This window comes from Triticum dicoccoides, chromosome 5B (assembly GCF_002162155.2).
Source record: "Triticum dicoccoides isolate Atlit2015 ecotype Zavitan chromosome 5B, WEW_v2.0, whole genome shotgun sequence".
Taxonomy (NCBI): domain Eukaryota; kingdom Viridiplantae; phylum Streptophyta; class Magnoliopsida; order Poales; family Poaceae; genus Triticum; species Triticum dicoccoides.
In genome coordinates this window covers 703,887,641-704,014,421 of record NC_041389.1, presented here as the reverse complement: position 1 = coordinate 704,014,421, position 126,781 = coordinate 703,887,641, and the positions used below count along the sequence as shown (strand labels likewise).

Genomic DNA, 126,781 nt, shown 5'->3' with positions numbered 1-126,781 from the left:
TCCTGCCGCCCCGGGGGAGGAGGAGCAGAGGGGGGACCGGGGGTGACCGGTGGGCGCGCGCGAGGCGGCCGGCAGCGGCGGGAGGGGTGAGGGCGGCTGGCGACGGCGGGAAGGAACGCTTGCGCGGGTCGCGGGCGCACGTACTACCCCTTCCTTCAGGAATGACTAGCTAGTCATCGCGGAAACTGATACGCACCTCCCAATTTTGCTTTACCTTTGTTACTGGAACAACTTCAATAGTGTCGTGACAAGATGTAAAAGAAGACCAATAATTGTCCACAAAACATGCAGAAGCAGCAATGGATTCCATTTCCTTTTCACCCGGCAGCAGAAAATTGATGTCTATATTCTGTTTCCCATTCAAAGGAGAAATTGTTGTCTTTCACAAACCAAATTTACAAACCAGGCAGGAGGAAACCTGAAGAGAGACCAAAAAGGGAAAAACCGAGGAGACCGCCTCGAATAAGGAGCCACACAATGGTTGATGTGCCATCACGCGGTTGCACAACGTGCACACACGTGTGAGAGATGCAGCTGAACCGGTACCCCTAGCTAGTGATTTCATTTGGTAATTGCCATGAAAAAGTAGAGATGGGATCAATAAAGTTTGGATAAAAAAACTAATCAGAAAAGCTGAAGACAACACGAGCATAATTCGCAATCAGAAATCATACTCCTGCTTAAAAGTTCTACAAAAGCTCAACGTACTGTTTGTTTTGAATTGCAGCCACCCCAGGTTTATAGCTTACTAGACCATGATGGCGCGCGTTGCTGCGCCCGCCAATTTTATGATAGAATGATAAAATATCATGCATTTAAAAAAAATTAAAATATAGAAATTAAACTTGCATGAACTAACCTGTATATTAGACAATGATAGAAAAGTAATATTGCGATTGTCTCGGAAATATAATTAGGCAAGTGATTGCTCTAATTTTTAAATGAATAGTGTCTATGAAAGATATTTAGGAAACAAAAACATGAATAAGTAACATAGGTTTAGAGAACATACATGATAGTCAATAGCACGATTGGTAAGATAAATTAACCGAGCAATCTTTTCTGCTTAATTAATCGATAAGACAAAAAATTTATCTTTGTTTTAAAAAATAGTGTCGCTTCCCCTAAAAAAAGAATTAGCCCCGCTTGATTCCAATATTGGTAGACCTTGTCATCGTTGCCACGCGCCCGTGAGGGAGGAAGGCAGTGTGGCATCGATGTTGTGTGGCGCTGCGACACCAACACGAGCAACAATAATTTCTTTAGAACCACCGTCTATTGCAAAATGTTTTGGGGAATACAGATAATAGATGGCAGAGACGTTAGCCAGACATGATGGCACGCCCACAAAGAAGATGCGACTTTCACAAGATTGTGAGCCTTAACATTGCTGGTTCTTCTTTCATGTTATAAAGAAACAATAACAAATTCTTTTTACCTTGAAATAAACTCACTAACTATGGCAACATAGCTAACTTGGTTTTCTTCCTTGATATTCTTCAGCTCCTCCATACAGTCCATGGCCATTTGCACGCGAGACAGGTTGAGATCAAAGGCAGAAGATAATGCCCCGCTCACACGCAGCTATCTAATTTTTTATTTGACAAACAACCTTTTTTAGCAAAATTTGGGAAACAAGTACTTACGTTTGTCTTTCATATACACTTTGTTCGCTTAAGCCAGTCCACCGGCCCAAGAAACACACGAGACATGTTGAGATCAAAGGCAGAAGATAATGCCCCGCTCACAGGAAGCTACCTAATTTTTTATATGAGTAACAACTTTTTTAGCAAAATTTGGGAAACAAGTACTTACGTTTGTGTCTCATATACGCTTTCTCCGTTTAAGCCAGTCCACCGGCCCAAGAAAAATTTGAGGCCCAATCAACCACAGGTGAAGTAGATAGTTCCGTGGAGCAGCAGCCCGAGAGATGTCCACGATCGTACGGCTAGTAACGCCAAAGCTTTGTGGAGGCATCCAGCTCGCCCTGTTATACTACTTAGTAATAATAGTAAGAGCTGCTAATGAATATGCAAAAAAGCCAAAAATATATCATATTCCCTCCAAGGAAACCAGGCCCCGACCGAGCTAGGACTAGTTCGCTTCATATCTCTACCTAATAATAAAGCAAATAGGGTTTCTGGTCGTCCGTAAAAAAATACCCTTAAAGTTGCTATAAATTACCGCTATGCCACTCATAAGTCAAGAAAATGATTCGGTTTTTTTTCAACGTCATCGTCACACAAAATGCTTTATAAAACTAATACCCCACACATGTCATAGATGCTCTAGCAGCTCAGTGGTTGAAGCCTATCTGCTCGACCTTGCAGACCCAGGTTTGATCCCCAGGGTCGTCCTATTTTCCTCCACCTTTTTCTCACGCACCTCCTCCCTCCCACATATGGGGCGCGCCGTCCCTATTTTTTTTCATTTTTTTTCTTTTCTTTTCTTTTCTCATTTCTATTTTTGTTTTTCTTTCTTTAAATTAATTCGAGATTTTCAAATTACAAAAGGTTGCCAGTTTTGAGAAAAATATTCGAGAAATCATAGAATGTTTATGAATTCAAAAAATGTGCGAGAAATCATAAATTTTCTGCAGTTTTCATTTTCTTGGTGATTTACAAAACTGTTCGCAAATTATTGAAAAATCACAATTTTTCAAAATTTGTTCCCCAACTATAGAAAAAGTTCATTGATACAAAAAAGGTTTGCTAACTCAAAAACTGTTCATGAATTCAAAAACTATGCATGCATTTCAAAAAATGTTTGTCTGAACAAAACAAATGTTCATGAATTCGAAAACTATTCATACATTTCAAAAAATGTTTGTCTGAACAAAACAAATGTTCATGCATTTAAAAAATGCCCAAATTTTTTTAAAAATGTTTGTCGATTAGAAAACATGTTCGTCGATTCAAAAGTCTTTCATGTCTAGGATTTGGGTAGTTTTTGGAAAGTCTTTTTATGTCTAAGCGCGGGGAGTAGTTTGTGGTCCATGAAATTTGTTTTTAAAGTTTTAAACATTCTCTTGCGCCGCACAATGACAAGTGTGCCATGCAGTGGCAAGCTCATTGCCTTGGGATTTACCACGTCGAATGCATTGCAATCACATGGACATCGTGTACATCATCAACGAGGGTGGGAAGAAAGATAAGTGGAAACATGATGAGCCACCGTGTGAAAATAGAGGACGCTCATAATTTGGGGTATTGAGTCATACTTATTTGGCTGGCGTGTAACTCTTTTGTCTCCGGTTGCAACGCTTTGTCCGCTTAAGCCAGTCCACCGGCCCAAGAAACACGCGAGACATGTTGAGATCAAAGGCAGAAGATAATGCCCCGCTCACACGAAGCTACCTAATTTTTTATTTGAGAAACAACTTTTTTTTTATCAAAATTTGGGAAACAAGTACTTACGTTTGTGTTTCATATACGCTTTGTCCGCTTAAGCTAGTCCACCGGCCCAAGAAACAATCGAGGCCCAATCAACCATAGGTGAAGTAGATAGTTCCGTGGAGCAGCAGCCCGAGAGATGTCCACGATCATACGGCTAGTAACACCAAAGCTTTGTGGAGGCTCCCAGCTCGTCCTGTTATACTGTTTAGTAATTGTCATCAGATTGAACTAGCACGTAAAGTTTTTGTGAAATCTATAGAGATACTAAGCTTCCATTGTTTGAAGCATTGTGATGCTTTAGGGGTTGTGAGGTCGGTGGTTGCCCCACTTGTAAGATTGTTTGCTGTTTGGTTTTATTTATCCTTTTCTTTTATATTTTATTTTCCATAATTTAATTCACCGATGATTAATAAAATTTGTAAACATTAAAAAAGAATATTGTTTTGGATTCATTAATATTTATTACATTAGGATATATTTTCGAAGTTCAAGATCATTTTTAAAGTTTGTGAACACTTTCGAAATACAAATACTTATTTAGTTTATGAATATTTTTTGAAATCCATGAATATATTTTAAAATCGTGAATGTTTTCTAAAATTCATGGTTTTACAATTTTGTAGTATATCTTTAAATCCTTCAACATCTTTTAATTATACTATTTTTTCAAATAGAAAATGGTTATTGATAAATTTTTTCTTAGCTAGCAGTAGGTGAGCGAGGCGGGCATGAGCTTCATCAACTGGCATATATAGGTGTTATAGCAAGAGTTTTATGGTTTTAGCATGGAATATGAGTTCTCAAGAGACTCAGACGACCACCACCGACTGACACCAAGGCCGAAATGTGTAAATACACCACAACCACGCACCAAACAATTTCATTCTCCTATGGGACCAAATACAGTCTCCAACAGCACTCTGACGCGATATACGAATTCAGAACATGAACACCAGTCAACACAAATAAAATCCAAATAAAACAACTTATCATAATAATCTACTAGATATAAAAGAGTTAATCTCAGAGCGAAGAACGGCGCCGCAAAGCGCACGTTAGCCTCTAGTCAATATGTATTGCCAAATAGAACCTTTCAACAGGAGCTTAGCAGCTGGCTGGCCAATGATAAAGAGGAGAGACATTTAACCTTGCAAAGAAAACGATATTTCAAGAATATTAGGAGAAACTCAAAACGGTGCCCGGGCTCATCTGCTCCCTCTCAGCAAAAAATTAAAAAACAATACTAGAAAAATTCAAAAAATTCCAAACTTTTTTGTGGTGGTAGATAATTTGACGCGTGAGGTGCGCCCCAAAATTCAACTTATTTGGACATCTGAGCAGCTCTCAGAAAAAAAGACAAATCGGGGTCAAAACAGTGCATGAACAGTACACATTTTTACAGACCCTGATTTTGTCTTTTTTACCGAGAGCTGCTCAGATGCTCAAATGAGTTGAATTTCGGGCTGGCGTGTAACTCTTTTGTCTCCCGTTGCAACGCTTTGTCCGCTTAAGCCAGTCCACCGGCCCAAGAAACACGCGAGACATGTTGAGATCAAAGGCAGAAGATAATGCCCCGCTCACACGAAGCTACCTAATTTTTTATTTGAGAAACAACTTTTTTTTTATCAAAATTTGGGAAACAAGTACTTACGTTTGTGTTTCATATACGCTTTGTCCGCTTAAGCTAGTCCACCGGCCCAAGAAACAATCAAGGCCCAATCAACCATAGGTGAAGTAGATAGTTCCGTGGAGCAGCAGCCCGAGAGATGTCCACGATCATACGGCTAGTAACACCAAAGCTTTGTGGAGGCTCCCAGCTCGCCCTGTTATACTGTTTAGTAATTGTCATCAGATTGAACTAGCACGTAAAGTTTTTGTGAAATCTATAGAGATACTAAGCTTCCATTGTTTGAAGCATTGTGATGCTTTAGGGGTTGTGAGGTCGGTGGTTGCCCCACTTGTAAGATTGTTTGCTGTTTGGTTTTATTTATCCTTTTCTTTTATATTTTATTTTCCATAATTTAATTCACCGATGATTAATAAAATTTGTAAACGTTAAAAAAGAATATTGTTTTGGATTCATTAATATTTATTACATTAGGATATATTTTCGAAGTTCAAGATCATTTTTAAAGTTTGTGAACACTTTCGAAATACAAATACTTATTTAGTTTATGAATATTTTTTGAAATCCATGAATATATTTTAAAATCGTGAATGTTTTCTAAAATTCATGGTTTTATAATTTTGTAGTATATCTTTAAATCCTTCAACATCTTTTAATTATACTATTTTTTCAAATAGAAAATGGTTATTGATAAAAAATTTCTTAGCTAGCAGTAGGTGAGCGAGGCGGGCATGAGCTTCATCATCTGGCATATATAGGTGTTATAGCAAGAGTTTTATGGTTTTAGCATGGAATATGAGTTCTCAAGAGACTCAGACGACCACCACCGACTGACACCAAGGCCGAAATGTGTAAATACACCACAACCACGCACCAAACAATTTCATTCTCCTATGGGACCAAATACAGTCTCCAACAGCACTCTGACGCGATATACGAATTCAGAACATGAACACCAGTCAACACAAATAAAATCCAAATAAAACAACTTATCATAATAATCTACTAGATATAAAAGAGTTAATCTCAGAGCGAAGAACGGCGCCGCAAAGCGCACGTTAGCCTCTAGTCAATATGTATTGCCAAATAGAACCTTTCAACAGGAGCTTAGCAGCTGGCTGGCCAATGATAAAGAGGAGAGACATTTAACCTTGCAAAGAAAACGATATTTCAAGAATATTAGGAGAAACTCAAAACGGTGCCCGGGCTCATCTGCTCCCTCTCAGCAAAAAATTAAAAAACAATACTAGAAAAATTCAAAAAATTCCAAACTTTTTTGTGGTGGTAGATAATTTGACGCGTGAGGTGCGCCCCAAAATTCAACTTATTTGGACATCTGAGCAGCTCTCAGAAAAAAAGACAAATCGGGGTCAAAACAGTGCGTGAACAGTACACATTTTTACAGACCCTGATTTTGTCTTTTTTACCGAGAGCTGCTCAGATGCTCAAATGAGTTGAATTTCGGGCTGGCGTGTAACTCTTTTGTCTCCCGTTGCAACGCTTTGTCCGCTTAAGCCAGTCCACCGGCCCAAGAAACACGCGAGACATGTTGAGATCAAAGGCAGAAGATAATGCCCCGCTCACACGAAGCTACCTAATTTTTTATTTGAGAAACAACTTTTTTTTTTATCAAAATTTGGGAAACAAGTACTTACGTTTGTGTTTCATATACGCTTTGTCCGCTTAAGCTAGTCCACCGGCCCAAGAAACAATCGAGGCCCAATCAACCATAGGTGAAGTAGATAGTTCCGTGGAGCAGCAGCCCGAGAGATGTCCACGATCATACGGCTAGTAACACCAAAGCTTTGTGGAGGCTCCCAGCTCGCCCTGTTATACTGTTTAGTAATTGTCATCAGATTGAACTAGCACGTAAAGTTTTTGTGAAATCTATAGAGATACTAAGCTTCCATTGTTTGAAGCATTGTGATGCTTTAGGGGTTGTGAGGTCGGTGGTTGCCCCACTTGTAAGATTGTTTGCTGTTTGGTTTTATTTATCCTTTTCTTTTATATTTTATTTCCATAATTTAATTCACCGATGATTAATAAAATTTGTAAACGTTAAAAAAGAATATTGTTTTGGATTCATTAATATTTATTACATTAGGATATATTTTTGAAGTTCAAGATCATTTTTAAAGTTTGTGAACACTTTCGAAATACAAATACTTATTTAGTTTATGAATATTTTTTGAAATCCATGAATATATTTTAAAATCGTGAATGTTTTCTAAAACTCATGGTTTTATAATTTTGTAGTATATCTTTAAATCCTTCAACATCTTTTAATTATACTATTTTTTCAAATAGAAAATGGTTATTGATAAAAATTTTCTTAGCTAGCAGTAGGTGAGCGAGGCGGGCATGAGCTTCATCATCTGGCATATATAGGTGTTATAGCAAGAGTTTTATGGTTTTAGCATGGAATATGAGTTCTCAAGAGACTCAGACGACCACCACCGACTGACACCAAGGCCGAAATGTGTAAATACACCACAACCACGCACCAAACAATTTCATTCTCCTATGGGACCAAATACAGTCTCCAACAGCACTCTGACGCGATATACGAATTCAGAACATGAACACCAGTCAACACAAATAAAATCCAAATAAAACAACTTATCATAATAATCTACTAGATATAAAAGAGTTAATCTCAGAGCGAAGAACGGCGCCGCAAAGCGCACGTTAGCCTCTAGTCAATATGTATTGCCAAATAGAACCTTTCAACAGGAGCTTAGCAGCTGGCTGGCCAATGATAAAGAGGAGAGACATTTAACCTTGCAAAGAAAACGATATTTCAAGAATATTAGGAGAAACTCAAAACGGTGCCCGGGCTCATCTGCTCCCTCTCAGCAAAAAATTAAAAAACAATACTAGAAAAATTCAAAAAATTCCAAACTTTTTTGTGGTGGTAGATAATTTGACGCGTGAGGTGCGCCCCAAAATTCAACTTATTTGGACGTCTGAGCAGCTCTCAGAAAAAAAGACAAATCGGGGTCAAAACAGTGCGTGAACAGTACACATTTTTACAGACCCTGATTTTGTCTTTTTTACCGAGAGCTGCTCAGATGCTCAAATGAGTTGAATTTCGGGGCGCACCTCACGCGTCAAATTATCTACCTCCACAAAAAAGTTTGGAATTTTTTGAATTTTTTTAGTATTTTTTTTGCATTTTTTTCTAAGCGTGGGTGCAGATGAGCCCGGGTGCAGATTAGCCGCACCCGAATATTAGCAACTAATTCATTCCAATGCACTAAGGTACATACTTGGAAAAGCTGAACGTCAGCACACTGCTTACAACAATGCGATGAATGCTCCTACGTATTTATGAAGTTAAGCGTTGCAAATTTTCAATCAATCAAATTCTATTTGAAACGAGGTGTCTGAGCATCGAAATTAAGATGCACACTGCAACCTCAATCAATAGTACTACCACTTCTGCTTTGGTACAAACCCCACTAGATTGATCCAACTATAACGATGAAGGAGCAGCGCGGAGTATTAAGACTATCAACAGCGAAATAGTTGAACAATTTTTTAGAATTTTGAACATGACTTTTTTAAACACAAATAATTTCAAAATTAATTTTTAAACATGCGAACAAATTTTCCAAAAAGTAGAACAGATTTTTAACTCTGAAAAATTTCGAAAAGCAATATTTTTTTGAGATTCTGAATAATTTTTGGAAACACAAACAATTTTGAAACTTTGAAGTTTTTTTATTGAAAATGTGACCATTTTTTGATATTTTGAACCTTTTTGAAAAATATTAATCATTAAATAAATACGCTGAACATTTTATAACTTTGCGATTTTCATAAAAAAATATTAACCTTCTAAAAGGTTCCAGACTGGAAAACCGGCCTGGTATCAACAGTTAGGGAATTCTTTCAAATCATAGTTCCCACCACCATTTGGGCCATCAGGTGTGTGCACGTCATCATAAGGAAAATATCTTTTTTAGAAAATCTATCATCGCACCTCGATTCGCTGTTGTCGCCGAACACATTCTCTTCTTCTTCTTCTTCTTTCGTATTACCGGGTTTGTATGACACACCAGCTATATTCAATTTCTTTCTTACTGTCTATATTGATGAATGTGTAAAACACTGCTATGGGACGGACTATTCCGACTTAACCGAAACCTCTATCTTGTAAATGATGTACTTGCGGACTTTCATTAAATATACTCACATTTTTCAGGCAACTGGGCATTGTTAATTATCCTAGCAGTCCATGCAAAATTTGAACGAACTCGGACACCAAACACACGTTAGGTCACGTCCGATCAGTATTTTACGGATTATTTCCCTGGGAAACCCTAGAAAATGCACGAAATGTCAAAAATAGATGAAACTTGGTCTGGATGCTTGCCATGATGATAGAATGATATGGAAAAAAATTGGGTCCATTTGATGAATATGTAAAAAAAAGTATTGTGGGATGGACTCTTTCGACTTAACTGAAACCCCTACGTTGTACATGATGTATTTGTGGACTTCCATAAAATATACCCAAATTTTTCAGGCGGCTGGGCATGGTCATCCTAGTACTCCACACAAATTTTGGACGAATCCGTACACCAAACATACGCTGTGTCACGTCCGGTTAGTATTTTAGGGATTTTCACACACAGAAACCCGTAGAAAATGAATAAAATCTAGAAAATAGATGAAACACGGCACGAACCTTGCCATGACGATAGTATTCCATGGAAAAATTTAGGTCCATTTGATGAATATGTAAAAGAAGTGCTATGGGACGGACTCTTCCAACTTAATCGAAACCCCAATGTTGTACATGATGTATTTGTGGACTTCAATAAAATATACTCAAATTTTACAGGTAGGCATGGTCATCCTAGTACTTCACGCAAAATTCAAACGAATTCAGACACGAAACACACATTGTGTCATGACTCGTCAGTATTTTAGGGATTTTTCACTAGGAAAACCCTAAAAATGCATTCAATGTCAAAAGTCGATGAAACTTCGCATGGATGGTTGCCATGATGATAGAATGTTGTGGAAAAAATCGGGTCTATTTGATGTATGTGTAAAAAAGGTGCTATGGGACGGACTCTTCCGACTTAACTGAAACCCCTACCTTGTACATCATGTATTTGTGGACTTTCACAAAATACACCCAAATTTTGCAGGCAACTAGGCATGGTCATCCTAGTACTCCATGCCAAATTTGAACGAATTCGGACAGTACACATACGTTGTGTCACGTCTGGTAAGTATTTTAGGGATTATTCACTCGGAAAACCCTAGAAAATGCATAAAATATATAAAAAAAACTTGACATGGATGCTTGCCATGAAGATAGAATACTAGGGAAAAGGTTTGGGTCCACTTGATGGATGTGAAAAAAATGCTACGTGACAAAAAAATACATCAGGACGAATAATACAAAAAAAATACAGCAGCCATCAATGCTCTCATTTTGAAGAATATGAAATGTTTGTCTGAACCTTCCCAGTTTGGAACGGGTGGATATTCATGGTCGCAGTCCATATCCTAAACAAAGAGTACATTGAAGTTCACGGGTTTATAAATAGACAAATATGAGGGTGGTTCATGAATTTGAAAAAGATTACATATTTGAAAAAGGTTCACGAGTCTGAAAGAAGTTCACAATTTTAAAAAGTGCGTGAATTTGAAAAAGATCACAGAATTTGAAAATAAGTTCACAAATTCCACAAAATTTTAAATTTTTGAAAAGTTCAGGACATTTGAAAAAGATCATGAAATTTTAGAAAGTTCTTGGATTTTGAAAAAAAACATGGATTTGAAAAAGGTTCATCAATTTTGAAAAAAAAAACACTGATTTGGAAAAGTTCACGAATTTGAGAAAAATCGTGGGTTTTAGAAAAAGTTTGTAAAAATTAAGACAAGTTCGTGGATTTGAAAATCATTCATGTATTTGAAAGAAGGACTGTTATATCTTCCAAACGTTTGGATTATAGATATAGATCCGAACGATCACACAACGCTGCGATCACATGCAAGCTCGCTAGCAAAATGCATGCAAGATGCATTATTATCAAATAAATTCAGTCTGGTAACCCACTACATGCACATAAGAACAAAACTGATGACATCACAACAGATTCCATTAAAACTCAAAATTCAAAATGTTTTGTACCTCAAACAGTCGCTTGGATTGAAAAACTGTTTTCACATAAAAAATCGTCTCGTCGAGACCTACGAAACTAGACCCAATGTTGATATGTTTCGACGACTTTTTTAGGGTAAAAAGTTACCATGTCTATGGTATGCAAGTTATCACGTGTGTGCTATATAAGTTACCATGATGTTTACATAGGCAAGTTCCAGGCATAAAATGACTTCTTCCAACTTTCTCCCACGTGCAAATGCACTAATAGTGCAGTAAAACTAATGTCATCATAGATTCTCTTCATTTTGAAATTTCAAAATGTTTTGTAGCTCAAGCCGCCATGTTGGCATGTTTCAAATACTTTTTTTTGGGTCAAAAGTTATCATGCCTGGGCTAAATAAGTTATCAGCTCTGGTATGTATATATTACCGTGTTATTTACACATATCCTACCGGAGTATGTTTTCAACAAGTTTTTTCATGGATCAAAGTTATCGTAGTGTTTGTACCCAAGTTATCAAGACCGGGAGCCTATATTATCATGCTATTTACACAGAAAGTTATCAAAATATGTTTTCAACAACTGTTTTTATGGGTCAAAGTTATCATGGTGTTTGTACCTAAGTTACAAGGTCCGGAGAGACTATATTATCATGTTATTTATACAGATGTTACTACAGTATGCATGCAAACAACTGTTTTACATGGGTCAAAGTTATCGTGATATTTGTACTTAAGTTATCATGCTCGGAAGCGTATATTATCATATTATTTACATTAGAAGTTATTAGTGATATGTTTTCAACAATTTTTTTCATGGGTCAAAGTTATTGTGGTGTTTGTACCCAAGTTATCAGGATCAGGATCAGGAGCCTACATTATCATGCTATTTACACAAAAAAGTTATCAGAGTATGTTTTTTATAACTTTTTTTCACGAGTCAAAGTTATCATGGTGTTTGTACCTAAGTTATCAGGTTTGAAAGCCTATATTAACATGTTATTTACACAGATGTTACCGGGGTATGTTTTTAACAACTTTTTTCACGGGTCAAAGTTATCGTGGTGTTTATACCTAAGTTATCAAGTTCGGGAGTATATATTATCATGTTATTTACAAAGAAATTATCGGTGGTATGTTTTCAACAACTTTTATCCATAGGTCAAAGTCATCATAGTCTTTGTATCTAAGTTATTAAGTCCAGGAGCCCAATGATATGCATTGGTTGCGTGCTCATGGTCTTGAAATGTAGAGAAACATTCTACCATAATGGGAGCAAGGATTGCATGCTCCCATTTCAATCCTCCTAATTTTCGAGCCCATTATTTACTTTTCTCGAACAAGGTAGAAATGGAAGCAAGACAACTAGAGTTAATACCATAATGGAGAGAAACAATAGCGTTGTTAATACTATATATGAAAACTGCCTACTGTAACCAACGGTCTATTTAAAAGCATAAAATTAGGGGGTAAGACAACAAAAGTAATTTAGGTGAGCTGGTTAATGGGCCTGAGCTTAGTTACGATTGAGGGAGTCCTGGATTAGGGAGTCCTCGGACAGCCGAACTATATGCTTATGCCGGACTGTTGGGCTATGAAGATATAAGATTGAAGACTTCATCCCGTGTCCGGGTGGGACTCTCCTTTGCGTGGAAGGCAAGCTTGGAAATTCGGATATGTAGATTCCCTTCTCTGTAACGGACTCTGTGTAACCCTAGCCCCCTCCGGTGTCTATATAAATCGGAGGGTTTAGTCCGTAGGACAACAACAATCATAATCACAGGCTAGCTTCTAGAGTTTAGCCTCTATGATCTCATGGTAGATCAACTCTTGTAATACTCATATCATCAAGATCAATCAAGCAGGAAGTAGGGTATTACCTCCATAGAGAGGGCCCGAACCTGGGTAAACATCGTGTCCCCCCGCCTCCTGTTACCATTAGCCTTAGACGCATAGTTCGGGACCCCCTACCCGAGATCCGCCGGTTTTTACACCGACATTAGTGCTTTCATTGAGAGTTCCGATGTGTCGTCACCATAAGGCATGATGGCTCCTTCAATCATCTACAACGACGCGGTCCAGGGTGAGGTTTTCCTCCCTGGACAGATTTTTGTATTCGGCGGCTTCGCACTGCGGGCCAACTCGCTTGGCCATCTGGAGGAGATGATAGCTACGCCCCTGGCCATCAGGTCAGGTTTGGAAGCGTGAACTATATTGCCGACATCCGCGGAGACTTGATCTTCGACGGGTTTGAGCCCATGACATGTATACCCTACAACCATGATGAGCATGACCTAGATCTGCCATCGGACGGTGTTCACGAGATCGCACCTGCAGCTGCCCTGGTTTAGATCCACTGCAGACCATGCCATCCGAGGACTGGAGGATGGACCTCGCCACGGAAGCCGCACAGTCAACGGCGATAGAGCCGAACACAGATTTCACTTCCAATGAGGTTTGTCTCATCGGACCCTTGGACTCGTCTCCGGCTATAGGCTCCGAACCGCGCGTATCCACGCCCATCGGATCTAACTGGGCACTGATCTTGGAGTTCAGCTCCGCGGACATCTTTCAGCACTCGCCCTTGGGCGACGCATTAAACTCATTAAACTCTCTCTCCTTGTCAGGAGACTCTTGGCCGAACTATGTCCAGCTTGAGTAGGAAGCGGACGACAAAGGAATTCGTTACCCACCCAACACCCACTTAATAGCCACTGTCGACGACTTAACCGACATGCTTGATTTTGACTCCGAAGACATCGACGGTATGGACGACGATGCCGGAGAAGAACAGGAACCACCGCCCACAGGGCGCTGAACAGCCACCTCATCATATGACATATATATGGTAGACACACCCAAAGAAAACAATGGCGAGGATGAAAAGGATGCAATGGAGGATAATCCTCTTGAGAAGCAGCCGAAGCGCCGACGTCATCGGCGCCGCTCTAAACCACGCCAGGGTAGAAACAGCGATACCGGCACAAGAGATAATAACACTCTGGATGATGTCGAAGACGAAAACAATCCCGCCCAGCCAAGCTTCGAACAGGTCGGACGGGAGGACGGGCAAGGTAGCCCCGATGAACAGGCCATGAATGAAGACTCGGAGGATGACAATTACATGCCCCTCTCTGAAGACGAGGTGAGCCTCGGCGACGAAGAATTTACCGTGCCTGAGGATCCCGTCGAACAGGAGCGCTTCAAGCGCCGGCTTATAGCCACTGCAAAGAGGCTGAAGAAAAAGCAGCAGCAGCTTCAAGCTGATCAAGATCTGCTCACTGATAGATGGACCGAAGTCCTAGTGGCCGAGGAATACGGACTCGAGCACCCAACCAGAAGTTACCCGAGGCATAGGTTGTTACCTCGGTTCGAGGCTGAGGCACTAGAGCCTATACTACCAGCGCAGGATGCGGCTGACCGACCACCTCGTGGCCGAGACAAGGCGGCATATCAGTCCGAACACCAGCCCACACCCCGTCGTTGAACAAATAAAAATACGAAGGCCCGGGGGTACACGCTTGACCTGCGAGACGAATTGGAAAACAAAGCAGGACAATCAAGATCGATCTACGGATCACGGGGCGCGCCCCAACATGTGACGATGACCGCCACGCCGGATATACTAAATACAAATCCGTCCGGGCCGAATACAGCAGATCAGATTCATCCGAACTGCGTCGCGATGTAGCCCGGCATAGAGGCGCCACACACCCCCTATGCTTCACTGACGAAGTAATGGAGCATGAATTCCCAGAAGGGTTTAAACCCATAAACATCGAACCATATGATGGGACAACAAACCATCCGGTATGTATTGAAGATTTCCTTCTCCACATTCACATGGCCCGCGGTGATGATCTCCATGCCATCAAGTACCTCCCACTAAAACTCAAGGGACCAGCTTGGCACTGGCTGAATAGTCTGCCGGGAAACTCCATTGGAAGTTGGGAGAACCTGGAAGACGCATTCCTTGACAACTTTCAGGGCACTTATGTGCGACCACCGGATGCTGACGACTTAAGTCACATAACCCAACAGCCCGGCCAGACAGCCAGGAAATTCTGGACGCGGTTCTTAACTAAAAAGAACCAAATCGTCGACTGTCCGGATGCCGAATCCCTAGCGCCCTTTAAGCATAACATCCGTGACGAGTGGCTCGCCCGACACCTCGTCCAAGAGAAACCAAAGTCCATGGCAGCCCTTACGACACTCATGACCCGCTTTTGCGCGGGCGAGGATAGCTGGTTGGCTCGTAGCAACAACACATCAAGAAATCCTAACACTTCATACGCTAGAGATAGCAACGGCAAGCCCCGATGCAACAAACACAAGCGTCACAATAATGGCGATAACGCCGAATACACGGCCGTCAACCCTGGATTCAGCGGCTCCAAGTCAGGTCAATGGAAAAAGCCAGTTAAAAGAAATAATCCGGGCCCGTCCAGTCTGGACCGCATACTCGATCGTCCATGGCAAATCCACGGCACCCCCGATAAACCAGCCAACCACACCAACAGAGAATGTTGGGTATTTAAACAGGCCGGCAAACTACCTGCCGAAAACAAGGAAAAGTGGTCGCATAGTGATGACGACAAGGAGCCCCGGCCACCGAACACAGGGGGACAGAAGAAATCCCCCCCCCCCAAGTCAAAATGTTAAATATGATATACGCCACCCATATTCCCAAGCGGGAACGGAAGCGCGCACTAAGGGACGTCTACGGGATGGAGCCAGTCACCCCAAAGTTCAACCCATGGTCCTCCTGTCCGATCATCTTTGATTGGAGGGACCATCCGACCAGTATTCGTCATGGCGGCTCAGCCGCACTGGTCCTTGACCCTATCATTGACGGATTCCACCTTACACGAGTCCTCATGGACGGTGGCAGCAGCCTGAACCTGCTTTACGAGGATACAGTGCGCAAAATGGGCATCGATCCCTCAAGGATCAAACCCACCAAAACCGCCTTCAAACGTGTCATACCAGGTGTAGAGGCCTATTGTACAGGCTCAATCACACTGGAAGTGATCTTCGGATCACCAGACAACTTCCGAAGCGAGGAGTTAATCTTTGATATCGTCCCCTTCTGTAGTGGTTATCATGCACTGCTAGGACGAACCGCATTGGCTCGATTCAATGCGGTGCCACACTATGCCTACCTCAAGCTCAAGATGCCTGGGCCCCGCGGTGTTATAACAGTCAATGGAAATATAGAGCGCTCCCTCCGTACGGAGGAGCACATTATGGCCCTTGCAGCAGAAGTACAAAGCAGCCTCCTTAGGCAGACCCTCAATTCGGTAATAAAGCCCCCAGACACCATCAAGCGAGTCCGAAGTACTCTGCAATAGGATCGTCCGGCCCGTCCAGAGCTGGCCTAGCAATTCGGCCTCCGTCCTAGTCCCAGTCAAGCGGTGAAATTCGTGCCGCGCGTACATAATTACGCACTTAAAATACCATGGGCGTAGACGGAGGCACAGCTAGACTGCGGTCCACAATGCGGCTCAACCGCCCTAGGATCCGCATACCCTCACCTTTTTCTTTCTTTCAGGTTCCTCTCTTCTTGAGGCTCTTCCGATAACCTGATCATCGGACCCATCACGGGACGGATACACCAAGGAGGCAAGGAGCTTCGATGTACAAGGGAATCCCCAGGTGGTCTCTGCTAACAATCGCTATACCTGTTTTACATACCCACACGCAGCTCGCTCTTGGTTAGGGCATGTCAAATAGTCCTATTTGCTTATCGCACTACTCGTATACATACGCCTTGACGTATTACTCAAATAACAATGGAAAATAATTTGCAGCGTCAGCTTATTACTTCATTTTTTCCCGGCTGTTTATTTATTACAAATTGCACCCGTACATTCTGGTACGTTCAGTTCGCCAGGAGCTTCAGTGTACCCCATAACACGGCAAGAAAGTCCGAACACTTTCAACAGTGCGGCGCCCTAAACTTATAGCATTATATGCATCAGCTCCGAATCATGTCTTGGGTAAATAGTTGGGTTGCCCGGCTCTTGTGCTTGCTACCCTACGTTCCGCTATATCGGCTAGGATAGTAAAGGGAGAACTACTGCGATTGTGTCTCGGTTCTTCCGGACAAGCACCTCAGTAGAGAAAGCCGAAAACTGACTGTCATGATGCGTGAGAGCTGGTCGCTGTTCGAGAGGTTTCAAATCCTTAAATATTTTCCCCTTCATGAGAGGAATCGGTCTTTGTCCGATTTAGGCGTGTATAGCGCCCCAAGTTCGGCCTTCCAAATACTAGGGGCTACACCAAAATTTAAAATTATAGAACTTCTATGGCTAAGTGAGGGTGATAAAGCTGTATAGTCCGATTGCCTTGTTCGTTGCGCTAAACACCTCCTTAAAGGACGAAAAACTTGGATAAAGAGTGTTTAGATTTATCCCTAACACCCCTGTACTAGTTACATGGGGGCAGAAGCCGACGACTGGCCAACTCTCATATTTTGTAAACGGCCGCACAGGAGGTAAAATTTTAAATCAACAAGCATTATATTGCGCAAATGAACTTGTTTCATATTAAAGGATAAAATGAATGCATTCATTCACAGATACATCCTTGGTACATTGCTCCACCACAAGGCGGGAGCCCTTCAGGACACTATCATAATAATTTTCGGGTCAGCGGTGGTCCTTGCCCTTCGGTGGCCCCTCGTTCATCAGCGTCATGGCGTCCATCTTCGCCCAATGCATTTTTGCACGGGCAAAGGCCATCCGTGCACCTTCAATGCAAACCGACTGCTTTATGACTTCCAGTTAGGGGCAGGCACTCACAAGCCGCTTCACGAGACCGAAGCAGCTGCTGGGCATAGGCTCGGCAGGCCATAGCCGGACTATGAGGTCCTTCATGGCCAGTTCGGCTGCCTTGTGTAGCTTGACCAGTTGCTTCAGCTGATCGCTCTAGGGCATTGGATGTTCTGTCCCAAGATATTGAGACCAGAACAACTTCTCCGTTGAGCTCCCTTCTTCAGCTCGGTAGAACTCTGCGGCATCTGATATGCTACACGGCAGATCCGCAAATGCTCCTAGAGAACTCCAAATTCGGGTAAGTAAAAAGAATGTCTCCTTCACATGCTTGCTTTGCATAACAAATGCCTTACCCGCCGCAATCTTCTTGGCCGCCTGGATCTCCTGGAGGGCCTTCTGGGCTTCGGCTCTGGTGTCTTGTGCGCTCTGGAGGGCCTTTGCAAGCTCGGACTCTTGAGTCTTAGAGTCACGCTCCAAGGACTCGTACTTCTAGACGAAATCCTGGAGCTCTTGCTGGACCTCGCTGACCCAGGCCTCTTGCTTCTTGCACGCGGCGTGTTCCCTGGCTGCTTTGTCTTCGGCCTCGGCCAGCGCCTTCTTAAGGGCCGCCACTTCGGTCGTGGCCCCTATAAAAGTTCATGACGCTTCTATCAGCAGAACCCATTTATCCTTCATAAGTATTAAGGTGGGGTATTACGTACCTTGACTTTCCTCTAGCTGCCTCTTCACGAGGACGAGCTCTCCCTCGGTCCGCTCTAGGTCCTGCTTTAGTCCAGAGACCTCCGCAGTACGAGCGGCAGCGGCCAGCAGCGACGCCTGCTTATTTACATAGACATCTTATGTTAGACTCCTGCTCCAGGTCCTGCTTTAGTCCAGAGACCTCCGCAGTACGAGCGGCAGCAGCCAGCAGCAACGCCTGCTTATTTACATAGACATCTTATGTTAGACTCCTGCGAATATTATTTGATCCTCTGTTCGGTTTTTGTTTCCGAACACCAAACAGAGCATCAGGGGCTACTGTCTACACTGTGATATTCTCTCACAATTTTATTACTTACCTCAAAGCTTATTAGAAGGCTAGCGCAGGCTTCGGTTAATCCTCTTTTGATGGACCGAACCTTCTCAATCACCGTACTCATAAGAGTACGGTGTTCTTCATCAATGGACGCACTGTGAAGCGTTTCCAGTAAGTTGTCCGGTGCCTCTGGATGGACAGAGGTCATCGGTACAGGTGGCTCGCCCTTTTTAGGGAAAGGCTGCCTGCCTAAATCCGGAACCACTTGGGTTTCCGGAGCCGTATTCGGCTGGGGGCCAAACTGGCTGCGGTCGGAGTCCGTGGGGTCTTCCTCCCATGTGTCCGGCGACCGGGATTTCGCCTGGAGGCGTCTCCGGAACTGTCTCCCCTAGGTCTGGTATCCTTCGAGACAACACCTCGATGTCGTCCGCGGCCCTGGTGGAGGAGGTTGTCAGAAGAGAATCGTTGTTCATCACTGAGGGGTCCAGCGATCCCTCCAAATAGGAGGATATCTCGATGCTGGATTTGGCTGGACTGCAGGTGCACGTCTGGCATGTTAAGAAGCGATAAAGCACACATATCGGAAATACTATTGTGTCGGGATACTTATGACTTAGCCAGGGGCTTGACGCTGGGTTCCCACTCCTCGTCGTTTTTGGTAGCTGCGGTGGAGTGGTCCGGAAGGAAGGTTTTTCCCTTCTTGGACACCTCGGCCTCCCCATGCGTGGTGGCCTTCCTCTTCTTTCTCCCCCCAGTAGGGGGGGATGGATTTCCTCCTCCTCGTCGTCTTCGGTGGAGGAGTGCATCTCGGTGTCTTCGGATGTCATGTCGGGTGCAACCTTGCGCTGGGGACCATCTCTGGTCCCCGTGACCGTCTTCTTGGCCTTCTTCCCCGGCATCTCATAGGGCGCCGGAAACAGCATCTTCGTTAGAAGAGGCGATTCTGGATCTTCAGGTAGCGGAGCCAGACAGTTAATCTTCTCCGCTATCGCTAGCCAAGCCTGTAAGATTGGCATGGAGGCTTAGATTCCTCCCGTGGATGTGCTAGTAAGAGACATATCTTGAAAATATGAAAACTTACCGGATTGGCTCGGCGTTTTGCGTTGAGCCCGCGATCTTCTGTTGTGGGTGGTGGTACCTCGTTGACCTTGAAGAGCACCTTCCAGGTGTCTTCGTGCGTCGTGCCGAAGAGCTCTCACAGCGTCTGATGTTCGGCCGGGTCGAACTCCCACAAATCGCAAATCCGTCTCTGACACGGAAGAATCCGGCGGAGGAGCATAACTTGGACCACGTTGACGAGCTTGATTTTCTTGCTTATCATATTTTGGACGCATGTCTGAAGTCCGGTCAGTTCTTCCGCTGAGCCCTAGGCTACGCCCTTCTCTTGCCAGGAGGTGAGCCGCATGGGGACGCCGGAACGGAATTCGGGGGTCGCCGCCCAGTTGGCGTCGCGCGTCTCGGTGATGTAGAACCACCCCGATTGCCACCCCTTCACAGTCTCCACAAAGGAGCCTTCGGGCTAGGTGACATTGGGCATCTTGCCCACCATGGCGCCTCCGCACTCTGCTTGTTGGCTGCTCACCACCTTTGGCTTCACGTTGAAGGTCTTCAACCATAGGCCGAAGTGGGGTGTGATGCGGAGGAAAGCCTCGCACACGACGATAAACACCGACATGTTGAGGATGGAGTTGGGGGCCAAATCATGGAAGTCCAGTCTATAGTAGAACATTAGTCCGCGGACAAACGGGTGGAGGGGGAATCCCAGCCCGCGGACGAAGTGAGAGAGGAATACTACCATTTCTTGGGGTTTCGGGGTAGGGATGATCTGCCCTTCGGCCGGAAGCCGATGTGCGATGTCTGTGGACAAATATCCGGCCTCCCAAAGCTTCTTGATGTCCTCCTTCGTAACGGAGGAGGCCATCCACTTGCCTCCCGCTTTGGACATGTTCGGAATGTTTTTGCGGAGAAGGAGAAAGCTTGGGCATTGGAGCTCGAGAATAGATGAGCAGAGGAAGAAGAAGGCGTGGGTGGAAGGGGAATCCTTGTCTCTTTATAAAGATAGAAGAAATCATGCGCCTCCCCACTTGCCCTATAAACTCGCTTATTCCCCAAGCGCCGTGTTAATGGCGCGGTTCGGTTACCCACACCCGTATTGATGAGAATCCCGTGATAAGGGGACACGATCTCTGCTTCGACAAGATGTGCCAATAATATCGCCTCGCAAGATGTGTAGTAGCAGGTTGAGAAAACGGTTCGAGTAATAACCGGGTCACAGCGTGACATAACCCATGGAATATTGTACTCTCTACGGTGGTATGTGGAATTTATTTTGCAGAGCCGGACACGATTCTTGTGTTCAAGATCTACTTTGGAGTATTCGGAGAAGGAACCCGACTTGCAATGCCGAAAACAATCTGCGCGCCGGACTCATCGTCATTGAAGCCTGGTTTAGGGGCTACTGAGGGAGTCCTGTATTAGGGGGTCATCGGACAACCGGACTATATGCTTATGCTGGACTGTTGGGCTATGAAGATACAAGATTGAAGACTTCGTCGCGTGTGCGGGTGGGACTCTCCTTTGCGTGGAAGGCAAGCTTGGCAATTCGGATATGTAGATTCCCTTCTCTGTAACCGACTCTGTGTAACCCTAGCCCCCTTCGGTGTCTATATAAACCGAAGGGTTTAGTCCGTAGGACAACAACAATCATAATCATAGGCTAGATTCTAGGGTTTAGCCTCTACGATCTCGTGGTAGATCAACTCTTGTAATACTCATATCATCAAGATTAATCAAGCAGGAAGTAGGGTATTACCTCCATAGAGAGGGCCCGAAACTGGGTAAACATCGTGTCCCCCGCCTCCTGTTATCATTAACCTTAGACGCGTAATTCAGGACCCTCTACCCAAGATCCACCGGTTTTGACACCAACAACGAGTGACTCATGTCCGAGTCCAAAGGCACCCCACACATATCAAATTTATTTTCTAGTTTTTTGGCTGTAGATGCAAAGGAGCAGTGATACAGTAAAAGAAATGTAATGTTTGTTTAATAACGGAACAAAGTTGGCTGCGTCTTTTTTTCGAAAAATGAAAAGCGGGGAAGGTGGAGCACTGGAGCCGATCGAACTCGTTGGGATCTATTGACAAAGTGAGAACGTTTGGAAATTACAATTTCCGTTGAAAGAAATCATGGATTTGAGAAAAAGTTCACAAGTTTAAAAAATTAGACATGCACTTGAAACACAGTTCACCAATTTATGAAGATTTAGGATTTTAGAAACTTTTCGTGAATTTTAGGAAGGAAAACAAAATTAAAATGGAAAAAAAGGAGATTGAGAAAAAAAAACTGTAGAAAAATTGGCTAGACAAAACCGGAAAAAAGAAAACGAGGTGTTGCCCTTTTTGTTTACGTCACGTCTGAGGGCACTAGATGGGCTATGGCCGAAAAACATTTGTAGGACTCGTGGGTACGTAGGTTGTTCACGTGTTTTCTAGCATAAGAAGATCCAGAAGTCTTAGTTTGAACAACAGTATAAGCTTTCCCAGTTGATTAGTCGCACTGTATAAATACAACAGAGGTAATGGGTTCGATTCTCACTTTCCGCATATATTTTTGAATATTAAAAATATATTAATGGGCCAGCCCTGTGGGAGTCCTCGTACGAAAATGGATACGATGAAAAGACTATATTACCCTTTATACATTTTTTAGGGGTTGTACCGAAGCGGGACTCACTTGAGTTACAAATTATACTAGATCATTGATGGCGCGTGTTGCTGCGCCCGTCCATTTTAACAATGTAATGTTAGTCGTTGATACAAATATATGAAGGGTTTTACTTTATTTTTAAATTGGCATGAACTAATATCCATGTGTTGTTGCTGCGACAGTCTATTTGTTTAATAAAATAATGGTAATTTTTCTAAATATATGAAACATGGGTAAGATATTGTAGCCCATGATAGGCTGCTGTTTCGACACATACTAATACCGGAAAGAAATGGAATTTTTTTGATACAATGACATCTCACTTCATATGTCATCCAAACTAAATGTACATAATATTTGCCACGAGCTGGTACAAAAACGGAGTGACACTACACAGGGTGAACTAGTAAAACTCAATATGTCATAGAACGTTCATAGCGCCTTACAAATCATTGCTGACATGAAGCAGCAAGGCGCATTCAAAGTTATACACACGTGCCATGTAACTTCCTGCAAGATGATATGTTAAATATAGTCCAAAAAAGGTTATTTAATCATAGCTAAAAAAGCACTCATCGCTCTCTATCTTCCTCACAAGTCATAAGAGCACAAACATGGTTTGGTACCAATCGTAGAGTCGAATCTGGAATTGTCCGCTCCCAGGGACCAAACCTCCTCTATGGAGGTCCTCTGTTCCCATGATTCATATCCCCTGCATCAAGATAAGTACATATTAATAAAGCGATGGGGTGAAAGATCATATGCCAATAACAATGCTTCAGGAGACATATATGAGTGTAAACACATAATTTTGTGTTTTGTTAGATAGCAAATTCATTATAATCTTGCCGAGTGCTGAGTAGATTCAATGGCTTTTCCACCTAAATAGTTATGTAATCTTTGGCATTGCTTCAGCTCAAAATTAGATAAGTGTTCAGTTTTCTGCCTTCCAAAAAGAATGTGGAAATCAATTGTTGAAAACATTAGCTATTTCAAATCTAGACAGTAACTCTGTTGGAAAGCATAGAAGGAAACTTCAGAGAGCAATTGTCTGGCTAGTAACTGAAATATATAACTGATTTGCTCAACCTCACATTGTCAAGCATCGTTATTATATAAAGTTATCTCTACCCCTCTATCGCAAGGGAGATTTACATTGGTAAAAATTAAAAGCAAGAAATAATCTTCTATCAATTGTATGTTCATAATCTCAAAATTTCGTGAACATTATTTGCATGACTTTTTGCATCGACTTCGTATGTTTCGCTGTTCCTAAGTGTGCAGTGGGGCCGCAGTAGGATAAAATTATCATGGAGCAATACACCTTCGATGTCACCTCAGTGAGCATTGACTTGGATGAAAGCGTTGTCGTACCAGCAGAAAACCCAAGAAATGCGCCCAGGAATTGAATTTGTTGACAGAACTTTGCAAGGAACAAACACCCTTATCACCCCTACTCACTTTTACGCTCGAGTGGCATATAACATTTTATATAAAGCCTAATCCAAAAGGAAGGTATATATCAAAAGCTTAACTTCCTGACCTCTCATATCATTCTTCGTATGTAGCAGAAGTAGCCTGGATGACATGATTTCTGAAGGTAATTATTAACTGGACAAGGTGTTGCACTGCTGCATTAAAATTGGACATTTTCCATTGGTCCACATGTGATGGAACGGTCTAGCCCTACCTAAATTCAGTTTATTGAACCTCAGTTAAAATATATCTGTCTACAGTCATGCGCGAAGAAAGTTATTACCATCATATTGAATTCAAATCTGCTACAAATTATCCCAATTGCTCCAAAAGGCCCTCAACCAAAGCATACTCTAGAAGCTGGAGACATTCAGCAACAATGTTTTCATTGTAGGATCTGTACAAGCAATAGATTTGTCATTTGATTAGATAGAAAACAAATTAAGAGTGTGTTGGAACAACCACATAATTTCCTTATGTTTACCCATATGGATCTACCGTCCAAAATTAACCTGATGCATATACATTTAGGACAGCATGACATGTATCATTACGACCACTTCAACATATGAACAAATACTTGGATATTGGATTGGATATGTCACTTCATGAGAACTAACCTGGCCAGCAGCCATTTGGATCCTCGGCTGAAGAACTCTGGAGCCAAAAATCCCATCAATCAAGGGCTTGGACTACAGTACCTACAAATTAGGAGTGGAAAGCAGCTTCGGCAGGAGCCCAAACTGAGTGCAAACGCTCAGTCGTGAAGGGACTGCAGTGAGAAGGAAAATTTACAGAAAATTTTCAAGATGAAGGGGCAACCTAATGGAGACGCTTAACTCCAGGGATGTTTATTGCCGGAGGAAGAATGGGGAAATAACATGGGTTACTGGACAGAGCATATGTAGGTGAAGCAGCCAAGTTGTAACTGACATCCACTTCATTAATGGCCTGTAGGATTAGGAACGGCTGGTTTACTCCTTGCGTTAACAAGGGTAGGTGAATCCCAATCGTGCACAACATAGAAACTGACAATTCAACTCCATCAACTTCTCTTAATGGCCATTTAATTTATCAATCAATTTTTGGCGATAGAACTTCGGTCCCTCCGTGCCTTGCAATCGATCGGTCCGGTCACCCACGTGGCTCTATCGAGCGATTCCCGCGTCGCCCGTATCACCAGCGTTGCCTGGATCTGATCCCTGCGTCGCCTGCGTCTCTCTGTCTCGGCTTCACTTTTTTCAGGTAGGCATGAACGAGGGTTACTGACCGGAGAATTACCGATCGGGCGTCGTCTGGCACAGAGTTAGTTAAATGGGCCGAGTGAAAGGCTGCGCAACCACATGCCTCAGATTTTTCTTCTGGAGTAGCAGCCCTTTAGGACAGCCAGGCCAGGAAAAAAACTGGTGGTGGAGACAGTAGATCTAACGGCCAACAATGATCCTGGCACGAGATCTGATGGCTCAAATAGCTGAGGGCGTGAGAGGGCTCGCTTTAGGCGTGGTTTTACTATCCTAAATGTCTGAGTACAAACTGCAGTGTGACCGAGCAACTAGTAGTAGCTAAAAATGTAACCCTAGAACGCTACGGGAACCACTCCCGTGTTCCGCGAGCGAAAGAAGGCTGGCACTGGAAGCATGCTCGGATCAGGCGCGGCGAGGAAGCTCGGGCCAGAAAACATGGGGCCTGTGTGCGGCGCTGTCGGATTCGGAACCATGCGGTTTTGTCGCCCTCCTGCTCCCTGTCCTTGTCACTCCTCTAGCTCTCTGTGCTAGCTTGTGCCGCGTGGGGCTTCTTCTGCGTGTCCTAGCGATCAGCGGAGGTCGTGCCGCTGGGCGGCAGCTGCTTGTTGCTATCCCACCTTCCACACGACGACGCCCCACCAGAGGACGTGCAGCTGACGTTGGAAAACTGCTTGTTTATGTCCCAACGCTGGCAGGAGGAGTCTCGGCCGAGACTTGAGCGGCTGGAGCACGACGAGGCTGGGGGCTTGGGCTCCTTGCCCTTCTTGTGTGCGTCTCACCTCTCAACGGAGTTTGCACGGCCGGGCTTGGGGTTGGAGGCGAACGAAGCCGGCAGGATGATGAGGCACGCCTTCGTCGGTGGGGTTAGGAGAAGACCCGGGAGAAGGGAGGCGGCGGCTTTGGCCATTGCTCGCTCAACCGACAACATCGGTGATCTCTCTTGTGTTGGCGCCACCTCTCCACAGCGCCGCTCCTCTTCTACCTATTTCTCTCATGGTTACTCTGAAGAACACACTAGACCTGGACACACACCAACGCACCCATACACCAAGGAAGAAGAACATAGGGCCTTTGCCTAGAGGCCGTAATCACTATTCTGACCTTTTCAGCAATCTTTGCCACAAAATGAACTCGACATGTAAGTATTTCACGATCTGATCCTTTTAGCAACGCCACATACCGTGGCGTTTCTTCTCCATATAAAAACGCCGAGCTAGCTATCATTTCAAAACCACATTCAAACTCCGGAGTAGCTAGCGTTTCCAATCCACATAGAAACGCCAAGCAAGTGGGCGTTGCTGCCTTGGCCAAAAACGCCATAGGGCTTGGCGTTTAGGCCCTGGGTTTAGGAGCAGCTTTTTACTTTGGCAACGGGGAAGCGAATGGACTGGGTGCCAGGGCAGAAACGCCAAAGCCCTTGGCGTTGCTTACCTGGTCCGCAACGCGAGCAATCTGGACGTTTCTCCTTTGGGCAGGAAAGCTAGCTAGCTCGGCGTTTCTCCTTTGGGCAGGAACGCTAGCTAGCTCGGCGTTTTTATTTGGGGAAGAAACGCCGCGGGCTCTGGCGTTGCTAAAAGAATCAGATCGTGAAATACTTTCATGTCGAGTTCACTTTGTGACAAAGTTTGTTGATAGGGTCAGAATAGTGATTTCGGCCTTGCCTAGAGCACTCCCTTGGGAACCACCGTGGCTACATTGTGCTTTTGGCCTCTCAACCATTTTTTCATTCATTCTAAGAAAACCATTTATACAGGGACTCGACACTCCATGGTGCATGCGGCCACAACCACCATTCACCACTCACGCCACTAACTACCCCTTCTCTCATGCTCACGTCCAGCTTCACCACAACGCCCAAACAACCCGGCCGTCCATCTAGCTAGCTAACCAACGACCTGCATGCATCCATACCAGAGTGCGTGCTAGCTTTCCTCAACGGCCGGCCACTAACCAGCTAACTACATGCATGCAACTAACTAATCAAGATTACTACTAACATCTTGATCCAACAAACACCAAGCGCTTTGAGTTCGAGAGAGGAGGCGCCTTGGACGGAGAAGGAACAGACGATCTGATGGTATGGAGTTGGGTGGGTGGGTGCGTGCGTATATAGACATCTCCCGCAGTGACGGACTCCATTTGGAATTAGGGCCGGGCCAAGACCGTCTTCGACTGCCAGTCGGCCTCGTACGAGACTACATTTCGGATTAGTGGTGCGCTACATGAATGAGATGCCGTACGTACGTACGAAACTGGCAGCGGGGTTCAATGTACACGCACGTACGCCCACATTAATTTACGTGTTGTGCGTGCACGTATACATTTCTAGTCCTTTGACTCATTTCTAGTTCCCTTTTGCGAATCAATCAACGATTTCATTGATTTTTTTTCTTTAGGGTTATCAATAATTTTTACGGAAAAGCCAACTTTGGAATGTGAAAGAAAATCTGATGATTCCCCGCGAACGCCCCGATCACCGTCGTTTTTTGTTGCACGAATCTTGGAGCAACAGCTGGTCCACGTCATCCTATTAGACCCGTTCACCACATTTCCGTTCCATCCCCTTATCTGCTAGACTCGCTCGGCTCCCACCACCCGCCTGGCGGTCTCACTACCTTCATCGACGACACCGGCGGCTGGTGGCGCTCCAATTGTCATGGTGAGCAAGGTAGAGGAGCTCAATCTCCAGACTGACGACACCAGCGACGTCCCCTTCCCCAAGGTGTGGGAGGAGGGGGGGGGGAGCAGGTGGACCTGGATGGATCAGACACGACACAACCATGATGGGCCCCGCGACGAACTGTGTGGGCGTGAGGAAAGCTCGGGCAAGCCAACAATTGCGGGTTGAGGAAGAGGAGGGAGGCGGGCTACGTCAGCTTCAGCACCACATGCACTGTCAAGAGGTGGGTGCGGCGGTGGCATAAGGGGCTTTGTCGTGAAATTGTCACGTCAGATGTCCTAGTGGAAGGACTTAGTCGTGGAGCCATCGCAACTAGGAAGCCTAAAGGGGTTAATCGGGACAAGAGACACGAAAAGGTTTATACTAGTTCGGCCCCTTACGATGAAGGTAAAAGCCTACGTCTAGTTATGATTGGGATTATGTATGTCTCAATAACCAGGAAGTTGAATCGCTTGACCTAGCTCTCGAGAAATTGTTTCGTACCCTGAACCGCCGCCGGTCGTCCCCTTATATACTGAGGTCAACGCCCAGCGGCTCTACAGAGTCCTGGCCGGCTTATAGATTGTATCCGGCTCAGTCTCTTTAATCTTTCTTGCCTTACAATACAAGTTACATGGTCCAGGAGGTTTAACACTACGGGCCTTAAGTCACCTCTAGGCCGTTGTGCCTTTACTAAGTCGCCGTCTTCAAGCTTGAGCTTCTGCCTCCAAGAATGCTTCTCAGCATAACCCGGCTCCTCTTGGCGGGTCATACCAGTAGTTATATCCCCAACAATAGGCCCCAGGCTGATTTGAACTAGTTCATGTCAATCTTCAATACTTCAGAAAATTCTCCGCCTCATATTTAAGAAGATTCATGTAACCCGCCATGACATCATCCTTCGAATTTGCGGTAACCCGCCATGACGTCACCCATTATAAATGTATGCTTTGTCCAACACATCTCAACGGATCTTTGTTTTAATGACCATCCGAAAATCGAGGCGCCTTTGCAGTTGGATAATTGTATTTTTCACTTGCCTCGTTTTTTGCGCCCACTTCACAGGTTTCTCCTTATAAATAGGCCCGACTAGGTCTCCTCCCATTCTCTGTTTCCGCATCTTCTTCCTCTCGCCCCCATCTGCCACTGGAGCTCCACCGCCGTCACCACTGCGCCCCTCGTCTTCGTCGAGCTTGGCCGCTGCATCAACCTGATCTCGACCAGAAAACGGCAGCGCTCCTCTTCCACAGATCCTTCGCAGTAAGTTCCTCTCCTTTCCGCGCCATAGATCTGCGTTAGGGCTAGCGCGTTCTTCTGTACAGTTCGTAGTTCATCTTAGTTCTTCGTGTCTCTTCGGCCGTGGCTTCTTATGATCCAATGGTAGCATAGATCTCATGCGATAACTGTTGCGCATCCATTTTAGGCGCTAGCAGATCCTCTTTCCTTGCAAAGAATCCTCATTAGAACGCATGAACTCCTCTGCACCATGTTTCTAGATCTAGAAATTTTTCTTTTCTGAACCTTTGCTTGATCCAAAATAATTGCAAACTGTGAAACTTGTTTGTCCGACACTTAGGAAAAATCGATACGTTGTTAAACTTGCTAGTCATGGCGGCTCTGACTGCCGGCTTATGAAAATGCTAATCTGAACTTCTCCTATTTAGTTGAAATAACACTGATGGCTCTAAAACACTTATGGCGGCTTAAGTAACTCGGACGGAAATATCCTTATACCATTAGGCCCCTTCATAAGTCACCATAGTTCATTCCAGCAATGTTTTTCCTGCCCGGCTTAAATTTGAACCAGCCTTATTTACCTTGCATTTAGGCTTTCAAACATAATGGCGCCCAAGGCACCTACCACTTGCAATTGGGTGAAATCCATTGTCACTGATAGCACTTTAGATGATTTCGTCAAGACCGGCTATCTGCCCAAGAAAGAAGTCATGCCTTACCATGCTCCTCACCCAGACGAAGAAATCCCTCAGCCCAAAGACGGAGAGGTGGTTGTCTTTACTGATCATATGAACCGGGGTTTTACTCCTCCTGGTTCAAAATTTTTCAGAGACGTGTTGAAGTTCTTTGACCTTCGCCCACAAGACATTGGACCCAATTCCCGTGTCTAACATCTGCAACTTCCAAGTGTTCAGCGAAGTTTATCTTGGTGAAGAACCAAACTTGCTACTTTTCAGAGAGTTGTTCTATTTGAACCGCCAGACAGAGTGTGCCAGTGGTCAGAGATTGGAACTTTGTGGGCAATTCAGCGCCGCAGAGATGCACTTTTCCCCTATGCCAACCCGCCAAACCATCCAAAAGATTGGAACATGACGTGGTTCTATTGCAAGGACACCTCCCCGGCTGACGAGAATCCTCTGCCCGGCTTTCGTGCCCTCCGTCTTGATACCAATCATCACCTGCCCGACAAGATCACCACCGCAGAACGCAGATCCCTCTCTCCTACCATGGCCAAGATTAAAGCTCTGTTGGGGAATGGGTTGACGGGCATTGACCTGGTCCGAGTCTGGCTTGCCTGGCGGGTTATCCCACCAAGCCGCCGCATAGTCTTAATGTGTGAATACACTGGCGCCAAGAATGACCCCCTGCGCCATAGTCCTGTCGACTTACCGGCTCATGTTGTTGATGACATGACCAAATCTCTTCTCAACGAGAGTCTGGCGGATTGTGGCAGAGTGGGTCTAGCCCCTTTCTGCAAAGATAACCCGGCTCCAAAGGTACCCATATAAAAATGCTTACCTTATTTTCTTAACACTTCATCCATATTCACAATATGCTTAATTCTTGCAGGCGGGTGACAAATTTTGGAAAGTTAAATATTATCATGAAGCAGCTAAGAAAGCCAGGAAAGAAAAGAGAGCCGCCAGGAAAGAAGCTTCCCAAAGGAAGGGCAAGAAAGCTACTGCTTTAGATTTGCTTCGGCTGTCAGACTCTTCCGAGTCAGAGGTAGCCCTTGACTCCCTTGGCTTATTCTTTAATCATCTTATTGACAGTGATCATCAGCAGGAGGACACTGGGACGAGCCGGAGCAAGGCTGACGAGGTAACTTTTCTTTCCTCCGACTCCGAGCCTTTGCCAAGAGAGAGAATCCGCAGAGTAACCCGGAAAGTAAGATTTTCTCATCCTCTAGCTCATCACGATCCTCAACTTCTTTTGAAGCGGCAAATTCATGAGAGCCGGAGGCAGACCCGGACCAGCAAGGACGCGGAGCTCTCCTCCGGCTTACCAGATACTCCGAAGAAACGCTGAAATGAGGTTACCTCTATTTTAAATAAATTTTACCCCTTAGCGGGTCTCTTTCGTCAACCACTCAATTCCTCTGACTCAGATTATAAGGATACCTCCCCTCCTTCCGGCGAGTCATTGCAGTCCAATCTTCCGACTTTCAAGACTGTACCAGGGTATGACAAACCACTTGCCTTTGCAATTATTGCCATCTTCTTACTTCTGTATTAATCTTTTGATTTGAATGCAGTGGTCAAGCTAAACCCAGCAAGAGAGTTAAGAAGAATAAGCTGGCTAATGAGAGAGGCACCACTGATGAGCCGGCTCTTGAAACTACCGTACCGGAGCTAAACACTCATGAGCCGCCACCTGAATCAACACAAGATGTGCCACCTCCTGCTGACCTGCCTACTGACCAAGGTGCTTCCGGGTCAGAAAATCCTCAACCTCCAAGCCCAACCCGGACGGCTTATCCTTCCAATATAGACGTTGAAATTATGGGAACTGGCCATGTTGACCCGGGAAGGCCAACCGTATTGGCCAAATGCTCCGCCAAGGAAGAACTTCTGGACCAGCACCGAGTCAAGATGGACGTCACCAATTACACTCATATGAGTGTTGGAGATATCTTCTCTGGTTATATGAGCCAAGTGCACAACAGCCGGACCCTCGAGATTGACATGGTGAAGCAAATGCATCATAAATTCGAGGTACAACTTGTTTTTCCTTGTTCCTTATCCTTCAGTATATTAGTCCCCAAGTTTGCTGCTTAAGATACTTATGATGTAGACTTAGAAATAAATTGGTCAACATAAACAAGAATAAACTTCCGGCTTATCATGTAGTCCCCAAGAGGCGGCTTAACCAATATGGTTGAGTCGGCTCTTTATAGAGAAATTCTTAGGGGTCTTTTAAACAGCAATATGCATTAGCACCCAAGTGACAAGTGTTATTGTTTATAAAATGCTTGGGACTTACTCATATGAATCACCATATAATGGACCGTCAGAAAAAACTCTCCAAGACATTAGCCCCCAAGTGCCAAGTTTGTTGCTAGCAAAATGCTTGGGACTTAAATACTGCATAAATAACTTACTTGATTTTATACCTGCATAGGCTACCACGAGTCAACTTGAATCGGAGGTGACCAATTTAAAGAGCCGCCTTGAATTCCAAGAGTCAGAACTTGAGAAGGCCAACAGTAAGTTTGAATTCAATGTGTATGAACAGGATAAATTGAAGAAAAACTTTGATGCTGAAAAGAAAACCTGGGCAGATGAGAAGACCGCATTGATAAGCCAGGCTGAGAAAGCAGAAGCGGCTCTCGAAGAAGTCACCGGAGAATTGTCCGGGTTAAAGCGCCATATTTCACAAATGGTCGCTGCTATCTTCGGTAAGTCGCCTTGCCGTTGTGTTTCATATTGTAATCCGTGTAATAGAGTGTACCGGAATTGTAACCTTTCTGAGTATGCTTTGTACAGGCCCAGAAGCACAAATTTAAACCACAACATGCTCACGAAGTTAATGGCTGTGTATACCTTGGTGGAACAATTGTACACCGGGTCACAACGTACCCTTGCTTCGGTGGCCTTATCCAATGAAGTGCAAACCCTCCTACCACGGGTCTTGAGTAAGCTGTCAGTTCTTCCGCAACGGATCAATGAATTAAGAAGGTCAGCTGCAAGAGCCGGAGCGGTAAATGCTCTAAGCCGGGCTAAGGCCTGGCTACCTGAACTAGACCCGGAAGATATCACCATTGGTTATCCAAGTCTCAAGGAAGATGGCACGCCATTTGAAGAGGCGGATTTCCTTGCCTGTGTCAAAGAGGTACGCCCCGTGGCGACTCTGATAGCCTCTGAAGTGGATTATACCAAGTACCAGGCGGGTACCAACACCTGAATATGATGTGACCAGTCTGATTCCCCCAATTCGTAAGCATACCTTTGCTCCTGAAGTTGACCCGTTCGGTCTTGTTGATGATGAAGCAGAATTTGAAGCCTTAAAGAACATTGACTGGTCATCATCAACCTTCCAGGAAAAGGAGCAGAGCGAAAGCACGGAGAGGGCTAACCCGGACGCTTCCGGCCAATCTTGAAGGTGAAGCTGTCATGGCATGTTAATCCCTGGTGTCAAAAACAATGCAAACTTACTTGGACTTTAATGAGTCCTGTAATAGGATAGAGATAACTCTGTTGTGGCCATGCCATCGTGCATGTTTTGATGCTTAACATTTTTAAGCCGCCTTGTTATATTCGTGCCTACAGTTTGATCTTTTCTGAAAAAACTGTACTTCAAATAAATGGCTTAGGCAGGTCAAATATGTGAGCAAAAATAATCATAAATTAGCTGATTTGAAAAACACAACTATGATAAAAATTTCCACCGGCCCAACCGGTTCATATAACCCGGCCGGTAAAGATGAAGACCGATACTTTGGACCCCCAGCAAATACCTTAATTCTTTATGGGCTGGCAGTTCTGTAGTCAATATTGAGCAGGGTTATAGATATTACGTTTGTAACTGTAAGCCTTAGAAAAAGTCTTAAGTCAAATAATGGGGCTTAAATTAAGGAAGAGTAATAATAATGGCAAGGTTACTGATTCGAATACGATCAGTGAACCGTTCCAGAGGGGTTTAAGCTAGGATTCGAATACGATCATGTAGCCCCCAATGGCTTTGGCATTGCGCCGATCAAGAGGGTACCGACAGCTGTGTTCTCTTTGGTTCGAATACGACCTATGTTCGAACAGGAAGCCCCCTAATGACCTTGAGAGTTTTTTAATGACTCTGATTCGAATATGATCAAAGTCGGTTCCCAAATGGGGTTAAGCTATGATTCGAATATGATCAAGAAGCCCCCAAGTGAGCTCGGCAGTGTGCCAATCAAAAGGGTATCGACAGCTATGTTCTCTTTGGTTCGAATACGACCTATGTTTGAACAGGAAGCCCCCTAGTGACCTTAATTTTGAACAACTAGATTCGAATAGAATCGTAAGCCGGATCATAACAGGCGTAGCCGGATAAAATATGACCCGCCCCCGAACAATCATGTGATAAAAAGATGATAATAATAAATGACAAATTTACCTTGTGAAAAAGTGAAAAAGGACAGAGGTCCTGCTTTATTATTTATCATAATATATACATCGGAAAAGTATGTACATCAGCGGAGCCTATGGCTCAAGTGTAGTAGGGCCGGAGATGAGCAATATTTCACGGCCGCCGGGTCTCTTCCTCTGACTTACGTGAGTCTTTGTGCTCTCGAACGTCAATAAGGTAATATGACCCGTTGTGCAAGTTCTTGCTGACCACAAATGGTCCTTCCCAAGGTGGGGATAACTTGTGAGCATCAGTTTGATCCTGGATGAGCCGGAGCACTAAATCACCTTCCTGAAAAGATCTGGTCTTAACTCGGCGGCTGTGGTAACGACGCAAGTCCTGTTGATAAATCGTTGAGCGAGTTGCTGCCATGTCCCGATGTTCATCTAACGTATCAAGAGCATCCTGGCGTGCTTGTTCATTGTCTTCCTCCACATAAGCCGCCACACGAGGTGAATCATGACGGATGTCACTAGGGAGAAGCGCCTTAGCTCCGTAGACCAAGAAGAAAGGCGTATAACCCGTAGATCTGTTAGGAGTGGTGTTGATGCTCCATAACACGGAAGGCAATTCCTCAACCCAACAACCTGGCGTCCGTTGCAAAGGGACAAAGAGCCGGGGTTTAATGCCTTTCAGGATCTCCTGATTGGCTCTCTCGGCTTGACCATTGGACTGAGGGTGAGCCACTGATGAAACATCAAGCCGGATATGCTCACGTCGACAGAACTCCTCCATGGTGCCTTTAGACAGATTAGTGCTATTGTAAGTTATAATGTTGTGTGGGAAACCAAATGGAAATATCACCTTCTTCATGAATTGAACCGCCGTAGCTGCATCACACTTACTGACCGGCTCTTCCTCGACCCACCTTGTGAACTTATCAACCGCCACTAAGAGGTGAGTCTTTTTATCTTTGGATCGTTTGAAAGGCCCAACCATGTCAAGCCCGCAGACTGTAAATGGCCAAGTAATTGGAATCATCCTCAACTCTTGAGCCGGCACATGAGCCCGTCTTCAGAACTTTTGACAACCATCACATTTACTGACCAGGTCCTCTGCATCTGCATGAGCCGTCAGCCAATAAAACCCATGACGAAAGGCCTTAGCCACAAGAGATTTTGACTCGGCATGATGACCGCAATCCCCTTCATGAATCTCACGTAGAATTTCTTAGCCTTCTTCAGGAGAGACGCAACACTGAAAAGCCCCTGTAACACTGCAATGATGTAACTCGCCATTGATAATCGTCATGGACTTAGACCGTCGGGTTATCTGCCTGGCCAAGGTTTCATCTTCAGGCAACTCACCCCATGTCATATAAGCCAGGTATGGCACCGTCCAATCTGGGATGATATGAAGAGCCGCCACCAACTGTGCCTCAGGGTCAGGAATAGCCAAACCTTCCTCTGTAGGTAACTTGATAGAAGGGTTATACAAAACATCAAAGAAAATATTGGGCGGCACCGGCTTATGCTGAGATCCCAGCCGGCTTAAGGCGTCAGCCGCCTCATTCTTTCTATGGTCAATATGCTCCACCTGATAACCCTTGAAGTGCCCCACAATTGCATCAACCTCCCGGCGATAAGCCGCCATGAGAGGGTCCTTTGAGTCCCACTTGCCTGATACTTGCTGAGCCACGAGATCTGAGTCGCCGAAGCACCTGATCCGGCTTAAATTCATCTCTTTAGCCATCCGGAGACCATGGAGTAAGTCTTCATACTCAGCTGCGTTGTTAGTACAAGGAAACATCAACCGGAGTACATAACAGAACTTATCACCTCGAGGGGAAGCCAGGATAACTCCAGCCCCCGAGCCTTCCAATTGCCTAGACCCATCAAAATGAATTGTCCAATAGGTATTGTCCGGCTTTTCCTCAGGCATCTGCAATTCTGTCCAGTCATTGATGAAATCCACCAATGCTTGAGATTTAATAGCTGTACGTGGCACATATTTTAAACCATGAGGCCCAAGCTCAATGGCCCATTTGGCAACTCGCCCTGTGGCCTCTCTGTTCTGAATAATATCCCCCAAAGGGGCAGAACTAACCACAGTGATGGGATGGCCCAAGAAGTATTGCTTAAGCTTCCGGCTGGCCATAAACACTCCATAGACAAGTTTCTGCCAATGCGGATATCGCTGCTTGGACTCAATCAACACCTCACTGATGTAGTAAACCGGCCGCTGAACTGGGTACTCCTTTCCAGCCTCCTTGCGTTCCACCACAATAGCCACACTGACAGCACGTGTATTAGCAGCTACATATAGGAGCAAGGCTCCTTATCAATGGGAGCAGCAAGAACCGGCAGCTCAGCCAACTGCCTCTTCAGATCTTCAAAGGCAGTATTGGCAGCGTCATTCCAAGTAAAGTTATCCGTCTTTTTCATCATCTGATACAACAACATAGCTTTCTCCCCTAACCGGCTTATGAACCGGCTTAAGACGGCGATACGACCCACCAAACGCTGGACATCATTAATGCACGCCGGCTTGGCCAGGGAGGTGATGGCTTTGATCTTCTCCGGGTTAGCTTCGATACCTCTGTTAGAAACCAGAAAACCCAAAAGCTTGCCTGCAGGCACACCAAAATCACACTTGGCCGGGTTAAGCATCATCTTGTAGACCCGGAGATTATCAAATGTTTCCTTGAGATCATCGATCAAGGTCTCTTTCTCTCTGGACTTAACCACTATGTCGTCCACGTAGGCATGAACATTGCGTCCAATCTGATCATGGAGACAATTCTGTACGCATCGCTGGTAAGTCGCCTGGGCACTCTTAAGCCCGAAAGGCATTGAAACATAGCAGAAGGCTCCAAACGGGGTGATGACCGCCGTCTTCTCTTGGTCCTTAACAACCATCTTGATCTGATGATAATCAGAGTAAGCATCCAGAAAGCTCAAACGCTCACAACCCGCCGTAGCGTCGATGATCTGATCAATACGAGGGAGAGCAAAAGGATCAGCAGGACAGGCCTTGTTTAAGTCCGTGTAATCCACACACATTGGCCAAGTGCCGTTTTTGTTAAGAACAAGCACCGGGTTAGCCAGCCACTCTGGATGAAACACCTCAATGATAAACCCAGCCGCCAAGAGCCGGGCCACTTCCTCACCAATAGCTTTCCTTCTCTCCTCATTAAACTGACAAAGAAATTGCTTGACCGGTTTAAACTTCGGATCGATATTAAGAGTGTGCTCAGCGAGTTCCCTCGGTACACCCGGCATGTTAGGTGGCTTCCATGCAAAAATGTCCCGATTCTCACGGATGAACTCGGTGAGCGCGCCTTCCTATTTGGGATCCAGATTAGCACTGATACTGAACTGCTTAGACGAGTCGCCTGGGACAAAATCGACAAGCTTGGTTTCCTCCGCCGACTGAAATTTCATGACCGACTCATGCTCTACAGTTGGCTTCTTCAAAGATGTCATATCTGCCGGGTCAACGTTGTCCTTGTAAAACTTTAATTCTTCCGTCACGCAGGCCGACTCGGCACAAGCCGCGTCACCTTCTTCGCATTCCAGAGCTACCTTGCCGCTCCCGTGCACCGTAATGGTTCCCTTATAACCTGACATTTTAAGCTGCAAGTACACATAACACGACCGTGCCATGAACTTGGCATAAGCCGGCCGTCCAAACAGAGCATGGTATGGGCTCTTGATCTGCACCACTTCAAATGTTAACTTGAATCATATTCATCTCCAAATTCTACCTCTAACTCTATCTTGCCGACTGGATACGACGACTTACCATGTACAACTCCATGGAAAACCGTGTTGGATTTCTTAAGGCTCTTATCAGTCAACCCCATGCGACGGAAGGTCTCACAATAAAGGATATTGATACTGCTGCCTCCATCCATCAGTACCTTGGTGAACTTGTATCCACCCACTTGAGGGGCTACGACCAAGGCTAAGTGACCCGGATGGTCGACCCGGGGAGGGTGATCCTCTCTACTCCATACGATAGGCTGCTCAGACCATCTCAAGTAACGAGGTGTTGCCGGCTCAACCGCGTTCACGGCCCTCTTATGAAGCTTCTGGTACCGTTTACACAAGCTGGTGGTAAACACATGATATTGCCCACCGTTCAACTGCTTTGGATTGCTCTAGTATCCACCTTGCTGCTGCTGACTGCCCTGGCCAGCCTATTGGTTATATCCACTCTGGTTTCCTTGGGAATTCTGAAAATTTGGGATTTGACCTGCCGCCCGGGCCATGAAAGCCGCCACCACCTGAGCCGCCCAGGCCATTATTACCATCAAACATGTTGGAATTCTTGAACGCCTTCATAATCGTGCAATCCTTCTACAAATGTGTAGCCGGCTTCTCCTTAGAACCGTGTCTCGAACAAGGTTCATTCAATAACTACTCAAGCGTGGGTCCTGACCCGCTGGATCGAGGAGGTGGCCTTCCCTTGCGCCGTTGGTTATGACCCTGTGCATTGGTGTTGGCCACAAAATCCAAACTACCGTCAGCCTTACGTTTGTTACCTCCTTGATTTGTCGGGTTATGCTGAGAGCCCTTACCATTGCCGTTCCTCTTTCCCTTCCCTGCCTTCTCATCATCAGACTCGGGATCCTTGGTACTATCAGAATCAGCATGCTTGACCAAAGCCGCCATCAGCGTGCCCATATCATTGCAATCACGTTTGAGCCGCCCCAGCTTTTGTTTCAAAGGTAAGAAATGACAATTCTTCCCCAACATTAAGACTACAGAGCCGGCATCCACCTTATCAGATGAATGTATTATGGCTTTAACCCGGCGTACCCAATGGGTTGTAGACTCACCCTCTTCCCGCTTACAATTCGTCAGGTCCACAATTGACATGGGCTGCTTGCACGTGTCTTTGAAGTTCTGGATGAACCGGGCCTTTAACTCCACCCATGAACCGATCGAATTAGGTGGCAGGCCTTTCAACCAGGTGCGGGCGGTTCCATCCAACATCATGGTGAAATGCTTAGCCATTGCTGCGTCAGAAACCTCCAACAGCTCCATAGCCATCTCATAGCTCTCAATCCATGCCCCAGGCTGTAAGTCGGCGGTGTAATTCAGCACCTTCCTTGGTCCTTTAAAATCCTTGGGCAATCGCTCATTACGTATAGCCGGTACTAGACACGGGACTCCTCCAGTCCGGGTGGCTATACCTGCCTCAACAGAAGTCGCCGGGTAAACACGATATGGCTGATAAGCCGTCAACTAAGCTGCTTGTTCAACCGCCCGTTCGGCCTCTTGCCACAGTCTCTCTTGTTCGGCCAAATTAGCAGCCTCATGATGCGGCAGGTTACCACCACCTGGCTGGTCACAGCGTCTAACATTGCTTGATACGGCTGCTGATTCCATGTGCCTGCTGTAACTTGGGCTTCGGCTTGGACGAGGGGTCGAATGGATCCTGTCCCGGCTATATGAGTACACCTCCTTCTGTACTAAAGCCGTCTGGAGAAGCTCCCTGACCCGGCGGGTTTCAACCGCAGTCGGAGAGTCGCCATCAATTGGGAGAGCCGCCAATCGAGTTGTTGCTGCTATCATGTTTTCCAGTGGGTTGGAGTAATGACCCAGAGGGGTTGGTACATACTGAGGTGGCGCCATGTTTACACGGGGAGGTCCCATCACTGGAGACTGAAACGGTGCTCCATACCCTAGTGTCGCAACATGGTCTGGCCCAGTGCACGGAGGGAGCCATGGCGGGTTGCCTGTCTGCGGGATCAGCCACGGCGGGTTACTGGGCCCTGCTCCTGGCGTGTTAAAAAGGTTTCGAGGGTCATAAACCGGGGGAAGTCGAGAGTGGGTCTTCTGATGCCTTCTCCTCATGACCTCATTAGCCGCGTTTTGGTCTTGCGTAAGCCGGAAAGCGTGCACCTGAATCTATTGAGCCTGAATATCCAGAGCCACCCGCTCTACGTTTAACCTAGCATCCTCTGCCGTCGGGTCCTCCTTAGCTTGCACTGTTGGAAATATGCACTAGAGGCAATAATAAAAGGATTATTATTATATTTCCTTGTTCATGATAATTGTCTTTATTCATGCTATAATTGTATTATCCGGAAATCGTAATACACGTGTGAATACATAGACCATAATATGTCCCTAGTAAGCCTCTAGTTGACTAGCTCGTTGATCAACAGATAGTCATGGTTTCCTGACTATGGACATTAGATGTCATTGATAATGGGATCACATCATTAGGAGAATGATGTGATGGACAAGACCCAATCCTAAGCATAGCACAAGATCATGTAGTTCCTTTTGCTAGAGCTTTTCCAATGTCAAGTATCTTTTCCTTAGACCATGAGATCATGTAACTCCCGGATACCGTAGGAGTGCTTTGGGTGTACCAAACGTCACAACGTAACTGGGTGGCTATAAAGGTGCACTACAGGTATCTCCGTAAGTGTCTGTTGGGTTGACACGGATCGAGACTGGGATTTGTCACTCTGTATTACGGAGAGGTATCACTGGGCCCACTCGGTAGTGCATCATCATAATGAGCTCAAAGTGACCAAGTGTCTGGTCACGGGATCATGCATTATGGTACGAGTAAAGTGAATTGCCGGCAATGAGATTGAACGAGGTATTGGGATACCGACGATCGAATCTCGGGCAAGTAACATACCGTCTAACAAAGGGAATAGTATACGGGGTTGCTTGACTCCTCGACATCGTGGTTCATCCGATGAGATCATCGAGGAGTTTGTGGGAGCCAACATGGGTATCTAGATCCCGCTGTTGGTTATTGACCGGAGAGCCGTCTCGGTCATGTCTGCATGTCTCCCGAACCCGTAGGGTCTACACACTTAAGGTTTGGTGACGCTAGGGTTGTATGAATATGAGTATGCAGCAAACTGAATGTTGTTCGGAGTCCCGGATGAGATCTCGGACGTCACGAGGAGTTCCGGAATGGTCCGGAGGTAAAGAATTATATATAGGAAGTGCTGTTTCGGCCATCGGGAAAGTTTCGGGGTCACCCGGTATTGTACCGGGACCACCGGAAGGGTCCCGGGGGTCCACCAGGTGGGGACACCTATCCCGGAGGGCCCCGTGGGCTGAAGTGGGAGGGGAACCAGCCCCTAGTGGGCTGGTGCGCCCCCCTTTGGCCCTCCTGCGCCTAGGGTTGGAAACCCTAGGGTGAGGGGGCGCACCACTTGCCTTGGGGGGCACTCCACCCCCCCTGGCCGCCGCCCCCTTGGGAGATTCCCATCTCCAGTGCCGGCGCCCCCCCTTGGGGGCCTATATAAAGGAGGGGGGGAGGGAGGGCAGCCGGACCCTGAGTCTTGGTGCCTCCCTCCCCCTGCTACACCTCTTCCTCCTCCCGCAGTAGCTTGGCGAAGCCCTGCCGGAGTCCTGCTGCATCCACCACCACGCTGTCGTGCTGCTGGATATTCATCAACCTCTCCTCCCCCCTTGCTGGATCAAGGAGGAGACGTCATCCGCTCCGTATGTGTGTTGAACGCGGAGGTGCTGTCCGTTCGGCACTTGGTCATCGGTGATTCGGATCACGGCGAGTATGATTCCATCATCCCCGTTATCTTGAACGCTTCCGCTCACGATCTACAAAGGTATGTAGATGCACTCCTATCACTCATTGATTAGACGAACTCATAGATGGATCTTGGTGAAACCGTAGGAAAATTTTATTTTCTGCAACGTTCCCCAACAGTGGCATCATGAGCTAGGTCTATGAGTAGTTCTCTATTGCACGAGTAGAACACAATTTTTTTGTGGGCATAGATCTTGTCAACTTGCTTGCCACTACTAGTATTTTCTTGCTTCAGCGGTATTGTGGGATGAAGAGGCCCGGACCGACCTTACACGTATGCTTACGTGAGACAGGTTCCACCGACTGACATGCACTAGTTGCATAAGGTGGCTAGCGGGTGTCTGTCTCTCCTACTTTAGTTGGAGCGGATTCGATGAAAAGGGTCCTTATGAAGGGTAAATAGAAGTTGACAAAATCACGTTGTGGTTATTCGTAGGTAAGAGAACGTTCTTGCTAGAACCCAATTGCAACCACGTAAAATATGCAACAACAATTAGAGGACGTCTAACTTGTTTTTGCAGCAATTGTCTTGTGATGTGATATGGCCAGAAGTTGTGATGAATGATGAATGATATATTGTGATGTATGAGATCATGTTCTTGTAATAGGAATCACGACTTGCATGTCGATGAGTATGACAACTGGCAGGAGCCATAGGAGTTGTCTTTATTTTTTTTGTATGACCTGTGTGTCATTCAAGAACGCCATGTAAATTACTTTACATTATTGCTAAATGTGTTAGCCATAGAAGTAGAAGTAGTCATTGGCATGACAACTTCATGAAGACACAATGATGGAGATCATGATGATGGAGATCATGGTGTCATGCCGGTGACGAAGATGATCATGGAGCCCCGAAGATGGAGATCAAAGGAGCTATATGATATTGGCCATATCATGTCACTACTATATAATTGCATGTGATGTTTATTATGTTTATGCATCTTGTTTACTTAGAACAACGGTAGTAAATAAGATGATCCCTTATAACAATTTCAAGAAAGTGTTCTCCCCTAACTCTGCGCCGTTGCTAAAGTTCGTCGTTTCGAAGCACCACGTGATTCTTACGTTCACATACAACGGGTGTAAGACAGTTTTACACATGCAAAACACTTAGGGTTAACTTGACGAGCCTAGCATGTACAAACATGGCCTCGGAACACAGAGACCGAAAGGTCGAACATGAGTCGTATGGAAGATACGATCAACATGGAGATGTTCACCGATGATGACTAGTCCGTCTCACGTGATGATCAGACACGGCCTAGTCGACTCGGATCGTGTAACACTTAGATGACTAGAGGGATGTCTAATTTGAGTGGGAGTTCATTAAATAATTTGATTAGATGAACTTAATTATCATGAACTTAGTCTAAAACCTTTGCAAATATGTCTTGTAGATCAAATGGCCAACACTCATGTCAACATGAACTTCAACGCGTTCCTAGAGAAACCAAGCTAAAAGATGATGGCAGCAACTATACGGACTGGGTCCGGAACCTGAGGATCATCCTCATAGCTGCCAAGAAAGCATATGTCCTAGAAGGACCGCTAGGTGAAGCACCCATCCTAGAGAACCAAGACGTTATGAACGCTTGGCAGTCACGTGCTGATGATTACTCCCTCATTCAGTGCGGCATGCTTTACAGCTTAGAACCAGGGCTCCAAAAGCGTTTTGAGCAACACGGAGCATATGAGATGTTCGAGGAGCTGAAAATGGTTTTTCAAGCTCATGCCCGGGTCGAGAGATATGAAGTCTCCGACAAGTTCTATAGTTGTAAGATGGAGGAAAACAGTTCTGTCAGTGAGCACATACTCAAAATGTCTGGGTTGCACAACCGCCTGTCCCAGCTGGAGATCAACCTCCCGGACGAGGCGGTCATTGACAGAATCCTTCAGTCGCTCCCACTGAGCTACAAGAGCTTTGTGATGAACTACAATATGCAGGGGATGGTGAAGACCATTCCTGAAGTATTTTCAATGCTGAAGTCAGCAGAGGTTGAAATCAAGAAAGAACATCAAGTGTTGATGGTCAATAAGACCACTAAGTTTAAGAAGGGCAAGAGTAAGAAGAACTTCAAGAAGGACGGCAAAGATGTCGCCGCGCCCCGTAAGCCAGTTGCCGGGAAGAAGTCAAGGAATGGACCCAAGCCTGAGACTGAGTGCTTTTATTGCAAAGGGAAGGGTCACTGGAAGCGGAACTGCCCCAAATACTTAGCGGACAAGAAGGCCGGCAACACTAAAGGTATATTTGATATACATGTAATTGATGTGTACCTTACCAGTACTCGTAGTAACTCCTGGGTATTTGATACCGGTGCCGTTGCTCATATTTGTAACTCACAGCAGGAGCTGCGGAATAAGCGGAGACTGGCGAAGGACGAGGTGACGATGCGCGTCGGGAATGGTTCCAAGGTTGATGTGATCGCCGTTGCCACGCTGCCTCTACATTTACCTACGGGATTAGTTTTAAACCTTAATAATTGTTATTTAGTGCCAAGTTTGAGCATGAACATTGTATCTGGATCTCGATTAATACGAGATGGCTACTCATTTAAATTCGAGAATAATGGTTGTTCTATTTATATGAGAGATATGTTTTACGGTCATGCCCCGATGGTTAATGGTTTATTCTTAATGAATCTCGAACGTAATGTTACACATATTCATAGTGTGAATACCAAAAGATGTAAAGTTGATAACGATAGTCCCACATACTTGTGGCACTGCCGCCTTGGTCACATTGGTGTCAAGCGCATGAAGAAGCTCCATGCTGATGGACTTTTAGAGTCTCTCGATTATGAATCATTTGACACGTGCGAACCATGCCTCATGGGCAAAATGTCCAAGACTCCGTTCTCTGGAACAATGGAGCGAGCAACCAACTTATTGGAAATCATACATACCGATGTGTGCGGTCCAATGAGCATCGAGGCTCACGGAGGATATCGTTATGTTCTCACTCTCACCGATGACTTGAGTAGATATGGGTATGTCTACTTGATGAAACACAAGTCTGAGACCTTTGAAAAGTTCAAGGAATTTCAGATTGAGGTAGAGAATCAACGTGACCGAAAGATAAAGTTCCTACGATCCGATCGTGGAGGAGAATATTTAAGTCACGAATTTGGTACGCACTTAAGGAAATGTGGAATCGTTTCACAACTCACGCCGCCTGGAACACCTCAGCGTAACGGTGTGTCCAAACGTCGTAATCGCACTCTATTGGATATGGTGCGGTCTATGATGTCTCTTATCGATTTACCGCTATCATTTTGGGGATACGCTCTAGAAACAGCTACATTCACTTTAAATAGGGCTCCGTCTAAATCCGTTGAGACGACACCGTATGAATTATGGTTTGGGAAGAAACCTAAGCTGTCGTTTCTAAAAGTTTGGGGATGCGATGCTTATGTCAAGAAACTTCAACCTGAAAAGCTCGAACCCAAGTCAGAAAAATGCGTCTTCATAGGATACCCTAGGAAACCATTGGGTATACCTTCTACTTAAGATCCGAGGGCAAGATCTTTGTTGCCAAGAACGGATCCTTTCTGGAAAAAGAGTTTTTCTCGAAAGAAGTAAGTGGGAGGAAAGTAGAACTCGATGAAGTACTACCTCTTGAACCGGAAAGTAGTGCAGCTCAGGAAAATGTTCATGTGGTGCCTACACCAACTGGAGAAGAAATCAATGATGATGATCAAGGTACTTCGGATCAAGTTGCTATTGAACTTCGTAGGTCCACAAGGACACGTTCCACACCAGAGTGGTATGGCAACCCTGTCCTGGAAATCATGTTGTTAGACAACGGTGAACCTTCAAACTATGAAGAAGCGATGGCAGGCCCAGATTCCAACAAATGGCTTGAAGCCATGCAATCCGAGATAGAATCCATGTATGAAAACAAAGTATGGACTTTGACAGACTTGCGCGATGATCGGCGAGCGATAGAAAACAAATGGATCTTTAAGAAGAAGACGGACGCGGATGGTAATATTACCATCTATAAAGCTCGACTTGTCACTAAGGGTTATCGGCAAGTTTAAGGGGTTGACTACAATGAGACTTTCTCTCCCGTAGCAAAGCTTAAGTCCATCCGAATGATGTTAGCAATTGCCGCATACTATGATTATGAGATATGGCAGATGGACGTCAAAACGGCATTCCTTAACGGTTATCTTAAGGAAGAACTGTATATGATGCAGCCGGAGGGTTTTGTCGATCCTAAGAATGCTAACAAAGTATGCAAGCTCCAGCGATCCATTTATGGGCTGGTGCAAGCATCTCAGAGTTGGAGAAGCCTGCGTTTACAAGAAAGTGAGTGGGAGCTCTGTAGCATTTCTCATATTATATGTAGATGACATACAATTGATGGGAAATGATATAGAACTTTTGGACAGCATTAAGGTCTACTTGAATAAGTGTTTTTGAATGAAGGACCTTGGAGAAGCTGCTTACATATTAGGCATCAAGATCTATAGGGATAAACCGAGATGCCTCATAGGTCTTTCACAAAGCACATACCTTGATAAGATTTTGAAGAAGTTCAAAATGGATCAGTCCAAGAAAGGGTTCTTGCCTGTATTGCAAGGTGTGAGAATGAGCTCGGCTCAATGCCCGACCACGGCAAAAGATAAAGAAGAGATGAGTGTCATCCCCTATGCTTCAGCCATAGGATCTATTATGTATGCCATGCTGTGTACCAGACCTGATGTAAACCTTGCCGTAAGTTTGGTAGGAAGGTACCAAAGTAATCCCGGCAAGGAACACTGGACAGCGGTCAAGAATATCCTGAAGTACCTGAAAAGTACAAAGGACATGTTTCTCGTTTATGGAGGTGACAAAGAGCTCGTCGTAAAGGGTTACGTCGACGCTAGCTTCGACACAGATCTGGATGACTCTAAGTCACAAACTGGATACGTGTATATGTTGAATGGTGGAACAGTAAGCTGGTGCAGCTGCAAGTAGAGCGTCGTGGCGGGATCTACATGTGAAGCGGAGTACTTGGCAGCCTCGGAGGCAGCGCATGAAGCAATTTGGGTGAAGAAGTTTATCACCGACCTAGGAGTCATACCCAATGCGTCGGGGCCGATCAAACTCTTCTGTGCCAACACTGGAGCTATTGCCCTTGCCAAGGAGCCCAGGTTTCACAAGAAGACCAGGCACATCAAGCGTCGTTTCAACTCCATCCGTGAAAATGTTCAAGATGGAGACATAGATATTTGCAAAGTACATACGGATCTAAATGTCGCAGATCCGTTGACTAAACCTCTTTCGCGAGCAAAACATGATCAACACCAGAACTCTATGGGTGTTCCATTCATCACAATGTAACTAGATTATTGCCTCTAGTGCAAGTGGGAGACTGTTGGAAATATGCCCTGGAGGCAATAATAAAAGGATTATTATTATATTCCCTTGTTCATGATAATTGTCTTTATTCATGCTATAATTGTATTATCCGGAAATCGTAATACACGTGTGAATACATAGACCATAATATGTCCCTAGTAAGCCTCTAGTTGACTAGCTCGTTGATCAACTAATAGTCATGGTTTCCTGACTATGGACATTAGATGTCATTGATAACGGGATCACAGACCCAATCCTAAGCATAGCACAAGATCGTGTAGTTCGTTTTGCTAGAGCTTTTCCAATGTCAAGTATCTTTTCCTTAGACCATGAGATCGTGTAACTCCCGGATACCGTAGGAGTGCTTTGGGTGTACCAAACGTCACAACGTAACTGGGTGACTATAAAGGTGCACTACAGGTATCTCCGAAAGTGTCTGTTGGGTTGACACGGATCGAGACTGGGATTTGTCACTCCGTATTACGGAGAGGTATCACTGGGCCCACTCAGTAGTGCATCATCATAATGAGCTCAAAGTGACCAAGTGTCTGGTCACGGGATCATGCATTACGGTACGAGTAAAGTGAATTGCCGGCAACGAGATTGAACGACGTATTGGGATACTAACGATCGAATCTCGGGCAAGTAACATACCGTCTGACAAAGGGAATAGTATATGGGGTTGCTTGAATCCTCGACATCGTGGTTCATCCGATGAGATCATCGAGGATTATGTGGGAGCCAACATGGGTATCCAGATCCCGTTGTTGGTTATTGACTGGAGAGCCGTCTTGGTCATGTCTGCATGTCTCCCGAACCCGTAGGGTCTACACACTTAAGGTTCGGTGATGCTGGGGTTGTATGAATATGAGTATGCAGCAAACCGAATGTTGTTTGGAGTCCCGGATGAGATCTCGGACGTCACTAGGAGTTCCGGAATGGTCCGGAGGTAAAGAATTATATATAGGAAGTGCTGTTTCGGCCATCGAGAAAGTTTCGGGGTCACCCGGTATTGTACCGGGACCATCGGAAGGGTCCTGGGGGTCCACCGGGTGGGGCCACCTATCCCGGAGGGCCCCGTGGGCTGAAGTGGGAGGGGCACCAGCCCCTAGTGGGCTGGTGCACCCCCCCTTGGGCCCCCCTGCGCCTAGGGTTGGAAACCCTAGGGTGGGGGGCGCACCACTTGCCTTGGGGGGCACTCCACCCCCCCTGGCCGCCGCCCCCTTGGGAGATTCCCATCTCCAGGGCTGGCGCCCCCCACCCTTGGGGGCCTATATAAAGGAGGGGGGAGGGAGGGCAGCCGGACCCTGAGTCTTGGCGCCTCCCTCCCCCTGCTACACCTCTTCCTCCTCCCGCAGTAGCTTGGCGAAGCCCTGCCGGAGTCCTGCTGCATCCACCACCACGCCGTCGTGCTGCTGGATCTTTATCAACCTCTCATTCCCCTTGCTGGATCAAGAAGGAGGAGACGTAATCCGCTCCGTACGTGTGTTGAACGCGGAGGTGCTGTTCGTTCGGCACTTGGTCATCGGTGATTCGGATCACGGCAAGTACGACTCCATCATCCCCGTTGTCGGTGTCAAAACCGGCGGATCTCGAGTAGGGGGTCCCGAACTGTGCGTCTAGGCGGATGGTAACAGGAGACAAGGGACACGATGTTTTACCCAGGTTCGGGCCCTCTTGATGGAGGTAAAACCCTACGTCCTGCTTGATTAATATTGATGATGTGTGTTACAAGAGTGGATCTACCACGAGATCAAGGAGGCTAAACCCTAAAAGCTAGCCTATGGTATGATTGTTGTTCGTCCTATGGACTAAACCCATCCGGTTTATATAGACACCGGAGAGGGCTAGGGTTACACAGAGTCGGTTACAATGGTAGGAAATCTACATATCCGTATCGCCAAGCTTGCCTTCCACGCCAAGGAAAGTCCCATCCGGACACGGGACAAAGTCTTCAAGTATCTTCATAGTCTTGGAGTCCAGCCGATGATGATAGTTCGGCTATCCGGACACCCCCTAGTCCGGAACTCCCTCAGTAGCCCCTGAACCAGGCTTCAATGACGACGAGTCTGGCGCGCATGTTGTCTTCGGCATTGCAAGGCGGGTTCTTCCTCCGAATAATTTATAGAAGATTGTGAGCACCAGGATAGTGTCCGGCTCTGCAAAAATAAATTCCACGTACCCCCGTAGAGAGAATAATATTGCACAAGTTCAATCTGCTGACGTATTCTGTGGCGTGACATCACACCACTACCAAGCCTTTACTCAAATTGTTTTTACTGTACCACCTCAGCGCATTTAGCGAAGCGGTTTCCTTGGCACGTCTTGTCAAAGCAGAGATCGTGTTCCCCTTATTCCGGGATTCCCATCAATACGGACGTGGGTAACCCAACCGCACCATTGATTGTGACGCTTGGGAGATAAGCGAGTTTTACCAGGCCGGTGGGGACACATGTTTCCGTCCGCCCATATAAGGGGATAAAGATCCAACCCTTTTACCTGCGCCTTCTTCCTCCTTGGCTTATCCATCTCCGCGAACTCGAGCTCCAGCACCCAAGTCCGCACATCTCACCTCAACCTTCTCCAAATATGTCCGGAGCGGGAGGCAAGTGGATGGCCTCCTCTGTCACGGAGGGGCATATCCAGAGGCTGCGCAGCACCGGATACTTGTCCAGCGACATCGCGCATCGGCTCCCCGACGAGGGAGAGCTCATCCCCACCCCCAGGCCCCATGAGAGGGTAGTATTCCTTCCCCATTTCCTCTGCGGACTGGGCTTCCCACTTCATCCCTTTGTCCGGGGGCTCATGTTCTACTACGGCCTAGATTTCCATGATCTGGCCCCGAATTTCATCCTCAACATCTCGGCGTTTATCGTCGTGTGCGAGGCCTTCCTCTGCATCCAGCCCCACTTCGGCTTGTGGCTCAAGACCTTCAGTGTCAACCCGAAGGTTGTGAAGGGCAGCCAAGCGGAGTGCGGAGGCGCCATGGTGGGCAGGATGTCCCACGTTACGTGGCTGGAGGGCACTCTCATGGAAACCATTAAGGGGTGGCAATCGGGGTGGTTCTACATCACCGAGCCGCACGACCCTGATTGGGCAGCGGCCCCCGAATTCAGATCCGGCATCCCTACACGGCTCACCTCCTGGAAAGAGAGTGGCCAGATCTGGGGGAATTCGGAGGAGCTGACCGAACTCCAAGCCTGTATCCAGAAGCTGGTGAACAAGAAGCTCAAGCTTGTCAACGTAGTCCAGGTCATGCTCATCCACCGGATTCTCCCGTGCCAACGACGGGGCTTTAACATGTGGGAGTTCGATCCAGCGCAGCACCAGACCCTGAGCGGGCTCTTCAACACTACGTACGAAGATATCTGGAAGGTGTTGTTCAAGGGCGCCGAGGCTCCCGCATCCGCTACCGAAGATCGCGGATTCCGCTCGCAGTGTCCAGCTGACGAGGTGAGTGATTTTGCCACTTGTTTTTCATAGTTTGACTCTATGCGGGATCTAATCTCCCTTTACCTTTGACAGGACTAGCTGGCGAAGGCCGAACGGATTATCTGTCCGGCCCCATTGCCCGAGGATCCAGCGGACGCCCGCCTAACGGGGCTGCTGGCTCTGGCACCCCACGTGGTGCCGGCGAAGAAGGCCAAGAAGAAGGCCACGGGGACTCGGAAGAGTTCCTGTTTTCAGGTGCTATCGGATGATGAATCCGAGGCCGACTCCTCCCACCAAGGTGAGGAGGAGAAGAGAGCCTCTCCCCCAGTGGGGGAAGGGAAGAAAAGGAAGGCCTCCCTAACAAGGGAGGCCGAAGGGTCCAAGAAGGGAAAAACACTTCCCACGGACTGTTCCGCCAACGCCAGTGACGACGATGAGGACTGGCCTCCAAGGGCCAAGCCCCTGGCGAGATTGTAAGTATCCGGACTCCCGAATAATTTCACGATTTTTATTTCTTGCCACATAATGTCTTTCTAATGCCGCATACAACCCTGCAGTCCGCCTAAGGATGATCTTCCCGCTTCATCGAGCGGGTCCCTAGGTGCGTCGGATATGGATTCTCTTCCGACTGCCTCCACCCCCCGTGACGCGGACGATGCCGAGGTGGGATCCCAGGAAGGGACCCACCAGGAGGAGAGGGCCTCGGAGGTGTCGCAGGACAACCTCTCGGACTTTGCACCGGACTCAGCCCCGGAACCCACAGTGGCTCCGGAGTCCGGCGGGCGACCCCTTCGTAAGAATGGCAAGACCATGACACCGGCAGCCTCCGTCCAACCGGAGGCGCCGGATAATTTGTTGGAGGCTCTCAAAGGCGCCTCCATCGAAGAGGAACACCGCACTGTTATGAGTGCGGTGATTCAGAAGGTGCAGCTCGCCAAGAGCGGGCTGACCGAAGCCTGCAGCAGCCTTCTAACAGGCTTTGAGGTAAGAATTTCAATATGTATAAAATGGTACCGCATAGACAGTAGCCCTTGGTGCTCGGTTCGGTGTTCGGAAAGAAAAGCCGGACTGAGGATCTAAAAAGATATACGCAGGAGTCATAATAAATATGTCAATATGGGCTTGCAGGCTGCGCTGCTGACCTCTGCTGCACTGACTGCGGAGGTCAATACTTTGAAGGAGAACCTCGAGCGGTCCGAGAACGAGCTCGGCCGTGCCAAGAAGCAGCTCGAGGACAAGGAAGATGAGCAATACCTTATTAAAATTGTACCTTACAGAAAAGGATTTTGGTTGCAAAAGGATGACAAGGATAACGTGGGTATTGCAGGGGCCACTAACGAGGTGGCGACCCTGAAAGAGGCGGTGGCCGCGGCCAAACGCAATGCGGCCGCGGAGCGCACCGAGCGAGAGAGGCAGGAGGCGCGGGTGGCGGAGGTACAGCAAGAGCTCCAGGATCTCGTGAAAAAACATGAGAGCCTGGAGCGTGACTCGAAGACTCGAGAGTCTGAGCTTGCAACGGCTCTTGAGAGTGCCAAAGCCGCTAAGGCCGAAGCCTACAAGGCCCTCCAGGAGATTGAGGCAGTGAAGAAAATAGCAGCGGGTAAGGCATTTTTCATGCAAAGTAAGCATGTGAGTGTTAATTACCTATTGCTTACCCGTATTCGGAGATCTCCAGGGGTGTTCGCAGATCTTCCTCGCAGCGTGTCCGACGCTACCGCATTCGACCGGGCCGAGGAGGGGAGCTCGACAGAGAAGGTCTTCTGGTCTCAGTATGCTGAGGCCGAACATCCGGTACCCCTTAGCGACCAGCTGAAGCAGCTGGTCGAGCTCCACAAGGCGGCCGAACAGGCCATGAAGGGCCTCATAGTTCGGCTGTGGCCTAAGGAGGCCATGCCTGGGAGCTACTTCCGCCTGGTGCGGCGGCTGGTGGATGCGTGCCCGTGGGTTGAAGTCATCAAGCACTTCGCCTGTATTGAGGGTGCCCGTCGGGCCCTTGCCCGCGCAAAGGTGCACTGGGGAAAGATGGATGCCCAGAAGCTTGTGACGGACCCACCACCAGAGGGCAAGGAGCATCGCACGCCCGAGATGTATTATAAGAGTGTGCTGAAGGGCGCCCGCACTATTGCGGGGGAGTGCTCCAAAGATGTAATTTTTGAGTAGACTCGCATTTTGTTATCCTGTGCGCGAAAACTTAGTTCATATGCGCTAAGCAACGCTTGTTAATTTAAAATATTACCTTCTGTGCGGCTGTTTATCAAATCTGAGAGATGGCAAGTCGTCGGCTTCAGCCCCCATGCCACGAGTGCTGGGGTGTTCGGGATAAACTTGAGCACTCTTGTTCCCATTTTTGGGTCCATCTAGGGAGGCGCTCAACACAGCGAACAAGGCAACCCGACTTGTAATGCTTGAACACTCTCACTTAGCCATAGAATTCCATAATTTTAAATTTCGGCGAAGCCCCTAGTCTTCGGAAGGCCGAATTTGGGGCGCTATCCACACCTAGGCCGGACAGGATCCGGCTCCTCGCTCTAAGCGGCATAAGTCTTTAAGGACCCGCAAAAACCTCTCGAACAGCGACCGGCTCTCGCCTCATCATAACGGTCAGTTTTAGCTTTCTCCACTGAGGCATTAACCCAGCTCAACTGGGGCGCAATCGCAGTGGTTCTCCCAGTGCTACCTTAGCCGATATAACGGAACGTAAGGTACCAAAACATGGGAGCCGGGCAAACCCAACTATTGACCCAAGACATGATTCGGAGCCGATGCATATAATGCTATAAGTTCGGGGTGCCGCACTTGTGAAAGTGTTCGGACTTATCACACCATGATGCGGGAAACATAAGCCCCTGGTGTGTTTTAATCGTACCAAAGTGTACGGATGCAATATGTCATAAATGAACATATGTATGAAAACGAAATGCAATGATAAGCAAAAAGGTGCTGCATTGTTTTATTCAATAAGTGCTGCTATGAATGCAGAACGATACAAATAGTGCGATAAGCAAGGGATGGGACTGTTAAACATGTCCCCCTCCAGGGGTGGGCTGCGGATTGGTGTATAAAAATGCTCGTAATGGAGACCACCTGTATATTCGTTGTAGCCTTCATCCTTCCCTGGCTGTTGCATCGTGAGTTCAGCAGGTCTGCTGCCGGACAGGGCCTCTGACGAACGGAGTCCTATGGGTAAAAAATAAAAGGTAGAAAGAAAAAAGAACGACACACTTGAGAGCCTCTGGTGTGGTTGAGCCGCAGTCTGGGCTTATCATGGTCGTGCCCCTCTCCCCATGCCCATGGTATCTTCAGAGCATAATGGTGTACGCGGAGGACCTGCTTTGACGTTTTGCAGGGGCTGGGGTTGGGGCCGCACTGCTACGCGTGCTCGGAACGTGCCAGGTGGTCTTGTTGTCGGTTACTTCGGGCGCGCTTAGCTGTGTCCGGCCGTTTAACAGCCGGACTCGAGAATTGCCTTAAGAGGCTGCTTTGTACTTCTGCTGCGAGAGCCGTTGTATGTTCCTCCGTTTGGAGAGAACATTCAGTGTTTCTGTTGACTGTAATAACTCCTCGAGAGCCTGGCATCTTGAGCTTGAGGTATGCGTAGTGCGGCACCGTGTTGAACTTTGCAAACGTGGTGCGTCCGAGCAAGGCATGATAGCCGCTGCGGAACGGGACTATGTCGAAGATTAACTCCTCGCTTCGGAAGTTATCCGGGGATCCGAAGACCACTTCCAGTGTAACTGAGCCTGTATAATTGGCTTCTACACCTGGTATGACGCCTTTAAAGGTCGTCTTGGTAGGTTTAATCCTTGAGGGGTCTATGCCCATTTTGCGCACTGTATCCTGATAGAGCAGGTTCAGGCTGCTGCCGCCGTCCATCAGGACTCTGGTGAGGTGAAATCCATCGACTATTGGGTCTAAGACCAATGCGGCGAATCCGCCGTGGCAGATGCTGTTGGGGTGGTCCCTTTGGTCAAAAGTGATCGGGCAGGAGGACCATGGATTGAACTTCGGGGCGACTGGCTCCATCGTGTATACATCCCTGAGTGCACGCTTCCGCTTCCTTTTAGGTATGTGCGTTGCGTATATCATGTTCACCGTCCGCACCTGTGGGGGGAAACCCTTCTGTCCTCTATTGTTCAGCGGTCGGGTCTCTTCCTCGTCGTCGCTATGCAGCCCCTTGTCATTGTTTTCGGCAATTAACTTGCCCGCCTGCTTGAATACCCAACAGTCCCTATTGGTGTGGTTAGCTGGCTTTTCGGGGGTGCCGTGTATCTGGCACAAGCGGTCGAGTATTCGGTCCAAATTGGACGGAACCGGGGCAGTTCTTTTGAATGGCTTTTTCCGCTGACTGGGTTTAGAGCCTCTGAATCCGGCATTGACTGTCGTATCCTCAGTATTGTCGCCGTTGATGCGGCGCTTGTTTTTGTTACGACGCGACCTGCCATTTCGGTCCTTGAAATCCGGACTACCAAAATGTTTGCTAAGGTTGTTGCTGCGTGCTAGCCAGCTATCCTCACCCGCGCAAAAGCGGGTCATCAGAGATGTGAGGGCTGCAATGGATTTCGGCTTTTCCTGTCCCAGGTGCCGGGCAAGCCACTTGTCGCGGATGTTATGCTTGAAGGCCGCGAGGGCCTCCGCATCCGGACAGTCGATGATTTGGTTTTTCTTGGTTAAGAACCGTGTCCAGAATTGTCTGGCCAATTCGTCTGGCTGCTGAATTATATGGCTTAGGTCATCAGCGTCTGGTGGTCGCACATACGTGCCTTGGAAGTTATCGAGGAATGCGGCTTCCAAGTCTTCCCAACTCCCAATTGACTCTGCTGGCAAGCTGTTAAGCCAATGTCGGGCTGGTCCTTTAAGCTTGAGGGGGAGATATTTGATGGCGTGAAGATCGTCGCCGCGGGCCATGTGGATGTGAAGAAGATAGTCTTCGATCCAAACCGCGGGGTCTGTTGTGCCATCGTACGATTCGATATTCACGGGTTTAAACCCTTCGGGGATTTGATGATCCACTACTTCATCTGTGAAGCATAGTGGGTGTGCGGCGCCTCTGTACTGGGCGATATCACGACGGAGCTCAGAAGAACTTTGCCTGTTTTGTTCGACCCAGCCGGACTTACTGTGTCCGGCGCGACGGTTGTCGTCACGTACCGTGGGGCGCCCACGCGATCCATAGATCGATCTTGATTGTCTTGCCTTATCCTCCAATATATCTCGCAAGTGCAGAGCGTTCCCCTGCGGCCTTGTGCTTTTTGAGCGATGCCGGGGTATGGGTCTGGTGAAGGGCCTAGAAGCCTCTCTGTCGCGACCACGGGGTGGTCGGTCAGCCGTATTGTCTCCTGGTGATGCGGGTTCATACGCTTCCTCCTCTAATTGGGGGAGCAGCTTGCGTTTAGGGTAGCTTTTGGAGGGGCGTTCGAGCTCATGCTCTTCGGCCGCGAGGACTTAAGTCCATCTGTCGGCTAGCAGATCTTGGTCAGCTCTAAGTTGCTGCTGCTTTTTCTTGAGGCTGTTTGCCGTGGCCATAAGCCTGCGTTTAAAACGCTCTTGTTCGACGGGAACCTCAGGCACGACGAATTCATCGTCGTCGAGGCTTGCCTCGTCTCCGGAGGGAGGCATGTAATCCTCTACCTCTTCTTCTGCCGCTCTCTCATGAGGGCTGGCGTCTCCGTCCTCCTGCGCTGCATCTTGCTGGAGTGGGTTATCTTCAGCGCTGTCCGGTGTATTATTATCTCCGGTGCCGGAGTCTTCATTCTTGCTGTGGCGGGATTTAGAGTGGCGCCGCTGACGCCGGCGCTTGGGCTGCTTCTTGGAGGGGTCATCCTCCGTTGTTTCTTCGCTGTTCCCATCCTTTGGGATATCCACCATGTATATGTCATATGATGAGGTGGCTTTCCAGTGCCCAGTGGGCGCTGGTTCTTTGTCATCTCCGGCATCTTCGTCCATACCGTCGATGTCTTCAGAGTCGTAGTCTAGCATGTCGGTTAGATCGTGGACAGCGGCTACCAAGTGGGTGGTGGGTGGGCTTTGAATTTCTTCGTCGTTCGCATCCCAACCGTCCTGACCGCAGTCCGGCCAGGGCTCTCCCGATAACAAGAGATACTTTAGCGAACTCAAGATGTCGCCAAAAGGTGAGTGCTGAAAGATGTCTGCTGCGGTGAACTCCATGATCGGCGCCCAATCGGATTCGATCGGAGAGGGCGTGGGAGGTTCGGAGTCCGGCAAGGAGTCCGGCACCTCGGAGTCACAAGCTTCATGAGGGACAAGGTCACTGTTCGGCTCTATCACTATAGAGGTTGCAGTTCCCGAGGCGGTGTCTAGCCATCCGTCCTCGACCTGCGCGGCCGGCTCCGAATTGAAGATCGGAGCGGGTTCGAGTGTGGCCTCCAGGGTACTGTCCGGCTGCAGAGCTAAATCATGCTCGCCGGGACAGTGCGGCACGCTCGGCTGTGGCTCAAACCCATCGAAGATCAAGTCCCCGCGGATGTCCACCGTGAAGTTTAAACTTCCAAATCTGACCTGACGGCCAGGGGCGTAGCTTTCGATCTGCTCCAGATGGCCAAGCGAATTGGCCCGTAGTGCAAAGCTGCCGAATACGAAGATCTGTCCGGGGAGAAAAATCTCACCCTGGACTGCGTCATTGATGATGATCGAAGAAGCCATCGAGCCTATCGGTGATGACACAGAGGAACTCTCAATGAAAGCACCAATGTCGGTGTCAAAACCGGCGGATCTCGGGTAGGGGGTCCCGAACTGTGCGTCTAGGCGGATGGTAACAGGAGACAAGGGACACGATGTTTTACCCAGGTTCGGGCCCTCTTGATGGAGGTAAAACCCTACGTCCTGCTTGATTAATATTGATGATGTGTGTTACAAGAGTGGATCTACCACGAGATCAAGGAGGCTAAACCCTAAAAGCTAGCCTATGGTATGATTATTGTTCGTCCTATGGACTAAACCCATCCGGTTTATATAGACACCGGAGAGGGCTAGGGTTACACAGAGTCGGTTACAATGGTAGGAAATCTACATATCCGTATCGCCAAGCTTGCCTTCCACGCCAAGGAAAGTCCCATCCGGACATGGGACGAAGTCTTCAATCTTGTATCTTCATAGTCTTGGAGTCCGGCCGATGATGATAGTTCGGCTATCCGGACACCCCCTAGTCCGGAACTCCCTCACCCGTTCTCTTGAACGCTTCCGCTCGTGATCTACAAAGGTATGTAGATGCACTCCTATCACTCGTTGCTTAGATGAACTCATAGATGGATCTTGGTGAAACAGTAGGAAAATTTTATTTTCTGCAACGTTCCCCAACATGCACCATATCCAACTTTAACTGTGCCACCTCTGCATCATGGTTGGCTTGATCCGCCGGGCTGAATACGACGGTTAACAGGGTGGTCAATTTGTCGGTGAGATCCATTAACACCTGGGCCGGTGAGCGCACAGGACCTCCTTCCCTGGCAGCTGCTGACACGGAGGTTACGTTGCTGTAGTTGCAGAGTCCTGGATGGGTTGGGTTCCAGCCATGAAGATCCCGACCCTATACGACGGCTCAAGACAATCCGGATTATTGCTGCCATCGGAACAGCCGCCGAGCCCGCCATCCTGCAGTTGGTACAATGAATCTATCTCGCCTGTGGATGACTCTCCGTCAGAGTTGATGGCCGCCTCACCATTAGAGGCAGACCCTTCAGAGAGCCCTCTGTGGATGCATCCCATGAAGGCACGCTTCACAGCCGGCAGAGCCCAGGCAGGTCTCGCACGCTGAGCCGTCTCGACGAGGTCGGTGCAGATGTCCAGCTCAGGGCCCAGCTCGCCGATCTTTCCGATGAAGACGTGGATTCCGCCGAAGGGGACCCGGTACCAGTACTCAATTGAGCCGGCCTCGGGGCCCCAACCTGCGTCGTCGATGTAGAGCTTGCCGTGACGACTCTTGGTCATCCGGCCTACAGCGTATCCCTTGAGCCCTTCGAAGCTGCCCTTCAAGAACTCAAATCCACCGTGCGCGAGCCCCACGGTGGGCGCCAACTGTCATGGAATTGTCACGCCAGATGTCCTAGTGGAAGGACTTAGTCGTGGAGCCATCGCAACTAGGAAGCCTGAAGGGGTTAATCGGGACAAGAGACACGAGAAGGTTTATACTAGTTCGGCCCCTTACGATGAAGGTAAAAGCCTACGTCTAGTTGTGATTGGGATTATGTATGTCTCAATGACCAGGAAGCTAAATCGCTTGACCTAGCTCTCGAGAAGTTATTTCGTATCCTGAACCGCCGCCGGGTCGTCCCCTTATATACTGAGGTCGACGCCCAGCGGCTCTACAGAGTCCTGGCCGGCTTATAGATTGTATCCGGCTCGGTCTCTTTAATATTTCTTGCCTTACAATACAAGTTACATGGTCAAGGCGGTTTAACACTATGGGCCTTAAGTCACCTCTAGGCCGTTGGCTCTTTACTAAGCCGCCGTCTTCAAGCTTGAGCTTCTGCCTCCAAGAATGCTTCTCAGCATAACCCGGCTCCTCTTGGCGGGTCATACCAGTAGTTATATCCCCAACAGGCTTCATCGAGCGCGGCGGCGGTGGCGGTGGGCGCATGAGCGGGTTGGCGCTTGTTGCCGATGAGCAGCAGCCTAGACAGGTGGCCTACGGGCGCGTGCGGGCGGAAAGGGGGTTCACATCGATGATCCCCTTCAACCATCTTCATCTGCCCCGTAGGTGAGGCCGCCGCTCATAGCGTTTGTCGCATGAATTTCACATGGCATAGCTCCCGAAACATCAAGCTGCAATTTAGTTCGAGTCATGGTAATCTTGTAATGCCAATTTTACTATAGTATCAATTACTATTATGAAATGGACAGAGCAGATGGTATGGTTTTTCGGCTAGTGTAGTGTGCCCTGTTGATCTGCTTTTTGAGGGATGCAACTATACTGTTGTCGTTTTTGTGCATACTTTTTGTCGGATTAACTGCTTTTTGATCATGTGTATGTGATGTGGTAGATGATTCCCATATGATTGTTGTGTTGTTTTGCACAAATGTGATAGGTGTTTGCCATGGCACGTTTCTTTCAATTTGTTTTAGGCTGGCGGCTTTGTGGTTTTGTTATGTGCCACATGGCAAGTTAGTACTACTTTCCATGGCAATTTCACAGATTTTATTCTCAAAAAAACATGGCAGTTCTTTGCGTACTTGACAACATCTCTCTGCAATGAAACAAATTGACTGCTTTCATAGACTTGCATGTGTAGCATTCTTGCAGATGTCATCCTTATCCTATATACCTAAGAGAGTCATCCCAACTAATTTATTTATCTCAACTTGCAAGCATGCCACCTCACCGTGCAGTTATGAATGGGATAAGGCCGACATCAACATGCAAACATACATAGGAAAAGACCCACTACACAATTCAACCATGCACGGAAAATTATTTTCCATTCAACTATTCTACTTATATTCAATTATTTCTACTTATGTACAACTATATATTATCTAATACAATAAGCCATATGTATTCAAAATTTTGATTCTCATGTTATCAATCCATTTCATCAATCAATTATGGCATCAACGTGTGGGGTACCCTCAAGTTTTTAAATGGTTTTGCCATTGTGATAGTTTCGGTGCTAGAATTGTGAGGTAGACGATTGTCATTACTGTTGCTTTAGATGATTGTCACCTTGCCGGTTTGATCATTTGCTGGTGATCACTACTGTTGCTTGGTGGGTTTGATCAGAAGCTCTGACCCATGCTTTCTAGGCATTGCTGTACACTCTTTGTGTTGATCTAGTGATGTATTGTTGCATTGGTACTTCCTATGGCTTGACCTTTTATTGTTTCGTTGGTCATTTTGCTACTGCTACCTGCCACTGTATTGTTTGTATGTTTTGCGTTGATGTGGACTACGAGCACTGGAGTTCAATAAACTATTAATAGAACCAACTTTTACCATATTTCTATTGTTCGTGCAGTACTTCTTTTATCAATGGCCATGTAAGACTTGGTCCTTATTGATACTATCATGTCTATTTTCCCTGTCCTAATCTGCAGAGTAGCTAATGATCAACTGGGCATTTTTTCTTTTCAAAAAGAATATTAGTACTCCCAGATAGTGCATTTGTAGTACTACAAACGGATGATATGGTTATTTTCTTTCTTTAAATTAAAAACTGGAATCCGATTGTTGCTCCTGTGATTTATGTGCTGCTTGGCATGTAAGTTACTGGTCTTTTTAAATGTATCATTCCTGGACACATTCTTTTTTTTTTTGTATTTCAATCATGCCCTGTTGTGGCCTTGGTGCAAGTAGGAACTTGTGTTGTTGGTTTCCTTTGGTTAGGATAAATCTTGTCAGAACTTGTTTTGCTGAATGGATGCAACTTGTGTTCGTCATGTCGGAAATATTTCTTGTGAATACAAGTCGGGCTTTTGGATTTGTTTTGCTGATGAATGTAGGATTACAGATTCAAGCTTTATGTTCATATGGTCCCAAACCAAAAGCCCGTCATCTTCTCCCTCACTCTTGACTTACATACTTAGTCCATTTCACCTATTTGAGATCCATTAGATGATTTAATGTTGGAGATGCATCTAATTAGTAGAGAAATTATGGACTAAGCTTTCCAGTATGAGAATCACAAATTTAACATGCCATCTACTCATAGCATGGCCATTAGTCTGACTCCTTTTTTAAGGACCCAAAGGGACAACATTTGTGGTAGCAACTTGCAACAAGAGAACAAATAGAGTTCTGCATTTCCTATCCTCGTAGGCTTATTATTGTATAGCGGCAACAACTTTTTTAACACTCTGTTTGCAAGGTAGATGCTCGTGTGGCAAGTGTTTGAAACAATTAATGAGTGTTTGTGCACCAATTTAGGTTTGCTGTTCAATCTGATCCTCCAGCACCCATCTTACCCGTGCTCTTCTCTATGTGCAGCTTACTTGGCCTAGTAGTTAGAGCTGCGAGGCAGCATCCTTGACCTGGCAGTGTGACTTCCCAACTCCCTCCTCGAGCTGGCGGTGCTGCTTCTGAGCTAGGATAGGTACTGCTCTCTCCCCTTCTCCTTCGAAATGTTCACTCTTATCACGTCGTGCATTGTACATTTTTGCTTCTACTAGAACTGAAGTGTATTTATGACTAAAAGGAAAAATTGTACTCCTAGATAATGCATTTGTAGTGCTACAAATGGATAATATGGCTATTGTCTCTTTAAATTAAAAACTAGAATCAGATGGTTGCTTGTTTGATTTATGTGCTGCTTGGCCCGTAAGTTCCCAGTCTGTAATGATGCATTATTCCTAGTCGCATTCTTGTTTTATATTTCAACTATGTCCTGTTGTGGCCTTGTGCGGGCAGGAATATTGTGTTGTCGGTGTCCTTTGGTTGGCATAAATCTTGTCGAGTTTGTTTTGCTAAATGAATCCTACTTGTGTCTGTCATGTCAGAAATATTACTCGCGAATAGGATTTTGCATTTGGTAATATTCTGGTTCAGGTTCGATTTTCGTATCTCCGCTAAGGATTTCCTCTAAATCTGAGAAGAGGAGATACTACCATGGTCATATCCTTTATTTTTCTGAATAATGGAACAATATCTTGTCCCGCTAGAGTATTTGAGGGCTTAATTAGTTCCTAAGGAAAAATGTCTATGATGACTTGGCATTTGACAAGTGCCTTTGAGAATTAGCATTACTATTGAGTTTATAGGTTAGCTGGATTTAATATGAAGGCTATCCTCTTGACGAAACTATGGAATTTTCTTCTAAGGAGCTAGTGATGTAGGGTTTCTAAGTGGCTAAAGATTATGGCTTTGAGAAGATTGTTTCCTTGCTGGTTTCATGGCTGCTATAACTGGTTGGTTATAGGATCTCTGACCCATGCTTGTCTTATGTTCGTGGTGTTGATCTGATGAGCTAGTGTTGCATTGGTTAGATCTTACCTTGTACTGTTCATATGATCATTTCTTGTTGCTTTGGAAACCCACTTCATCTTGGAAATTTTTACTAGATCCTACCTATTCGTCCATTATTAATCAAGTATCTTTGAGTTTAATGTTCTAACTGCATTATAGTTTTTTGTCTGATAACAGTACATGCTTCGTGTTCTGAACACTATGTTTGCAAGAAACATGCTTTGTGTGGCAAGTGTCTGAAACCAGTAATGAGTTGTTGTCCACCTATTTATGTGTTGCTATTTAATTTGATCCTCCAACATTCATCTTACTCGTGCTCTTATCTATGTGCAGCTTACTACACTAAATAATCAAGTGCGAGCTTTGCAGATGGACAAGGGGATACTGAATAAAATCTAAATAACGCAGAGGAGGAGCTAAGATGTTCAACCACCATTGCGCCAGCCAGAGCTACTAGGGCGACGCGGAAGAAGTCTGTGAGGTAGCCTCCTCGACCTAGCAGCGTGACTTACCGGCCTCCTCGACTTGCCAGCGCCGCTTCCCGACTAGGAGAGGTACTGGTCTCCTCCCCTTGTCCTTTGAAATGTTCATTGTATTGTATCGCATATTTTACATCTCTAGTTGTTTGATTGGCCAAATGAAGCTGATAGCGGGTGCACTAATTATGAGCCATCCAAATAGTAAATCTTATTCTTGTCCTTTTTTTTAGATTTGTGTGTTATGGTTTGACCATGGCTTTGATGATAAACACTTTCAGCAAACATGCCAGTTCTGCTTATGAGAATTCATGACTTAAGAAACTGCTATAGGAAATCTTAGCCATTGCATTTTGAAATCTTAGCCAGTATAAAAATCTGAACCATTTCATAATTATCGATGGAGCTATTAAGAAGATCGGAGACTCTTTACCTTGATCTCTTCCATATGTTATGAATTTGGATCAGTAGCATGTACTTTGTTCGGAAACTGCATGTTCATACCAATGATGCTATGCCCAGCATTTCAAGGTGCAAATGGCTGCAGGATCCTGTTTACAAAATGAACCTACCTTGAGGCACTGTATCCACATGATATTCATGGGCAAGCCTGAGGTTCTCGATTATCACATGAACCTTTGTTTCTCTTTCAAGTTAATTTCTGGTGACATTAAGCAGTCATTGCGGAATTTAACTATCCTCTCGCAAGTACCTCTTATTTGCTGAATAGGCTAGAAAACTTGAGAATTTCACGTTGTTGAACTTCGAGGGTTTGTGAGTGTGATTTTGTTTGGTGCAAATGCAAGTCGTAAATAGATCCCGACAAAGACCATGCCTAATGCAAGTAGAGACCTATAGGAGTTGTTGTTTTTTGTTTGTTTGCCTACTTTTGTGCAGATTGACCTCATAACATGGGTTGGATTTTTTTAGATGGAGGGCGTGAAGGCAAGAGAAGAAGATTGTCTCCACTGAATTAAAGCTAACATTAGGTGGCCATATCCACATGGGAAGAGAAAGATGGGTTAAGACAGAGGCATTGACAGGGGCAACAAAGTTGTCCACGGCAAGAGACATGGCCTATATATCTCTGCGCGGCAATGGACATTGCAGAAGCAAAGCGCTCCCTAGGCGTGATGAAGGCATTGTAGGATGTAGGCAGATACAAATTTGGAACAGGGATAGAGAGTGATCACATACGACTTTACCTTGTGGTAACTGAATCATGTTGCATTAGGAGGCAAGCTGATGGCGGAATCATTGTAATGACACGTGGTGTTCTTCTTTCATATGCAATGCAAACTGGCACGCATGGTTGTGCATCAATAATAGTGCCCCTCGACATGCATTTCTTTCCTCCAATGTGTTATGCTACCGAAATTTCTAGCAAGGATTCCCACGACTTGTCAAAATTTTGGCCTTACTTGTAACAAAATCTAAAACCAAGGGTGTTGACTGCAAAATATTTGGCCTTACTTGTAACAAAACAAGGAGGTTGTTGGACATCACGTTCTCATGGTTGCTTTCTCATGCGTTCTCATGGTTGCCTAGCAATCGACAGGGTCGTGCACGAGGCTCCGCTTTGGCCTTCTTCATTATTTTGGAACTTTCATTATTTTGAGTATTTTATAATTTTGAGTCACTTTTGAGTTGTTCTATTATTTTAAAATTCTTTTATTTTTGAATCTTTCATTAATTTTTCGATGCAGGCCTATTAGGCATAGCCCAACATTGCGTCTGAGGTCTGACACGGCCGGGTCAAAATCTAGGTGGCCTTTCCTCTTCTTTGTTGCATCATCATTTCCTCTTCAAGGTAAAAACCAACGCAAGCTCAAGAAGTAGCATCCTCAATACTGCCTTTTTAAATTTAGACCCACACGCTTTCTCTTCTTTGTTATTGCAGATACAACCTTATTGTAGTAACTTTTTAGCCTTTTTAATCTATGATTACACGTTTTGGATTACTCTTCCATTTCGGTCCTCCTAGATGTAGTGTATACCTTCAATATTTTATTGTCTTCGTTCCTTAACCATAAATATGATTCGGTCATAATGCCAAAAAACATGTTTCATTACTCTAATTTGACTATCTTACCACCTAATAAACTCATCTAAGACTTGTGAGAAAACTCTCTCGAAGACTAGTGTTGCATTCTGATATCACCCGAAAGAATCCCTTCTTCAAACCTTTCTATCTTTAGTGTACAATAACTAGTGGTCAATGAATTACGTATGTCACAATTGGTGAAATCTCAATCTTAATGTAAAAAAGTATGAATGTTGCATACCATTTTATATATCTACTCAAACCAAAGACACGATAAGCTATCTTAGCATGAACCTTTTGGCACTAAGGTCTTTGTAATGTGTACGTGTGGCAAAAACTTGATCGTATAATATCCTTCACTCACAAGTTTGCTTTTTTTAAAAGGTTTGACAATTTGCATGATCCACCTTTCATATATAAATTGTGAACAACCAAAAGGATTTGTTGATCCCTCCTTTCCTAAACGTGCACGTGCCCTCCCCCCACGTGCAGCAAAACCTGTAGTATTTTGTAGTGTCCAAGCATCGTTCGTTATTCCCTAATAATGAGAAAACACGAGAGCATGTTATGCACTTCCATTAATGTGGGCCACATCAAGAGATATCCAGCCTGCTACTAGCGGCCCATCGCATGCATGATGGCGTCTAGGTTTTGCTGGACAGCGATGTGGGCAAAACAAACGCTCGTTTGTTCAGTCCCACATTGGCCAGCCGGGGAGAGTCGGACTGGTTTTTAAGGCAGCACGGCAGCTAGCATCGTCCCTTAGAGGACATCCGATAAAATGAGAACGATACAGAGAAGATTAGCATGGCCCTGCGCAAGGATGACACGCACAGATCAAGAAATGGTCCATTTTTTTTAAGATTTTCCGCGCAAGTCCCTGGAGCCTTCTTTTTTTCACTTGTGTGTGCTGCTATTCTTATAGAAAGGCCCTTTAGTTTCCCTTCTCTATCAGAGAGGTCCTCAGTACTGCCTTTTTAAATTTAGATCCACCCGCTTTCTCTTCTTCGTTATTGTAGATACAAAATTTCTGTAGTAAATTTTTAGCCTTTTTAATCTATTATTCCATGTTTCTGGATTAGTCTCCCGTTTCATCATCCTACATGTAGTGTATTCCTTCAATATTTTATTCTCTTTGTTACTTAACCTTAACTATGATTCGGTCATAATGCAAAAAATATGTTTCATTAGTCTAATTTGATTATGTTACCACCTAACAAACTCATCTAAGACTTGTGAGAATATTCTATCGGACATTAGTGTTGGATTCTGGTATGACCCAAAAAAAAATCCCTTCTTCAAACCTTTCTATTTTTAGTGTACAATAACCAGTGGCCGATGAATTACGTAGGTCACAACCGGTGAAATCTCAATCTTCATATAGAAAAGTATGAATATTGCATACCATTTTATATATCTAGTAACAAACTCATCTCAGACTTGTGAGAAAACTCTCTCAGACACTAGTGTTGGATTCTGGTATCACCTGAAAGAATCCCTTCTTCAAACCTTTCTATCTTTAGTGTACAATAACTAGTGGTCGATGAATTACGTAGGTCACAACTGGTGAAATCTCAATCTTCATGTAGAAAAGTATATATGTTGCATAACATTTTATATATCTAGTCAAACCAAAGACACGGTAAGCTAGTTTAGCATGAACCTTTTGGCACTATGGTCTTTGCAATGTGTACATGTTGCAAAAACTTGATCGTCTAATCTCCTTCATGCACAAGTTTGCTTTTTAGAAAGGTTTGTCGAATTTCATAATCCACATTTCATAAATTGTGAACAACCAAAAGGATTTGTTGATCCCTCCTTTCCTAAACGTGCATGTACCCTCCCCCCACGTGCGGCGACAACTATAGTATTTTTTTTAGTGTCCAAGCATCATTCGTTATTCCCTAATGAAAAAACATGAGGGCCCGTTATGCTCTTCCATTAATTTGGGCCACATCAAGAGAGATCCAGCTTGGTATTGGCAGCCCACCGCACGCCCGATGGTGTCTAGGTTTGGCTGGACAGCACAGTGGGTAAAACAAACACTCGTTCGTTTAGTCCCACATCGGCTACGTGGGGAGAGTCGCACCGGTTTATAAGGCAGAGCACGACATCTAGCATCGTCCCTTCGGGGACATCCGATAAAATTGGAACGATAAAGAAAAGATTAGCATGGCCCCTGGGCAAGGATGACACGCACAAATCAAGAAATGGTCCATAATTTTTCAAGATTTTCTGCGCAAGTCCCTGGAGCCTTCTTTCTTGCACTTGCCTGTGCTGCCATTCTTATAGAAAGGCCATTTAGTTTCCCTTCTCTATCAAAGAGGTCCTCAATACTGCCTTTTTAAACTTAGATCCACACGCTTTCTCTTCTTTATTATTGCAGATACAACCTTTCTGTCGTAAATTTTTAGCCTTTTTAATCTATTATTACATGTTTCTAGATTAGTCTTCCATTTCAGTCCTCCTACATGTAGTGTATTCCTTTAATATTTTATTGTCTTTGTTACTTAACCTTAACTATTATTCGGTCATAATGCAAAAAACATGTTTCATAGTCTAATTTGATTATGTTACCACCTAACAAAATCATCTAAGACTTGTGAGAAAACCCTATCGAACATTAGTGTTGGATTCTGGTATCACCCGAAAGAATCCCTTCTTCAAACCTTTCTGTCTTTAGTGTACAATAACTTGTAGTCGATGAATTACGTAGGTCACAACTGGTGAAATCTCAATCTTCATGTAGAAAAGTATGAATGTTGCATACCATTTTATATATCTAGTCAAAGCAAAGACATGGTAAGCTAGCTTAGCATGAACCATTTGGCACAATGATCTTTGCAATGTGTACATGTGGCAACAACTTGATCATATAATCTCCTTCACGCACAAGTTTGCTTTTTAATTAGAAAGGTTTGTCAATTTTCATAATCCACATTTCATAAATTGCGAAGAACCAAAAGGATTTGTTGATCCCTCCTTTCCTAAACGTGCATGTACCCTCCCCCCACGTGTGGAAACAACTATAGTATTTTTTAGTGTCCAAGCATCGTTCGTCATTGCCTAATGAAAAAACATGAGGGCCCGTTATGCTCTTCCGTTAATTTGGGTTGGTGGAAGCATGAATAGGTAGTGGTATCCTTTTGGCTGTCTGGATATGCTAGAGGGTCTTGGGTAAATTTGTTAGCATATGCTTCAGCCAGGCTAGTTCATGCAGTCAATTAGTCAAAGGTAATTGGAGTACATGTAAATCATGCTTCTGATAACATCATGCTCTGACACCTTCTCTTTTCGAGTTATGTTGCTATGATGAATTGACTTGTAGACCTGGTTATTAGAGTGTTTTCTGCTAGTACTTTTGGTAAGGCAATATAGTAGGTCGTAGTGGTTCTACTACTGGTTTATGTATAATTTGCAATTTTCATTTCTAAGATCAATTCCGTATCCCAGGTTCTCAAGTACTTTGATTACATCGATGTCAAAGGCGACGCAAACCAGATCTTTGTCAACTATAGTGCCATTCATAGCATAAACACGAACATAAATGGGCTTGATGCTTGATGACGTGATGCTTGATGCCTGTAGCATGTGTTCCCTGTGGTTATATATGCATTTGTTAAGATTTTTGTGGCACACGCTATGGCCTCAAAGTTTTGTTTATTTTATTTTTGTTCATACATGAGCACAATTTCTTATTGCCTTATGTCAAGGGATCAATTGATCTGAACTCAGTCCTTGTCCTTAATGTGTGGATGGATGTGCTGTTTGGCATGCTGAAGGCGTTAAGGTGTTGGAGATGTCCTTATACTTGTTGAGCGTTTTATCTGTAGTGTTATACTGTGATTGTGTATGGCTATATTGTGACTGGAATATTTTAATAAAAAAATTGTGTTTCTCAATATTGTGGCTGTTATTTCAAGATTTTGATGTGTTCCTCCTTCCTGATTGGTATATCGGTTACGCCTAGAAGAATCTGACAATTAGGACTTGCCCAACTACAATAATCTGAAAGCTGAACCTAACAAAATAAAATAAAAGCCAAATTAGAAATTATCTAGAAAATTGAATTTGACAAAAAATAAAAAACCAAAAATAGAAATTATATAGAATGAAAAAGGCCATGGCCCTGGAAATAAAAAGGCTGCTTGGCCTTGGCCCATGAAGTCGACCAAAAATTGACAAGAAAAAACATATAGAAAGGCTGAATTGTTAGGCTCGGCCCATGTAAAATATCGAACTACACCGGGTTGATTCTTATATACGACCTTTTCATTTGGTCGCCATTTTGCCATGTCATCTTGCCACGTCGGATCCGACGTGGCCTATGCAGACAGCTAGCGACCAAAAAAAGGTCGTTGAACCAACGACCTTTTATTTTGGTCGTTGCCTTCTACTACCTTCTCACACAGAAGGTCGTTAATTTCCATTAAAGACGGTCAGCTTTTGACCCTCTATTTTTGGTCACAAAAGGCCGCAAATCAAAAACAATGACCTTTCAGCGACCAATAGTGATGGTCGCAACTTGACATATTTCTTGTAGTGAACTTGATCATATAATCTCCTTCACACACAAGTTTGCTTTTTCAAAAGGTTTGTCGATTTGTATAATCCATCTTTCATATATAAATTGTGAACAAACAAAACGATTTGTTGATCCCTCCTCTCCTAAATGTGATGTGCCCTCCCCCACGTGCCGCAAAAACTATAGTATATTTTTAGTGTCCAAGCATCATTCGTTATTCCCTAGTAATTAGACAAAAAGAGCCCATTATGCTTTGCCATTAATGTCGGCCACATCAAGAGAGATCCAGCCTCTTACTGGCGGCCCATCGCACACCTGATGGCGTCTGGGTTTTGCTGGACAGCGTCGTGGGCAAAACAAACGCTCATTTATTTAGTCACACATCGGCCAGCCGGGGACAGTTGGACTAGTTTATAAGGCAGAGTGCAACAGCTAGCATCGTCCCTTCGGGGATATCCGATAAAATTGGAATGATATAGAGAAGATTAGCATGGCCCCTGCGCAAGGATCACATGCACAAATCGAGAAATGGTCCATTTTTTTTTGAGATTTTCCACGCAAGTCCATGGAGCCTTCTTTCTTGCCCTTTCGTGTGCTGCTATTCTTATAGAAAGGCCCTTTAGTTTCCCTCCTCTATTAGAGAGGCCCTCAATATTGCCTTTTTAAATTTAGATCCAAACGCTTTCTATTCTTTGCTATTGCAGATACATCCTTTCTGTAGTAACATTTTAGCCTTTTTAATCTATTATTACATGTTTTTGGGTTATTCTTTTGTTTCAGTCCTCCTACATGTAGTATATTCCTTCAAAAAAATTCTTGTCTTTGTTCCTTAATCTGAACTGTGATTCAGTCATAACACAAAAACATGTTTCATTAATCTAATTTGCTTATGATACCACCTAACAAACTCATCTAAGACTTGTGAGAAAACTCTCTCGAACACTAGCATTGGATTTTGGTATCACTCGAAAGAGTCCCTTCTTCAAACGTTTCTATCTTTACTGTACAATAACCAGCAGTCAATATTATGTAGGTCACAAAAAATGAAATCTCAATATCTGTGTAGAAAATTATGCATGTTGTATATCCTTTTTATATATCCAATCAAACCAAATACACGGTAAGTTGCCTTAGCATGAACATTTTGGAGCTATGAACTTGGCAACGTGTACGCATGGCAACAACTTGATCGCATAATCTCCTTCATGCACAAGTTTGCTTCATCGACCTTCCATAAACTGTGAACAGCCCAAAGGATTTATTGATCCCTTCTTTCCTAAACGTGCATGTGCCCTCCCCACACGTGCGGCAAAAACAATAGTATATTTTTAGTGTCCAAGCATCATTCGTTATTCCCTAGTAATGAAAAAACACGAGAGCCCATTATGCTCTTCCATTATTGTGGGCCACATCAAGAGAGATCCAGCCTGTTACTGGCGGCCGATCGCACGCCTGATGGCGTCTGGGTTTTGCTGGACAGCACCATGGGCAAAACAAATGCTCATTTCTTTAGTCCCACATTGGCTAGTCGGGGAGAGTCAGACTGGTTTATAAGGTAGAGCGTGGCAGCTAGCATCGTCCCTTCGGGGACATCCGATAAAATTGAACGATACAGAGAAGATTAGCATGCCCCCTGCGCAAGGATGAGACGCACAAATCGAGAAATGGTACAATTTTTTTGAGATTTTCCACGCAAGTCCGTGGAGCCTTCTTTCTTGCACTTGTTTGTGCTGCTATTCTTATAGTAAGGCCCTTTAGTTTCCCTTCTCTATCAAAGAGGCCCTCAATACTGCCTTTTTAAATTTAGATCCACACGCTTTCTCAGCTTTGTTATTGCAGATACATCCTTTCTGTAGTAACTTTTTTGCCTTTTTAATCTATTATTACATGTTATTGGATTAATCTTTCATTTTAGTCCTCCTACATGTAGTATATTCCTTCAAAAAAATTGTCTTTGTTCCTTAATCTTAACTGTGATTCAGTCATAAAGCAAAAACATGTTTCATTAATCTAATCTGCTTATGTTACCACCTCACAAACTCATCTAAGACTTGTGAGAAAAATCTCTCGAACACTAGGATTGGATTCTGGTATCACCCGAAAGAATCCCTTCTTCAAACCTTTCTATCTTTAGTGTACAATAACAAGCGGTCTAACATTATGTAGGTCACAACAAGTGATATCTCAATCTCTGTGTAGAAAAATTATGCATGTTGCATATCCTTTATATATATCCAGTCAAACCAAAGACACGCTAAGCTAGCTTAGCATGAACCTTTTGGAGCTTTTATCTTGGCAACGTGTACGCATGGCAACAACTTGATCGCATAATCTCCTTCTTGTACAAGTTTGCTTCGTCCGCCTTCCATAAACTGTAAACATCCCGAACGATTTATTGATCCCTTCGTTCCTAAACGTGCATGTGCCCTCCCCCCATGTGCGGCAAAAATTGTAGTATTTTTTTAGTGTCCAAGCATCATTCGTTATTCCCTAGTAATGAAAAAACACGAGAGCCCATTATGCTCTTCCATTAATATGGGCCACTTCAAAAGAGATCCAGCCTATTACTGGCGGCCCATCGCACGCCTGATGGCGTCTGGGTTTTGCTGGATATCGTCGTGGGCAAAACAAACGCTCATTTGTTTAGTCCTAAATCAGCCAGCCGGGGAGAGTCGGACTGTTTATAAGGCAGAGCGCGGCAGCTAGCATCGTCCCTTCGGGGACATCCGATAAAATTGGAACGATACAGAGAAGATTAGCATGGCCCTTGCGCAAGGATGACACGCACAAATCGAGAAATGGTCCAAATTGTTTTGAGATTTTTCACAGAAGTCCGTGGAACCTTCTTTGTTGCACTTGCGTGTGCTGCTATTCTTATAGAAAGGCCCTTTAGTTTCCCTTCTCTATCAGAGAGGCCCTCAATACTACCTTTTTAAATTTAGATCCACACGCTTTCTCTTCTTTGTTATTGCAGATACATCCTTTCTGTAGTAACTTTTTAGCCTTTTTAATCTATTGTTACATGTTTTTGGGTTAGTCTTTCGTTTCAGTCCTCCTACATGTAGTATATTCATTCAAAAAAATTATTGACTTTGTTGCTTAATCTTAACTGTGATTTAGTCATAACGCAAAAACATGTTTCATTAATCTAATTTGCTTATGTTACCACCTAACAAACTCATCTAAGACATGTGAGAAAACTCTCTCGAACACTAGCATTGTATTCTGGTATCACCCGAAAGAATCCTTTCTTCAAACCTTTCTATCTTTAGTGTACAATAACGAGCGGTCAACATTATGTAGGTCACAACAAGTGAAATCTTAATATCTATGTAGAAAATTATGCATGTTGCATATCCTTTTTATATATCCAGTCAAACCAAAGACACGGTAAGCTAGCTTAGCATGAACCTTTTGGAGATTTTATCTTGGCAACGTGTTCGCATGGCAACAACCTGATCGCATAATCTCCTTCATGTACAAGTTTGCTTCATCCGCCTTCCATAAACTGTGAACATCCCGAACGATTTATTGATACCTTCGTTCCTAAACATGCATGTGCCCTCCCCCCATGTGCGGCAAAAACTGTAGTATTTTGTTTAGTGTCCAAGCATCATTCGTTATTCCCTAGTAATGAAAAAACACGAGCCCATTATGCTCTTCCATTAATATGGGCCACATCAAGAGAGATATAGCCTGTTACTGGCGGCCCATCGCACGCCTGATGGTGTCTGGGTTTTGCTGGATAGCATCATGGGCAAAACAAATGCTCATTTGGTTAGTCCCACATCGGCCAGCCGGGGAGAGTCGGACTAGTTTGTAAGGCAGAGCGCGGCAGCTAGCATCGTCCCTTCGGGGACATCCGATAAAATTGGAACGATACAGAGAAGATTAGCATGGCCCCTGCGCAAGGATGGCATGCACAAATCGAGAAATGGTCCAATTTTTTTTGAGATTTTTCATGGAAGTCCGTGGAACCTTCTTTCTTGCACTTGCGTGTGCTGCTATTCTTATAGAAAGGCCCTTTAGTTTCCCTTCTCTATCAGAGAGGCCCTCAATACTGCCTTTTTAAATTTAGATCCACACGCTTTCTCTTCTTTGTTATTACAGATACATCCTTTCTGTAGTAACTTTTTAGCCTTTTTAATCTATTGTTACATGTTTTTGGGTTTGTCTTTCATTTCAGTCCCCCTACATATAGTATATTCCTTCAAAAAAATTATTGTTTTTGTTTCTTAATCCTAACTGTGATTCAGTCATAACGCAAAAACATGTTTCATTAATCTAATTTGTTTATGTTACCACCTAACAAACTCATCTAAGACTTGTGAGAAAACTCTCTCGAACACTAGCATTGGATTCTGGTATCACCCGAAAGAATCCCTTCTTCAAACCTTTCTATCTTTAGTGTACAATAACTAGCTGTCAACATTATGTAGGTCACAACAAGTGAAATCTCAATCTCTGTGTAGAAAATTATGCATGTTGCATATCCTTTTTATATATCCAATCAAACCAAAGACACGGTAAGCTAGCTTAACATGAACCTTTTGGAGCTATGATCTTGGCAACGTGTACGCATGGCAACAACTTGATCTCATAATCTCCTTCATGTACAAGTTTGCTTCATCCGCCTTCCATAAACTGTGAACATCCCGAAGGATTTATTGATCCCTTCGTTCCTAAACGTGCATGTGCCCTCCCCCCATGTGCGGCAAAAACTGTATTATTTTTTAAGTGTCCAAGCATCATTCGTTATTCCCTAATAATGAAAAAACACGAGAGACCATTATGCTCTTCCATTAATATGGGCCACATCAAGAGAGATGCAGCCTGTTACTGGCGGCCCATCGCACGCCTGATGGCGTCTGGGTTTTGCTGGATAGCGTCATGGGCAAAACAAACGCTCATTTGTTTAGTCCGAAATCGGCCAGCCGGGGAGAGTTGGACTGGTTTATAAGGCAGAGCGCGGCAGCTAGCATCGTCCCTTCGGGGACATCCGATAAAATTGGAACGATACAGAGAAGATTAGCATGGCCCCTGCGCAAGGATGACACGCACAAATCGTGAAATGGTCCAATTTTTTTTAGATTTTTCACGGAAGTCCGTGGAACCTTCTTTCTTGCACTTGCATGTGCTGCTATTCTTATAGAAAGGCCCTTTAGTTTCCCTTCTCTATCAGAGAGGCCCTCAATACTGCCTTTTGAAATTTAGATCCGCACGCTTTCTCTTCTTTGTTATTGCAGATACATCCTTCTGTAGTAACTTTTTAGCCTTTTTAATCTATTGTTACATGTTTTTGGGTTAGTCTTTCGTTTCAGTCCCCCTGCATGTAAGATATTCCTTCAAAAAAATTATTGTCTTTGTTTCTTAATCCTAACTGTGATTCAGTCATAACGCAAAAACATGTTACATTAATCTAATTTTTTTATGTTACCACCTAACAATTCATCTAAGACTTGTGAGAAAACTCTCTCGAACACTAGCATTGGATTCTGGTATCACCCGAAAGAATCCCTTCTTCAAACCTTTCTATCTTTAGTGTACAGTAACTAGCTGTCAACATTTTGTAGGTCACAACAACTGAAATCTCAATCTCTGTGTAGAAAATTATGCATGTTGCATATCCTTTTTATCTATCCAATCAAACCAAAGACACGGTAAGCTAGCTTAACATGAACCTTTTGGAGCTATGATCTTGGCAACGTGTACGCATGGCAACAACTTGATCGCATAATCTCCTTCATGTACAAGTTTGCTTCATCCGCCTTCCATAAACTGTGAACATCCCGAAGGATTTATTGATCCCTTCGTTCCTAAACGTGCATGTGCCCTCCCCCCATGTGCGGCAAAAACTGTAGTATTTTTTTTAGTGTCCAAGCATCATTCATTATTCCCTAGTAATGAAAAAACACGAGAGCCCATTATGCTCTTCCATTAATATGGGCCACATCAAGAGAGATCCAACCTGTTACTGGCAGGCCATCGCATGCCTGATGGCGTCTGGGTTTTGCTGGATAGCGTCGTGGGCAAAACAAACGCTCATTTGTTTAGTCCCACATCGGCCAGCCGGGGAGAGTCGGACTAGTTTATAAGGCAGAGCACGGCAGCTAGCATCGTCCCTTCGGGGACATCCGATAAAATTGGAACGATACAGAGAAGATTAGCATGGCCCCTGCGCAAGGATGACACGCACAAATCGAGAAATGGTCCAAATTTTTTTGAGGAAGTCCGTGGAACCTTCTTTCTTGCATTTGCGTGTGCTACTATTCTTGTAGAAAGGCCCTTTAGTTCCCTTCTCTATCAGAGAGGCCCTCAATACTACCTTTTTAAATTTAGATCCACACGCTTTCTCTTCTTTGTTATTGCAGATACATCCTTTCTGTAGTAACTTTTTAGCCTTTTTAATCTATTGTTACATGTTTTTGGGTTAGTCTTTCGTTTCAGTCCTCCTACATGTAGTATATTCATTCAAAAAATTATTGACTTTGTTGCTTAATCTTAACTGTGATTCAGTCATAACGCAAAAACATGTTTCATTAATCTAATTTGCTTATGTTACCACCTAACAAACTCATCTAAGACATGTGAGAAAACTCTCTCGAACACTAGCATTGGATTCTGGTATCACCCGAAAGAATCCCTTCTTCAAACCTTTCTATCTTTAGTGTACAATAACGAGCGGTCAACATTATGTAGGTCACAACAAGTGAAATCTCAATATCTGTGTAGAAAATTATGCATGTTGCATATCCTTTTTATATATCCAGTCAAACCAAAGACACGGTAAGCTAGCTTAGCATGAACCTTTTGGGGCTTTTATCTTGGCAACGTGTTCGCATGGCAACAACCTGATCGCATAATCTCCTTCATGTACAAGTTTGCTTCATCCGCCTTCCATAAACTGTGAACATCCGGAAGGATTTATTGATCCCTTCGTTCCTAAACGTGCATGTGCCCTCCCCCCATGTGCGGCAAAAACTGTAGTATTTTTTTAGTGTCCAAGCATCATTCGTTATTCCCTAGTAATGAAAAAACACGAGAGCCCATTATGCTCTTCCATTAATATGGGCCACATCAAGAGAGATCCAGCCTATTACTGGCAGCCCATCGCACGCCTGATGGCGTCTGGGTTTTGCTGGATAGCGTCATGGGCAAAACAAACGCTCATTTGTTTAGTCCCAAATCGGCCAGCCGGGGAGAGTCGGACTGGTTTATAAGGCGGAGCGCGGCAGCTAGCATCGTCCCTTCGGGGACATCCGATAAAATTGTAACGATACAGAGAAGATTAGCATGGCCCCTGCGCAAGGATGACATGCACAAATCGAGAAATGGTTCAATTTTTTTTTGATATTTTCCACGGAAGTCCGTGGAACCTTCTTTCTTGCACTTGCGTGTGCTGCTATTCTTATAGGAAGGCCCTTTAGTTTCCCTTCTCTATCAGAGAGGCCCTCAATACTGCCTTTTTAAATTTAGATCCACACGCTTTCTCTTCTTTGTTATTGCATATACATCCTTTCTGTAGTAACTTCTTAGCCTTTTAATCTATTGTTACATATTTTTGGGTTAGTCTTTCGTTTCAGTCCCCCTACATGTAGTATATTCATTCAAAAAAATTGTTGTCTTTGTTCCTTAATCTTAACTGTGATTCAGTCATAACGAAAAAACATGTTTCATTAATCTAATTTGCTTATGTTACCACCTAACAAACTCATCTAAGACTTGTGAGAAAACTCTCTCGAACACTAGCATTGGATTCTGGTATCACCCGAAAGAATCCCTTCTTCAAACCTTTCTATCTTTAGTGTACAATAACTAGCTGTCAACATTATGTAGGTCACAACAAGTGAAATCTCAATCTCTGTGTAGAAAATTATGCATGTTGCATATCCTTTTTATATATCCAATCAAACCAAAGACACGGTAAGCTAGCTTAACATGAACCTTTTGGAGCTATGATCTTGGCAACGTGTACGCATGGCAACAACTTGATCTCATAATCTCCTTCATGTACAAGTTTGCTTCATCCGCCTTCCATAAACTGTGAACATCCCGAAGGATTTATTGATCCCTTCGTTCCTAAACGTGCATGTGCCCTCCCCCCATGTGCGGCAAAAACTGTATTATTTTTTAAGTGTCCAAGCATCATTCGTTATTCCCTAATAATGAAAAAACACGAGAGACCATTATGCTCTTCCATTAATATGGGCCACATCAAGAGAGATGCAGCCTGTTACTGGCGGCCCATCGCACGCCTGATGGTGTCTGGGTTTTGCTGGATAGCGTCATGGGCAAAACAAACGCTCATTTGTTTAGTCCGAAATCGGCCAGCCGGGGAGAGTTGGACTGGTTTATAAGGCAGAGCGCGGCAGCTAGCATCGTCCCTTCGGGGACATCCGATAAAATTGGAACGATACAGAGAAGATTAGCATGGCCCCTGCGCAAGGATGACACGCACAAATCGTGAAATGGTCCAATTTTTTTTAGATTTTTCACGGAAGTCCGTGGAACCTTCTTTCTTGCACTTGCGTGTGCTGCTATTCTTATAGAAAGGCCCTTTAGTTTCCCTTCTCTATCAGAGAGGCCCTCAATACTGCCTTTTGAAATTTAGATCCGCACGCTTTCTCTTCTTTGTTATTGCAGATACATCCTTCTGTAGTAACTTTTTAGCCTTTTTAATCTATTGTTACATGTTTTTGGGTTAGTCTTTCGTTTCAGTCCCCCTGCATGTAAGATATTCCTTCAAAAAAATTATTGTCTTTGTTTCTTAATCTTAACTGTGATTCAGTCATAACGAAAAAACATGTTTCATTAATCTAATTTGCTTATGTTACCACCTAACAAACTCATCTAAGACTTGTGAGAAAACTCTCTCGAACACTAGCATTGGATTCTGGTATCACCCGAAAGAATCCCATCTTCAAACCTTTCTATCTTTAGTGTACAATAACGAGCGGTTAGCATTATGTAGGTCACAACAAGTGAAATCTCAATCTCTGTGTAGAAAATTATGCATGTTGCATATCCTTTTTATATATCCAGTCAAACCAAAAACACGATAAGCTAGCTTAGCATGAACCTTTTGGAGCTTTTATCTTGGCAACGTGTACGCATGGCAACAAATTGATCGCATAATCTCCTTCATGTACAAATTTGCTTCATCTGACTTCCATAAACTGTGAACATCCCGAACGATTTATTGATCCCTTCGTTCCTAAACGTGCATGTGCCCTCCCCCCATGTGCGGCAAAAACTGTAGTATTTTGTTTAGTGTCCAAGCATCATTCGTTATTCCCTAGTAATGAAAAAACACGAGCCCATTATGCTCTTCCATTAATATGGGCCACATCAAGAGAGATCTAGCCTGTTACTGGCGGCCCATCGCACGCCTGATGGCATCTGGGTTTTGCTGGATAGCATCGTGGGAAAAACAAATGCTCATTTGTTTAGTCCCACATCGGCCAGCCGGGGAGAGTCGGACAAGTTTATAAGGCAGAGCGCGGCAGCTAGCATCGTCCCTTCGGGGACATCCGATAAAATTGGAACGATATAGAGAAGATTAGCATGGCCCCTGCGCAAGGATGGCATGCACAAATCGAGAAATGGTCCAAATTTTTTTTTGAGATTTTTCACGGAAGTCCGTGGAACCTTCTTTCTTGCACTTGCGTGTGCTGCTATTCTTATAGAAAGGCCCTTTAGTTTCCCTTCTCTAACAGAGAGACCCTCAATACTGCCTTTTTAAATTTAGATCCACACGCTTTCTCTTCTTTGTTATTGCAGATACATCCTTTCTGTACTAACTTTTTAGCCTTTTTAATCTATTGTTACATGTTTTTGGGTTAGTCTTTCATTTCAGTCCCCCTACATATAGTATATTCCTTCAAAAAAATTATTGTCTTTGTTTCTTAATCCTAACTGTGATTCAGTCATAACGCAAAAACATGTTTCATTAATCTAATTTGTTTATGTTACCACCTAACAAACTCATCTAAGACTTGTGAGAAAACTCTCTCGAACACTAGCATTGGATTCTGGTATCACCCGAAAGAATACCTGCTTCAAACCTTTCTATCTTTAGTGTACAATAACTAGCTGTCAACATTATGTAGGTCACAACAAGTGAAATCTCAATCTCTGTGTAGAAAATTATAAGGAGCTATGATCTTGGCAACGTGTACGCATGGCAACAACTTGATCTCATAATCTCCTTCATGTACAAGTTTGCTTCATCCGCCTTCCATAAACTGTGAACATCCCGAAGGATTTATTGATCCCTTCGTTCCTAAACGTGCATGTGCCCTCCCCCCATGTGCGGCAAAAACTGTAGTATTTTTTTAAGTGTCCAAGCATCATTCGTTATTCCCTAGTAATGAAAAAACACGAGAGACCATTATGCTCTTCCATTAATATGGGCCACATCAAGAGAGATCCAGCCTGTTATTGGCGGCCCATCGCACGCCTGATGGCGTCAGGGTTTTGCTGGATAGCGTCGTGGGCAAAACAAACGCTCATTTGTTTAGTCCCACATCGGCCAGCCGGGGAGAGTCGGACTAGTTTATAAGGCAGAGCGCGGTAGCTAGCATCGTCCCTTCGGGGCATCCGATAAAATTGGAATGATACAGAGAAGATTAGCATGGCCTCTGCGCAAGGATGACACGCACAAATCGAGAAATGATCCAAATTTTTTTGAGGAAGTCCATGGAACCTTCTTTCTTGCACTTGCATGTGCTACTATTCTTAAAGAAAGGCCCTTTAGTTTCCCTTCTCTATCAGAGAGGCCCTCAATACTGCCTTTTTAAATTTAGATCCACACGCTTTCTCTTCTTTCTTATTGCAGATACATCCTTTCTGTAGTAACTTTTTAGCCTTTTTAATCTATTGTTACATGTTTTTGGGTTAGTCTTTCATTTCAGTCCTCCTACATGTAGTATATTCATTCAAAAAAATTATTGTCTTTGTTCCTTAATCTTAACTATGATTCAGTCATAACGCAAAAACATGTTTCATTAATCTAATTTGCTTATGTTACCACCTAACAAACTCATCTAAGACTTGTGAGAAAACTCTCTCGAACACTAGCATTGGATTCTGGTATCACCCAAAAGAATCCCATCTTCAAACCTTTCTATCTTTAGTGTACAATAACGAGCGGTCAACATTATGTAGGTCACAACAAGTGAAATCTCAATCTCTGTGTAGAAAATTATGCATGTTGCATATCCTCTTTATATATCCAGTCACACCAAAGACACGATAATCTAGCTTAGCATGAACCTTTTGGAGCTTTTATCTTGGCAACGTGTACGCATGGCAACAACTTGATCGCATAATCTCCTTCATGTACAAGTTTGCTTCATCTACCTTCCATAAACTGTGAACATCCCAAATGATTTATTGATCCCTTCGTTCCTAAACGTGCATGTGCCCTCCCCCCATGTGCGGCAAAAACTATAGTATTTTTTTAGTGTCCAAGCATCATTCGTTATTCCCTAGTAATGAAAAAACACGAGAGCACATTATGCTCTTCCATTAATATGGGCCACATTAAGAGAGATCCAGCCTATTACTGGCGGCCCATCACACGCCTGATGGTGTCTGGGTTTTGCTGGATAGCATCGTGGGCAAAACAAATGCTCATTTGTTTAGGCCCACATCGGCCAGCCGGGGAGAGTCGGACTAGTTTATAAGGCAGAGCGCGGCACCTAGCATCGTCCCTTCGGGGACATCCGATAAAAATGGAACGATACAGAGAAGATTAGCATGGCCCGTGCGCAAGGATGACACGCACAAATCGAGAAATGGTCCAATTTTTTTTGAGATTTTTCACGGAAGTCCGTGGAACCTTCTTTCTTGCCTTGCGTGTGCTGCTATTCTTATAGAAAGGCCCTTTAGTTTCCCATCTCTATCAGAGAGGCCCTTAATACTGCCTTTTTAAATTTAGATCGACACGCTTTCTCTTCTTTGTTATTGCAGATACATCCTTTCTGTAGTAACTTTTTAGCCTTTTTAATCTATTGTTACATGTTTTTGGGTTAGTCTTTCGTTTCAGTCCCCCTACATGTAGTATATTCCTTCAAAAAAATTATTGTCTTTGTTTCTTAATCCTAACTGTGAATCAGTCATAACGCAAAAACATGTTTCATTAATCTAATTTGTTTATGTTACCACCTAACAAACTCATCTAAGACTTGTGAGAAAACTCTCTCGAACACTAGCATTGGATTCTGGTATCACCCGAAAGAATCCCTTCTTCAAACATTTCTATCTTTAGTGTACAATAACTAGCTGTCAACATTATGTAGGTCACAACAAGTGAAATCTCAATCTCTGTGTAGAAAATTATGCATGTTGCATATCCTTTTTATATATCCAATCAAACCAAAGACACGGTAAGCTAGCTTAACATGAACCTTTTGGAGCTATGATCTTGGCAACGTGTACACATGGCAACAACTTGATCGCCTAATCTTCTTCATGTACAAGTTTGCTTCATCCGCCTTTCATAAACTGTGAACATCCCGAAGGATTTATTGATCCCTTCGTTCCTAAACGTGCATGTGCCCTCCCCCCATGTGCGGCAAAAACTGTAGTATTTTTTTAGTGTCCAAGCATCATTCGTTATTCCCTAGTAATGAAAATACACGAGAGCCCATTATGCTCTTCCATTAATATGGGCCACATCAAGAGAGATCGAGACTGTTACTGGCGGCCCATCGCACGCCTGATGGCGTCTGGGTTTTGCTGGATAGCGTCGTGGGCAACACACAGCTCATTTGTTTAGTCCCACATCGGCCAGCCGGGGAGAGTCGGACTAGTTTATAAGGTAGAGCGCGGCAGCTAGCATCGTCCCTTCGGGGACATCCGATAAAATTGGAACGATGCAGAGAAGATTAGCATGGCCCCTGCGCAAGGATGACATGCACAAATCGAGAAATGGTCCAAATTTTTTTGAGGAAGTCCATGGAACCTTCTTTCTTGCACTTGCGTGTGCTACTATTCTTATAGAAAGGCCCGTTAGTTTCCCTTCTCTATCAGAGAGGCCCTCAATACTGCCTTTTTAAATTTAGATCCACACGCTTTCTCTTCTTTGTTATTGCAGATACATCCTTCCTGTAGTAACTTTTTAGCCTTTTTAATCTATTGTTACATGTTTTTGGGTTAGTCTTTCGTTTCAGTCCCCCTACATGTAGTATATTCCTTCAAAAAAATTATTGTCTTTGTTTCTTAATCCTAACTGTGATTCAGTCATAACGCAAAAACATGTTTCATTAATCTAATTTGTTTATGTTACCATCTAACAAACTCACCTAAGACTTGTGAGAAAACTCTCTCGAACACTAGCATTGGATTCTGGTATCACCCGAAAGAATCCCTTCTTCAAACCTTTCTATCTTTAGTGTACAATAACTAGCTGTCAACATTATATAGGTCACAACAAGTGAAATCTCAACCTCTGTGTAGAAAATTATGCATGTTGCATATCCTTTTTATATATCCAATCAAACCATAGACACGGTAAGCTAGCTTAACATGAACCTTTTGGAGCTATGATCTTGGCAACGTGTACGCATGGCAACAACTTGATCGCATAATCTCCTTCATGTACAAGTTTGCTTCATCCGCCTTCCATAAACTGTGAACATCCCGAAGGATTTATTGATCCCTTCGTTCCTAAACGTGCATGTGCCCTCCCCCCATGTGCGGCGAAAACTGTAGTATTTTTTTTAGTGTCCAAGCATCATTCGTTATTCCCTAGTAATGAAAAAACCCGAGAGCCCATTATGCTCTTCCATTAATATGGGCCACATCAAGAGAGATCCAGCCTATTACTGGCGGCCCATCGCACGCCTGATGGTGTCTGGGTTTTGCTGGATAGCATCGTGGGCAAAACAAATGCTCATTTGTTTAGGCCCACATCGGCCAGCCGGGGAGAGTCGGACTAGTTTATAAGGCAGAGCGCGGCACCTAGCATCGTCCCTTCGGGGACATCCGATAAAATTGGAACGATACAGAGAAGATTAGCATGGCCCGTGCGCAAGGATGACACGCACAAATCGAGAAATGGTCCAATTTTTTTTGAGATTTTTCACGGAAGTCCGTGGAACCTTCTTTCTTGCCTTGCGTGTGCTGCTATTCTTATAGAAAGGCCCTTTAGTTTCCCATCTCTATCAGAGAGGCCCTTAATACTGCCTTTTTAAATTTAGATCGACACGCTTTCTCTTCTTTGTTATTGCAGATACATCCTTTCTGTAGTAACTTTTTAGCCTTTTTAATCTATTGTTACATGTTTTTGGGTTAGTCTTTCGTTTCAGTCCCCCTACATGTAGTATATTCCTTCAAAAAAATTATTGTCTTTGTTTCTTAATCCTAACTGTGATTCAGTCATAACGCAAAAACATGTTTCATTAATCTAATTTGTTTATGTTACCACCTAACAAACTCATCTAAGACTTGTGAGAAAACTCTCTCGAACACTAGCATTGGATTCTGGTATCACCCGAAAGAATCCCTTCTTCAAACATTTCTATCTTTAGTGTACAATAACTAGCTGTCAACATTATGTAGGTCACAACAAGTGAAATCTCAATCTCTGTGTAGAAAATTATGCATGTTGCATATCCTTTTTATATATCCAATCAAACCAAAGACACGGTAAGCTAGCTTAACATGAACCTTTTGGAGCTATGATCTTGGCAACGTGTACACATGGCAACAACTTGATCGCCTAATCTTCTTCATGTACAAGTTTGCTTCATCCGCCTTTCATAAACTGTGAACATCCCGAAGGATTTATTGATCCCTTCGTTCCTAAACGTGCATGTGCCCTCCCCCCATGTGCGGCAAAAACTGTAGTATTTTTTTAGTGTCCAAGCATCATTCGTTATTCCCTAGTAATGAAAATACACGAGAGCCCATTATGCTCTTCCATTAATATGGGCCACATCAAGAGAGATCGAGACTGTTACTGGCGGCCCATCGCACGCCTGATGGCGTCTGGGTTTTGCTGGATAGCGTCGTGGGCAACACACAGCTCATTTGTTTAGTCCCACATCGGCCAGCCGGGGAGAGTCGGACTAGTTTATAAGGTAGAGCGCGGCAGCTAGCATCGTCCCTTCGGGGACATCCGATAAAATTGGAACGATGCAGAGAAGATTAGCATGGCCCCTGCGCAAGGATGACATGCACAAATCGAGAAATGGTCCAAATTTTTTTGAGGAAGTCCATGGAACCTTCTTTCTTGCACTTGCGTGTGCTACTATTCTTATAGAAAGGCCCGTTAGTTTCCCTTCTCTATCAGAGAGGCCCTCAATACTGCCTTTTTAAATTTAGATCCACACGCTTTCTCTTCTTTGTTATTGCAGATACATCCTTCCTGTAGTAACTTTTTAGCCTTTTTAATCTATTGTTACATGTTTTTGGGTTAGTCTTTCGTTTCAGTCCCCCTACATGTAGTATATTCCTTCAAAAAAATTATTGTCTTTGTTTCTTAATCCTAACTGTGATTCAGTCATAACGCAAAAACATGTTTCATTAATCTAATTTGTTTATGTTACCACCTAACAAACTCACCTAAGACTTGTGAGAAAACTCTCTCGAACACTAGCATTGGATTCTGGTATCACCCGAAAGAATCCCTTCTTCAAACCTTTCTATCTTTAGTGTACAATAACTAGCTGTCAACATTATATAGGTCACAACAAGTGAAATCTCAACCTCTGTGTAGAAAATTATGCATGTTGCATATCCTTTTTATATATCCAATCAAACCATAGACACGGTAAGCTAGCTTAACATGAACCTTTTGGAGCTATGATCTTGGCAACGTGTACGCATGGCAACAACTTGATCGCATAATCTCCTTCATGTACAAGTTTGCTTCATCCGCCTTCCATAAACTGTGAACATCCCGAAGGATTTATTGATCCCTTCGTTCCTAAACGTGCATGTGCCCTCCCCCCATGTGCGGCGAAAACTGTAGTATTTTTTTTAGTGTCCAAGCATCATTCGTTATTCCCTAGTAATGAAAAAACCCGAGAGCCCATTATGCTCTTCCATTAATATGGGCCACATCAAGAGAGATCCAGCCTGTTACTGGCGGCCCATCGCACGCCTGATGGCGTCTGGGTTTTGCTGGATAGCGTCATGGGCAAAACAAACGCTCATTTGTTTAGTCCCACATCGGCCAGCCGGGGAGAGTCGGACTAGTTTATAAGGCAGAGCGCGGCACCTAGCATCGTCCCTTCGGGGACATCCGATAAAATTGGAACGATACAGAGAAGATTAGCATGGCCCCTGCGCAAGGATGACACGCACAAATCGAGAAATGGTTCAAATTTTTTTGATATTTTGCACGGAAGTCCATGGAACCTTCTTTCTTGCAGTTGCGTGTGCTACTATTCTTATAGAAAGGCCCTCTAGTTTCCCTTCTCTATCAGAGAGGCCCTCAATACTGCCTTTTTAAATTTAGATCCACACGCTTTCTCTTCTTTGTTATTGTAGATACATCCTTTCTGTAGTTACTTTTTAGCCTTTTTAATCTATTGTTACATGTTTTTAGGTTAGTCTTTCGTTTCAGTCCTCCTACATGTAGTATATTCATTCACAAAAATTATTGTCTTTGTTCCTTAATCTTAACTATGATTCAGTCATAACGCAAAAACGTGTTTCATTAATCTAATTTTCTTATGTTACCACCTAACAAACTCATCTAAGACTTGTGAGAAAACTCTCTCGAACACTAGCATTGGATTCTGGTATCACCCGAAAGAATCCCATCTTCAAACCTTTCTATCCTTAGTGTACAATAACGAGCGGTCAACATTATGTAGGTCACAACAAGTGAAATCTCAATCTCTGTGTAGAAAATTATGCATGTTGCATATCCTTTTTATATATCCAGTCACACCAAAGACACGATAAGCTAGCTTAGCATGAACCTTTTGGAGCTTTTATCTTGGCAACGTGTACGCATGGCAACAACTTGATCGCATAATCTCCTTCATGTACAAGTTTGCTTCATCCGCCTTCCATAAACTGTGAACATCCTGAAGGATTTATTGATCCCTTCGTTCCTAAACGTGCATGTGCCCTCCCCCCATGTGCGGCAAAAATTGTAGTATTTTTTTAGTGTCCAAGCATCATTCGTTATTCCCTAGTAATGAAAAAACACGAGAGCCCATTATGCTCTTCCATTAATATGGGCCACATCAAGAGAGATCCAGCCTATTACTGGCGGCCCATCGCACGCCTGATGGCGTCTGGGTTTTGCTGGATAGCATCGTGGGCAAAACAAATGCTCATTTGTTTAGTCCCACATCGGCCAGCCGGCGAGAGTCGGACTAGTTTATAAGGCAGAGCGCGGCAGCTAGCATCGTCCCTTCGGGGACATCCGATAAAATTGGAACGATACAGAGAAGATTAGCATGGCCCCTGCACAAGGATGACACGCACAAATCGAGAAATGGTCCGAATTTTTTTGAGATTTTTCACGGAAGTCCGTGGAACCTTCTTTCTTGCAGTTGCGTGTGCTGCTATTCTTATAGAAAGGCCCTTTAGTTTCCCTTCTCTATCAAAGAGGCCCTCAATACTGCCTTTTTAAATTTAGATCCACACGCTTTCTCTTCTTTGTTATTGCAGATACATCCTTTCTGTAGTAACTTTTTAGCCTTTTTAATCTATTGTTACATGTTTTTGGGTTAGTCTTTCGTTTCAGTCCCCCTACATGTAGTATATTCCTTCAAAAAAATTATTGTCTTTGTTTCTTAATCCTAACTGTGATTCAGTCATAACGCAAAAACATGTTTCATTAATCTAATTTGTTTATGTTACCACCTAAAAAACTCATCTAAGACTTGTGAGAAAACTCTCTCGAACACTAGCATTGGATTCTGGTATCACCCGAAAGAATCCCTTCTTCAAACCTTTCTATCTTTAGTGTACAATAACTAGCTGTCAACATTATGTAGGTCACAACAAGTGAAATCTCAATCTCTGTGTAGAAAATTATGCATGTTGCATAGCCTTTTTATATATCCAGTCACACCAAAGACACGGTAAGCTAGCTTAACATGAACCTTTTGGAGCTATGATATTGGCAACGTGTACGCATGGCAACAACTTGATCGCATAATCTCCTTCATGTACAAGTTTGCTTCATCCGCCTTCCATAAACTGTGAACATCCCGAATGATTTATTGATCCCTTTGTTCCTAAACGTGCATGTGCCCTCCCCCCATGTGCGGCAAAAACTATAGTATTTTTTTAGTGTCCAAGCATCATTCGTTATTCCCTAGTAATGAAAAAACACGAGAGCCCATTATGCTCTTCCATTAATATGGGCCACATCAAGAGAGATCCAGCCTATTACTGGCGGCCCATCGCACGCCTGATGGCGTCTGGGTTTTGCTGGATAGCATCGTGGACAAAACAAATGCTCATTTGTTTAGTCCCACATCGGCCAGCCGGGGAGAGTCGAACTAGTTTATAAGGCAGAGCGCGGCAGCTAGCATCGTCCCTTCGGGGACATCCGATAAAATTGGAACGATACAGAGAAGATTAGCATGGCCCCTGCGCAAGGATGACATGCACAAATCGAGAAATGGTCTGAATTTTTTGAGATTTTTCACGGAAGTCCGTGGAACCTTCTTTCTTGCACTTGCGTGTGTTGCTATTCTTATAGAAAGGCCCTTTAGTTTCCCTTCTCTATCAAAGAGGCCCTCAATACTGCCTTTTTAAATTTAGATCCACATGCTTTCTCTTCTTTGTTATTGCAGATACATCCTTTCTGTAGTAACTTTTTAGCCTTTTTAATCTATTGTTACATGTTTTTGGGTTAGTCTTTCGTTTCAGTCCCCCTACATGTAGTATATTCCTTCAAAAAAATTATTGTCTTTGTTTCTTAATCCTAACTGTGATTCAGTCATAACGCAAAAACATGTTTCATTAATCTAATTTGTTTATGTTACCACCTAAAAAACTCATCTAAGACTTGTGAGAAAACTCTCTCGAACACTAGCATTGGATTCTGGTATCACCCGAAAGAATCCCTTCTTCAAACCTTTCTATCTTTAGTGTACAATATCTAGCTGTCAACATTATGTGGGTCACAACAAGTGAAATCTCAATCTCTGTATAGAAAATTATGCATGTTGCACGTCCTTTTTATATATCCAATCAAACCAAAGACACGGTAAGCTAGCTTAACATGAACCTTTTGGAGCTATGATCTTGGCAACGTGTACGCATGGCAACAACTTGATCGCATAATCTCCTTCATGTACAAGTTTGCTTCATCCGCCTTCCATAAACTGTGAACATCCCGAAGGATTTATTGATCCCTTCGTTCCTAAACGTGCATGTGCCCTCCCCCCATGTGCGGCAAAAAATGTAGTATTTTTTTTAGTGTTCAAGCATCATTCGTTATTCACTAGTAATGAAAAAAGACGAGAGCCCATTATGCTCTTCCATTAATATGGGCCACATCAAGAGAGATCCAGCCTATTACTGGCGGCCCATCGCACGCCTGATGGCATCTGGGTTTTGCTGGATAGCATCGTGGGCAAAACAAATGCTCATTTGTTTAGTCCCACATCGGCCAGCCGGAGAGAGTCGGACTAGTTTATAAGGCAGAGCGCGACAGCTAGCATCGTCCCTTTGGGGACATCCGATAAAATTGGAACGATACAGAGAAGATTAGCATGGCCCCTGCGCAAGGATGACACGCACAAATCGAGAAATGGTCCGAATTTTTTTGAGATTTTTCACGGAAGTCCTAGGAACCTTCTTTCTTGCACTTGCGTGTGCTGCTATTCTTATAGAAAGGCCCTTTAGTTTCCCTTCTCTATCAAAGAGGCCCTCAATACTGCCTTTTCAAATTTAGATCCACACGCTTTCTCTTCTTTGTTATTGCAGATACATCCTTTCTGTAGTAACTTTTTAGCCTTTTTAATCTATTGTTACATGTTTTTGGGTTAGTCTTTCGTTTCAGTCCCCCTACATGTAGTATATTCCTTCAAAAAAAATATTGTCTTTGTTTCTTAATCCTAACTGTGAGTCAGTCATAACGCAAAAACATGTTTCATTAATCTAATTTGTTTATGTTACCACCTAAGAAACTCATCTAAGACTTGTGAGAAAACTCTCTCAAACACTAGCATTGGATTCTGGTATCACCCGAAAGAATCCCTTCTTCAAACCTTTTTATCTTTAGTGTACAATAACTAGCTGTCAACATTATGTAGGTCACAACAAGTGAAATCTCAATCTCTGTGTAGAAAATTATGCATGTTGCATGTCCTTTTTATATATCCAATCAAACCAAAGACACGGTAAGCTAGCTTAACATGAACCTTTTGGAGCTATGATCTTGGCAACGTGTACGCATGGCAACAACTTGATCGCATAATCTCCTTCATGTACAAGTTTGCTTCATCCGCCTTCCATAAACTGTGAACATCCCGAAGGATTTATTGATCCCTTCGTTCCTAAACGTGCATGTGCCCTCCCCCCATGTGCGGCAAAAAATGTAGTATTTTTTTAGTTTCCAAGCATCATTCGTTATTCACTAGTAATGAAAAAACACGAGAGCCCATTATGCTCTTCCATTAATATGGGTCACATCAAGAGAGATCCAGCCTATTACTGGCGGCCCATCGCACGCCTGATGGCGTCTGGGTTTTGCTGGATAGCATTGTGGGCAAAACAAATGCTCATTTGTTTAGTCCCACATCGGCCAGCCGGTGAGAGTCGGACTAGTTTATAAGGCAGAGCGCGACAGCTAGCATCGTCCCTTCGGGGACATCCGATAAAATTGGAACGATACAGAGAAGATTAGCATGGCCCCTGCGCAAGGATGACACGCACTAATCGAGAAATGGTCCGAATTTTTTTGAGATTTTTCACGGAAGTCCGTGGAACCTTCTTTCTTGCACTTGCGTGTGCTGCTATTCTTATAGAAAGGCCCTTTAGTTTCCCTTCTCTATCAAAGAGGCCCTCAATACTGCCTTTTCAAATTTAGATCCACACGCTTTCTCTTCTTTGTTATTGCATATACATCCTTTCTGTAGTAACTTTTTAGCCTTTTTAATCTATTGTTACATGTTTTTGGGTTAGTCTTTCGTTTCAGTCCCCCTACATGTAGTATATTCCTTCAAAAAAAATATTGTCTTTGTTTCTTAATCCTAACTGTGATTCAGTCATAACGCAAAAACATGTTTCATTAATCTAATTTGTTTATGTTACCACCTAAAAAACTCATCTAAGACTTGTGAGAAAACTCTCTCGAACACTAGCATTGGATTCTGGTATCACCCGAAAGAATCCCTTCTTCAAACCTTTCTATCTTTAGTGTACAATAACTAGCTGTCAACATTATGTAGGTCACAACAAGTGAAATCTCAATCTCTGTGTAGAAAATTATGCATGTTGCATATCCTTTTTATATATCCAGTCACACCAAAGACACGGTAAGCTAGCTTAACATGAACCTTTTGGAGCTATGATATTGGCAACGTGTACGCATGGCAACAACTTGATCGCATAATCTCCTTCATGTACAAGTTTGCTTCATCCGCCTTCCATAAACTGTGAACATCCCGAATGATTTATTGATCCCTTTGTTCCTAAACGTGCATGTGCCCTCCCCCCATGTGCGGCAAAAACTATAGTATTTTTTTAGTGTCCAAGCATCATTCGTTATTCCCTAGTAATGAAAAAACACGAGAGCCCATTATGCTCTTCCATTAATATGGGCCACATCAAGAGAGATCCAGCCTATTACTGGCGGCCCATCGCACGCCTGATGGCGTCTGGGTTTTGCTGGATAGCATCATGGACAAAACAAATGCTCATTTGTTTAGGCCCACATCGGCCAGCCGGGGAGAGTCGGACTAGTTTATAAGGCAGAGCGCGGCAGCTAGCATCGTCCCTTCGGGGACATCCGATAAAATTGGAACGATACAGAGAAGATTAGCATGGCCCCTGCGCAACGATGACATGCACAAATCGAGAAATGGTCTGAATTTTTTGAGATTTTTCACGGAAGTCCGTGGAACCTTCTTTCTTGCACTTGCGTGTGTTGCTATTCTTATAGAAAGGCCCTTTAGTTTCCCTTCTCTATCAAAGAGGCCCTCAATACTGCCTTTTTAAATTTAGATCCACATGCTTTCTCTTCTTTGTTATTGCAGATACATCCTTTCTGTAGTAACTTTTTAGCCTTTTTAATCTATTGTTACATGTTTTTGGGTTAGTCTTTCGTTTCAGTCCCCCTACATGTAGTATATTCCTTCAAAAAAATTATTGTCTTTGTTTCTTAATCCTAACTGTGATTCAGTCATAACGCAAAAACATGTTTCATTAATCTAATTTGTTTATGTTACCACCTAAAAAACTCATCTAAGACTTGTGAGAAAACTCTCTCGAACACTAGCATTGGATTCTGGTATCACCCGAAAGAATCCCTTCTTCAAACCTTTCTATCTTTAGTGTACAATATCTAGCTGTCAACATTATGTAGGTCACAACAAGTGAAATCTCAATCTCTGTATAGAAAATTATGCATGTTGCATGTCCTTTTTATATATCCAATCAAACCAAAGACACGGTAAGCTAGCTTAACATGAACCTTTTGGAGCTATGATCTTGGCAACGTGTACGCATGGCAACAACTTGATCGCATAATCTCCTTCATGTACAAGTTTGCTTCATCCGCCTTCCATAAACTGTGAACATCCCGAAGGATTTATTGATCCCTCCGTTCCTAAACGTGCATGTGCCCTCCCCCCATGTGCGGCAAAAAATGTAGTATTTTTTTAGTGTTCAAGCATCATTCGTTATTCACTAGTAATGAAAAAAGACGAGAGCCCATTATGTTCTTCCATTAATATGGGCCACATCAAGAGAGATCCAGCCTATTACTGGCGGCCCATCGCACGCCTGATGGCGTCTGGGTTTTGCTGGATAGCATCGTGGGCAAAACAAATGCTCATTTGTTTAGTCCCACATCGGCCAGCCGGAGAGAGTCGGACTAGTTTATAAGGCAGAGCGCGACAGCTAGCATCGTCCCTTCGGGGACATCCGATAAAATTGGAACGATACAGAGAAGATTAGCATGGCCCCTGCGCAAGGATGACACGCACAAATCGAGAAATAGTCCGAATTTTTTTGAGATTTTTCACGGAAGTCCGTGGAACCTTCTTTCTTGGACTTGCGTGTGCTGCTATTCTTATAGAAAGGCCCTTTAGTTTCCCTTCTCTATCAAAGAGGCCCTCAATACTGCCTTTTCAAATTTAGATCCACACGCTTTCTCTTCTTTGTTATTGCAGATACATCCTTTCTGTAGTAACTTTTTAGCCTTTTTAATCTATTGTTACATGTTTTTGGGTTAGTCTTTCGTTTCAGTCCCCCTACATGTAGTATATTCCTTCAAAAAAAATAGTGTCTTTGTTTCTTAATCCTAACTGTGATTCAGTCATAACGCAAAAACATGTTTCATTAATCTAATTTGTTTATGTTACCACCTAAAAAACTCATCTAAGACTTATGAGAAAACTCTCTCAAACACTAGCATTGGATTCTGGTATCACCCGAAAGAATCCCTTCTTCAAACCTTTTTATCTTTAGTGTACAATAACTAGCTGTCAATATTATGTAGGTCACAACAAGTGAAATCTCAATCTCTGTGTAGAAAATTATGCATGTTGCATGTCCTTTTTATATATCCAATCAAACCAAAGACACGGTAAGCTAGCTTAACATGAACCTTTTGGAGCTATGATCTTGGCAACGTGTACGCATGGCAACAACTTGATCGCATAATCTCCTTCATGTACAAGTTTGCTTCATCCGCCTTCCATAAACTGTGAACATCCCGAAGGATTTATTGATCCCTTCGTTCCTAAACGTGCATGTGCCCTCCCCCCATGTGCGGCAAAAAATGTAGTATTTTTTTAGTGTCCAAGCATCATTCGTTATTCACTAGTAATGAAAAAACACGAGAGCCCATTATGCTCTTCCATTAATATGGGCCACATCAAGAGAGATCCAGCCTATTACTGGCGGCCCATCGCACGCCTGATGGCGTCTGGGTTTTGCTGGATAGCATCGTGGGCAAAACAAATGCTCATTTGTTTAGTCCCACATCAGCCAGCCGGAGAGAGTCGGACTAGTTTATAAGGCAGAGCGCGACAGCTAGCATCGTCCCTTCGGGGACATCCGATAAAATTGGAACGATACAGAGAAGATTAGCATGGCCCCTGCGCAAGGATGACACGCACAAATCGAGAAATGGTCCGAATTTTTTTGAGATTTTTCACGGAAGTCCGTGGAACCTTCTTTCTTGCACTTGAGTGTGCTGCTATTCTTATAGAAAGGCCCTTTAGTTTCCCTTCTCTATCAAAGAGGCCCTCAATACTGCCTTTTCAAATTTAGATCCACACGCTTTCTCTTCTTTGTTATTGCAGATACATCCTTTCTGTAGTAACTTTTTAGCCTTTTTAATCTATTGTTACATGTTTTTGGGTTAGTCTTTCATTTCAGTCCCCCTACATGTAGTATATTCCTTCAAAAAAAATATTGTCTTTGTTTCTTAATCCTAACTGTGATTCAGTCATAACGCAAAAACATGTTTCATTAATCTAATTTGTTTATGTTACCACCTAAAAAACTCATCTAAGACTTGTGAGAAAACTCTCTCGAACACTAGCATTGGATTCTGGTATCACCCGAAAGAATCCCTTCTTCAAACCTTTCTATCTTTAGTGTACAATAACTAGCTGTCAATATTATGTAGGTCACAACAAGTGAAATCTCAATCTCTGTGTAGAAAATTATGCATGTTGCATGTCCTTTTTATATATCCAATCAAACCAAAGACACGGTAAGCTAGCTTAACATGAACCTTTTGGAGCTATGATCTTGGCAACGTGTACGCATGGCAACAACTTGATCGCATAATCTCCTTCATGTACAAGTTTGCTTCATCCGCTTTCCATAAAATGTGAACATCCCGAAGGATTTATTGATCCCTTCGTTCCTAAACGTGCATGTGCCCTCCCCCCATGTGCGGCAAAAAATGTAGTATTTTTTTAGTGTCCAAGCATCATTCGTTATTCACTAGTAATGAAAAAACACAAGAGCCCATTATGCTCTTCCTTTAATATGGGCCACATCAAGAGAGATCCAGCCTATTACTGGCGGCCCATCGCACGCCTGATGGCGTCTGGGTTTTGCTGGATAGCATCGTGGGCAAAACAAATGCTCATTTGTTTAGTCCCACATCGGCCAGACGGGGAGAGTCGGACTAGTTTATAAGGCAGAGCGCGACAGCTAGCATCGTCCCTTCAGGGACATCCGATAAAATTGGAACGATACAGAGAAGATTAGCATGGCCCCTGCGCAAGGATGACACGCACAAATCGAGAAATGGTCCGAATTTTTTTGAGATTTTTCACGGAAGTCTGTGGAACCTTCTTTCTTGCACTTGCGTGTGCTGCTATTCTTATAGAAAGGCCCTTTAGTTTCCCTTCTCTATCAAAGAGGCCCTCAATACTGCCTTTTTAAATTTAGATCCACATGCTTTCTCTTCTTTGTTATTGCAGATACATCCTTTCTGTAGTAACTTTTTAGCCTTTTTAATCTATTGTTACATGTTTTTGGGTTAGTCTTTCGTTTCAGTCCCCCTACATGTAGTATATTCCTTCAAAAAAATTATTATCTTTGTTTCTTAATCCTAACTGTGATTCAGTCATAACGCAAAAACATGTTTCATTAATCTAATTTGTTTATGTTACCACCTAACAAACTCATCTAAGACTTGTGGGAAAACTCTCTCGAACACTAGCATTGGATTCTGGTATCACCCGAAAGCATCCCTTCTTCAAACCTTTCTATCTTTAGTGTACAATAACTAGCTGTCAACGTTATGTAGGTCACAACAAGTGAAATCTCAATCTCTATGTAGAAAATTATGCATGTTACATATCCTTTTTATATATCCAATCAAACCAAAGACACGGTAAGCTAGCTTAACATGAACCTTTTGGAGCTATGATCTTGGCAACGTGTACGCATGGCAAAAACTTGATCGCATAATCTCCTTCTTGTACAAGTTTGCTTCATCCGCCTTCCATAAACTGTGAACATCCCGAAGGATTTATTTATCCCTTCGTTCCTAAACGTGCATGTGCCCTCCCCCCATGTGCGGCAAAAATTGTAGTATTTTTTTTAGTGTCCAAGCATCATTCGTTATTCCCTAGTAATGAAAAAACACGAGAGCCCATTATGCTCTTCCATTAATATGGGCCACATCAAGAGAGATCCAGCCTGTTACTGGCGGCCCATCGCACGCCTGATGGCGTCTGGGTTTTGCTGGATAGCATCGTGGGCAAAACAAATGCTCATTTGTTTAGTCCCACCTCGGCCAGCCGGGGAGAGTCGGACTAGTTTATAAGGCAGAGCGCGGCAGCTAGCATCGTCCCTTCGGGGACATCCGATAAAATTGGAACGATACAGAGAAGATTAGCATGGCCCCTGCGCAAGGATGACACGCACAAATCGAGAAGTGGTCCAAATTTTTTTGAGATTTTTCACGGAAGTCCGTGGAACCTTCTTTCTTGCAGTTGCGTGTGCTGCTATTCTTATAGAAAGGCCCTTTAGTTTCCCTTCTCTATCAGAGAGGCCCTCAATACTGCCTTCTTAAATTTAGATCCACACGCTTTCTCTTCTTTGTTATTGCAGATACATCTTTTCTGTAGTAACTTTTTAGCCTTTTTAATCTATTGTTACATGTTTTTGGGTTAGTCTTTCGTTTCAGTCCTTCTACATGTAGTATATTCATTCAAAAAAATTATTGTCTTTGTTCCTTAATCTTAACTATGATTCAGTCATAACGCAAAAACATGTTTCATTAATCTAATTTGCTTATGTTACCACCTAACAAACTCATCTAAGACTTGTGATAAAACTCTCTCGAACACTAGCATTGGATTCTGGTATCACCCGAAAGAATCCCATCTTCAAACCTTTCTATCCTTAGTGTACAATAACGAGCGGTCAACATTATGTAGGTCACAACAAGTGAAATCTCAATCTCTGTGTAGAAAATTATGCATGTTGCATATCCTTTTTATATATCCAGTCACACCAAAAACACGATAAGCTAGCTTAGCATGAACCTTTTGGAGCTTTTATCTTGGCAACGCTGTACGCATGGCAACAACTTGATCGCATAATCTCCTTCTTATACAAGTTTGCTTCATCCGCCTTCCATAAACTGTGAACATCCCGAATGATTTATTGATCCCTTCGTTCCTAAACGTGCATGTGCCCTCCCCCATGTGTGGCAAAAACTGTAGTATTTTTTTAGTGTCCAATCATCATTCGTTATTCCCTAGTAATGAAATAACACGAGAGCCCATTATGCCCTTCCATTAATATGGGCCACATCAAGAGAGATCCAGCCTGTTACTGGCGGCCCATCGCACGCCTGATGGCGTCTGGGTTTTGCTGGATAGCGTCGTGGGCAAAACAAACGCTCATTTGTTTAGTCCCACATCGGCCAGCCGGGGAGAGTCGGACTAGTTTATAAGGCAGAGCCCGACAGCTAGCATCGTCCCTTCGGGGACATCCGATAAAATTGGAACGATACAGAGAAGATTAGCATGGCCCCTGCGCAAGGATGACACGCACAAATCGAGAAATGGTCCAAATTTTTTTGAGGAAGTCCATGGAACCTTCTTTCTTGCACTTGCGTGTGCTACTATTCTTATAGAAAGGCCCTTTAGTTTCCCTTCTATATCAGAGAGGCCCTCAATACTGCCTTTTTAAATTTAGATCCACACGCTTTCTCTTCTTTGTTATTGCAGATACATCCTTTCTGTAGTAACTTTTTAGCCTTTTTAATCTATTGTTACATGTTTTTGGGTTAGTCTTTCGTTTCAGTCCTCCTACATGTAGTATATTCATTCAAAAAAATTATTGTCTTTGTTCCTTAATCTTAACTATGATGCAGTCATAACGCCAAAACATGTTTCATTAATCTAATTTGCTTATGTTAGCACCTAACAAACTCATCTAAGACTTGTGAGAGAACTCTCTCGAACACTAGCATTGGATTCTGGTATCACCAGAAAGAATCCCATCTTCAAACCTTTCTATCTTTAGTGTACAATAACGAGCGGTCAACATTATGTAGGTCACAACAAGTGAAATCTCAATCTATGTGTAGAAAATTATGCATGTTGCATATGCTTTTTATATACCCAGTCACACCAAAGACACGATAAGCTAGCTTAGCATGAACCTTTTGGAGCTACGATCTAGGCAACGTGTACGCATGGCAACAACTTGATCGCATAATCTCCTTCATGTACAAGTTTGCTTCATCCGCCTTCCATAAACTGTGAACATCCCGAATGATTTATTGATCCCTTCGTTCCTAAACGTGCATGTGCCCTCCCACCATGTGCGGCAAAAACTGTAGTATTTTTTTAGTGTCCAAGCATCATTCGTTATTCACTAGTAATGAAAAAACACGAGAGCCCATTATGCTCTACCATTAATATGGGCCACATCAAGAGAGATCCAGCCTATTACTGGCGGGCCATCGCACGCCTGATGGCGTCTGGGTTTTGCTGGATAGCATTGTGGGCAAAACAAATGCTCATTTGTTTAGTCCCACATCGGCCAGCCGGGGAGAGTCGGACTAGTTTATAAGGCAGAGCGCGGCAGCTAGCATCGTCCCTTCGGGGACATCCGATAAAATTGGAACGATACAGAGAAGATTAGCATGGCCCCTGCGCAAGGATGACACGCACAAATCGAGAAATGGTCCAAATTTTTTTGAGATTTTTCACGGAAGTCCGTGGAACCTTCTTTCTTGCACTTGCGTGTGCTACTATTCTTATAGAAAGGCCCTTTAGTTTCCCTTCTCTATCAGAGAGGCCCTCAATACTGCCTCTTTAAATTTAGATCCACACGCTTTCTCTTCTTTGTTATTGCAGATACATCCTCTCTGTAGTAACTTTTTAGCCTTTTTAATCTATTGTTACATGTTTTTGGGTTAGTCTTTCGTTTCAGTCCCCCTACATGTAGTATATTCCTTCAAAAAAAAATTGTCTTTGTTCCTTAATCTTAATTGTGATTCGGTCATAACGCAAAAACACGTTTCATTAATCTAATTTGCTTATGTTACCACCTAACAAACTCATCTAAGACTTGTGAGGAAACTCTCTCGAACACTAGCATTGGATTCTGGTATCACCCGAAAGAATCCCTTCTTCAAACCTTTTTATCTTTAGTGTACAATAACGAGCGGTCAACATTATGTAGGTCACAACAAGTGAAATCTCAATATCTGTGTAGAAAATTATGCATGTTGCATATCCTTTTTATATATCCAGTCAAACCAAAGACACGTTAAGCTAGCTTAGCATGAACCTTTTGGAGCTATGATCTTGGCAACGTGTACGCATGGCAACAACTTGATCGCATAATCTCTTTCATGTACAAGTTTGCTTTATCCGCCTTCCATAAACTGAGAACACCCCGAAGGATTTATTGATCCCTTTGTTCCTAAACGGGCATGTGCCCTCCCCCCATGTGCGGCAAAAACTGTAGTATTTTTTTAGTGTCCAAGCATCATTCGTTATTCCCTAGTAATGAAAAAACACGAGAGCCCATTATGCTCTTCCATTAATATGGGCCACATCAAGAGAGATCCAGCCTATTACTGGCGGCCCATCGCGCGCCTGATGGCGTCTAGATTTAGGTGGACAGCACCGTGGGCAAAACAAACGCTCATTTGTTTAGTCCCACATCGGCCAGCTGGGGAGAGTCGGACTAGTTTATAAGGCTTGTGAAAAAACTCAATAACCACGGCAAACATTCGCGTGGACGTAGTGCCGGTTGCGCTCGCCGCCAGCTGCAGGGGCGATGGAGAATGCGGGAGGTGCAGGGGCCCAGCGTGGTGGTGATGCGGGCTCCTCTTTGACGCTACTGCGGCGGCGGCCCGAGGACGAGCCAGCCTCATGGTCATGCGCCCCCTTGCGGCCGAAGCTCCACTGCACCATGGCTGCGGGCTGCCGGCGATCTCAAGGAAGGGGAAGGGAGAGCTAGGGTTTGGGTGTCCGGTTTCGAGGAGGTCGCGGGCGACTGGAGTGAGAGCGTGGACTGCGACCGGTCCACGGCTTCCCTATTTAAGAAGGACGCCTACCGCGCGCCTGGGCGGATGTCAGGTGAGGACGGCCGCGCGTGCCCATTAATGTCGGGCGGTGGGAGGTAGGTGGCCGCCTGCCACGCAGCCCCAAAGCAGACGAGCGGCGCATCCGTTTGTTGTCCGCTGCGACACAAATCCGACGCATGTCTGCGCTCGAAATGAGTCGACCCGGACACAAAACGGACCAGATGGATTCAGACCGTCGCACGCTGGACCGTGGGGCTTATTCGTTTTGTCCCAAACGGACGGGGCTGCACGGGAAGGGGTCGTGCGCTGCAGTTGGCCTGAGTCCTCCTCTTGTCCGAACGAATTCCAGTCACTTTCTTGGTGGCTTTGACTCCTTCCTTTCTTTCCTTGGCGACCGACCGACCAATTAAGGTGAGGTGAGGTGAGGTGGAAGCGAAGCGGCAGGCCAACCCCATCCCTGCACGTGCTCCCTGCTTCGCTCCACTCGTCACGCTCCAGCTGCCGGCCGGCCCCCCACCAGCACGCGATCTCCACTCGCTCCGTCCGGCCGGATCCCCTTCCTCCCCTCCGCAGGTACTTCCGCAGTCCATCGCCATCCCCTCTTGTCTGATCCCAAAGAATACTCGTGAGATCTTCACTTTCCATCTCGGCCGGCCGGGATCTGAAGCAAAGCTCCTTGATCTTGCCAGCCATGTCTTCCTCGTCGGACAACCCCAACACGGTCACCGACCGCGGCCTCTTCAGCAAGAGCAGCAAGGACGACGCCGCCGCCGCCGACAAGAAGAAGAAGGAAGAGAACAAGGAGGAGGAGGGCGGCGGCGGGTTCATCGACAAGGTCAAGGACTTCATCCACGACATCGGGGAGAAGATCGAGGAGGCGGTGGGGTTCGGCAAGCCCAGCGCGGACGTGGCCCGGATACACGTGCCCCACATCGGCCTCCACCGCGCCGACCTCGTCGTGGACGTGCTCATCAAGAACCCCAACCCGGTGCCCATCCCGCTCGTCGACATCGACTACCTCATCGACAGCGACGGCCGGAAGCTGGTGGCGGGGCTCATCCCGGACGCCGGCACCGTCCGCGCGCACGGCGAGGAGACGGTCAAGGTGCCCATCACGCTCGACTTCGACGACATCCGGAGCACCTACGCGGACATCAAGCCCGGGAGCATCATCCCCTACCTGCTCCGGGTCGTCTTCCTCGTTGACGTCCCCGTGTTCGGCCGCATCAAGATCCCGCTGGACAAGTCCGGGGAGATCCCGGTCCCGTACAAGCCCGACGTGGACGTGGACAAGATCAAGTTCCACCACTTCTCCTTCGAGGAGACCACGGCCACCATCCACCTGAGCCTGGAGAACAAGAACGACTTCGACCTCGGGCTCAACCTGCTGCAGTACCAGATGTGGCTCGGCGACGACAGCGTGGTGGAGGCGGAGCTCACCGAGTCCACCAGGATCGAGAAGCAGGGGATCACCAAGATGCAGATCCCATTCACCTTCAGGCCCAAGGACCTGGGATCTGCCGTCTGGGACATGATCAGGGGCAGGGGCACCGGCTACAGCATCAAGGGCAAGATCGATGTCGACACGCCCTTTGGCAACATGAAGCTGCCCATCGACAAAGTCGGCGGAACCACTCGCCTCAAGAAGGACGACGACGATGACGAGGTATATCATTTCATTTCATAGCATTTGTTCCTCTGTGTTGATTGTTGCCTCTGCATCTTGCTTATCATCAGACCAGCTGGACCAGGCTAGTCCTGTTTTGACTAGGATAATTGACAATGGAAGAAATTGATATGGTGTTGAGCTATTAGTATTAGTAGGAATGCAATAGCTGAATTACAGCCCTCTTAATTTTTTTTGATATTGGTTCGGCGCTAAAAATAGTACACAACCCAACAGAAAGAGAAGAATTGCCCTCTGTAATTCAGCATTTGCTGCTCTGTTTTCGTAGTTGCCTCTGCATCTTGCTTATTGTTGTGCAATCATCAGACTAGCTGGACCAGGCTAGTCCTGTTTTGACTAGGATAATAATTGACAATGGAAGAAATTGCTATGGTGTTGAGCTATTAGTAGGGATGCAATAGCTGAATTACAGCCCTCTTCCGATTTTTTCTGATATATTGGTTCGATGCTAAAAAGGGTACGCAAAAAAAGATTGAGGTGTATCATATCATTTGCTGTTGACTGCTGCATACATCTGATTGTGCACGGTTTAATCTTGTTTTTACTAGGATAATCGACAATGGAAGAAATAGCATTGTTATTCAGTTGAGCTGTAGGCGTGCAATAGCTGAATTATAGCCCTCTTCTGAATTTTTCAGCTGGAGGTTCGACGCTAAAAATAGTGCAGAACCATCTTTTTGTTGCATCGCTGCATTGAAGCTCTGTACACTCTCAATCATTTTGCTTCTCAGCTTGTTTTGCTCGCGTCATGCTCTGGTTCAGTTGAAACTCGCTAGTAGAAATATTTGTGTTTAATTATTGTGCTGAAATTCTGCGTTGTCAGTGGCAGATACCTTCCATGATCTGATTAACTTAAAAAATCATAGTTCCACCATATCAGATCTGAGCTAAAACCCGTGACACCTGTTCTACTCCCACCTTAGAAATGCCAAATCATGTCAAGAACAGATGAAAGAAAAGCGTGCATATACACCTGGGCATTTGTGACAAATAGAAGATATAGACTATATTTTAGATTTCTATTTTTATGACAAATTGAACCTGGAACCTTGCTAATCTCTTCATATGAACTAACCTTGCAGGAGTGAAGTGCTGTTACTGAACATACAAGAAAGTCAAGCAGGGAGGATCCAGCTGAACTCTTTACTCTAGCTTATGGTATCTTTGTTGATGGCATCATCCGAACATCGTCCGCGTTTTTATGTTTCGGTGCTCAGTGTTCTTCGTGGGAACTCATCCAGTGTGTATTCTTTCTGTGTTAACTTTGTCAAGTGGAAACAGACCTGAGAATAAATTCCATCGCCCCTTTCTTGTTTGTGGGGTGTGATGTTAGCCTTCTTCAGCCAAAATATTGTGTCCATGCCTGCTCCTTTTCCGCACCCAGTCAGCGAAGATTAATCTCACACGCATCAGTGGATACAAATACATATTTTTTCGATCACAAGGCACTAAAGCGGTTCAGAAGATAGAAAATTTATTTTTGAATATAAACACGTATTCTTTTTCATAAGCCCCGCAAGGAATTCAGCTACCTTACATTTCTATGCAGCTCATGGCTTTCTTCTCTGCAGGATTATGATCAAACAAACAGAACAAAGGTCAGAGAGATACATTCTGTGACCTCCCTCTCCCTCTCTATACAAACTGCTTCACTACGATGGCCAGATTTTCATTTCCATAATGCCAGCCAGCATGCTTGCTCAGCCTGTTGCCCTCGTTGACAATCATCATGGCCGCACCATGTTCGCGCAGTTGGCACCTCTGACCTATGGGCTATGGACCAAACGTCAGTTGATGTGCTCCTCCCCTGTACAAAAATATACACTTCTTCTCTTCCCCGCCCTTCTCTCGCCAACCGATGTTACAGCATCTCGATGCGATTTGTGTCGATCGGTCGACATTTCGCCGTCACTTCTTTTTCCGCTCTTGTTCTTCGAGCTGATTCCGAAGATTTTTTAAACCTTGCACTACTTTAGGTTTCAGCTTGTGCTGAAAAATCTTTCCTTGCAATGATGTTGACCTGCCAAATAGGAAGCCCAAAAAGATTGGGTTCAAAGTTAATACTAATTAGCAGCTATTTTGAGTTCTTAACAGAATATGGTACACGGCCGTTTCTATGTGGTTTCGCCTGGATGCTCAAACTGAATAAGAAAGACTCTGAACCTGATTTCCTTCAGCTCTTCGTCGAGCTCCAGTTCTGATTCTTTTATCTGCAGAACCATATGACAGACAATTTGTTGTCAGGTGATCTGCGCAGGGAAAATGGAACTCCCCTGTTAGATAATTGCATCGGCATAAAAGAAAAAAATGGAGTAGCATATATTTACAATATCTGGCTTTATACCGGGACAGATGAATCATGCAAATGCCCCAAGTTTGACCTTTTAATATCATATTTACCTTACATGGATTTAAGAACAAAAACATAGCTACCATGGCTATGTCAAGACATTTGGTAGAAGATAAGGATGAAGTGACAACAGCAAAATGGATATAAGATATCCAAGTCTGACATTGTTCCTCGAGCAAGGGATGCCATGGAAGCAAATTAGTAACAACTAACAACTTACCTCTTTAACCAGTCTTTTAGAGCTCCAAATAAGAGCACCCTACAAAACATACAACAACAGCATGCCTTAGATCATCAAGAGTAATATCTGATGAAAAGAATCCAAGCAATATCCTTGTCTACACATAAAGCTTCAACTGCTTCCGAGTTCATCTAGTTCAGGTTGATAACACTCCTACAAATGACCACATCTATTATTTTGTCAATACATCAATTATTCTCAGTTGCACTTTTTTTAGGCAATCTCTATGGAAGGCAATGATCTGTTTTCCGGAAGAGCTATGCTACCCAGCGAATTTTATAGTGTTTCCAGTTAAGCAATGCAGCAGAACATAGCAAGAAAGGTACAATATCTAACTCCACATGCTGGTACATGAATGTTTGATGGAAGAAGACCAACAGAACAAGGTAATCATGAGGCAAAAACATACTTCACCATGTGATAATTGTTGCTCCAGTACATCCGACGTTACAACCCAGACCTTTGGACATCCATCTGCCACCAAAGCTTCAACCTAAGTTAGTAGAAAGAATCAGTGTAAGAAACCTCTTTGTAACACTACACATATAACATATATTCGGTATGATGGCACTCCATGCCCATTTGATTAAAAAGTCACTTATTGGTGCTATGCATGTAAGTTTAGTAGTAGGATCAAAATTTCCAAAAAATGCCCATAACATGAAAATATGGTGGGGGAGAACCTAGATCCTAGAGTGCAGCAATTTCAGATTAGCATAAATCGTACTATAATCATTCTAGTGATTTTCCTATGTTAAATTGAGATTTGAACAGTTGGCCATGAATATACAGCTAATAAATATGCCTAGGACATTCCTGCTGGTTGAAACTGACTCAGCTATTTTTACAAACAGTTTTAGACTTTTAGTGACACAATCCTCATGGAAACATGGATTTTTGCCTATTAAACTTGAATATTTGCATGGACTTTTCACTGGCGTGAATTCATAGAACTAATCTACAAAGAACTCTGGGGCATTCTTCCTCAGTTCCATCTGATGAAAAACTTCGTAATTTGATTTACCTCCTTCTCAATCCAACAATCAGCAGATAAGTCAGCAGAATATACCACATCAACCCTGTTCAAGCAAAATTAGTTCGTTAAGGTTCCCCTAAAGACCAACTAAAAAAGGATGGTTGAAACATTCAACTTACATTTATTCTATGGTAATATACAGGGCATCAACATCTGACGGAAATGTTTAGCATAAAGCGTCAATTTAGACATGTGGAAATGGTCTAACACAGCAATACCTTACCCTTTATAAGTTTCAGTGTGTGTAGCTTGCCCGGACAATGCAGCATCAAATACCACTACAACTTTTATCTCTGCAAGCATCACAGTGATGAATGAATAAGATAGCTGGGATGAATGATGTAAAAGAACACCACATGGCCCTCGAGAGGAAATTATCCGTTGCAGTTACGGTCTTAGAGAGTAACAGGAGATTGTGCGCTCCATATATACTTTGATAGATACACATATTTACAAGTCGTAATTAATTTTCTTTCACTACAAACCAGAGAATAAGTAGTACAACAGCCTATCAGTTTCTAGCAGCAAAATAGACAGTATAGTTGAGACATGTGACCTTTCTTTTTGTTTGAAGAAGAATTATAGCTGAACCATACATAATGGTTTAATCCTTTAGTACAAACCTCGTACTGCACTGAACGATACCAGCTCATCAATGAGCATCTGCCTCGCAATTCCTTGATTCCCATTCAAGAAATCACTCTTAAGCTTTCCCCAGTAGCCACATACATTGTAGCCATCCACAAGAATAACCGGGGAGGCAATCTCCACGCTGCCGTCATTTGTGCTAGATTAAACGACAGCACAAGTTCAGCGGACTCGTCGAATCACCAACCTACTAGATATGAAAGGAAAGACAGGCCTGACCAGGTAAGAGTGGCAGAAGGGTCCTCGTAGAAGTCCGTGTCATCAGGAAGCACCTCCTTCATTATTTTCTTTTTGCGGAACCTGGTGGCAGGCTGAGGCCCGCTTGTTTGCTTCCTTTCGTAATCCTGAAAACCAGGGTAAGATAGTTGTAACAACTGGTGTGCATTTATCCGATGAATGGGCAGGACAGGACGCTGCTACAAGATTCAGACATATCTGAACACAAGTGGCAGTAGATGCATCCGATGATCCGACCCCATCAGTATCTGTTCTCATCTCTAAACTGATTATCACAAATTGTAACGGTGGCACCAGGTAGGAAACCATACTGCAATAATGCAATTGCTGGCCTTTCTTTTCTCTCTCGTCTCGTCTCGTCTGAACTGAAACTGAATGCAGGAGGGCCTGTACAGGAACAGTACCTTCCAGAATTTCACGATCCTCAGATTCTGCTTGACGTTGGATGTAATCCTCGGAGGCCGCCGGTCGACCTGCAAAAATGGTGCCAAGTATGTGAGGACGGCCGCGGCAGCACATACCCTGATTCAAGATACCAACTCCCCGTTTCTGACTAAAATAAAGAACAACTTCAGAACAAAGTTACTGGGAATAATGTCCGTTTTTTGAGTCCCCTTTCAACATTTTTGTTCATCAACGGAAAATAAGAAGAGTTCACAAGATTTGTTACAAGATTAATCAATCTGGATGCCAAACTGACTCGTCTTCTAGGGGGATTGATTGCAGCGGGAGGGGATGGGGATTGAGCAGACCTTGTTGGCGCCGGAGGAGGAGGCGGCGCCCCCTTTGGTGCCCTTCCCCCTGCCCTTGTCCTTGGCCATCACCACCACGATGGAGGTCGCCGAGTAGGCGGCCGAGCCCACCATCTCCCTCCGCCGCCGCCGCCGCCGCCGCCGCCCTTCCGCTCCTGACGTGTGGTGGAGGCCGCGCCGAGTAGGGGTGGGTCACTGGGAGGAAGAGGACGGAACGGGTGGTCGCCTGGTCAGCGTGGCGTCGCTGTGGCTTGCGAGCACGTTCCTGTCTTCCACGCCGTTCGATCTAGCCTCGAGATCCGCGCCATCTTCATTTCCGAAACATATTTTCCGTTTTGGCTTACAAAACCTCTCTCTTATTTTGCGTCTAAATTTGAACATTCATCATTCAAGAGATAAAAAGAGCAACATACCACAAATATATCACCGGGCTCACATCCAAAAGTAAACACACGGTTGTTCTTACACGGCTCGAATCCAAGGTTTGGTCCTAAAGATTTCATTTGTATTTGCAAACTCGTATCAACCATAAGAGCAACTTCAACGGGGCGACCCATTTCATCCGCTGGCGTCCGTTTGGATCGGCGCGGACACAAAAGTCAGCTCAACACGTCAATCCAAACGGACGCGTGTCCACTTTTCGTCCGCGGGCGATCCATTCCCGGCCCATTTTTGAGCCGGATTTGCGTCGGCGCGAACACGAGACAGACGCGCGCGCGCTCGCCTTCTCCTCCCCCGGGCCCGCTGGTCGGTGGCACATTCGCCTCCCTCCATCCAACATCAACCATGCCCGCCTCCTTCGTCGCCGCTGCCGCCCATTTTCCGGTGACTCTGCCAGCTGCCGGCGACCGTAACATCCTCTGAGCAAACGCCGCCACCTCCGACGTCGCCACCGCCGTCTTGCCGTCAGGAACCGACTGCTTCCCACCCCGACACCCCCGCTCCCCCGACACAGCCGCGACCGCAACCAAGTAGGCGCCTCGCCGTCCCCGGCCAGACCCTCACCGGCCCGCTCATCGGACGCCGGTAGGGCAGCTAGCTGGTCTGTGCGCGTCGCGACTCCCTTCGCCGGCCGTCTTCTTCATCGACGCTCGCAAGCTGTTCGGCAATTTGCCAAGGTACAGAATAGACTCCGCCGACGAGTTCTTTTTTCACAATTTCCTTTGCGACTCTGACGGTTCGTCGTCCGTTGACGAGGAGGAGATATTGGCTGCCGCGTTGGTCCATCACCACCTCAATAGCCAACTGCCGTTGTTCCATGGCTCCATTTTAGGCCACCTTCCGGTGTTGAATCACAACCGGGAGAGCGGTCATTTCCTTCTTTGAAAGGACTACTTTGATACAACAAATCCGTTGTTCAAACATCAGAAATTCCGACGCCGTTTCTGTATGAGTAGGCATCTTTTCAACCGTGTTAGAGAGGGGGTGGTCAACTACGATGACTACTTCGAGTGCAAAGAGGATGCCGTTGGAAAGATTGGTTTCTCCTCTTATCAGAAATGCACTGCCGCCATCCGAATGCTTGCATACGGAGTGCCCGATGATCTCATTGATGAGTACATCCGTATGAGCGAGTCTACATGCCTAGAGTCCATGTACAAGTTCTGCAAGGCTATTATTGATGTGTTTGGCCCTGAGTACTTGAGAGAGCCGACTACTGAAGATACAACCCGTTTGTTGGCGATGAATGCCAGCAGGAGCTTCCCAGGGATGCTTGGCATCATAGACTGTATGCATTGGGAGTGGAAGAGCTGCCCTTCTGCTTGGCAAGGGCAGTATAAGGGCCATGTCAGGGCTTGCACTGTCATACATAAGGCGGTGGCCGTGATGAACCTGCTCCTCAAGATGGCCGTGAAGGAAGGCGTTGGAGACATCCATATGATAAACCGGCCTGCCTCGGGAAACCGCCAGCTGGAGAACAGTGTGGACCGTGCTCAGTTGAACAACCGGTGCAAACGTCTGAGTGAAGTCGATACCAGCACGCTACCGAAAGCCACGGACCACCCAGCGGGCCTTGTAGTGCTCAAGTGTACCATCCGAGCAGGTCTTATGGCGAAAGACCCACTTGCCGCTGGTGACATTGGCGCGAGAAGGCCGAGGAACCAATGTCCATATACGGTTCCGCTGAAGAGCGTCGAACTCTCCCTGCATCGTGGGAAGCCAGTGTGGATCACGAAGGGCTGCTCTAGCGGACGCGGGGATCAGGGACAGCTCAGTGGTGGAGACGGCGAGCAGTTACTCGTCGCTAGAGTACCGTAGACTCGGGCGATGAACGCCGGCTCGAGCCCGAGTGACGGGGCGAGACAACAATTGCGGGACAGCCAGCAAGCTGGCTGGCGAGGAGGTCGGCGAGGCAGCCGGCGAGCCGGCTAACGAGGCGGACGGTGAGGCAGCTGGCGAGCCGGCTAGCGAGGAGGCAGCCGGATAGGGCGCTGGCGACGAAGCCGGCGTGCATTGCGATGGCGGCGTGGGTGCGCGAGGCGCAGCTCGGGAACTATGTAGACATGACCGAGACATCTCTCCGGTTAATAACCAATAGCGGACCCTGGATGCTCATATTGGTTCCTAGATATTCTATGAAGATCTTTATCGGTCGAACCATTATGACAGCATACGTTATTCCCTTTGTTTATCAGTATGTTACTTTCCCGAGATTCGATCATCGGTATCTTCATACCTAGTTCAATCTTGTTACCGGCAAGTCTCTTTACTCGTTTCATAATACATCATCATGTAACTACCGAGAGGGCCCAGAGATACTACTCCAAAACTCGGAGTGACGAATCCTAATCTCGATCTATGACAACCCAACAAACACCTTCGGAAATACATGTAGAGTATCTTTATAATCACTGAGTTTATGTTATGACCGTTAATCTCCAGTATCCAGGAGTTGCATAATCTCATAGTCGAAGGAATATGTATTTCACATGAAGAAAGCAATAGTAATAAAACTGAACGATCAATACGCTAAGCTAACGGGTGGGTCTTGTCCATCACATCATTCTCCTAATGATGTGTCCCGTTATCAAATGACAACTCATGTCCATGGTTAGGAAACCTTAACCATCTTTGATCAACGAGCTAGTCAAGTAGAGGCTCAGACACAGTGTTTGTCTATGTATTCACACATGTATTTAGGTTTTTGATCAATACAATTCTAGCATGAATAATAAATATTTATCATGAATAAGGAAATATAAAATAACAACTTTATTATTGCCTCTAGGACATGTTTCCTTCAATATAGTGTCCAAGCTTGTAGCCAACCAAGATTTATCCAACAAAACATCCTCAATTGTCGTGAATGTCGGACCTCTTGCTTGGGTATCTTTGCCCTTTTCTTCTTAGTGCGGATATTCCCCCAACATCAAAAGTAGGACAATTTGGTTCCCCCAAGTCATATTCCGTAGGGTCTGTAGGCTCTTGTTGCCCCTCATTGATCATGTCCGACATGAAATTTTCCTAAAATGACTATGATTCCAAATAAACTAACGTAATATGGATGCAACTTATTGATTCAATGGCATATGCAACTAACTCATCCTCAATCGAAATGATACAAAATAGAGCAAAATTTGTACTGTCTCCTGATGGGTCATTCCGTCGAACAGGAACCAGGCATACTGGGCATTTTGTCTACATGGATGAATTTTTCCATGATCTCAGTTGAGATCAAAGTTGATGTTGACTCCCATCATATCACAACGACTACTTAGTGGGGCTTGTATGGTCCACTAATGTCGGAGTCAAATCGAGCATATCTCGAGTTGGGGTTCCTGAGCTAACTGTGGGCACGGGGTTTTACCTAGGTTTGGGATCTCCTAAGAGATAAAACTCTACATCTTGTTTGTGTTTGTATTGCTTTGGGATGAAGCACAAGGTACAGGTAATCTACCTTGAGATCATAATGTGTCTCTAGATGTAATGATATGACTAGCCCAGCCTTGGCTTATATAAGAATACCGGAGGCCTCGGATTACAGGAGTCCTAGTCAGCTACGTCGGTGGAGGAGAATCCTCCATTAATAATGAGTCCTTGTCTTGAACGTCAAGGCTTCTTGATTTTCCTTAGAGATCGCCATGGGCTGCACAAAGTGGCCCAGGACAGAACCGACAACAGGGTCCTTAGCCCGGCCCACCTAGCGCAGAGTCAACATGGAAAGAGACCCCCTAGCCGAGACAACGTCACTTAGGGCCCAGGAGACCTGGCCGTGGCCTTGTCCTAGCGATGTGTATAGGGGCTCAGCTTGAAGATATAGTATGATCATTGGTAGTGTGCAAGCTAAGAACCCTCATGGCGAGGTCTGTTGGGATCCATGTAAGCCCTAGCTCTTGCCATCTGTCGGTGTCAAAACCGTCGGATCTCGGGTAGGGGGTCCCGAACTGTGCGTCCAGGCGGATGGTAACAGGAGACAAGGGACACGATGTTTTTACCCAGGTTTGGGCCCTCTCGATGGAGGTAAAATCCTACTCCTGCTTGATTAATATTGATGATATGGGTAGTACAAGAGCAGATCTACCACGAGATCAGAGAGGCTAAACCCTAGAAGCTAGCCTATGGTATGATTGTTGTTCTATGGACTAAATCCTCCGGTTTATATAGACACCGGAGAGGGCTAGGGTTACATAGAGTCGGTTACAATGGGAGGAGATCTACATATCCGTATCGCCAAGCTTGCGTTCCACGCCAAGGAAAGTCCCATCCGGACACAGGACGAAGTCTTCAATCTTGTATCTTCATAGTCCAGGAGTCCGGCCGAAGGTCATAGTCCGGCTATCCGGACACCCCCTAATCCAGGTCTCCCTCAGTAGCCCCTGAACCAGCCTTCAATGACGACGAGTCCGGCGCGCAAATTGTCTTAGGCATTGCAAGGCGGGTTCCTCCTTCGAATACTTTGTAGAAGATGTTGAACACAAGGATAGTGTCCGGTTCTGCAAGATAAGTTCCACATACCATCGTAGAGAGAATAATATTGGTACAAATCTAATCTGCTGACGTATTCTGCAGCGTGACATTATGCCACGGCTAAGTCTTTATTCGAATCGTTTTACTGTCCCACCTCAGCGCGTTTAGCGAGGAGGTTTCCTTGGCACCTCTTGTCAAAGCAGAGATCGTGTCCCCTTATTCCTGGATTCTCATTAATACGGGCGTGGGTAACCCAACCGTGCCATTGGCATGTCTCCTTAATCGAAAGTGAGTCCCAAACGGTCATGGGGAGGGCTCTTGGAATTCAACCTCTTTATAAAGAGACCAATGCTCGACTCCTCCCTTTCAATCCCGATCAAATCCGCCTCTCGCCTCGAGTTCCAACACCCAAAGCTCCAGATTCAGGCGCTTCAGAACTTCGACAATGTCCGGCTCCGACCTCCAAGGCCGGTGGATGCCTTCCTCCGTTACGAAAGAAGACGTGCGAAAGCTGAGAGACGCTAGGTATCTAACCGGCGAAATCTCGCATAGGCTGCCTGCTCAAGGGCAGGTTATTCCCACTCCCAAGCCCGGTGAGAGCGTGGTGTTCATGTCTCACTTCCTTCATGGGCTAAGCTTCCCGATCGATCCCTTCATGAGGGGGCTCATGTTTTATTACGGGCTGGAATTTCACGACTTGGCTCTGGAGTCCACCCTCCAAATCTCATCGTTCATCATCGTGTGTGAGGCCTTCCTCCATATTACTCCTCACTTCGGATTGTGGTTTAAGACCTTCAAGGTAGATCCAAAGACGATTGAGGGGCAGCACACAGAGTGAGGAGGTGCTGTTATAAGCAAGATTGCTGACGCTCCATGGCCCGAGGGCTCTTTCCAAGAGGAGTTCGGCTTATGGCAACGAGAGTGGTTTTATATTACAGCTCCCAGGGGCACTACGTGGGTGGCGCCACCTACTTTTCGCTCGGGTCCCCCACCACGGCTAGCGTCATGGGTCAATAGACGGCTTAACTGGGGGGGTGTCCAAGGACATGCCCTTGTTGCAGGGCCGCATTCAAGATCTCCTAGAAAGAGATATCAATCTGGCTGTAGTGACGCAGGTTATGTTGATTCGCCGCATACTGCCCTGCAAACGTCGCCCCCTCCGCCTGTGGGAGTTTAATCCGGAAGGATCGCGAGCCCTCCAACATTTTGTGGGCGCGACGCCCATGGAGATGTACAAATTGTTCTTCGGATCACAAGCAATGTGTCCGGACTCGTCCGAGGACGCAGGTCTAAGCTACAATCGCCCGGATACTCAAGTAAGTAGTCCTGTACCCGGACACGCTATACGTATATTTATTATAAAATTGCCCTTAAGAGAGTTGTCCCTTAAACATGAGTGGATAGCGAAAGCAAAGCTAATCAGATGTCCGACCCCCCTCCCTGAGACTAAGCCGGATCCCGTGTTAACTAGGATGCTAGAGGTTGTGCCTTTGGAAGAAGGCGAAGAGGGGAACAAGGAAGCTACCGCCTCCCCGAAGGAGGCTGTCAGGAAAGGAGGAATGGAGAATTCCTCTAACCAGGGGAAGAAGATGACCGCCTCTGAAGACCCGGAGACCATGGTCTCAAAGCGGGGGAAGAAATCTTCGTTAGAGGGTCCGGCGCCGGGGGGTGCCCCAGTCGCATTGCGCCCCCAAGGGGATCAGCTCTCCACCGAGCCGTAAGTACAGAGTGGGGTTTTAAAATGAGAGATATCCCTGTTTTATTTCTGAGGAAGATAACCGAAATTTTACCTTGTAGTTCGGATCTTAGCCCTTCTCAGCAGAGCTCATCTTCAGGGGATCTATGTTCGGAGATGATGGAGAGCGGAACGCCTCCCCCAGCTGTACCGTCTTGCGAGGCGGGCGACCCTGAGGTGTCATCATGGAGGGTTTCTCCGAATCCGGCCTTCGAAAAAGGCCATCGGACGAGTCCGGCACCGTCCGGTGCACGGTCGGAGGAGCTGAAGGATCTGCTCGGGCGAGCGTCTATCTCAGAAGAACACCGTGCATTGATGAATACGGTGATTAGAAGGATTTCCTCCATGGAAAGCGGGTTGTACAAGGCCGCCAGGAGTTTACTGACAGGTTTTGAGGTACGCGAAATGGTGTACCTTTTGACAGATCCACATATATGAGATGCGCCCTGTGTAGATAGTAGCCCCTGAGACTCTGTGCGTTGTCAGAAATGACGGCGCGCAGAGGATCATAATCCCAGGTATAATATGTCGCCTTTCCTATGTAGGTGGCGTAGTGTTCGGTGGCTAGCCGGCCTGATGAATTTGCTGAGCTAAAGCGGCAACTTGACGTGGCAGATGCCGACATCGCGCTTGTCAACGAGCGGCTGGATGAGGCACAAGGTATGTAATGTCTCCAAAGACATCTGGTAAGAGGAGCTTGATGCCCGTACCTTATAACATGTGTGCTTAATGCAGATGGTGCCGCTGCCATGGAGAACCTTCGGGCGAAACTTGCCCGAGCCAAGGGGCAGGCCAGGAAAAGCGATGCGTGCTGCCTTAAAGGCGGCTGAAGAGCTAAAAGCCGAACAGGCTGCTCACTGCCAGAGCAAGAAGGAAATGGCCGAGATGGCTGTAAAATTGAAGAATGCTGCCGACCGCTGCAAGCTTCTTGAAAAAGAAGATAGGGTGGCACAGAAGGACCTAGAGAAGGTCACTGCTGAGGCCAAGATGCTCGCTCTGCGATGAGAACTATGAAGGAGGAGCTACGTCAGGCCGGAGATATCACGGCTGGAAAGCCCTATATGCTGCGGATGAAGTTCGGGGATCCTAAATATGCTCCATTGGACCGGAAGTGGAGTGCGGCGAAAACTTATCTGGACTTGGCGGCGAGTGCCGCAGACGCGACTGAACACTTCCGGGATCAAAATGACCACGAAGTGGAAGAACTTTTTTGGTCGCAGTTCCACAATCCAGAGCACCCACTTTCGGTGTCCGATCGTTTGATCGCATGGGCGGAGCTGAACAGGTTATCTGGACTCGCCATGAAGCATGTCGTGAGTCATCTGTGGCCGAAAAAGCCCGAGCCGAAGAGTTATTTTAGCTTGGTGCAGCAGTTCCTTGGTGCGGTGCCGCATATTGATGCAATGAAGAGGTCAACGTGCATAGAGGGTGCACAGATGGCTCTTGCCCATGTCAAGACATACTGGGCGGAGATGAAGGCCAGTGCTGTTGCATCCCAAGATTCGGACGAAAGCCGAGTGCCTGCCGAGCACTATTTTGAGGAAGTTCTGCAGGGCGCTCGTTTAATAGAGACGCAATGCTCGAAGGATGTTATGTTCGAATAACATGTATTATTGTAAAACAATGTTTCGATGGAATATAAAAGCTTTTTATACTTGTGCTTTCAAGAATTAGAATACCTCCTATGCGGCCGTTAATGTATATGTGTATATAACCTGAAAGATGGCAGTCATTGGCTTCAACCCCCACGCATATAATGCGGGGGTGTTCGCAGAAGGCGCATTTTCACACTTGATCCAACGTCTTGGTCCTACAAAGGAGGTGATAGCGCAGCGAACTAGGCAACCGGACTATAATGCTTTATCACTTTCACTTAGCCATAGGAGTTTGACAGTGGGGCTACTATATAGCCCCTAGGGGCACTGCGCTCACCCGAATTCGGGGCGCGTGTATGCCTGACCAGGAAACGGCCCTTCGTTAATGCGGAGGAATCCTAAAGATTCCAGCAAGTCATCGACTGGTTGACCAGTCTCATGCTATATCATGACAGTCAGTTTTCGGCTTTCTCTACTGAGGTGCTCGCCTGGCCGAACCGGGGCACAATCGCAGTAGTTCTCCTAGTGCCGCCTTAGCCGATAGAGCGGAACGTAAGGCAGCAAAACACAGGAGCTGGGCAAACCCAACATTTGACCAAAGACATGATTCGGAGCTGATGCATATAGGGCCAAACTCGCGACGCCGAACACTCCCTAAGGTATTCGGTCTTTATGAAAACGGGCTGAACAAAGCCCTGAGTAAGAAGTACCTGGTGTCCAGGTACGCGCAAAATTCTGACATGGCCACATGCCAAGACGCTAGCTTCCTCCTCGGTTATAACAAAAAATCGGGGGATGTTATCAACAAGAGACAGTGAAAAAGGTTTACGCAAGGTCTTAATCTGAAAAGAATCCTTGGAATGGTTCCCTACTGCACGTCTGCGGCTATGTCTCCGTTGTGCCGTATCCTGGATGGGTGTAGCACGGTGTTCATCTATAAAAAAGAGGAACTTAGTTGAAAACAATCGTGCAAAAAAATCTATGTTAGATTAGATAAACAAAGTATAATTCAAAAATGGGTAGAATTGAGCTTTATTGTCTCTTGTTGTATACGCGTGGAGCCCCTTGTACAGGGGTATGCGGCTAGTAAGCCTTTGTATGTTTACGCCGGACTCGTCTAGCCATGTCCGGGGTCTTGAACGACCTGTTTAGGTGCTTTGATTAGTAAAGCTGGTTTAGTGTGTGGCTGTCAAGGCAGCCGCACAATCTTCCATGTTCGAGGAACACTCGATATTTCCATTTAATGAGATGATGCCTCACGGACCGGGCATTTTAAGTGTAAGGGATGCATAATGTGGTATTGCGTTAAAGCGGGCGAAAGCTTCGCGTCCCAGTAGTGCTTGATAGCTACTTGTGAATGGGGCGATGTGGAAGGTTAGCTTTTTGCTTCGAAAGTTGTCGGGAAAGCCGAATGTAACTTCTAACAAGAGGGAACCCGTACAATGGGTATCTGGATCTGGCGTTACCCCTTGAAAGGAAGTGTTGCCATGGCGAATTATTGTTGGGTTTATCCCCATTTTGAGGGTTGTGTCCTGGTATAGCAGGTTTAGATCACTGCTGCCGTCCATTAGGACTTGGGTAAAGTGGAGTCCATCAATTATCGGGTCTAATACCAAGGCAGTCCAGCCTGCGCTTTGGCTACTTCTAGAGTAATCCTGATGGTCGAAGGTGATTGGTTGTAATAACCAGTGGCGGGACTCCTCTGGGACAGGCCGCATGGCGCGTATCTCCATAGGCGCCACTCTGTTTGTCCCTTTTGTCACGTGAAGTGAATTTACTGTTTTGACGTCTTGCGGGAACTTCTTTTGCTCTTCGGTGCTCTGCTTGTGGGGTTCGTCATCGTCCTCGCTTGGTATGTCGACCCCCTTGTGTTCGGCGTTAAGTTTGCCAGATTGCTTGAAGACCCAACAATCTCTGTGGGTATGGTTTGCAGGCCTCCCGGGAGTACTATGGATTTGGCATATTTTGTCCAAGATTTTGTTGAGGTTAGATAGCTCGTCCCTATTATCCTTGGGGGCGGCTTTTTCTGATTCTACCAAGAGCTTTTGAATCCGGCGTTGACTGCCGTGCTCTTCGGGCTGCTTCCCTTGGTCCGGCACTGGTCCTTGCTACGTCGCGGTTTCCCGTTTCCATCCCTAGATTCGGATGTACTTGGATCGCTGGTGCTGCTCCTTGCCAACCAGCTGTCTTCTCCGGCGCAAAAGTGGGTCATGAGGCTTGTTAATGCGGCCATTGTTCTTGGCTTTTCTTGGCCGATATGTCTGGCGAGCCATTCGTCTCGAAGGCTGTGCTTGAAAGCTGCTAAGGCTTCGACGTCTGGACAGTCGACTATCTGGTTCTTTTTAGTAAGAAATCTGTTCCAGAGTTTCCGGGCTAATTCTCTGGGTTGTTGAGTTATATGACTTAGATCGTCTGCATCCGGAGGTCGAACATAAGTCCCTTGAAAATTTTCCCGAAAAGCATCCTCGAGCTCTTCCCAACTTCCTATGGTTTTTCGAGAAGGCTTTTAAGCCAATGCTGGGCTGGCCCTTTGAGCTTGAGGGGTAAATATTTTATGGCGTGGATGTCATCTCCTCTGGCCATGTATATGTGGAGTATATAATCCTCAATCCAGACTCCAGGGTCTGTTGTTCCGTCGTATGCCTCTATGTTTACGGGTTTGAATTCCGCTGGAAATTCATGGTCCAGCACCTCACCGGTGAAACATAGGGGGTGTGCGGCACCCCTATATTTGGGTGTGCCGTGATGTTTGGATACTTGTTGCATTGCATTGCTTACTAGAGCTTGCTTTCTTGAACCTTAGATAGATCTGGTTGGGCCGTCTTTTTGATGCGAGTCCTTGTGCGGATCGCGTGCCGGCTTGAGTGCGGCGCCCATTGCCGCTCTATGTTGGCCGTAGGGTTGTTTACCCGACCGGGTGTTTTCCTTATTCTTTTATTGCGGGGGCTCTAGGGCCTCCTCGTCCAATTCCGGTAGTAATTTTCGCTTCGGATAGCTCTTTGTGTGGCGACTGTCGCCGAATTTGTCTGCGGTGTTGAGTACTTTGCCCCATCTAATTTTGAGTGCATCTTCCGCTGCTTTGAGCTTCCGCTTCTGCTTTTTCAGGCTACGCGCGGTGGCGAAGAGCCTTTGGTGGAGGTTCTTCTGCTCTAGCAACTTGTCCGGCGTGAGGTCGTACGGACTATTACCTTCACCGGGAACGGGTTGTTTGGTTTGTTTACCCAAGTTGCCCTGTTCGGACGGTTGCTCAATGGCATGTTCGTCGTCCGCCGGTTTGCCCTGCTCTATGGCTGGGTCTTTGTCGAGGTGGGGTTTAGCGTGGTGCTTACGCCGCCGCTTTGATTGCTTTTCGAGGGAACGATCCCTCGTTGCGTCCGTTTGTTCCTCGTCGTCGTTTCTTTTTGGTGTGTCCACCATGTATACATCGTGAGATGAGGTGGTTGTCCAGTGCCCTGTAGGCGCTGGTTCTTGGTCGTCTCCTTCGTCGGCGTCCATACCGTCAACGTCTTCGGAGTCGAAGTCGAGCATGTCGGTTAAATCATCAACAGTGGCTACGAAGTGGGTGGTGGGTGGGCTTCGAATTTCTTTGTCGTCCGCATCCCAACCTTGCTGACCATAGTCCGGCCAGGGCTCTCCTGATAGGGAGAGAGACTTTAGTGAGTTCAGGACGTCGCCAAAGGGCGAGCGCTGAAAGATGTCCGCGGTGGTGAACTCCATGATCCGCGCCCTATCGGGTTCGATTGGTAGGGGTGCGGAAAGCTCGGAGTCCGGAAAGGAGTCCGACACCTTGGAGTCACGGGCTTCGCAAAGGACAGGGCTGGTATTCGGCTCAATCGTCGTAGAGATTGCAGCCCCCGAGGCGGTGTCCAGCCACCCGTCCTCGATTGGTGCAGCCGGCTCCGAGCTAAGGGTCGGAGCGGACGCTGAGGCGGCCTCCTGGGCACTGTCCGGCGGCAGAGCTAGATCACGCCCATCGTGACAGTGCGGCGCGCTCGGCTGTGGCTCGAACCCGTCGAAGATCAAGTCTCCGCGAATGTCAGCCGTGTAGTTCAAACTTCCAAACCTGACCTGATGGCCAGGGGCGTAGCTTTCGATCTGCTCCAGATGGCCAAGTGAATTGGCCCGCAGTGCAAAGCCGCCGAATACGAAGATCTGTCCGGGGAGAAAAGTCTCACCCTGGACCGCATCGTTGTTGATGATCGGAGGAGCCATCGGGCCGAAAGGTGACGACACAGAGGAACTCTCGATGAAAGCACCAATGTCGGTGTCAAAACCGGCGGATTTCGGGTAGGGGGTCCCGAACTGTGTGTCTAGGCGGATGGTAACAGGAGACAAGGGACACGATGTTTTTACCCAGGTTCGGGCCCTCTCGATGGAAGTAAAACCATACTCCTGCTTGATTAATATTGATGATATGGGTAGTACAAGAGTAGATCTACCACGAGATCAGAGAGGCTAAACCCTAGAAGCTAGCCTATGGTATGATTGTTGTTCTACGGACTAAATCCCCCAGTTTATATAGACACCAGAGAGGGCTAGGGTTACATAGAGTCGGTTACAATGGGAGGAGATCTACATATCCGTATCGCCAAGCTTGCCTTCCACGCCAAGGAAAGTCCCATCCGGACACGGGACAAAGTCTTCAATCTTGTATCTTCATAGTCCAGGAGTCCGTCCGAAGGTCATAGTCCGGCTATCCGGACACCCCCTAATCAAGGACTCCCTCACCACCCCTTTATAAGGCGAGGCTAGGGGTAGTTTGAGGTATCTGTTCCATTATACAGACCTCGATAGTATTCATCATCCTCCACATGTAACCCCTTCGCACGAGATGCTCACACATGCCAATCCAAAACAAAGCTGAATTAGGATATTACCTTGATCATGAGGGCCTGAACTTGGGTAAATACCCCACATGAACTCTCCTCTGGTACTTCCGGCTACGCTCTCCACCTTACCGAGGGCACTGATAATTTTCTGCACCGTTAATTATTTAGAATATATGAAAATAATCACCATAAAAATGGTGTAAATTTTTCATTGTGAACGGAACTTAATTCATTGATATGATGCACAATATAAGTTTGTAAAATATAGAAGTTAATTACTTAGTTTTCAAGCATCATCGACATCTAGCAATCTTAAAATTGCTAATCACATATGTTGATTCAATCATGTGACTTACAGTAAAAAACATACCATGCAACAAAAATGACATAGCTAAAAAATAAATCAAAAAAAGGAATAATACCATTTGGGCTGAAATATTTAGCCCAATAGAAGTAGCACAATCCACTTCCTGTTTTCCATTTTCTAACTAGAAAGTGCCACACGCGTTGTAGCCGTATGGTAGTGTAATAAACAATTTGAAAGAGAGGGGCACACGATAAGGAGAAAACAAGTAAGAAAATAAAAATAAAAAATGTTTTGCAGCAGAAAATGGCTTGGATTTACTGTGTAACTCTGAAATCAACTTACTTAGTACGATTAGTTCTCTAACCAAATTTGTAGAGTATCTTACCTTTGATCATCTCAATTGAAAGAAGACAATATATCTGATGTGCTGCTAATAGAAAAAATAGCAATTAATACTGCAATACAAATTACATGTATATACCTTGAATAAACCCCCAACGCTAATCTTTCTTGGTTATGTGACTTCACTTAACTTACATAGTGCTATATGTATATATAGCATTTAGATCATAAAATAGGCGTCGTGGCGAGTGGCGGAGCTAGGAAAATTGTATCAATAGGGCCCGAATGATGTTAAAACAGCTTGGGAAGGGCCAAGCCAATGGAAAACATGCTTTTGACTCAAAACAATCGCTAATTTTTGCATTATTCATCAACAAATTAGCACTACCTCTCTGATGTTAGGGGGAGCGAGGGCCCCTGCTGGTGCCCCTATCTCCGCCACTGGTCGTGTCAGTTTTTCCTATAAACAATACAAAGGAAGCACTAGATTTAGGAGCCATACCCGAAGGCTATTTGCCCCCTTTACAACAACTGTATGTGATGCACTTGAATCAGCAAATGTTGTGAGGATTAGGTGGAGTGTGCAGGCGGAGGGCAACCAGGTATCCTAGCGGCGGTGACGCAATGCAATGACCCTGCTAGTTTAGCGGATTGAAATCGGACTAATGATGAGCACTAGTGCAGAACCGGCCTTTAGTGCCGGTTCGTCATGAACCGGCGCTAAAGTGACACCACGTGGCACGAGCCAGACCCGTGTGCGCGTAGGACATTAGTACTGGTTGGTAACACCAACCGGTACTAAATGTTTAGGTTTTTTGCTTTATTTTCCATTCCATTTTTTTGTTTGCTGGTATTTTACGATACTACTAATTGTACACGTTATGCATATATATAAATAGATTTTCTCATACGTAGAACCGCATATATATATATCATCGAATGTCTCACAACCAACACCACTATTCACACATACACATTTATATACATATATAATTTCTCCTACATATGTTGCCTTGGTGCCTCCGGAGCACGATGACAAGTGGTTCATGGGGGCGGTAGCGGGTAATAGTATTCTCCTTTGGGATTTATGACCTGGTCGAGCAAAAATCCGGCTATTTCCTCTTGAAGTGCTAGTATGCGGTCCGATGGTAGGAGCTTATCCCGCACCTCTCTGAACTGTTAAGAAGGAGATCAATATGCATGTGTGTTAGTTGTGTGACTAGATATCGATAATGGTGTGAATAGTGTTCTGACAAACGTACCAAGTCCTGTCTATCATATCTGCTCCTTTCGGGCGTCATCATGCGAATGTTCTCGCAAATGTAGAATGCACACAGATTATTCCCCGGAGCCTGCTTCAGGGCCTTTACGAGAATGGAATTGAATCAGATAATGATTAATCAAGCATGATAATTAATTAATGATATTGAAACAAGAATTAAAGAGATGGTAGCTAGCTAGTACTACTTAATTACTTACCTTTGGTCGATGCCAAAACAACTTTTTTGCCCATTTGCCTGGAGTCACCTTGATGAACTTTGCCCATGCCCTGCCCGCCGGCAAAGAAAATTAATAAAGTGGTTATTAAATAGTTCATATCAGGAAATGATGAACTAATAATAGGCCGAGATATATATAGTTAATAATGATTGAAATTACCTGTTGACTATCCCCTTCACGATGGTGAAGTCTTTATCTTCTTTAGTTAGTGAGTCCAGTAATTCAACTTTTCCTTCCTCAACTTTAATGTCTATCAAGACTTAGTGCCAACTACATGTGCACACGTTTGCATGTCTTAATTAAGCAGGCATGTGCATAAATTTAATCAACTACCGTAAACCGTATACACTTAATTATTAACATCTAGCTAGCTAGTAAGCAAAAACAGAATTTGTAGTACAACACAGTGTGACTCACGGAAAGTTGTAAGGAAGTAGTATATCTTCATTGCTATTGAGGCGCTTTAAGAACTCTAGCATGCTTTCCTCTACACCTTCTTGATAAAATGGAAGCTTTCATATGTCCTCATTAATGGTATTTGGGTCAATGAACCCAATGCCATAGCGTCCATATTTTTCATTTCATACATCTTCATCCTGCATATAATACCACATAAAAGAATATAGTGAGGATAATTACATGTAATGATTGATCAAAATTATCACTACATAATTAGCTTGAGACTTAAATTACAGAAAGAAATCACTTACAGACAATAGCAACTGACGATAGAATTGTTGAGTGCGTCTTGATTATATAACTGAAATAGTTCTGGATACTCAATCCATAGCTTTCTCATGGTAATAATGCTCCTCCTTGACATTCACCATGAGGGACACTCGATTGGAAATCTTGGTAATGTTCATGTACCATTGATGCAATTCATACATTCTCGTTGGGAGGTCCTTGACCTTGTCTGGATGGACCAAAGGTTAGCCCCAGACATATTTCCATTTTATTTCCGATTCTTTAAGCGGAGACATGGGCTCGATTTCGAGGAGTTGTCCAACAGAGATCTTGAGCATTTCAGCCTGCATTATATGCTCCTCCGTTATTACCACATCGCCCTGTTGGGGAACGCTAACGGTTTGCCCACAATAATATTTGGCGCGCGTACTCCTCTCATGTCTTGTTGGCACAACAAGCGGGGGGATCGCTTGCGCCGCCTGTTCTCCCAGCTGGGGAACGGTTTTCCCGCATTTTTTGCCAGCTGCTTGTTGGCTCGAGCTCGAGCTCGCTTCCTTCTGTAGCCGTGCTCGATGTAGCTTCCTGATTTGACGCTCATAGTCTGAGTCAACAGGCTTGGGAGCTGGTGCTCTAGCCATACGAATGAAGTGGTCAATCGTTTTCTCATGCACTTTCTCCTTTGGCGGCGGTGCCGGTTTCGGTCCAAAATGGGCGTCCACTTGGGCCTGCACTATGGCTGCGTCGGTCATGTCGTAAGGCCTCTGAGGAAGAGGAGAGAGGCTTGGACCATATTTATATCGCTTGTCTCCGCCTGTACTTCCTGTACTACCTCGACTCGTACCGCTACGCACCATAGCTGCGGCGTGTCTCTTTTGCGATTGCTGAGACGGTGGAGGTGGCTGACTTGGTTGACGCTGTGCCAGACTTGAAGCAGGAGGAGTGGCCTGACGCTGTGCCGGACATGAAGGAGGAGGAGTCTGCTCAAGCATTCAGGGACTTGGAGGAGGTGGTGGCCGACTTTGAGGAGGAGTTGGCTGACGCGTTTGTGGACTTGGAGGAGCGGGAGTCTGCTGACTCGGTGGCAGACTTCGAGGAGGAGTCGGTAGACGACGCGGTGTCGGTGGACTTGGAAAGATGATGCAATCCTTTCTCCATAGGATGATACGATGTACGGCATCTCCTAGTGTGCGCTCGCCGTCACCTCCAGCAATGTCAAGTACTAGCATTGAATATGGCTCCACCACTTCATCAACCATGACACGAGCATAGCCCTCTGGAATCGGGATGCAATGGAAGGTTGCTTCAGGGGTAATTGTGAAAGCAACGCCGTCCGCCACCTTCATGGATATGTTCTTCATTTTGGAGTGTAGCTCACAGTTAGTGTTCTCTATGATGTCATCCACAGGATGGTATGTATCCAGCAGTGTGTCGCCTGGGGCAGAACCAACGCTGCTTCTTGGCATGGATGGTATGGTGCTATCCGATGATGGACGATCATCCGCTTGCTGCTGCCGCTGCTGAGACCCCCTTTCCTGGCTAAGTGAGTCGATCTGCTACTACTGCTGGAATTTGTGTGCCAAGTCCGCGTGCCTTGCTTCTAGGCCTTGAAGGCGTTCTGCGTCCTGCTTCCTCTGCTCCTCCTCCAGCTTCCTATTCTTCTCCTCCTCCATCTTCTTTCTTGCACGGGACCTGTGTAGTCATCATTCCAGTCCGAAAAGCCCTCATACCAGGGAATAACGCCCATGCCTCGTGTTCTTCCCGGGTGTTCAGGATTTCCCAGGGCGCGCGTAAGCTCATCGTTCTCTCTGTTGGACGTGAACACCCCCGCTCGAGCTTCTTCTATTGCGTCAAGTATCTTTTGTTCGGCTCCTTTTAGACTTGCCTTCTTCGAAACCAGGCCTGTCTTCGGGTCCAACGCCCCCCCCATGCGCATAGAACTAAGTTCTACACCTGGGGGGCAGCTCCTAGTAATCGGAGTGACCCCTGCACCCTCCATCTCTTGCTCAGACTTATCCCACTTAGGCATTCCCACCGCGTAGCCACCTGGACCCAGCCTATGGAACTGCGTCTTTTTTGCGGCATTGGCCTTGTTTTTTATCGACCGTTCCTTAGATATTTCTGAATCCTTGAATTTCACGAAATCGTCCCAGCGTTCTCTTTGCTTCTCCAGTGTTCCCGTGAATTCTGGAGTCTTTCTTTTTGGAGCAAGTAGTTGGCCCATACAGTTTTCTTGTGGGTGTTGAATGCAATTGCCATCTTCTTAAGAGCATCGCCCTTCACTTTGTCCACATCTGCTTTAGTGAAATAATTTGGTAGGGTGAAATGTTCCATCAGAGAATCCCAAAGGTCTTGTTTGGCTCTGTCGTCGACCCAAGTAACACCTGGACGTTTAGTCTTTGGCTCTTTCCATTCTTGAATGGAGATCGGGAGTTTGTCCTTTACAAGAACTCCGCACTGACGAGTCCACTTGTTTGCAATGTTCTTAGGCTTCAAGGGTTCGCCACTTGGTTTGACGGATTCGATGTTGTACTTTACACCATCCTTCAACAATCTGCTCGGGCCTCGCTTTGTCCTACTGTCTGTAGAAGCAGATTTGCTCGATCCGGAGGGCTGAAAGAAGAAGATCGATTCATTCATATATCTTAAAATAAAAAAAACATGTGATGTTCACCAGATGCCTGCTTATATAAATATACCTCGCCAGTAGTCTTTGTTATTTGAAGATCAGCATTCTCTGTGTCATCATAAACATTGTTTGTGTCATCATAATCAGAATCATAGTTCATGACTTCATCGGCTTGGTCGTCGAGATCGAATATCTTTTCATCACCCTCTCCGGTATTGTTCAGATATTGGGAGCCGTCATCTACTTCATTCAGATCATCTAACCTGCCAGGGTTGCGTATGATGTCGAACAATTCCTCTTCTCTGTCTCTGCCAGTATTGTCCGCGATAGATTTTACTTAACTAATACAGAAGAAATATAGAACAATTTAGTATTCAAATTACAATGCATGGATGCAATCAATAAGGAAAAACGGAATCATATAAATTAGCAATATATATGCATCGTCTCGATTAATATATAATCTCGAATATACATCATCGTCTCGAATAATATATATAATCTCGAATACATCGTCTCGAATATTATATATTGAATACATCACTGGCTAGGTACCTAATAAAGATCGAGTACTAAAGAAGAATCTAGGGCACCACTCGCGGTTCCTGGGGTGCGGGCGGTGGACACCCAAAGAGAAGGAACCATCACAGGATCATATCTCCGGTCATCTGCCCAAAGAACCTGCCAAGTAGTGGAGAACCTGACGTCCGTCCATAACAGCCATGTAGCGATGGACATGCTCGTCTTCCTCCCTGACACGGCGACGCACCACCTCCGGCGGGGCCGGCTGCCTCTGCACCGAATGTGGCCCACGCGAACGCCACCAAAGGAGATCAGGGTCGACGATGGGACCCGAGGCCGGGTTCCTCACCAAGCGGCGCGCCCCTCCAGGTAGCACCTCCCAGTGCCAGCCCGGCGGAGCCCAGTCCCGGACATGGGTCCTCTGAAGCATGACGTCGTCACGAACGGGTCGATGGCGAGGATGCAGGCCGGGCATATCGTCGTGAACAAATACTATATGCCCGCAAAAAGTAACATTAATCTAGCATTATATATGCAAATTCTAACAATTTGACATTAGTCTAATTCATCTAACTAAAACTAATTCTAAAATTTCTAAGATTTCTGATTATATAACTAACATTTCTAATATTTCTATAATAAAAAACAGAAAAATTGCTAACATTTTTATAAATATTTCTATAACTAAAAAACAGGAAACAATTATAACATTTCTAATATTTCTATAACTAAAAACAGGAAAAATTATAACATTTCTATATAACTAACATTTCTAAAAATATTTCCATAACTACAAAACAGAATAATTTCTAACATTTCTATAACTAAAAAACAGAAAAAAATTCTATAATGTGTGTGTGTGTGTGTAATGTGTGTGTGTGAACATGGCGGCCGGGGTGAGCTCACTGGTGAGGCGACAACGGGGCGACGGGACGGGGCGGCGGCGACGGGACGGGGCGGCGACGACGG

At 45.1% G+C, this 126,781-nt stretch overlaps 2 protein-coding genes and 30 non-coding genes across 33 annotated transcripts; 31 read left to right on the top strand and 1 right to left on the bottom strand.

Annotated features, from left to right (window-relative positions):
• Positions 1 to 63,316: 63,316 nt before the first annotated feature.
• LOC119313261 lies at positions 63,317 to 63,412 on the top strand. Its single transcript, XR_005151628.1, has one exon. It is a non-coding gene; the product is annotated as a small nucleolar RNA Z223 (small nucleolar RNA).
• Positions 63,413 to 63,565: 153 nt separating this feature from the next.
• Positions 63,566 to 63,680, top strand: LOC119313289. The gene has a single exon (XR_005151650.1). It is a non-coding gene; the product is annotated as a small nucleolar RNA Z278 (small nucleolar RNA).
• Positions 63,681 to 65,864: 2,184 nt separating this feature from the next.
• Positions 65,865 to 65,966, top strand: LOC119313201. The gene has a single exon (XR_005151582.1). It is a non-coding gene; the product is annotated as a U6 spliceosomal RNA (small nuclear RNA).
• Positions 65,967 to 67,229: 1,263 nt separating this feature from the next.
• Positions 67,230 to 67,332, top strand: LOC119313198. The gene has a single exon (XR_005151579.1). It is a non-coding gene; the product is annotated as a U6 spliceosomal RNA (small nuclear RNA).
• A 2,740-nt stretch (positions 67,333 to 70,072) lies between these two features.
• LOC119313196 lies at positions 70,073 to 70,175 on the top strand. Its single transcript, XR_005151578.1, has one exon. It is a non-coding gene; the product is annotated as a U6 spliceosomal RNA (small nuclear RNA).
• A 1,034-nt stretch (positions 70,176 to 71,209) lies between these two features.
• On the top strand, positions 71,210 to 71,311 carry LOC119313195. The gene has a single exon (XR_005151577.1). It is a non-coding gene; the product is annotated as a U6 spliceosomal RNA (small nuclear RNA).
• Positions 71,312 to 72,342: 1,031 nt separating this feature from the next.
• LOC119313189 lies at positions 72,343 to 72,445 on the top strand. The gene has a single exon (XR_005151571.1). It is a non-coding gene; the product is annotated as a U6 spliceosomal RNA (small nuclear RNA).
• A 1,033-nt stretch (positions 72,446 to 73,478) lies between these two features.
• Positions 73,479 to 73,581, top strand: LOC119313185. The gene has a single exon (XR_005151567.1). It is a non-coding gene; the product is annotated as a U6 spliceosomal RNA (small nuclear RNA).
• Positions 73,582 to 74,615: 1,034 nt separating this feature from the next.
• Positions 74,616 to 74,718, top strand: LOC119313175. Its single transcript, XR_005151558.1, has one exon. It is a non-coding gene; the product is annotated as a U6 spliceosomal RNA (small nuclear RNA).
• Positions 74,719 to 75,750: 1,032 nt separating this feature from the next.
• On the top strand, positions 75,751 to 75,853 carry LOC119313167. Its single transcript, XR_005151550.1, has one exon. It is a non-coding gene; the product is annotated as a U6 spliceosomal RNA (small nuclear RNA).
• A 1,022-nt stretch (positions 75,854 to 76,875) lies between these two features.
• Positions 76,876 to 76,978, top strand: LOC119313180. The gene has a single exon (XR_005151563.1). It is a non-coding gene; the product is annotated as a U6 spliceosomal RNA (small nuclear RNA).
• Positions 76,979 to 78,012: 1,034 nt separating this feature from the next.
• LOC119313174 lies at positions 78,013 to 78,115 on the top strand. Its single transcript, XR_005151557.1, has one exon. It is a non-coding gene; the product is annotated as a U6 spliceosomal RNA (small nuclear RNA).
• A 1,031-nt stretch (positions 78,116 to 79,146) lies between these two features.
• LOC119313190 lies at positions 79,147 to 79,249 on the top strand. The gene has a single exon (XR_005151572.1). It is a non-coding gene; the product is annotated as a U6 spliceosomal RNA (small nuclear RNA).
• Positions 79,250 to 80,216: 967 nt separating this feature from the next.
• LOC119313194 lies at positions 80,217 to 80,318 on the top strand. The gene has a single exon (XR_005151576.1). It is a non-coding gene; the product is annotated as a U6 spliceosomal RNA (small nuclear RNA).
• A 1,024-nt stretch (positions 80,319 to 81,342) lies between these two features.
• Positions 81,343 to 81,445, top strand: LOC119313192. The gene has a single exon (XR_005151574.1). It is a non-coding gene; the product is annotated as a U6 spliceosomal RNA (small nuclear RNA).
• Positions 81,446 to 82,477: 1,032 nt separating this feature from the next.
• On the top strand, positions 82,478 to 82,580 carry LOC119313188. The gene has a single exon (XR_005151570.1). It is a non-coding gene; the product is annotated as a U6 spliceosomal RNA (small nuclear RNA).
• Positions 82,581 to 83,605: 1,025 nt separating this feature from the next.
• Positions 83,606 to 83,708, top strand: LOC119313186. Its single transcript, XR_005151568.1, has one exon. It is a non-coding gene; the product is annotated as a U6 spliceosomal RNA (small nuclear RNA).
• Positions 83,709 to 84,740: 1,032 nt separating this feature from the next.
• Positions 84,741 to 84,843, top strand: LOC119313187. Its single transcript, XR_005151569.1, has one exon. It is a non-coding gene; the product is annotated as a U6 spliceosomal RNA (small nuclear RNA).
• A 1,025-nt stretch (positions 84,844 to 85,868) lies between these two features.
• LOC119313170 lies at positions 85,869 to 85,971 on the top strand. The gene has a single exon (XR_005151553.1). It is a non-coding gene; the product is annotated as a U6 spliceosomal RNA (small nuclear RNA).
• Positions 85,972 to 87,005: 1,034 nt separating this feature from the next.
• Positions 87,006 to 87,108, top strand: LOC119313173. Its single transcript, XR_005151556.1, has one exon. It is a non-coding gene; the product is annotated as a U6 spliceosomal RNA (small nuclear RNA).
• A 1,034-nt stretch (positions 87,109 to 88,142) lies between these two features.
• Positions 88,143 to 88,245, top strand: LOC119313184. Its single transcript, XR_005151566.1, has one exon. It is a non-coding gene; the product is annotated as a U6 spliceosomal RNA (small nuclear RNA).
• Positions 88,246 to 89,279: 1,034 nt separating this feature from the next.
• Positions 89,280 to 89,382, top strand: LOC119313182. Its single transcript, XR_005151564.1, has one exon. It is a non-coding gene; the product is annotated as a U6 spliceosomal RNA (small nuclear RNA).
• Positions 89,383 to 90,416: 1,034 nt separating this feature from the next.
• LOC119313178 lies at positions 90,417 to 90,519 on the top strand. The gene has a single exon (XR_005151561.1). It is a non-coding gene; the product is annotated as a U6 spliceosomal RNA (small nuclear RNA).
• A 1,034-nt stretch (positions 90,520 to 91,553) lies between these two features.
• On the top strand, positions 91,554 to 91,656 carry LOC119313193. Its single transcript, XR_005151575.1, has one exon. It is a non-coding gene; the product is annotated as a U6 spliceosomal RNA (small nuclear RNA).
• Positions 91,657 to 92,689: 1,033 nt separating this feature from the next.
• On the top strand, positions 92,690 to 92,792 carry LOC119313177. The gene has a single exon (XR_005151560.1). It is a non-coding gene; the product is annotated as a U6 spliceosomal RNA (small nuclear RNA).
• Positions 92,793 to 93,826: 1,034 nt separating this feature from the next.
• LOC119313176 lies at positions 93,827 to 93,929 on the top strand. The gene has a single exon (XR_005151559.1). It is a non-coding gene; the product is annotated as a U6 spliceosomal RNA (small nuclear RNA).
• Positions 93,930 to 94,963: 1,034 nt separating this feature from the next.
• LOC119313183 lies at positions 94,964 to 95,066 on the top strand. The gene has a single exon (XR_005151565.1). It is a non-coding gene; the product is annotated as a U6 spliceosomal RNA (small nuclear RNA).
• A 1,035-nt stretch (positions 95,067 to 96,101) lies between these two features.
• LOC119313171 lies at positions 96,102 to 96,204 on the top strand. Its single transcript, XR_005151554.1, has one exon. It is a non-coding gene; the product is annotated as a U6 spliceosomal RNA (small nuclear RNA).
• A 1,034-nt stretch (positions 96,205 to 97,238) lies between these two features.
• Positions 97,239 to 97,341, top strand: LOC119313166. The gene has a single exon (XR_005151549.1). It is a non-coding gene; the product is annotated as a U6 spliceosomal RNA (small nuclear RNA).
• Positions 97,342 to 98,365: 1,024 nt separating this feature from the next.
• Positions 98,366 to 98,468, top strand: LOC119313165. The gene has a single exon (XR_005151548.1). It is a non-coding gene; the product is annotated as a U6 spliceosomal RNA (small nuclear RNA).
• Positions 98,469 to 100,225: 1,757 nt separating this feature from the next.
• On the top strand, positions 100,226 to 102,813 carry LOC119312792. Its single transcript, XM_037588557.1, has 3 exons — positions 100,226 to 100,383; positions 100,500 to 101,476; positions 102,580 to 102,813. The coding sequence occupies exons 2-3, from the start codon at positions 100,502 to 100,504 to the stop codon at positions 102,583 to 102,585; spliced, it is 981 nt and encodes a 326-aa protein (XP_037444454.1). The 5' UTR covers positions 100,226 to 100,383; positions 100,500 to 100,501; the 3' UTR covers positions 102,586 to 102,813.
• Positions 102,814 to 102,954: 141 nt separating this feature from the next.
• LOC119312793 (uncharacterized protein YacP-like) lies at positions 102,955 to 106,964 on the bottom strand. 2 transcript variants are annotated; one of them, XM_037588558.1, is made up of 10 exons: positions 106,762 to 106,964; positions 106,414 to 106,482; positions 105,992 to 106,116; positions 105,748 to 105,911; positions 105,348 to 105,417; positions 105,113 to 105,167; positions 104,498 to 104,581; positions 104,068 to 104,106; positions 103,661 to 103,707; positions 102,955 to 103,517 (listed from the first exon to the last, which is right to left on the bottom strand). In XM_037588558.1, the coding sequence occupies exons 1-10, from the start codon at positions 106,873 to 106,875 to the stop codon at positions 103,406 to 103,408; spliced, it is 879 nt and encodes a 292-aa protein (XP_037444455.1). In that variant the 5' UTR covers positions 106,876 to 106,964; the 3' UTR covers positions 102,955 to 103,405. The 2 variants fall into 2 exon arrangements, 1 of the variants encoding a protein (XP_037444455.1); XR_005151440.1 differs by having other exon boundaries at positions 103,417 to 103,517; positions 103,661 to 103,746.
• Positions 106,965 to 126,781: the final 19,817 nt, after the last annotated feature.

Bases quoted from the DNA above. Each gene is read 5' to 3' on its own strand.
- LOC119312793 (XM_037588558.1), bottom strand. From the start codon at position 106,875: ATGGTGGGCTCGGCCGCCTACTCGGCGACCTCCATCGTGGTGGTGATG. The intron at 105,912-105,991 runs GTCAGGCCTGTC...CGTTTAATCTAG, and splicing joins CCTTCTGCCACTCTTACCTG to CACAAATGACGGCAGCGTGG. The intron at 104,107-104,497 runs GTATGTTTTTGC...TATGTTTTGTAG, and splicing joins AACAATTATCACATGGTGAA to GGTGCTCTTATTTGGAGCTC.
- LOC119312792 (XM_037588557.1), top strand. From the start codon at position 100,502: ATGTCTTCCTCGTCGGACAACCCCAACACGGTCACCGACCGCGGCCTC.